Genomic DNA, 144,179 nt, shown 5'->3' on the forward strand with positions numbered 1-144,179 from the left:
AGTTTTTTGGTTCCTTCTCTTTAAATTTCTTCGTTGGATATCTTTTGTATTTTCTAACCCTCTTCTTTGTTTTGAATCTCTGGCGTAATTCATTTGTTCATTTGCAACCAGGAAACAGTCCTGTTTCTATCATAACCAGGTTTGCCTATAAGAGCATGAACACAAGCGTGGGATCCGGGGCTCTTTGCACCAGTCCTAAAGTTGGGTTACCGTATGCTACGAATGTATTATCGTAAGACAGAGAATCTATACTCTCTTAAGCCAGATCTACGTCTCCTAATTTTGGAAAAGGCTAAATCCTCAGCAGAAGAAAGACAAATCTTCATTAAAATAATTTTTTTTATTTTTATTTAAAATATCTCACATTGTACATAATTTGAAATAATTTTTTATTTTCATTAAAAAAAAAAATCATTGAGTTTTTTTTTTCTTTTTTTTTTTGCTAAATAATACAAACCTTTGTGGGCGCCTAATTTTTTTTTAAAAAATTGTTTTTGAAAATTAATAACACTATTTTCTTGCTGTTCTTTAAAAACAAAATAAAATATAGAACTGTTCTTTCAATTTTTTTTTCACAATTGCAAGTGAGATTTTTTATTGGATTTATTAATAAGTTTAATAATTTTAAAAAATAATTTAAAACTCAAAAATATATAATCGATGTTGTAAAAAATAATTATTTTTAATAAAAAATCAATTAATGTTAATATCTATATTTTTATAATATTTATAAATAATATAATTTATGATTTTATTACATTATTAATATTCATATTTTATTAAAAACTATTTATTTATAATTAAATTTTTTTTTTATTTTTAATAATACATGAATTAAATTTAGTTTACATTATAAAATTGAATTTACAATTTGCATTTTTTACAAAATCAAAATAAAAAATTATTTTTAGATACAACTTTCCTAAAAAAAATTTTAGGGGGTGTTTGGTACACATGAATAGAGAATGAAAATGAATATTTTATTTCCATTCCTATTTTTTGATGAATGGAAATGAATTTTGTGGTTTCATTTATAGTGTTTGGATAAACCTAAAAATTCAAGATTGTAATAATTATTTGTTTCCATTATAATGTTTGGTAATAATAAGACTGAGAATGAAAAAAAAAAAAATTAACAATAGTACCCTTACATAGTTTAAAATAATCTTTTTTTTTTTTTTTTTCATTTAAAAAAATAAATTTTGAGTTTTTTTTTGTTATTAAATAATAAGACAAAAAAATAGTTATGAGATGAAAAGACATTGGGTTTTGATAAATGAAACCCAAGGGTAAAATAATAATTTTATACTTTTTTTATGAGATGAAAGAAACATTGAAATTTGATTTCAATTCACCACAATTGATCATGATAAATCAGTGTAAGATAATAAAAAAGGCATGAATCTCTAATGGGTGCTATTGTCTCAAAGAAACATTACTATTCAAGGCTTCATCTTTTGCTACCAAAATTGTTTCCAGAAGAACCGCATAAGATGAAACGATCTTCAGAAAGTAACAGCCAAATAATTTGGGGAATTCAAGATGGAGCCTATATGTTATGAGCATCAGAATTGAAAAGCATCTGGGCTATTTCAATGAAAGGAACAAAAGAAAACCACAGTATACAAAGGTGTTCTTTCTATTAAAAGGCAGAAATCCACAATGAAAATATCATGCCTTCTCTTTCTGTTAGGAGGCAGAAGCATACAATAAAAAAATATCATGCCTAAAACATGTAGATATTCAAAGAAAACTAGGAGGGACATGAAGGTTAAGCCAATCATAACACTACTAACTCTTGAGACCAACTGTGTTCATTACGGCAAGTGCCTGTATTCTTTATTGCAGGCTACAGCTCGAGCCCGCCCAATAGCAACTCAATCAAATTGCAGCACAAAAAAAAATATTCACCAGAAGAACCATTTTTTGGTGGTTGGACCTGTGGCTGGCTCGTCCTTTTTCCTCTTCTCCATTCCCTCCTTCAAGGACTCCAACCTTCTCCTGCATAAATTCATATACAGATTATCAGTTCCCTTCTACATATGAATGGTAAAAATGAGGGATAGATGAGATAGCACATGAAATATAAGAAACATTTAGTGTCAATATTTATTAATGCTATTTCATAAGGTAAGCCCTGTGGGCTAGTGCCGTTTCCTCATTGTATGCCAAGGTGAATTCCAACTACAATCACTTCATCTACACTGCTACCCATTTGCTAATGGCAAATGTATCCACCAGTGCAAATCCACAGTGCAGGTGATTTTATTTTACTTTTTCTCTCAATTTATTCAAACAAAGCGAGGAAGTGGATTTTCAATTGCACCAACTACCACCTTGAAGACATAGGAAGCAATATAAAAATGTTTCCATTCCTGCTCCATGAAAGTGTAAGGGGTGTGTAAAACATTACTTTGTATCTGTAAGGCGACCGTGCAAGCTCCATCTCTGGCGAAACCCTTCCATGCCTTCAACACCACTTGCAAGAATCATGCGCCTAAAATTATAGGATTAATAGCAAATGAGATTCTGATTGGTGGAGTTGATTAAGTAAATTCTACATCATATGACGGTACACTAAAAAAACGAGAAGCAAAGTTTCTGGCAAGAATAAAACACAAGCGAGGATAATAAAATCTGCCACCTGTATGACAGGTGACCATGATATTGTTACTCAATAGTCCTGTAATATAAATTATACAATGATAATATATATAAATGGTACGGTATCAGCTTGTGTTCAATGTAGGGCTTTATCCATTCACACATCTGGCTCCAAACCCAGAGAAAGGTGAATTATGTTAGGTTAATAGCTAGTGAAGGATCTGTGGTCAAACACTCCAGTACAAATCCAGATGGGTTCTATGTTGCTCTAAGTAGTCCACAATGACGAAAAGGATTCATGTGGATGACCACCAATAGTTTGGATGACTGTTAGGCATTCAAAATTCAAATGACAATAGAGTGCTACTGCATGACCACGTATCTAAATAGTAGATACATTTGGGATACCTTTCCATTGTGACCTTGTTTGCAAACAAGGTTTGGCACATTGAAAAAAAATAATACATGGCATTAATGATTAAAATTACCTCATCTATGACAGAGTATAATCTCACTGAACATGTAAATAAAAGCTATTCCCTTTTGAACTCAAGGAGTCAAACAAAGGAAATTTTCAGGATGAATTTGCCAAATCGGAAGAATATTGTAACAAATCACTAGCAATCATCCTATGGAGTCAATTTTAGCATAGGAGAGAATAAAAAATTAAACAGTGTCTCTAGCGTTCAACGCGATCTTGTGATTATGCCAGTTATTTAATGATTTTACCAGCCAATAAATATTTAAGTTGCATGCTTTCACAAAATACCTCTCCAATGATGTGACTTCTGATTCAAGCTGAGCAGCTCTTTCATTTGCTTCATCTAAAGGCATTGACAACCCCAATTTGTGCTCACTATCTTGAAGTCGTTTCCTTAATTCCTTATCCTGCAAGTCAGTTTCAGAAAAATGCATGAGACAGTGCAGTGAAATAAAACTTGAAAATAATAAAACAAGCTGAAAAGCAAAACAACAATAATCTCACCCTTTTTTCAGCACACTGCCGATACAAAACAATCTCATCTTGGCAGAATGGTTCAATATCATTGATTTGCAAACCTACAAAATGATGCTAGAATCATTATGATAGTCTTTTCAACTAATAATATTATAAGTAAAACTCAGGTGCATCCAACACAAGGACCCAGCTTGCCATGTTATTTTGCATGGTATACAGCACAGATAGAGCCTAACTAACAAGGATCCCTTTTTCTACTCATTAAAATCTTAAGCCACCATGGCTTTAAGACTACTTTTTAGCATCTTGTTTCCAAAGTTATATAAATAGAACAACTATAAACCAAGCATAATCCCAAAAAAATGAAACAGAAAAAGGACTTACACAAAAATAGGTTCCTCAAGATCCCATCACACAAATCTACACCTTCAAGCACATGAGAGGCTATTTCTGGAGGGATGAGAGGTGATGGTGGTCCCATCATTAGATCCTCACCAACCAAAATAGTTTCCTCCATCGTCGGCTCCGAATCAACTAAATTGCCCAAAGATAATAATAAACTTGTGAGACACAGCTCATTAGTTAATACAAAGATAATGCAACCTCTTCTACACTTCTTTAAATGATTTTTTCCCCTTCGTTTTTCTAAAAAACTAAATTTAGAAAGAAAAAAAAAGAGAGTAGAATATAGAGAGTATTAGAGGAGAGTGCAAAACAATTATCCCTATCTCTCAATCACAAGAGAAGGAGGTAGAGTTTTTCCAAAAGAGGAAAAAAAAAAAAAGGAGAGCTAGAGATCAAAAAGATAATAACTATTAAGCTATCAATTTGACTGAAAAGCTTAGATTACTAGGTAATAGGTCAATAATTTATATCGAGCTAGCATCCTCAGTCACTTGAGCTACCAACTCACACATGGAAAGACAAATTATGGAAACAATGAACCATAGATAAATAAATGGGGAACAAATAGAAGGAAAGCCTCAAACTCGAGACTTTTAGGAATGATAACTCTTGTGAAGCTACTAATTTAACCTAAAAGTTTAAATTATTAAGTAATAGGCTAATAATCTATATATCAAACTTACAATTGCTTTTAGACATTTTAAGAATAGTGTGAGAAGTAAAAGTGAGTCATAGAGAATCAAGCTTAATTTGATGGTTATTTGGTTAGGAGAATGCCAAGATTTTTTTAAGCAAAGAGAAGGTCCTTGAGATCCCTATGAGAATACGATCACTACCTTCGTTTTTTTTCTTTTTTTCTGTTCTTTTAATCATAACAAAGAGATGCATTAATCATGAAACAAGAGTTCAAGAGAAGGATGAGGAGTCCTCCCCACAAATTCAAAAAACTAATCAAGACAGAATGAACTCTTTCACTATACAAGGAGATCTATACAAAATGGGATAGACCACAAAAGAATGTACAAAAATATCATTTTCTCAAACTAAGGCTAAGCTTCTCTCATTGTTAATCCAACTCTTTCAGTCTACTCACCAAATGAAAGTTGATTTGAATAACATCAAGAAGAATGACTTTAAAATCATCAATGCAAGAGGCCCAAAAAGAATAATAGCTCACTACCTTATTTTTCTTCAGGAGTAGTTTCCTGTTTGTTTAGTGACAGTTTTATTAGCATGATTTTGCCACATTGGAAATAGGTTTGCAGAGGCAACAGGAAAAGTTGGGCCTCCAGCAGCATGGAAGCCTCTTTCCTTTGGGAATTTAAAACATCAACTTTGACAGATACTCAACAAGCAATCCAGTTAAATGAGGATTGAGCGAGTTATCAAACATCACAATGGTAGTGAGTTAAGAAGAGGATTCTCAAAGCCTGCCAATTCTAGGTTTGGTTATAGAGGTTCAGACTTGTCTCAGGCAAAGGCTTTGGGGATGAATGGCCATTGAGTGGAGGATATTCATCTATTGTTATCTCTTGGGGGATCTCAAAGGAAAAAAGGTTTCTTGGAGATGGGATGCATGGATTTTAGGGTTCTGGATCTTTCTAGGGAGTTGGGATGCTCATTCTAATGGAAACCTCACTTAACCATCCAAGTTGCAGTTCGATTTGCCAAGCAAGGAACTTTCTTATTAGACCTATCCTTAGAGAACTTGCTTCCCCTTAAATGATTCCAGCTCTAGTAGGCCTCTTAGAGTTTCTACTTGATATTTGGCTTCTGATTTATTCTTTTTCTTGGGGGCTGAAGGATAGCTAACTTTCCTTGTATCTAAGAAGCAAAACAAGTAGAGCATATAAAAAACTAATTCATTGAAAAAAATAAAATTAAAAGCTATGGCTAATGAAGACATCAAAGATATAGAAAGGTATAAGCTTCACATACCATCCATGATTGCTTTCTTATTTTTGCGATTAACCGTCCAATATCAAACCAAGTATTCAATAAGAACTACACGGAGAAAGCCGAAACCTGATAACCACAAAGAGAAAGAAGAATAAGAAAGAAAAAAGAAAAGAATGGTAATAGTAGCAGTTAGGAACTCAAATGATTTTGTAGCAATTAACAATTTCAACAAAATTGGCCTTTTCCATATGATAATAAGAAAACAAAATTATAGAATAAATAGGAGCCCACCATTCCTGTGGGCATCCACATACAACTACAAAGCATTTCAAAACCCAGAATATCAAGAGGACACTAACATAAACAAACCGAATTTAATTTTGTTGCCATTGTGATCACTTTTCTATCAGTTTCTTTAGCAAATGGGTTGCTACATCCTAGTCATGGGCTAATTGCAGGAACCATACAATTGTACAAGAACCCAAGCCCTAGACTAGTGAAGGAAGACATTTCTTCCTCTTATAGTATCTTAAACTTTTAAGAGGTTTGCTAAAGCTGATCATATAACAGGTTTATTGTCAAGGAGTTAGTACGTACATGAAAAGAAATTAGGAAACATATGTCCAAACTGGTGAACCTTTCTAGCTTAAGGTGATTGAGATTGCTAAATACTTGTCTAAAATGTATAGAAATGCCCCAGATAGATTCTTATATATGGTGAATACTCAATAGATGATTCTAGAAGGCCTCTTAATGATAACATCAAATTATTAATTTTATTTCTTTTTAATATGTTTTCGTTCCTTCAATGCATTCAACTGATATTCCAAACAAGATTACTGACAAAACACAATCAGTTCATATCTAAAATATGTTCAACACCAGAATAAATTTGATCCTACTCAACATTAAATATGATGAAATATTTAAAGATCAATCAACCTACGAGCTCATATTCAACAGTGTGTTATTGCGGTATTTTGTCGAACATATGGCATGCACTTCTCTAAAACCACATTTTAAACAAAAAGAAGCTGTAAGGAATTCTAGCTAACAAAAAGCAGATATAACAATCCAAATAGACAATTCAACACCACAGTAAAATGTCCGGAGAATCCACAGTTGTATACATTTGATATTAACTCTCTGTTTGATTCCTGAGAAAATGCATGAAAAAGAGAAGGCATTTTTGCAGTTTGAATTTTATATATACACAAGCTGAAACTGTGACTGAAGGCGCTTCCAATGCGCCTTCAACGCGTCAGTGCCTGAGGCCTAATCCTCCGATGTGTTTTTGTCGTTGCGGCTAGATTAAACCAAAAAAAAAAAAAAATTGTCCTTTAACCAGAAGAGCCCGTGGAAAGTATAACAAGAGGAGAAAACACAAAGAACCCTAACACTTAGTTACTGCCAGTGGACTTCGGAGGCGGCTGACTCCGGCGTAGGTAGCTTCAGCGTCTTCTCGTTCCTCCGACGAGAACTCCGGCTATGATCCTCCACTCTTCCCTCTTCTCCCCAATATATTTTTTTTCATTTTATATTTTCCCCCTTTTTTTTCTTTTTCATTTTTTAATAGAAAATTAGCAAAGGAGATGAAATTTAATTTCTTTTTCCATAATTGATTTTATAATAGTAAAAAAATTAAATAATTAATTTTAAAAAATAATAATAATAACTGATTTTATTTTGCTTTTTAAATTTTTTTAGTTATTATTATTTTTCAAATAACAAAAAAAAAATTAGACAATCAATTTAATATTTAAATTATTTAAAATATAAATTTATAGAATTTAAATTTTATTATAGAAGAAGAAGTACATAAAACAGAAGAAGACAAGCAGAGGAGAGAGACACAACAATCCAATCACAAAGAGAACCACTCATTCCACAATGTGGCCTCACTGCCAATTCCCATTCTCAACTTCTTCCTCTCCACTTTCCAACTACAACACACACCCTGCTCTGCTACAACCCTTTTCTTCTGTTACTTCCATTGCGTTTCTTCTACAAATTGTGAGATAAACCCATGCAATCACTCCTCACATGTCCCACTACCCCTTTTTTGCTACCACCCTCACTTCACAACCTCCACTCCCAAACACTTCTCCAACTCCAATCCAATCACATTGCTCAAACAAAGTTGAAACCAATCCCTCAAAATGAAATCCATGCTCGTACTAGATTATTCAATCTCTACCTTCGGATGTACGTCAATGCTGGAGCCATGCAAGAAGCACGTAAGCTGTTTGATGAAATGCCTGAGAGGAGTCTTGTTTCTTGGACCATAGTCATGTCCGGGTATGCTCGGCATGGACCTGCTTCTGAAGTGTTGATGATGTTTTGGGACATGTTGTGTGGTTCGGGAGGTGGGTTGTTGCGGCCGGATTCTTTTGTTTTTGCAGTTGTGTTGCGGGCTTGTGGTATGGTAGAGTGTTTGAGTTATGGGCGTGGAGTTCATGGGCTTGTTGTGAAACAGAGCAGTGTAGTTGACTCGTTTGTGGAGAATGCGTTGGTGAGTATGTATGGGAGCTGCGGTGCTCTTGAGGATGCTGCGGTTGTTTTTGGTGGAATTGATAAGCCAGATTTGGTGGGATGGAGTTCGATACTAAGTGGGTATGTGAAGAATGGGCTTGAGGAAGAAGGATTGAGGATTTTTTGTGATATGGTTTCAGGCGGCATTGAGCCAGATGCTTTTGCTTTTTCAATGGTTCTTGGGGCGTGCACAAATTTGGAATGCTGGGATTTTGGAACCCAAGCTCATTGCTACATAATCAAGATGGGTTTTGATTCTTGTTTGTATTTGGAGAACAGTCTGATGGATTTTTACGCAAAGTGTGGGGATTTGGAGGGAATGAGACGAGTTTTCAGTCACATGTCTGAGAAAAATTTGGTTTCTTGGAATACATTCATCAATGGTTATGTTCATAACTTCCATTACCTTGAAGCTCTTAGGATTTTCCAAATTTTGATGGAGGAAGTTTCCCAATGTGATGATTTCAGTTTGTTAAGTATTCTGAAGGCTGTTAGTGGTCTAGGTCATCTGGATCATGGCAAAGAGATTCATGGATATATCCTAAGAGCTGGCATAGAAACAAACCGTTATGTAGTCAGTTCTCTTTTAGATATGTACATTGGGTGCATTGATCATGAGAGTTTGTATCCAAGAGTTGAGGTTCCTTTGAAGCTACTTAACTACTTAGAAGGGGGGGGATATGATGAATTTATTATGACAAGCTTGTTAAAGTGGTGCTCTTTGGAATCTAGTCTTGAAAGTGGAAAAATGTTCCACTCTCTGATAATAAAACTAGATTTGAAGTCTGATTCATATGTTTTGAGCTCACTGATTGACATGTACTCCAAATGTGGTATCTGGGAAGCGGCTAAAAGAGTATTTACAAGAGTAGAACAACCAGATACAGCTCCTTGGTCTGCCCTCATTTCCGGGCATTCTTGGAATGGATGCTTTGCAGAAGCACTGAAACTTTTCCGAAAAATGCAGTTTGATGGTATCAAAGCTAACGAATTCACTTTTACTTCTGTTATTCTAGCTTGTCTAGCTCTGGAGAATCTCAGAAAGGGAAAGGAACTCCACTGCAAGATATTGAGATCTGGTTATGAATCAAATTTTTCTGTTGTTAACACTCTCATTAACCTTTACTCAGAACTGTGGCAGCATAAACAAGCTCTCAAGCTCTGTTCTATGATTCCAGATTCTGAGATCTCTTGGAATTTCTTGATTCGAGCCTGCCTTGGGGCTGAAGACTATGAAATTATTCACAAACTCCTCTGGAGAATTCAAGTGTCTCATGGAAATCTTGACCCAGTCTCTGCTTGTGATATATTTGCTTCCTGCTCAAGTCCAGTGCTTCTGAACGTGGGAACACAAGCACATGCCTATATGACTAAAAGGGGTCTCATCTCACACCCGACAATCAGCAATTCTCTCATTCAAATGTATTCAGCGTGTGGAAAATTTGATGAGGCAGTTCAGGCATTTAACTTGATGCCTGAGAAGGACACTTGCTCTTGGACATCAATTCTTTCTGCAAGAGTTGAGCATGGCCATCCATCAGAAGCTCTCAATCTAATCTCACAGATGAGATGGAAGAATAAACCAGCTGATCAAAGTACATTCCGCTCAGTCCTGAATGCCTGTGCACAAATGGGTCTTGTAGATGAAGCATTCCGATTGTTTTTCTCAATGAAAGAGGTCTATGGGATTGAGCCTTTAGAAGAACATTATTCCTGCATGGTTGAAGTTCTTGGGCGAGCTGGAATGTTTGAAGAAGTTCTGGACTTCATCAATGGAGTTCCCACGTTTAAATTAGGACCTTTAATTTGGAGAACACTTCTCTCATCCTCCCGTATTCATGGAAATATGAAGGTGGCACAATACGCTGCTGAGAAGCTTTTAGAGCTGGAACCAAGTGACTTCTCTGCCAATCTACTGCTCGAGCAGGTTCTTTTAACATTAGGCGAGTGGGACAATGCATTAAAGCTAAAAACAAAAACTAAATCCATGAGAGCAAGTTCTAGCTGGATAGAAATAAGAAACAGAATCTATGAGTTTGCCTCGGACGAAAATCCAGCAAAAGAAGTCTCCGCCAAATTAGCAGAAATAGAAGGCAAAATGGAGGAATTGGGATATGTGGCAGATAAAAACCATTTGCTTCATAATGCTGAAGAGGAAGAATATGATGGAGTGGGTCTTCATCACACTGAGATGAAGGCTTTGGCGTTTGGCCTCATTTCGTTACCCCATGGAATGCCTGTACGGGTAGTTAAGAATGTTCGCATGTGTGGAGATTGCCATTCTGCTTGCAAGTTCATGTCAACCTTTCTAGAACGTGAACTGGTTGTCAAGGACCCTTACAGTTTTCACCATTTCAGAGATGGGAAGTGCAGCTGCAGAGATACTTGGTAGCAGATCAGGAAGTGGATATAACTGTAAATATGGATTGTCATTCTTTTGTGATCATATTGTTTATAGTCTCACCGTGTACCATATATATAAGAAAATGTACTGTTGTTGATATCATTGAATAACATACTAAGAAGCTTGTGTAAAAATTGATTTGTTCCCCCCTTCAATAGAAAACTCAAAATGCTATATAGCCTATATTGTGAATTCTAGTCATTTTGGGATTACTTTACCTGAGGCAAGGATTTAAAAACAATGAAGGAGCACATGAAAGAAGATGAGCCACCTCCTCAAAGAAATACAACAAACCTTGTAAAGAGGAAAGCGGTTTGTGATGTTGAAGCTACAATCAATTTAGCTTTATATACATTGCTCAACCACCATTTAGAGTTGTAATCTAAATAAACTTCTTACCTAATAACATGGCATTAGTAGGTTGTTGACATATCATAAGTTTGAAGCTCACTACTTGTATATTAGTCTTCTGGCCAATGATGTATATCAAGTGAATTAAGACTAATGCCTCAACACCATCTCTGATGGGGAGCATGTCTACATTAGTTTTGATACCATATTAAGACTGAATCTCATGAATGTTTATTTTCCCTCCTTAAGATTTATTTTCTCTATTTTTGCAGTGTACCCACTTGGATATTGCAGATGTCATGCTGCATGAGGATTGACAAAAGATTGTGAAATGAAAATGAGGCAAAACATGTCCGTTTCTATGTAATAGAGAGACAAATTTTTAACAGTCAACAGAGACCCAAAATTTGTTATAGCCACAACATGTTTGTGGTATTTTCTTGTATTTCTAGTAAACAGATATTAACATGACCAGAACATTACAAGCATGAGTCTCATGCACGCCTGTATTCATCTCCACAGTCACCAATTACTCTTAGCAGATCTTTCCCTTTCTTTAAAACTTCTTGGATGCTGTTCACATCATCTTCATCAAAGACAAGGGAGAACACGGCATTGGAGTCATTGATATGCTCTGATAGACCAAGTCTAACGCCTACCATTGATCCTGCCACTGCTGGCTGCAATTTAGCAAAACATTACAGAAATTCAAATTGCAGTTCAAACAATAAATCAACAGAAAATTATGGTTTAAAATAAGTAGGTGAGATGACTACCTGATCTAGTACGTATTTCACAGCAACAGTTGGGATTGAGACCCCATGTTTAGTAGCTACAGTTTTAAGTGTTCGAAGCAAAGTTTGGAAGAGGCTCCATCCACCCCAGGCATCAACCATCTACCATATTTATTGCAGAAATCATAAAATATAATTTCAGGGAATCATAATATGATTTAATTCAAATATGCAAAATTATCTATATCTGGAAAGCATCATCACATCGTGCTTGAATATTTTATAGAACATCCTTAATTGTGAGGAACTCCCATAGTAATTGTGAAATATTTAATTATTATGTATGCATCCTGGATGGCAACATATACTTCTATTTTCCTAATATACATTCCTTGTCCACAGACAAAGTCCATTCTTGATATTTTACACATTTTGTCAAAGTTCTTCCTAGGTTTGTTCTTAGAACTAACTTTGTAACCTTCTTGGGATATTCTTAATTTTTCTATGAATTATTCACGGTGCTGAACAATTTCCAGATAATGAATAAGGCAGTATAATTGTGTTGAAGAAGAATATACCCTTTTGTACTTCTGGAGGGAAGGAGTGTTTAATGGAGGGGCAGAAAAGGGAATGGCTATGTTGGTGTCTTGGAACTTCTCAGATAACAGGCCACCCATTACTGTTCCATACCTGCAATTGCAACTTTGTTAGATTTATGAAAGAACGCAGGAAAGGGCAGCATCTGGGAAGCAAGAATAAGAAGTTGTTGAGAGAGAGACGTTATAAGTTTAACTCCCGTAAGCTGACAAAGCTCTGCCATTTTCTGTTGGGGGCGCATGTCAACGATTGAATGTTGTACCTAATGAATCACAATTATGACCCATCAGCAGCAGAATAGACGGCATATTGGCTGTGCGGAAGGAATTATAAAAAATAATAACAAAATTTAAATTTACCTGATTGCTAACTACTGGAATCTCATTTTCCAGGATTATTTGTAATCTTTCTGTATCAAAATTTGTCAAAGCAACAGTCTTGATTTTACCTGCACACCTCTCGCTGAAGTAATTTGATCAAATCAAAGAATGGGGGGATATATGAGATCATCATAGAACACTAGTAAAAACAGAACTAACCTTCTTCTTTCAGATCTGTAAGATGTTTCAGAGCATCAAGGTAGCCAGTATTGGAGTAATCCCACCTGTTCCAAGCACAGAAAAATGTGATCAGTAGATTTTCAAAATTATAAAAATTGGATTCTGTACCACTTGGGTAGGTTCAAATAGATCTACATGACTTCACATACGAGCATCTTGATCGTCTTTTGAGTAGAAAAACAAATTCCAGAATGTAAGCTCATTAAAAAGTTGCTAGAAAGAATGAAGATGATTAATTGGGTTTCATACGAGTCTACTTATGTTGGACATGCCTGACATGGTAATAATTATAAATGGAGTTGTCTTTTTAGATAAAGTACAGATGTTTAAGAATCAAAAGTGGATAAAGTATTTATCGAACTTGAAACTGTATCAACCTAATTATAAAGGGTCCAACAAGGTTAACAACATTCAAGGTTGTGGCTTTTATTGCACAGAAGTAGATCCAGGAGATGGTTCCAGAAAACTCTCACTACTCTATAGTTTAGTGCATGTCAACATTAATATTTCATTGAGAGTAGATAATGCAATTCTTCAATGAAGGAAACCAACGTTTCTTTTTACTTTTTTGGGAAGTGATTTACTGGTTCATCCTTTATTATGCATTATTTCAATGACAAAATATTTCCATCATCATGATTATATTGCTAAAAATATGCCTCAACCAACATCTCTATACACTCACTTTTATATTGATTTTGTTTCCTATTGAAATTAATGGAGTCAGATAAAGTCCTCAACAAACACTGCTGTATGTATACTCCTATGTACCCCGACCAATTGTGGAATAATCTCCTATGAGAGTGTGAGTCAAACACTAACATATTAAGCATTCACATAACATGTAGAAGAGAAGCATCCGCACTAGATGCATCCAATTACCATACAACAGAAGAGCATGAGAACAAAATAGTACCAATGAAACTGAAGCATGTCCAAGGCAGCCACATCCATTCTCTTTCGTGAAACATTGATGCTTTCTCTGACAAAGTTACTTGTCATCTTAACCGGTGGAGGCACCCATTTAGTAAGACTGCATCACAAAATACTAGAGGTAAAGAAAACATTTGTTTCCATACTGCACAATGTCTACACTATACGCATATCAATAATCCAAAGGTCATATCATTTGTTATTCATGTATCCTGTGTAGCAGGGAAGACAGCTCCAAAATTGTAGCTAGCTCATGAAATTCAACTCTAACATCTGATTATGTTAATGAATTTGGAACTCACCCTCTGACCTTATCCACGAACTCTGGTGGGCGCTCTCGACGGACTCGGTTGATGAAGATGCCATAAAGATCTTCAGCAGGTCCATCTGTAACATAATTGGACAATAGTAAAAATCCAACTCCGAGACATAAATTCATAAGGCAATGGATCAGTGTACATAAATCCACATTTGATGCAAATGAATCCAAGAATCATCAATAACAGTTCACTTGCTAACGCTTTTGAATATCTCTGGAAAATTTAACAAACCGCCTAATATAGGTCTTCTAGATTTCTCATTCATGAGAAACACTGTATATGATTCAGGTGCATTTACTTGTAATTTATCATCAACCAACATCACAGTGTTTAAATTCATGCATAGTCAATGCGGTCCTGCATACATGCAAAATAGAAGGCAAGATATTTGTTTTGAAGTGCTTTACATATATCAGCCATGTCAAAAGTAGTGAAACCAGCATCAGCGTATCGCAGCATGGCATCGACTGCATCATCTGGAACAATCCTGCCCCACCCACCACTCGTCTGCCACATCCCATTAACAATCCGGCAGATATCTAATGAATCTTTCCCATTCTTAACCAGTACAGTTCTGTTGTCCTCAGTTAGCACACACTGAAAAGGTCTTGAACTGAGTTTTCGTACTTGAGTGCCTCTTTTGGTCTTTATCTCAATTGGGTTGAATGTAAATTGGCTAAAGGAGCAATTTAAGAGCTCTGCCATTTCCTGGTGGAAGAACTAAAATGTGCAAAAACAGTAAAGAATGGTCAAGGGAATGTCTGTGCAACTTACAAACCGAATCTCCTTCTCCACTTCATAACTAGTTTTATCCTATCTGCTCCCCTCTCTCAGGCTCTACACTCTGAACCATTCCATTTCACCAAACTTTTGCGTATTTTTTGCAACTGTATCCTAGTTTCTTGGCATTTTTCATACATACCCATATGAACATATACAAATATGCAAAATTAAAATGGCACCAATTCAAAAACTCTTCAAATTTTATGTGGCCTGGAATGAACCAAGCAGTGAAATCAAGAGATGACACGTGGTACACTCCAGACCAGTGCTCAACCAACTCTCCCTTTGAGAGAAAGTTCAAGAAAGCCCATCCATAAAAGCCAAAACAAGATTGAAAGAGACAGCCCTTACTAATTCTTTTTCCGCTCATTTCGGAACAAAAGTCGAAAGATTACACTGTATTATTAATTTCATTCGATTTCAGTATTGACATTTTTAATGTGAAAACAAGGGAAAAATGAAAATTTTGCAAATTAAACTTTTCAGATTACTTCTCCAACATTCAAAGAGAAATGTAAAACGAAGAAAATCAAATCAAATCAAATGGAATTCAAAAAATTGAAATAAGAGTATAAAGGAGCAATGCAGTACAGTGGTCGGCCATGTCGAAGGTGGAGAGGCCGGCGTCGGCGTAGCGGAGCATGGCCTCAACGGCGTCGTTCCGGTCGATTCTGCCCCAACCCCCACTCGTCTGCCACATTCCGTTGAGAACTCGGCATATGTCCAGGGAATCGTTTCCGTTCTTCACCGTAACTCGCTGGGTCTCGATGCTTCCATCGCAGCGAACGGAGTTGGCACCGAATTTGCGTGACACGGGGCGGGTTGTGAGCCGCGTCCTGACGGGATGGAAGGAGCTGAGATGGGAGCAGACGGGGTGTACGGTGACCGCCATTTGAGAGAAGGAGAGAGGATAAGGCGCGTTTGACGCTTCATTGTGTATTTGGCCGTCGTGCCCTATATTTAAAATTGTTTCCGATCATACTTTTAAATTTTAATAAAATTGTTATTAATAATAATTGTCGAATTTATTTGTATCACAATGGTCTATTCAACTATTCGGATTTAAAAAAAAATATTTCAATGATTTACATACAAAATTTGATATATACCGGAATTTTTTTTTTTAATGAAAAGAGATTACGAAACAAACTATTAAATCATAATAATATTAAAAATCAAACTTTGTAAAATCTTTAAGAAATTTTGAGTACCAATCACTTTCAATCTCTGTGTTTGAAAACTCATCATTTTTAGTAGTAAACATATTATCTCTCAAAGTCGTATATTCCGCAATAATTATTGAAGCATTGCTTATATATATATTTGAAACTGTTTTTGTAATTCCATTTGAGTTTCTAATAATTTATCCTGATTCATTTATTATTTTCTATCCTTAAATCATGAAAATTTAATTTGAATATTCCATTAATTGAAGGAATTCAATGAATCCATTTTTCAACAATTTCATTTTGAAGATAGGAGTGAATCCTATAATCCTAAAGATTTTTTTGGAAGTTTAAGGTAGCTTTCTCAATAACAAGAAATTGCTTGAGTTGGATTTTTTAAAGAATACCTTATTTCTATGAATTCATATATTCCACTAGATAATGATAATTTTTTCCATATAGTGATTGAAAATTTTGTAGTTAATTTTATAGTTTTTATACACCATTTCAAGCTAAAATAGGAAGTTACTTCTTAATAGAGAGGTGTAGGACAATTATACATAATGTGATCTAAAATTTCTTGAACAAAAGGACAATATTTTAAAATATGGTCTATATTTTTAATATTTTGATTGCAAAGATGACACATGTTTGTAATTTCTAGCCTTCTAGCAATTAGAAACTCACAAGTAAGAAGTTTCTGAGTTTCTAATTGCCAACCATAGGAAAAACTTTATTTTTGACGCAAGATTTAATTTCCAAATCCAATACAAGATTTTGGATCTAGGGTGCATGCAAGGCTTTTTCATTTCCCAAGTTGTTGGACTTAAGGGTAAACTTACCATCTTAAGAAAAATCACAAAAAATCCTATCCTCAATGGGAGAGGAAGGGATATGAATTGCTTTAATATTTGCTAAAGCATTTGAGGGAAGGAATGACAAAATAGAATGAAAATTCCACTACTTGGTATCCTAATTTATAAAATCATGCACTTTGACATCCCAATTGATACAATGCAAACTATTTTCATCCTTGAAAGAAACAAGAGGCAACATATAATCCCAATAGTCTATCTAGAAGCAAACTTTTCTACCATCTTCTTTGCACCACTTTAGGCCATGTGGATAAATGGCTTTGTAGATGGTGAATGAAGGAGAAGAAAATGGGTTCTTTGTGGAGCTAATGTTTATTTGGGGTTGATATTTGGACGGTTGTTTGGGGTTGATGTTTGGTGGGGGAATGAAGAGATTGTCTTCCTCACAGTGAGTGAGGAGAAAGAAAATAAGGGTTCATGTTTGGAGGTTTGTTTGGGGTTGATGGGTTGTGGCAGATGAGGAGATACTAGATTTTTGATTGCTTGTTTAAGGTTGTGATGATGGGTTGTGGTTGTGAATGAAGGAGGAAGAAAATGAGTTTTTAGAGTTAAGGTTTATTTTACTAAGAACAAAGAAAACGACTGGTTTGGGGCTAAATCTCAAAATCTAATTTATTTGTTGATTTTGTTTTACTTTTAATCCAATTCATGTTGATTTTCTTTGTTGGATGGTGACATGTACATAAGCCATGTCATCAACTGAGGTGGAGAGTTGACTCGGAACTTACTCACATGACATTTTCAAGTTGGTGATCCAACATAAAGTGTTGAGAGCATTTTTTTAAGTCTTTTAAAATCACTATTACAGTGCAAGGAAATGTAAATTTTTTCCCTTAAGTTACATTGAACTTGAAAAGCCAAAAACAAAAGTCTCAAAAGGGATTTTTATTTTTGGGAATTTTTTTTGACAATATGATAACCAATTATAACATATAATTTTTCTCTTTATTTATTTATTATTATTATTTTTATTTTTTACTCCTCCATGATACCTCTACCTTTTTGCCTTTTTCAATGTGTTGGCTTCATAAAATATTTTTAATGTCAATTCTTTTTTAGTATTTCATCTTTTCATATTTATTGATTTTAATTATTTATGAATATTTTAAACATATAAATAATAATCTATAATAAATAATTAATGAGAATAAATTTAATATAAAAATAAATACATAATGAACAAATTTAGAAATTTAAAACATAAGATTTTCTATATTTCTACTAAATAAAATATTTATTTATTTTATAAATTTTATTATATTGTCATATTATTTTATTATTTATATATTTTTAAAATTTTAAAATTTTTATGTGAAAAGCATACTCTCAATGATTATGGTTTTAGCTTTATGTATGTTAATTAGCCAAGTGTCGAGCTTAAAAATAATTGACAAGTATGATGAAGTTATCTTGACGGGCCATGTCAAGGTTAAAAAATAAATAAAAATGCCTTAGTTAGCTTGTTGAGGACAGAAAAGTTAAAGGATAATTTTGGAATTTTAATCATATTACTATTTGAGTGCACATTGAATTATTTTGTAAAAACTCTTTAAAAATCTATATTTTTAAGGCAATGTATTTAACAAAATTATTATTTCTTTAAAATTAAAAAAAAAATAAAAAATTCATTGGCAACATTATTTTATTAAGATTTAATTCTTCTGTAACTTGATTCAACCATACCATATACTTATACATGTTTGTTCAATTATTCACATTTCAATATAAAATTTCAATGATTCAAATTCAAAAATCAATAAGTATTAATTTAATATTTTAGCATTTTTCTTATTATACTATGTAGATCATGGTAAAATGTCCACAAAAAAAAATAGAGAAAATAAAAATAAGTTAAAACAAAAATTGAGAACAACAAAAAAAACCAAAAGGAAAAATATAATTTTTTTAATACAATAATAAATCAAAATTTTAAAAATATATTTACCTTGATAACCCACATGGCACAATAGGAATGAACCCACATGACGCATCAGGAATGAATAAGAAAAAAAGAAAGAAAAAAAAAGGGAAAATTAGGTAAACAAGCCATCACCCCACCCATAAAAGAACTAACATAGGGAGGAGCTTATACAGACATGGGGCCTTAATGGAAGACAAAACACGATAATAAAAATTATTACATATCCAACACTAAGCCCGTTAATGCCTTTTGAAGCCATCTGATGTGTTCTGTTGGAACCACCAAAGGTGTCTCTTCCTAATAGGTGCCATGTAATCATCCTTGCATCTTCGCGAAACAGTCCGTTCTTTGATCAAATTAGTCCAAGAGTCATGTCTAATCCATTGCTGCCTATAAGCCCATGTCAGTTTAGTTTTTAGCCCCTTATGTATGTTAGTCAAGCCCACATCAAATACCTTGTCCTAGCCTACACATGCCAACTAACCCACGTTAGTGCTTTGCCTTAACCATTTTTGCTTGTTCAACTTGGATCTGATGCATTAGTATGTCTCAACCTACACACGGTTGCCTACCCTTGTTCCATGTCTAGGTGCCCTTGATATACTGGTGTTGCTATCTATGCCTAAGCACCTATGGACCAACCCATTACAAAGCCTTTCTCATGTCTCACAGGCCACAAGAGGTAACATGCCACACCTATGTCATGGTTTTCCCTTTTGCCTTATTAGTCATGCACCAACATGTTTGTATCGACTCCTTCTTGTTGCCTTAACACCATCAGGCAATCTCCTTGTGCCCTTGGCACATTGGCGTGTTGCTGCTCAAGTCTTTGGCATCCATAGGTTAACCCTTGCAAGTCTTTGCCTCACCTTGCAAGCCATAAGAGTTGGCCATGCCACACCAATGTCATGCCTTACCCTCTTGTCATGCCTCAATCTTATTGTTGTAGCGACACCATGCCTTTCTTAGTGCAACAAGAAGTTGACATTACACCCATGATCCCTCATCTCTACACATAACGCATTGTACCCTTCTGCTAAGCATCGACCATGATGTCTAAGATGACTTTGTTGTTGTAGCAATACCAAGCCACATCCAATCCCCATCGTGGTGTAGCACTAGGCCACAACATTTTGCTCATGGTTTGTTAAACCACCTTATTGCACAAGACATTGTGCCCTTGTGCCACAATCAGGAAGGGCTAGGGATTGCATCGCACATCATGCCATTGCAACCATGAGTTACACAACGCAACATGTGGTGGAGCCCAAATGTGGGTGCTCGCAAAACTTGCCCATGTGCCTTGCTCACATCTAGGGTCTCATATCAATGCCCCTAGGTGTGACCTCGCCTAAGCCACTTTGCCTTCCTTAAGTCACACTTTTTCCCCTCGACCTATTCCATTATGGCCACAAGTTGCACACCACCATATTTTGTAGCTAGAGCCATGCGTGGATGCTAGTAAGGCTTGCCTATGTGCTTTGTTTGTGTCTAAGGTCTTGCATTAATCCCCCTAGGTGTGGCCTTGCCCAAGCCACCTTGCCTCCTTGAGTCACCCCTACACACCCCCACCTCCCTTAAAAGCATTTTAAACCATTTTGAAAGTTTTGGGAGAAGACATCAACTATACTTGAGGAGGCATAATGAATTTTTATTAATTCATGAAAATCTAAAAAAAAATTAATTTCACTTGGAGACTCCCATATCCTGCACCAACAGTCATCACTAGTTGTCTCTCTATGATGCGTTACACCTCTTATATCACCTTGTGCCATTACCCTAGGCCCCTCATAGGTGCAAGGTGCCTATCCATGAGGCTATTAGCGTTGTGTCATTCGAGTCAAGGGGGTAACAATAGTCTTGTTCATCTATTTTTAGGACTAAGAATTGCATAGATTAATTATAGATTATTAACAAAAATAATATTCACTTGTTGGTTGAGCTCTATTCTACTAAGGCACATTTACTAAATTTCACGAGAAATGAAGCCGCATGAAAGAAAGTCTAATAAAGAAAATAAATGAAACTCAAGGAAAGACCATCAAAATCAAGAATTCTATTGAAGTATTTACTTGCAAAATAGGAAATGGAATAAGATAGATATGATTATCTTAAGTGTATAATTTTATCACTTTACTCCTTTTCACATACAATTATTATTAAAAATTTAAAAACCCTTATTTAAATGGAATTGAAGATGAATAAAATTTATTTTTGCAACATTTCTATTTTTTTTAAATCTTTAAATTAAATTATGAAATTATTTTTAAATTGAAAATATTTAATTTGGGGCTTAATTACAAGTCAAACTAATTTTTAGCGTGATAAATTTTTTTTGGAGCAAAAATTTTAATCACAAGGGTTTTCTAAAATCAATATTTGAGAACTTGTTATTATCGTTTTGAAAGACCCATGATTTAAATATTTAAAAAATATGTAACATTTTTAATAAATTTGAAATATTTAAATATTTTTATTAGTTTTGCACGTTCAAAATAATTTTATTTAATTAAAATTATTTATTTTTAAATATTTAAATATTTAATAATTATTTTTAATGACATTCCTTTACCACTTGACAAGAGGAGAAACTCTTTCTTCAAGGAGCCATATTCTATTTTCATTCCTGTATGCAAGTAAACAAGGAAATGAAAGGAAGAGAAGATACACCCTTTTCTTCCATCCCCTTTCCTAATTGAGTTCCTGTAGGACCTGGGTGGGTTTATCCTTGGCTTTGTCTACTTTGGATTTGTTCTGATGGCAAGGCTGTGGTCCAATTATTCACTAACCCATTAGAGGAAGTTCCTGAGTGTTGTTGTAGTGAAGCTACACAACACAATCGCCCCCTTTTTCTAACGCGTCAAAAAGGAGGTTAGGCGTCTGTTGAACATCAGAGAGTTACTGGGTGTTGCACTGAAGCCGCTGCATTCGACTTTCTCAGCAAATACCCTCCCTTGCTTTGTTTTCAATTTCCATGCCATCAATTTTGTTTTCTTTCTCTGTATTTTCTATGTCATTTCCAGGGAATGTTTCTTGAACATAGATGTATATATTTGGCTTCATGGACGTGAGAGTCCTACCTTCATTAGTCCTCTGCCTCTCAGAAAAATGGAGCACCAAGCTATTGTAATAGTTGATGAATCTGTGAAAGAAAATGAAATAACAGGAGCCGAAATGAGGGGAATGAAATCTGTATCGAATGGAGCAAGTTCAAGCATGCCCCAGGATGAGAGAAAGGAAAACGATGAAGCAAGGCATTGGCACGATGAAGCCCACCAAACACGTAAAGCTCGACTTGATTATTCTCTGCCTCTCATAGAGCACCGGCTTGGGGAGCGGCGAAGCAGAGTACGAGGTAATGGACGGAGTTCATCCATTTGCTTCTTCCCACTCCCTCGTACCATTCACACGATCAAGCAGAGGTTGAGTACCTGAGCTTGTGTCAATAGGTCCTTACTACAGAGGCAAAGCTTCTTTAATCAAATTTGATGAGTGTAAGTGGTTCTTCCTGGACAAGTTCCTTTTCCGAGGAAGAGCTCTTGGAAGGTCCTTATAGCTCTACCTCAATATGACGGTGAAACTGGAAGGGCGTGCTAAAGATTGCTACTCGAATCTTGTTCCCATGTTAGGTCACGACTTTGTGGAAATGATGTTGCTTGATGGTTGCTTTGTGGTGGAGCTCTTGCGCCTCCTTGGGGAGAGTGAAGATTCTATTGATGAGGAGGACCCAATCTTCACAAGGCCCTGGCTCATCCCACCTCTCATCAGGGACCTCCTCAAGCTGGAGAACCAGCTCCTTTTCTTCATTCTTGACTCATTGTTTAGCTGGTCCAGGGGTGCTGAAGAAACCGAAACTTTGCCCCTGCTTGCCTTGAAAGTTTTTGATCTGGCCTTGCCAAGGTCCCCAGAAGCCATCCTCCCCTTCCAACACTTGGAAGCTAAGCATCTTCTTCACTTGTTTCACCAAAGTCTGCTTCCCCCACAGTGGGTCATGATGACGGATCCCCACCGGCCAGCAGATCAACCCATGCAATGTGTAACACGACTCAGGCCGTCCGGGATCAAGTTCAAGTCCTGCAAAGCTGATAGCTTGTTGGATATAAAATACTAGAACCAGGTGCTACAAATCCCATCCATAACCATCAATGACTTCACCAGCTCTCCCCTCATAAACTGTGTCGTCTGGGAACGGTGTCTGGAAGAGGGCTCCAACTACTTCACTGATTACATCTCTTTCATGAGTTGTCTCATCAACCAACCTAGAGATGTTGCCTTTCTCTGCTCCGATGGAATTATCTCTGCATTTTCCCAAGATGATCAACATGTGACAAAATTGTTCAAACAACTGGGGAAAATTAGTGGATTCAAGGTTCGAGATTGCTACCTGTCTGAGCAAGTCAGAGAAATAGAGGCTTATTACAGCAGCAACTGGGCAACCATGAAGCATACTTATTTCAGCACTCCATGGTCCTTCATCTCCGTGTTCTCTGCCTTCATCCTTATCCTTCTCACCATGGTGCAGGCTCTCATGTCCGTTTGGAGTTACCAGCGCCAGTTTGGGTAGATTATGATGATGTTCAGGCCTTTTATTAAGGTCATTCCTTTTCAGTCTTCTGATTGTGGACCTAGTTAATTATCAGCAGTGCTTTGTATTTTCCCATTCTCTGTGATGGTTCTTCCTTTGATGGTAGGCTTGGGTTATATGGGCAAGCCTTTTTTGGGGTTGATAATACAAATATGTCACTTTGAAGTACTGAGTTTTTGGAATGTTGTACCCCTATTAAACTAAAAAACTCAACTAGGGGTTCAATTTGTACGAGTTCAACCCAATCCAAATCCAACCGAATTGAACAGTTCCTTTTACAATTTGGGTTGGGCTTGGCAAAATGAAAAATTAAATAAATAAATAAATAAAGAGTAGCCTTTTTCAGGCCAAGTTCTCTTAGGAGGAGGTCATCAAACTCAGGATAATGCCAAAACTAGCTTTGAGGTTGAACCCACTCTCAACTTCAATCAGGGTGGGGACTAGAATTAATCCTTCTTATCTCGTATAGATAAGCTTCATCATTCCCTCTACTTATCTTCTAAGAACCCCAGCCTTCACAGAAACAGCCAATTCATTCTACAGACAACTCCTAAATGATGGTTTCTCGTGTTAGGTGTGGCAGCCAACGTCATCTTATATCCCAAACAGCTCAATGGGGACGATTCAATAATCACCAGCTCCATCTTCACTCCACTTTCTAAGAAATGGCATTTTTGAAGTTTTTTCAGAACATAGAATGTTTTTCTTGTTTTCATTGTCGAGCTTCACTCCAGCTTCGTTCCCTTGTTGTATTACCCTATTTCCCAAAAACAATCATTTCTTACTAGTACATTTTCCTAGTGGTTTTTGGTAGTGCCCCTTAAAATACAGTAGGTCCTTAAGAAAGGTTGCAACTCTGAGTGTACTATACCCTTCATTAATCTTCTAAAATTGAGAAAAAATGGAGTACCAAGATGTTGTGATCAGTGAATCAGGGGAGGAGGAAATCACTGAAACCTGTGAAGAAGTTGTGCAGCAGATCATCCAAGAAAACAAGGAGGAAGACGAACCAGCAGTTCATGGAGACAAGAACAAAATCTCAGAAGAAGAAAGGAAATGGCAAGAGGAAAGAGTGAGGGACATGGAGTACCTTTGGGGTGAAGGCTCACTTGAATATTCCTTGAATCTTATTGAGCATCGCCTCGAGGAAAGGAGAAGCTTGCGAAGAATGGGACAAAGATGGAACTCATCTGTTTGCATCTTTCGGCTCCCTGACACCTACTTAGATATCAACTGCAAGGCCCAGAAACCTGAGATTGTATCGATAGGCCCTTATCACCGGGGCAAAGAGAACTTGCTCGAGTTTGAAGAGCACAAGTGGTTGTTCCTTGAGCGGCTTCTTTCCCGTCCAGGAGTTTTTAGAATGGATTTAAACCAGTATCTCAGGAAGATGAGGCAGATGGAAAAGCGCGCAAGAGACTGTTACTCAGAGTCTGTCCCCATGTCTACTCATGACTTCGTTGAAATGATGTTGCTTGATTCTTGCTTTGTCATTGAGCTCTTTCGCTACATTGACCGCAGTCGAACTGATATGTTCAGCACTGGTAATCCTATCTATGGAAGGCCATGGCTGATCCCAGTTCTCATCAGGGATCTCTTTAAGCTCGAGAACCAGCTTCCCCTTTTCGTTCTAGAATCGTTCTTTATAGCGTCCAAGAGTCCTGAAGAATACAGAAGCCCCCGCTCTTTCTGCAAGCTTGTCTTAGAAGTTTTTGCTCTAGTCTCGCCCGGTCTAGTGTCACCAATGTTGTCAGACACAATAACCTTTCACCAAGATTTGAAAGCCAAGCATTTACTCGACTTCCTTCACTCGAGTCTTCTTCCTCAAAACCAAGTCACAATTCGCAAAAGACAAGACGAATATCATCGATCAGGTCAGCCCGGTCAGTCAATACAAAGTGTAACACAACTCCGGCCATCAGGAATCAAGTTCAAGTCAAGGAAATCTGAGAGCTTGTTAGACATAAAGTACCAGAAGGGGGTGCTAGAAATCCCCACCATAACCATTAATGACGTAACTGCCTCTGTCCTCATAAACTGTGTTGCCTGGGAAGAATGTCTGGAAGATGACCTCAAATACTTTTCCCACTATGTCTCTTTCATGAATTGTCTCATCAGCCAGCCCAGAGATGTTGCATTTCTCTGCTCAGACGGAATTATCTCAAGATTTTCCAACGATGATCAATATGTGGCTAACTTGTTTAATAATCTAGCGAAATCTAAGGTGTTCAACAATAGAGATTGCTATCTCTGGAAGGAATTCAAAGAGATACAGGCATATTATTGCAGCAACTGGGCAACAATGAGAAGAACTTATTTCAGCAGTCCATGGTCATTCATCTTGGTCTTCTCTGCCTTCTTCCTCATTGCTCTGACCATGATACAGACTGCCATGTCTGTTTTGAGTTACCAGCGCCAATTCGGTTAGATTAAGATGTTCAAGTTTTTTTTTTTTCCTTACAGATTACAGATTATGAGACCCTTTCGAAGTTCTCTAAAACAGAAATATGTTGTTTTTCATTTTAAGCTTCATTCTAGTTTGCTATTTTTTTTTCTCTGATGAAAATTCTTGAAAGAGAACGATTCTTCTAGAAGATGAAGCCAGAGCCAGGCATGAAATTTGCTTCTGAATTCCATTTTCAACAAAATTTATCATCGCCACCAGCTGTCCCCTTTAAGGAACAAAAAAAGAAGGATATTTTAGACATTATTAAGGTAATAGAGCATGAAATCAAGATATTCCATTCAACTGAGAAGACATATATAGGTTTCTTGAGTTGGGTGTCGCCATGAATTTATAGCCGCCGGAGTGGGAGCCTGTCGTGGCGTGTTGGGGGCAGGCCTGGAGGCGGGCGACAACCGCTGCGGTTTGGAGAGGGAGGGTTTGAAAGAAGGTTATATATGCATTTTGATGCTAAAAAAATAAATAAATTTAATCGAACCATTCGGTTCACCGGTCGAACCGTCGGTTCATTCTATCCGATCCTGATTCACCCTATTTCCGGTCCGATTTTTAAAATCATAGTAAAATCTGAATTCAGGTTTGGTTTATATACCAAAACACACAAGACTGCGGCAGTAGTTGAGAGTTCGAATCCCCCAACAGAAGCAAGAAAATGGCTCAATTTTGAGCTTACCGCGTTGACAGCGATGTCTAAGGGTCTCCAACGGGCGGGGCGGGCGGTAAATAGGAGGCCCGCAGCCCAACTCGGGTCGGGCCTATGGGCCCGTTGACGGGTCAACTGGCCGGGTCGAGCTGGGCCATGCTAAAATGCTAGGCCCGCGGCCCGGCCTATGAGCCCAAGGGTTGGCGGGCTGGGCGGGCCGGGCCGACGGACTAGGCCGCGGGCTTTTTTAAATAAGCCAAAATGGCTTTTAAATAAAGGAAGGGAGAGGGGGGGATTTGAACCCCTCCCCTCAAGCTTAAATTTCAAGGCTCTAACCAACTGAGCTACATTCCTTTTGTGCTTATTAAATGAGTTAGTTATATATATATAAAAATAAAGTATATTTTTTTTAATACTTTTTATTTTTGTAGATTTTTTTTAAAGGGGCGGGCCTACGGTCCGGGCCGGGCCTAAAGCGGGCCGCGGGCTTTTTGGAGACCCTTAGCGATGTCCACCCAATTTCATCTTTAGAAACAGTATCAATAGAAACAGCCAAACAGGTTCATATTTAGAAACAGTATCAATAGAAACAAGAAACGGCTATTTGTCACTTGTCAATAATATATATCAATAGAATTATTTCTATTAATTTACCATTAGGTATGTTTATTTATTTTTTGAGATCTTATCATATCAATAAGAAATAATTTTTGTTATGAATATTTTTTAAATGACAAAGGTGTGCCCTTTTAAGTTTGATTGTTTTATAACTTGATATCATTTATTTATATTTTAGGTTATGTTTGGTTCCAAAAAACACTAAGAAAATAAAAAAAATGTAAAAAAAAATGATTTTTTTCATGTTTGGTTATCTTATAAAAAATATAAAAGAAAATCAAATATAATTAAAATTAATTAAAAACTTATGTATTTTTAATCTTTATATTGATGAGTTAAAATAAATAAAATGAGTTTGAAGTAATAAAAAAAAAATTTATCTACTTTGAATCTATTTTTTATTTTTCTTTATTTTTTTCTTTCCTTCTGCTATTCATTTGTATTTTCTTTCCCTTCATTTTTCCTTAAATTTTTTGGGAACCAAACATAGTCTTAGTCTCATTTTTTTTATACTTACATCTAAAAATGGAGAATTTTCTAAGTATAAACAAAAATGAAGATTAAGATTTTAACAGATATGAAATCAATACCTTTATTTTTTTCTTTTTTAAATAATTAAATATAAGATAATTAAAAGTAAGGTTTTTTATTTAAAACTTATATTTCATATAATAAATCACTAAATCACTAATAGTTTAATGGTTAGATTTTAATGAACTTATATTATACTTTTACTTCCTAGTAAAAATATAAATAATTAATAGGAACTAAACAAATATTATTTTTTTATGATTTAGTTGATTCAACCATAAGTATAAAAAGCGAAAATATTGAATCAACAAGAATAATATCAAATAAGATTTTTTTTAAAAAAAAAATTTAATTTATAGATGGACCACATTTTCCAGGATTTATTTTCTTAAAAAAAAATTAAGGGATTTTTCTTTCCTTTTTTTTTTTTTTGGCAAATTTTTCATTTTGGTTTTTATTTTCCTAAAAAGTTTTTACAAGGAAATATTTTATTTTTGGAAAATTGAGAGCAAATTTTACATTTTGGTTTTGATTTTCCTAAAATATCTTTAGAGAGTTTTATTTTTTTATTTTTGGAAAATCGAGGGTGAACTTCATGCATGTACTGAAAGCTCCTTTAGCTTCGTCTCCGCTCTGGTTTTCTGAGAAGCAAGCAATGGCGGCAGCATTGGCAGGGGACGACCTCCCGCGGTCGGGAAGCATGGCTAGCAGTAGCCGGAGCTGGCGGTCGGCGAGCATAAGGGAGGTGTCGAATGCGCTGGATGAGTTTCAGAGGAGCGGTCGGCAGGTGGCCGACGACGAGGAGAAGCTGAAATGGGCCGCGATTGAGAGGTTACCGACCTACGATCGGATGAGGAAGGGGATGCTGAAGCAGGTGATGAGCAATGGAAGAATTGTTCAGAATGAAGTTGATGTCACTCATCTTGGAGCCCAAGATAAGAAGCAGTTGATGGAGAGTATCTTGAAAGTCGTTGAGGATGATAACGAGAGGTTTCTCAGGAGTCTCAGGGACAGAACCTATAGGTCTGCTTCTTCTTTCTCCTTTTCTCCGTTTTCCAATGGTTCCTTGGCTATTGAGGAAAAACATGGAGGAAAAAGCTTTCAATTTTCCGTATTTTCTCGGGAGCCAAAAAGTTTGTTTAATGATTTATTTGAGTGTTTGGAGGCTTTGTTGACTGCTGAATTTTATGGAAACAGGGTAGGGATTGAGATTCCTAAGATAGAAGTGAGATTCCAGAATTTGTCAATTGAAGGAGATGGATATGTTGGCACTAGAGCTATTCCAACTCTGCTCAATTCTACGTTGAATGCCGTTGAGGTATTTTCTTTTCAATTCTACGTTGAATGCCGTTGAGGTATTTTCTTTCTTTTGTCTCTTCATTTGCACTAAATAAGGTATTAATTTTCTTTTCGCAAGAGTAAAAGCAGTGGAAATTAGTGCTTGTGATCCCTAATTTCATGATATTAGGAGAAATATTTTCTTTCCCCTGCTTTTTCTTTTTCCTATGTCAATGTTTTCTTCCTTTCTCACCTTTCTTAGCTTTTGCAGTAGTAATATCTGTGAATTATTTTCTCCTTGAAATGAATGAGAATAGGGAGTAATGCGAATGATTGGGCTTTCTCCATCGAAAAAAAGGGTTGTCAAGATACTCCAGAATGTGAGCGGAATCATAAGGCCATCAAGGTGAGTTCATGTTTCAGAAACACTAGCATGGTGTTCAATTTTTGTCTCCGAGGTTACTTCATGTGATTCATCTATTGATTTATTGTTCTTCAGGATGACTCTGCTTCTTGGGCCTCCTGCCTCTGGAAAAACAACTTTTCTAAAAGCGCTTTCAAGGGAACAAGATGATGATCTAAGGGTTTGTCCATCCTCTCTCCCCTTGAGTTTTTGTGTTTGATATGTCATCTCACCTTGTGTGCGGTTGCTGACAAAATGGAGGAAAAATGAAATTAAACTTGAATCATTTTGATCTTTGGAAAATGAAAAACTCACTTCAGCTAGGCCAAGTGAAGAATCAAATGGAGTATGGCTTTCATTTCTGCATACTAATAATTATTTTTATGGACAGATGACTGGGAAAATAACCTATTGTGGTCATGAATTCAGCGAATTCGTCCCTCAGAGAACATGTGCTTATATCAGCCAGCATGATCTTCACCATGGGGAGATGACAGTCCGTGAGACATTGAATTTCTCAGGACGTTGCTTGGGAGTTGGAACCAGGTATGAAATGCTAGTGGAGTTGTCAAGACGGGAGAAAGAAGCAGGTATAAAACCAGATCCTGAGATTGATGCATTCATGAAGGCCACAGCCATGGCTGGCCAAGAAACCAGTTTGATGACAGATTATGTTCTCAAGGTTTATTACCCTCTGTTCTGAGCTTGCATCTTTATTCACTCATTTAACAAGCAGTCTGACAATCCGAGCATCTTCTGATTTTCCATCAGATACTTGGGCTGGATATTTGTGCTGATATTATGGTGGGAGATGAGATGAGAAGGGGCATTTCTGGTGGACAAAAGAAGCGTGTTACCACCGGTATGTGTGGTTATGAATAGTTATGTTAGAGAATTTTTGTGATGGAATGTATAATACTCAATTCTGATAACCACTCCAATTTTCTAACTGGAATGAATTATATCGAATGCAGGTGAAATGTTAGTCGGACCAGCAAAAGCATTTTTCATGGACGAAATATCAACAGGGCTGGACAGTTCCACAACCTTTCAGATTGTCAAGTTCCTGAAGCAGATGGTCCATATTATGGACATAACCATGGTCATCTCTCTCTTGCAACCTCCACCAGAAACATATGATCTTTTTGATGACATTATTCTTCTTTCAGAAGGTAAGATTGTATACCAAGGCCCACGAGAGAATGTTCTTGAATTCTTTGAGCACATGGGATTTAGATTGCCAGACAGGAAAGGGGTTGCGGACTTTCTGCAAGAAGTAACTTCCAAGAAGGAGCAAGAACAATACTGGTTTAGAAAGAACCAACCTTACAGGTATATCTCAGTACCTGAGTTTGCACGGAGCTTCGACTCTTTCCATGTTGGCCAGCAGATTTTGGAAGATATTGGGGTTCCTTATGACAAATCCAAAGCCCATCCTGCGGCTCTGGTGAAGGAAAAGTATGGTATATCCAACTGGGAACTCTTCAGAGCATGTTTTTTAAGGGAATGGCTGCTGATGAAGCGGAGTTCTTTTGTATACATATTCAAGGCTACCCAGTTATTAATCATGGGAACAATAGCCATGACTGTGTTCTTGAGAACAGAAATGAAATCTGGTCAATTAGAAGATGCACTAAAATTTTGGGGAGCACTGTTTTTCAGTCTCATTAATGTGATGTTTAATGGGATGCAAGAGCTTTCAATGACAATATTCAGGCTTCCTGTGTTCTATAAACAGCGGGATTTATTGTTCTACCCTGCATGGGCTTTTGCCATGCCAATTTGGGTCCTCCGGATTCCTGTCTCCCTTATAGAATCTGGGATTTGGATTGTTCTTACATATTACACCATTGGATTTGCTCCTGCTGCCAGTAGGTAAATGTGAACTTTTTCCTTGCTTTTCAGTATGTTGGTTTAATGTTCACTGGACTCTCATAGTCTCACAAGTGGGAGTTTCATTTATTGACATATCTACAACATTTTCAGGTTCTTCAAACAGTTCTTAGCTTTGTTTGGTGTTCATCAAATGGCTCTCTCTCTCTTCCGTTTCATTGCAGCTGCTGGAAGGAGACCAGTTGTTGCAAACGTACTTGGTAGCTTTACCTTGCTCATTGTTTTTGTGCTTGGAGGTTATGTGGTGACCAGAGGTGAGAAATTCATTTACTTCTTATTGTTAAACTTCTTATTGTTCAACTAAGACACTGCACATAGTAATCTTGTACTTAAATATAACCATTTCCTTCTCGGTTCGCAGTTGATATTGAGCCATGGATGATATGGGGCTACTATGCTTCACCCATGATGTATGGACAAAATGCAATTGCCATCAATGAATTTCTTGATCAGAGATGGAACAATGTAAGTACTCCCATCTGTAGAAAAGAAATCTACTTATGAACTGCATTGAATTTTGACCATTTCCTTTGTGGGTTTTCTGCCATGCACATCCTACATATATAACTACATTGGTCTGTTAATTTCATACCCAGAGCCATCATATAAGCTTAATAATACCTTTATATTTCTTTTGCACAGCCTGTCACCAATTCCACTGATTCAGTTGGAGTAACACTTCTTAAGGAAAAAGGCCTATTTTCAGAGGAACATTGGTATTGGATTTGTATTGGAGCGCTTTTCGCATTTTCTCTCCTTTTCAACGTTCTTTTCATTGCAGCACTATCGTTTTTCAATTGTAAGTCAATATCTTTCATTTATTAATTGGTTTATTTTATGGGATTGAGATTCATGTGTTGATTCTTTTCCCAAATTCAATTCCAGCTCCTGGAGATACTAAATCTCTACTTCTGGAGGACAACCCTGATGACAACAGTAGGAGGCAATTGACATCCAATAATGAAGGTTGGTTGTCCTACTCCTGTCTCTTGTAGACCTCAACTTGGTTGCTTTCCCTATTTTCTTGCTACACTCTGTATGATACATTTGCCAAAGTGCACATTTGACTTAAAAGTAATCAAATAAACATCATCTTTAAGACCAATATTGCTCGCCTAATGTTGCATCCCCAATTACAGGTATTGATATGACTGTGAGAAATGCTCAAGCGGGTTCCAGCTCAGCTATTGGTGCTGCAAACAATGAATCTAGAAAAGGAATGGTTCTGCCCTTCCAGCCCCTTCCGCTTGCATTCAACCATGTGAATTACTATGTGGATATGCCTGCTGTAAGTCATGTTTTCCATCACTTTATATCTAAAATACCAATGTGACAACATCTCATCTCTTCTTTATTTTGAGGGAAAGTTTGAAGAACAAGAGATGAAATGCCAATTAAACTTGTATGGTGTTGTTATTTTGGTTGAATAATTAAGCAATATGTTTCAGTTTTGAGAGCTTGCTACAGATACTTTTAAAGTTTTATGAAATCAATGTAGATATCTGATGTTATACGATAACTTCTATTGACGAATTTCGGCTCCTTATCAGGAAATGAAGAGCCAAGGTGAAGAGGACAGGCTGCAACTGCTACGTGATGTTAGTGGAGCTTTCAGGCCTGGGATTCTAACAGCACTAGTTGGTGTGAGTGGTGCTGGGAAGACCACTTTGATGGATGTGTTAGCAGGAAGGAAGACTGGTGGGTACATTGAAGGGAGCATAAGCATTTCTGGTTACCCAAAGAACCAAGCCACATTTGCTCGGGTCAGCGGTTACTGTGAACAGAACGACATCCACTCACCATATGTGACGGTTTATGAATCTCTCTTGTACTCTGCCTGGCTCCGTCTTGCGTCGGATGTAAAGGATTCAACACGAAAGGTATGCTGCTTATTCACTGGAATTACACCATATGTTTTAAAGATTATGCTGATGGGCAGTGTAGTGAACATGATTTTCTTTCTTCTTGTAGATGTTTGTTGAAGAAGTTATGGATTTGGTCGAGCTCCATCCATTGAGGCATGCTCTAGTTGGACTTCCTGGAGTAGATGGTCTTTCAACAGAACAGAGGAAGAGGCTCACCATAGCTGTAGAGTTAGTTGCTAATCCCTCCATTATATTTATGGATGAGCCCACATCAGGCCTTGATGCTAGAGCTGCTGCAATCGCGATGCGTACTGTAAGGAATACAGTGGATACCGGGCGAACTGTTGTATGTACAATTCACCAACCAAGCATTGATATTTTTGAAGCATTTGATGAGGTATGTTTCAATTTTATAGTGGTTTCTTCTTATAAGCTTGCTGCATTTCTTCCTAAAATCATGATTGTTCCATGTCCTGTATTACACCATCATATCATTTTTTATTTTCACAGCTTCTGTTGATGAAGAGAGGAGGACAAGTGATTTACGCCGGACCTCTTGGTCGCCAGTCTCACATGCTTGTTGAATATTTTGAGGTTCGTTTCCCTTTTTCTTTATGTGGTTTATTCCAACCCAATCCCGGTACAACCATGCCTCATTTCTAAATTCTGATGTAGGTAAATCCAATTTTCTAGTCCCAAATGGTTCTCACTTCAGAAAATGGGAAAAAAATAATAATGGAATAGAAAAAGAGCACTCTTTCTGTGTCTAAGTTTCTGATGGTTAATTTCCATACAACTGAATTTTTTTGATAGTTTGCATGAAGTTTCTTTATCTGTTCTAACATCTATTCTCTTCTATTTTCACTACAAAAAATCCTGAAATTTTGGCTTTGATTGAAAACGTATAAACCAGCAAGTATTTTGCCCAAGTAATGAAGGTTTTCAAAGCAAAGAACTTGATCTGTAGAGTCTAAATATCAGGTATCTAACTTAAACTAATTCCTGAAACCTCTTGCAGTCTGTTCCAGGGGTTACCAAGATCAAAGAGGGTTACAATCCAGCTACCTGGATGCTAGAGGTCAGCACTTCGGCAGTTGAGGCTCAACTTGACATTGATTTTGCAGAAGTTTATGCCAACTCTGCTCTTTATCGGTCAGTAATAAACAAAATTGAGACCTTCCGTCCTGCTTATTTTTGGCAATCAATCTCTCTTCCAGCCCCCTTTTTGTGTGAGTATGTGGATGTCTCTATACTGATTGTTCCATCAATTTTCCTTTTTCATCTTTTTCAGGAGAAATCAGGATCTTATTAATGAACTAAGCACTCCGGCACCAGGGTCAAAAGATCTTTACTTCCCCACCCAATACTCCCAATCCTTTATAACCCAATGCAAGGCTTGTTTCTGGAAGCAGCACTACTCTTACTGGAGGAACTCTGAGTATAATGCTATCCGCTTCTTCATGACGATTGTCATTGGTGTTTTATTCGGTGTCATCTTCTGGAGCAAAGGAGATCAGATGTAAGCCTAGAATTAATTAATTTTGAACTACATTCCTTTTTGCTTTCAACTAATTTACTTCCTTGGATGTGGTTAATGAAGTTTACGAACTATTTCTTCAACAGACACAAACAACAAGACCTGATCAATCTATTGGGAGCCACCTATTCTGCTATAATTTTCCTCGGGGCTTCAAATGCTTTTGCTGTGCAACCTGTTGTAGCAGTTGAGAGGACAGTGTTCTACCGTGAAAGGGCAGCAGGAATGTACTCCGAGTTGCCCAATGCATTTGCTCAGGTGGGAGACAAAATAGTTCAGTTGCCGTGTATTAATGTATGAAGGTCTTTGGTATATATGATTCATATGCATCTTTTCTGGTGCAGGTGGCTATAGAGACAATATATGTTGCAGTTCAAACGTTGGTTTATGCTCTTCTTCTTTACTCCATGATTGGGTTCCATTGGAAAGTGGACAAGTTTTTCTATTTCTACTACTTCATATTCATGAGCTTTACGTACTTCTCCATGTATGGGATGATGGTCACTGCTCTCACTCCCGGCCATCAAATAGCTGCCATTGTTAGTTCCTTCTTCTTAAATTTCTGGAACTTGTTCTCTGGTTTCCTCATCCCCAGGCCGGTATGTTTCCTCACTAACTCATGACATTAATGATGATGTAGTTATCGTTAGCAGGGGTCATTTTAGCCACTATGAATGTCACTTAACCTTGAAAGCATTTCATGTTTGCAGCTAATCCCAATATGGTGGAGATGGTACTACTGGGCTTCTCCAGTTGCTTGGACAATCTACGGCATTTTCGCATCTCAACTGGGTGACATGACATCTGAAGTTGAAATAACTGGAAGGAGTCCAAGGCCAGTGAATGAATTCATCAAAGACGAATTGGGTCTTGATCATGACTTCCTTGTACCTGTAGTCTTTGCTCATGTGGGTTGGGTCTTCCTCTTCTTCATCGTGTTTGCCTATGGCATCAAGTTCATTAACTTCCAGAGGAGATAGAGAAACTTGAATCCTTTAGTCAGGACAGAAAGTGTAGAACATCATAGTTAATAGAGAGAACAGGAAAGTGTTTGTAGAATATTATAGTTAATAGAGAGAACAGAAGTGTTTCTTCTTCTTTTCCCCTTCACTTTTCTTTGTAAGTTTGCTCAGCTCTGATTTTCATTTTGTTATCAGTAGGTATAATTATTCTTTCTTGTCGATTTACCATAACAAAGTTTGTAAAATCAATTACAAAAGAATGCTTTATTAAAATAGTGTTTCTCACGGAGAACCTCCTTGCTTCAGAATAGTAATGGAAGGACATCTGAAGAGGTTTTCCAATTAATTTATAATCTGTTTGTGGGATTTGGCTAGCTCATTTTCACAGCCATATTGCTTGTGTTTTCCTTTTCATGCCTGGATCCCCATCTGTGAGGGGACTAGTATCAATTCTATACATGCAGGACCAGGTCTTGACGAAGTGAGGAAACAAATACCACCTAAGGCGTCACTAGTCACCTAACTTCCAAGAGCAAGATCCACTCCTAATGCTGTTTGAAATCTGGATAACACTTAGAAGGATAGTTCAACATAGACTCACATGTTGTTAGGAACTTTGGGTTGTGTAGCATGAAAGGTCTCATGAGAAAGCAGAAGACACCCATTCTTATGTTTTTGTAATCCCGACCTTTCCTAGTTCTCATTTTTTTCTATAAATTTGTTTCTTGTCAAGTAGTAGAGACCTAACATCAATGGAACACCTAAGTCATTATATAAGGAGGTCTCATGGAGTTTGGAGGTGCCTTTAACAAAAGAGGAAGTTTTTGCAGCTCATTCTGATTGTGCTGAAAAAAACAAATGCCTCATTCTAAGTTCTGATGATGGTCACCGTAATTTTCTAGCTCAGAAAAGAAGTCCTCCATCCAAGTTTCTAATGTTGCAATGTCGACAACTGGACTATTTGATAGCTTACTTGAACTCTCTTATTTATTCTAGCATCTATTTCTCTTATATTTTCGTTACCAGAATCAAATTCTTTTGGATTTGATTAAAAACAGATGCACCAGCAAATTCCTGAAACCTCTTGCAGGCTGTTCCAGGTACCAAGATCAAAGACGGTTACAACCCAGCTACCTGGATGCTGGAGATCAGCTCTTCCACAGTAGAGGCTCGACTTGACATTGATTTTGCAGAAGTTTATGCATACTCCACTTTATATCAGTGAGTCATAAACAAAAATATGGAAACTTTCTGGGGGGTGGTGTGTGTGTGTGTGTTTTCTTGTCTTCCCTGATGTCTTATGTCTTTGTGCCAATTGTATCCTTGATTTTCCTTTTTCTTTGTACTGTTCAGAAGAAATCAGGAGCTTATTAATGAACCAAGGACTCCTGCACCAGGGTCAAAGGATCTTCACTTCCCCACCAATATTCCCAATCCTTTATAACTCAATGCAGGGCTTGTTTCTGGAAACAACATCATTCCTACTGGAGGAACTCACAATTTAATTTTATCTGATTCTTCATGACAACCGTCATTGGAGTTCTATTCGGTGTTATCTTCTGGAACAAAGGAGACAAGATGTAAGTCTGGGGTATTTATTTTGAATTGCATGTCGTCATGTTTTCTACAATGGTTAATGAAGTTCAAACTGCATGCTATTTTGGAAACCGACACAAACAGCAAGACCTGATGAATGTACTAGGAGCTACCTATGCTGCCACTGTTTTCCTTGGATTCACTAATGCTTCTGCAGTGCAATCTGTTGTTGCAACTGAGAGGACGGTATTCTACGGAGAACGAGCGGTGGGGATGTACTCAAGGTTACCTTATGCATTTGCCCAGGTATGAGGTGAAATTATTCATGAATTACAGTATATCACATCTTCATTTCTCTTCTCTGCAAAGACCCAATATGAAGGCCTTCAGCATCTATGATTCATATGGATCTTCTCTTGTGCTGGTGACCATAGAGACACTTTATGCTGCAATTCAAACCTTGGTCTATGTTCTTCTTTACTCCATGATTGGGTTCCACTGGCAAGCGGACAAGTTCTTGTATTTCTATTACTTCATATTCATGTGCTTTACCTACTTCTTAATGTATGGGATGATGGTGGTTGCTCTCACTCCTGGCCATCAAATTGCTGCTATTGTTAGTTCCTTTGTCGTCAGTTTCTGGAACTCGTTCTCTGGTTTCCTCATCCCCTGGCCGGTATGTGTTCTCTCTAACTCATGACATTATTGATGTTGTAGTTAGTAGGAGTAATCTTGAAAGTAATTTCATGTTTGCAGCTAATGCCAGTGTGGTGGAGGTGGTACTACTGGGCTTCCCCTGTTGCTTGGACAATCTATTGCGTCATCGCATCTCAAGTGGCTGACAAGACGAGTCCGCTTGAAATACCAGGACGCGATCCAATGCCAGTGAATGAATTCCTAAAGGAAAACTTGGGGTTTGATCATGACTTCCGTGTGCCAGTGGTCTTTGCTCATCTGGGTTGGGTCCTCCTCTTCCTCTTCGTGTTTGCCTATGGCATCGAGTTCCTTAACTTCGTGTTTGCCAATGGTAAAAGCATTGAGGTTATGGATATGTGGAAAATATGATTTTGGGATAAAATATTGTTGCAAGCCTAAGGGGGTTGTCAAACATCTTAAATTTCAAATTTGCTTTATGTTCAATCGATCCGATGTAAGAGAGACTGATCATCTCTAAGCTTGATTGATTGTCCCTGAGACCAAGGATCAAATTGATTCATGGATTGATCGACTTTAATGAGAAATTTTTCCAACAAAATGGGTTGAATCAATCTTGTATCCTTCCCTACTCTTGTCGATTAATAGAAATAGGAACAAAAGTAAGGAAAAATAAGGGAACTGCCAAGGCAAATATGAAGACAAGAATACCAATAATGTTGCTTCTGAATTCTGATGATGACATTATAATTCAAGGCATGGATTGGATTATTGACACGGATGCATCCTTCCATGAGACCCCAAGATTGGATTTCTTCACATATCATAAGTTTCCAAGGTGCACCAGCCCCACTTATAAACCAAAAGTACCCATTTCTCATTTATTCTCATTGAATTAAACCATTATGAGAGGACAGAGTTAGAAGTTGGGAATCATTTGATTCTGGAATGGTAGTGACAGAAATTCAAAATAAATGAGAAAGAAAACCTAAGCATACAAATTTGAGGAGAAAATAAAGCATTTCTTTATGGAATGGGGCTTTACCTCTTAGAATGGTCACAAGCATATCAATGGTTACAATCATCCGCTCATCTGGATCACTGTTTCCTATGGAACTGTTGTGGACAATGACAACAGGAGGCCAGATACTGAGATCCTCCTTCAGAGCCAAGGACTCAGCAGCAGGCAATACCTGGTGAACCCATGGCTTGTTAGGTGTCATTTCACTGTTCCATCCCACCAGCAAACAAAGTGCTTTGAATAAACCCAAGTGCTGCACTCTGAGACCAACCTTGGGAGACATGATGGTATGCATCACCAAGCCTATTGTATTCATGAACTCTTTGGAGTTGCTGAAACAACATGCAGATCGAGTAAGCAATTAAAAGAATATATGGAAACCAAAATCAATAGCATGGTAGACAAATGAAAGAGTGACTTCATCTTCAATAAGTAGGGGAAGCAAAAATGAGGATCTTCAAAATATCAGAAGTCAATAATTAGTTAGAACATATCTCTAGATAATCATTTGTGCAGTACTTCATGTATGAAGCTTCATTTCACAAGGCAGTAACACTCTCCTAGGAATATAAATCTATCCCATCCTGCCTATCAAAAAATAAATCTATCTAATCCTGCACAAAAACTGAAGAAAATGGTTCTGATTTTTTTTTTTTTGGTAGGCAATAATGATTCTGATTTATTGAAACACCTTAGCTTGAAAAATTGGAAGCATCTGTCAACCAAAAAGAAAGGTCCCAGTAGAGGGCGGGAATTGGCAATCACTGATACAATGTCTCTCCAGGAACTACTTAAATACTTCTACCAAAGAGAAGTGCTTAAATACTTCTATGAACTCATCGTCAAGTTCAACATAGCATCTTAGTAATGAAAATGATCTCTCTAGAAGGTCCTAATTTCCAATCCAAATGCTCCAAAAGATATTCTCACCTTCTGATCAAAATTAAGGAGAAACACTTCAAGGGCATGATCAATTTTACATGTCCAGACTTGAAAGTATATTTCTCTTGCAATTCTATTGCTTAAAGGGTAATACTGTCGTTACATTTCAATCAACCTACCTCAGTCTATCCATGTGATATTTTAACCCTTTGAAATAGCTAAGGACCAAAACAGCCAATGAAAACATTTTCCTTTATCTGGTGCTGGGCAAGATTATCACTGGTACAAAGAAAAAAATCAGAAAACAAAATTCTTGGTTCTCTTTAGAATGGTGCAGAGAGTCGTTCTTTTCTTCTCAATTGTCCTCAACACTGCCACACACTACCACCCCACTATTGTCACCTGCGACAACACCATCACCATCTTGCCACCTGTCTTCCTTCTCTTTTTCTTCTTCTGATGGATGGATCTCTCTATATACTTCTCTGCATTCTTGTTCTTCCCTTCTTTTCCTTTTTCTGTACCACTTCTTTCTCCCACTTGTCCAGCAGTCCAATTGAAATCAATCATGAATAAGCACATGAAAACTGTAACATTTGCCTAACATTTGCCATCTTTCCATAAAATTCATCATCAGATTCCGGACCCAGATCACCCTTCTCACTTCTCCATAATTCAGGGCAAGGATAGTCCCAAATTTTGCACTCTGTTGGGATAAACTGAACCTGCCTCTTTGGTCTGAGTTCAGGTTTTGCAGGAGATCTGAAACCTGACATTCGACGATCCCCACCCCAGCCAAAAGGTTCACCATTAGTTTCACGACTGAATCCTTCTGAAGGAAAGGTTGGGCCATTCTTGTAGGGCCCATGGAAATCATCCTTTGAAATGCTGGAGGAGGCCTCGGACTGAGCCAAGGGCATCATGTGATGAGAAGTATCCATTGAATAGAAATTTGATTTCTCTTCTTCATTATAGCGATGATAAGTCTGCCTGTGACTAGGATACAACATTGCCTTCTCTTCTTCCTTACATAACTCTCTTGCCATTTTTTTTATCTGCAATCAGATGATCTTGAATAATATCCTCGATTGCTTGAGAGGATCTTAGGATTCAAAATCATGCTTGTAGATGAGATGGGCCCAGGTCAAGTTCAGTTTCCGCCCATCTTAATCCAAACCTATGTTTAGCCCAAAGTCAAGGCAGATTTCAAGGCCCCATCCAACTTTAGTGGACTTTAGGATAAACTGGGCCAGTCCAAACAGTGCAGCAAATGATTTACCCGAGCTATCCAATTCTTGCTTTAAGCATGTATTTTTCTCTAGTTCAGCCAATTTTTTTACAGTGAATTTGAGAAGGACTGGGATCCTTCTTTATGCTTGGAGTCATTTTCAGGGTTGTATCAGGCAAATGTTTTTGAAAACAATTTTTGAGAATAATTTTTAAAAATTATTTAATAATATTTTATAAAATAAAAGTTTGTTTAAAAACTTAAAATGTTTTTTTACTTATTTTATATATTATTAGATAAATTTTAAAAATAACTTTTATTAATAATACTTTTTTTTAAATGTCATAAGAAAATAACTAGATAACTAAAAAAATATTCTTTTAAAACATTTTTTTTGTTTTAAAAATATAAAACTATTATCTAGTTTTTTTATTATCAAATATGTTTTTTCATTTTAAAGAATAATAAAATTATTTTTAAAAACAATTAACTAACAAAGCCCAGATGTTTGGTAAAAATCTAGGAGCATGTGTTGGTTGTGTGATTTAAAAATAGGTTTTTGTTTTTAAAAATAAAAAATTGTTTTTAAAATTTTTTAACACCATTTGATCATTGTTCTTAAAAAAAATTAAAAATAAAGTAAAATAGAGAACAATTTTAAAAAACAAGTAAAAGTTGTTTTCACCAATTTTCAAAAATATAGTCCGTTTGACAATAAACTTGGTTTTAAAAATTATTTTTATTAACTTTAAAATAGTTTTTTTTTTAAAAAAAAACAATGTTTGAAAAAACACGACCAAACGGGCCTTAGATGATCATTGATGTAATTCATGAACCTTCCAAAAAAAACTTTTATCGTAAAATATATCACCAAAAATAGTATTAAAACACTTTTTTTTTTTTAAAACAAAAAAAGTTATATCCAGATACTAACTTCATGTTCGCTACAAATGCAAATCAAAGACAATTAAAATTAGTTAAAAGTACATATATTTTTAAATTATTTAATTTTTATATAAAGAATTAAAATAGGTGAAACGGGTTTGAAGGAGTATAAAAAAAATTATTGACTCTAAATTTATTTATTAATTTTTCTTTCATATTTTTCTTAAAATTTTATACAAATTAAACATAGTTTAAAAATTCTCTTTAAAAAAAAAAAAAAAAAGTGCAGGGAACTTCAGATTACTTCATTCTCTAGCCCTATATCTCGTAGGGTGCATGCAATCTATTTTTAAGCTCTCTAAATTTAACACAACGTAAAAATATGACAATAAAAAGTATAATAAAACATAGATCTAGAGATTTTGAGTGACATACTTACAATTTGAATGTTCTTAGATTGATTCAAATCCAATGAAGTAAACCATAGATGTTGTAGATCTATCTTATATACTGAATTATCTTTTGCTCAATCTTTTTTCATGAATTTCTAGTACAAGAGAAGGGTGGTCTTCTCTAGAGGGAGGCTATAGTTTTTTCTTTAGAGTCTGGAAGATAAGGATGCAAAAGATGAAGCCTTAAACCCCTAAGGGGATTTATATGGGCTTCCTTGTAGGCTTAAGTGACTTGAGTTCAATATAAGGTTGGGTTACTTAATCCAATTCACTTAGATCCTAATGATTTAATTAACCATATTAAGCTCCAATTAATTAATTTGCCTAATCTAGAAAAACTATTCATAAGATCCAGTGCAACCTTACTTTTTTAACCAAAACACCGTTATACACACTTAGGAATTACAAACTCGTTATTCCCTTAAACAAATGTCCCACCATAAATTAAGAATTCGAACGGGGACCATTAAGACCCATATGAAAATACTAATTCATTCATAATCCAATTTTGAAGTTGACTCAACGGTCCATTAAAGAGAGTCAACTACACTTCAATATCTTATAATATTACAATGAGACAAATTTTAGGTCTATGACATACTGTCATTGTGTGCAATCTGGCCATGAATTGATGTTCATAATCTAATAAGATATATGTTATCATCCTTTCAAAATTACTTCTCTAATTCTTGAGCTATAACTTCTCTTATTATTTGATCAACTGACATATTCTAGCTCATAAAGAACATGTAGCAAATTTTACTTAAGGAATTACTACAACTATAGTTTTCTCGATCACTTGTCCTTAGGATCATCCAAATAGATATACTGTCTCAATCCTATGAGATATCACAATGCCTCTATTGAGAATACCTATTGCCACCAACCTTCATCAACAATTACCCAATTCATAGGGAATATATGACCACCTTAACGTCTCATTCGTAGGTTAAAGTCTCATTTTGACTTTAGCATAAACTCAATATCCTCTCAAGATTGAGAATCCATGTAACATAATAATTTGATGAATTATAACTACTCAATAGCTAATTTCATGATTCATGTAGGTCATGTCTAATGTGTAATCATACACATTAGTGCACTCACCATGTAAAAACCATCTTGATGACCAAAACAAGTTATCTTTCCAATTAGGAGGTAATGTTCTACAATCTTTGATGGATTAACCAAATTCATGAATTGATTGTGAATAACTTATCATCTTGTTAATATTTGGTTGATTTGCATGCATCTATATTCCTTTTGAGCTTTGCTTTGTACATTGGTGTCACCATAGGAATTTGTTATTCTTTCATGCATTTGCAATGCATCAAGAAAAATCTCCAAATATCCTTTTTTGCTTTCTTGACATTATTTTATCTCCCACATTACTTTACCTTGTGTATAGTTTTATGTATGTGTGCAGGTTACAGGTTTGGAAGATAAGTACTAAAAGATGGTGAAATGTTTTCCCTTAAGTTATTTTTTAATGAGCATTAATGTGTATTATGTAAACTCCTTTATGAAAATTCTGGTGGGTTTATGTAACTTTTTTTTGTCTCATAAATTCCAAAATGAGAGATTGTTAGGATATTGAGTCTTGTTTATATGTTTACAATTTTGTTTTGTTTATATATATATAGCCATAGAAGTCCGTTTAGATTGTGAATTACTCCCTATTGAAGATCAAGGGTTGTTGTTCATCCAACTGAGAAGTTACAGGTACATTTAAAAAGGTTTGGTTTGTGACAAGTTAGGCTTTGATAAGGTATAAAGAGGAATGATGCCTTTTTAATTAACGAAAATTATTTTTTTTATAAAAGTTTAATGAAACAGGGGATGCTCGAGCAAACAGTGGTGCTCAAGCATTGGGACTACTCAAGTACTTAGCACCGCTCAAGCTGTGGTTAAGTGCGCTCAAGCACTCATAAATTTTCTGCCAAGATTTGGAGGATATTTTTTAGAATTTCACGTAAATCTCATTTTGGAATCCTATTGATACCAAACCTCTTCAGGATATTTGCCTATAAATACCTTACTATAACCCTTCTAGGGTTAGAGATTGGAAAGATTCCAAACAAGTCTCTCATTGAGAGAAAGACTAACGAGTCACACCATTCCCGATCTCTCATTCGAATGATTCAAGCATTGAATATTGGGTTGAAGACCTTCATCTCTTCAGCAAAGCTAAAACGTATTAACTAGAGTAATAAGAGGTTGTTGTTTCATGGACATGGATCAAGTTGTAAGTACTAGAGAATAAGTCTTTAAAGTAAAGCAGTCAAATAAATCTGTGTAACTTGATCTCAAATAGTGGATTTAGATTCGTGATCTTGGACCTCTTGGTTTTTTATCTCCACAATTAGTGTAGGGGTTTTCCACGTAAATTTTTTTGCATCTTTTTGCATATCTTTATTATCTTGTTTGCATTGCCTATTGTAGAAAGATTTGATAATTTCTAACTACTCGCAGGGAAAAGTTAATTATAATATATAAATATTAAAATATTTAAATAGACTCATTTAACCCCCTCTAGGTGTTACCCTATTGGACTTTGGTTTTTCATAACAATTTCATCGAATCACATCGGTTTTCATTTTGGAACTAAAGGACCATTATAATGAAATATGTACAAATTATTGACCTTTAATGAAAATAAAATATTTAATATAGCTTAATAATAAATATACACTTACAAAATTCATATTTCTTATTTACACACACGATATTATTGTCGAATATAACAAATTATCTGACGCATATATTAACTATAATAAAATAATTTTAAAATGTCTATTATTACTTCTTGTATCAATTCTTAGAATATTTCTCAATATTTTCATGAGGTTTGATCAATTTTCGCCTAATAGAGAGTGGCTGAGGTGGGAGATGATTGGTGGTGGTAGTGTTTAGTTGTTACATAAATCCCTAAGCATCAATGTGAGAACAAAAACATGAAGCAACCAGTAAACAAATTACAAAAGTGTTCATGCATATTTACCTGGTTCTTTAATGTCTTATAAGCTCCTTTAATTAATAAAAGTCTCACTAAATCTGTTCTTCGGGTTTAAACAACAAGATGTAACCAAGGATGAAAATATCGGTAATCATAAATATATCAGTGGATATTTTGAAAAAAAAATATCGATGAACTTAAAATTGATCAAAATTCATGAAATTTAAGAAAATCATTTTAGAAATGTAATTAGAAGTATAATAAACATTTTAAAATTGTTTAGTTGAAAATTTTGTAATATGTATGATATGATTTATCATATTTGATGATAATATCATATACATCAATAAAAAAATATGAATTTTATAAATGCATATTTATTATTAAATTATATTAAATATTATTTCATAATAATATTATGATATTTAATTATAATATGTCTAATTTAAAATATATTTAATATTAAAATTATGATACATTTAATTCAATTATATTAAATAATATAAAATAAATGATAATGTATGCATAGTTGTGATATTTAACAATAATGTTTATAATTTGAAAACATACTTTATGCATTATCATTTAATTTGGATGTATTTAATGACATAAAAAGAAATAATGATAATTTGTATTATTTTATATGTAATTATTATATAAAAGTCACAATCACAAAAAACAATTTATTTATAATAATTTTATTATGTTTAGTTTATAATATATGTATATAATTTATAATATTTGTTTATATATATGGTTAATATATTTAATGCTAATAATGTACATATCTACATATATACATAAAATGTGAACATTTTATCAAATGAAGCATGGTTAGTCGAACTGGTATTGGTGAGGAAACATGAGCAGGTGGTCAGGGGTGAACGGTGTGCAGGCGTGCAGCGCACGTTGGGCTGTCGAGCTGGGTGGGGGGTGTGGGCTGGGCTGGGCCACTCTGCCTTCTGGTATAGTAATTCTGTGCAGAAGCTTGGTACTCCATTTCTTTCAAAAGCGGAAGCTTAACAAAGGCATGAAGCTCAAATATGTGTACTTAATGTTGAGGGACACCGCCCAGAAACTTCAGATGGGAAGAACTGAAGAAAACAAAGACCACTTTGATCTAGGTGTTTTGACATTGAGACTTCAGGTCCATGGTACAAGGACAAAAGAAGTTGAAATTAAGCAGACAATGGAAAGATCAACTGCAAAGCAGACCAAGAGACTTCTCTTAGGAAGTGAATTGAGCGGCCACTAGAAGGGATCACTGGCTGCAGGAACTTTCTTTGGAAGACCAAGAAGAAATTTCTGTGTGTGACTCATGAAGTCCTTGGACTGGCAATCACAGGGATTTTCTTTCGAAGACCAAGGTGAATAGGCTGTTTTTTCAAACAAATGCTACAACATCTTTCACCATTTTTACTATCATTCTTTTACCATTGAAGGACCATCTAGCTTAACTTTGCTTCCAGTTTAGCTGCTAGCCTGCTTCTCCAAACCGGTTCTGTAAGCTGATTAAGGACCCTGAAAAATATCAGGCAACAAACGTGTTTGGACAACCTCCTATACCTGAGACTATTGGAATAGAGAGATAGAAGTATTTGAGGAACAAAATCCATTTAAGAAACTAGCATCAGCATCTGCCATACCTTAATTCCCACCCTGCTCTAGTTTCTGACATCAGTTCGGTTATGAGAAAACAAAATTATTCACAGTTAGAGTATAGCCCAACCTTATAACCCTATCATGTTTTTTCAATTTTCCTCCATGATCCTGAGACCAAACCATTTTGATCCTCTTCAAAATCTTGATCTTCTTTCTCAATGCAAACCATGTTTAGATATAGAATGTGAACTAGAGGCCTTACATTTCCATGGTGGATCCTCATGTGCATATCACTCTCAGCATTATATTTAGCTCTGACCAGAGAAGAACAGTATAAATATAACTAGCATTTATTTTACTCTGATATGACTAACCACCAAAGAGGCATAGAACAGGTAGATATGGGTTAAGTATTCAACTCTATTTATCTTTACCACTGGACCTGTTTGTGTCATCAATTATCAAATTATTCTCCAATATTCTTTAGCATGCATGTTTTCTTACTCTTAGTCATTCGCGGATTTTTTTTTTTGGTTTTTACAAAGAAAATATTCAATATTTGCTTGGCTAATTCCTCAATTTTAATTCTCCAGTCTATTTGAATTCTCCAGTCTGAACTACATCCACAAATAAAACATTACATTTCCAGAAACCTCTTTGTCACACACCTGATAGACGATTCAATTGAAACAAGCTCTACTTTTGCACTTTGCTCCTCACTCTGATGATCTTCCGCTCCATCTGCACATCACAATGGCCAGACAGGGATGAATACAAACAGGTAAATATGCCATCATAGGCACTCAGGGAAAAAAACAACATAAATCAGCACATAACCAGAACATGAGAAATATGAAATGGAAGTATTAGTGCATTTTCTGAAGCTACAAAGTAGGCTTCAAATTTCAGGAGCTACAAGCCCTAATGGAGTTCTCAAGCAAAATTTCTTGTATAAAAATAACAAGTTGAAAAAAATTATAAGTTGATTAAGTAAAGAGCTTAAGAACATATACATTATAAATAAAAAACAAGCTGCAACCATTTTCACTCATCCCTTTATTCTATGATAAATAGCCTGAACATGAAAAAGATGATGGAAGTTGAAAGTTTAGAGAAAAAAATTGTTCATCTATATTTTTTAAGTTTAGGATTACAACATATATATAGGACTACTCTTGAGTACATGCAAAAGGAAAAAAATAAAAAGATACAATTGTGCAAACAATCACTACCCTAAAAACATAAAAAAATAAAAACTAAATTAAAAACATTGACTCAGCTGATTTTGTCCTCTATATTAATCCACTAAATTAAATCACAACATCCCATTTACAACACTAAATCAAATCTCCCACATATTTTATGATTTTCCACACTCCCCCTCAAGCTGGTTTGAAGATGTTTAACATTTTCAACTTGTTTACTACGAACTTCAAACGGCTGCTTGGGGAAGGCCTTTAGTTAGGATATCCGCTAGCTGTTTCTTTATAGGATCATATGATATACAGACTAGGCCCCCCTCAAGTTTTTCCTTAATGAATTGATGATACACTTCAACATGCTTAGTTCCATCATGTTGAACTGGATTGTGGGCTATGTTAATCCTTGCTTTATTGTCACGGTAGAATTTCATAGGTTTCTCATAAGGAATCCTCAATTCTTCTAATATCCTCTTCAACCAAATGAGTTCACAAATTCCATGAGCAACAACTTGAAACTCAGCTTCTACACTACTTCGAGCAACAACATTTTGTTTCTTACTTCTCCAAGTTACGAAGTTCCCTCTAACAAAGGTGCAATAACCTAAAGTTGATCTTCTATCCTTGTTATCTCCTTCCCAATCAACATCAATATAGGCCTCAATCCGCATATGCCCCTTTTTCTCGAACAATAATCCTTTCTCTCAGCTTCCTTTCAAATACTTCAAAACTTGATACACAACTTCGAAACATTCTTCAATAGGTGAGTGTATAAATTGGTTGACCATACTACTACAAATGCTATATCAGGATGTGTATGTGATAAGTATATCAGTTTACCTACCAAATGTTGATAGCGTCCTTTATCCACACTTGAGCTTAACTTTGTTTGCCCCAATTTCCTATTAGGGTCAATTGGGGCATTAGTTGGTTTACAACTCAACATTCTTGTTTCTTTGAGCAAGTCTAGAGTATATTTTCATTGAGAAACAAATATGCCACCTCTAGACCTTGCAACTTCCATACCAAGGAAGTATCTCAACTGACCAAAATCTTTAATTTCAAAATCTATAGCAAGTTCCCCCTTTAATTTCTCCAATCCCATAATGTTATCTCCTGTTAAGATGATATCATATGCATATACCATCAACATGACAATCTTATTGTCACCAGAATGTTTGTAGAACATAGTGTGATTGGCTTGACTTTGCATATACCCAAGATGTTGAATGGACTTTATGAAACGATCAAACCGTGCTCTTAGGGACTACTTCAGCCCATAGAGAGATCTCTTCAATTTACAAACTTTTTCAGTTCCAAATGATTGCTCAAAACTAGGGGGTAAATCCATACACACTTCCTCCTCCAATTCTCTATTTAGAAAAGTATTCTTTACATCTAGCCGTTGTAGTGGCCAATTTAGATTTATTGCGAGACAATAAGACTTAGATTATGTTCATCTTGGCAACTGGTGCAAACGTCTCTTGATAGTCAATACTATAGTTTATATAAAGCCCTTGGCTGTAACTTTATACATCTCCTTCGAACTATCAGGCTTATACTTGATAGTAAATACCCACTTGCATCCTACTATTGTTTTCCCTTTTGGCAAACTTACCATATCCCAAGTTCCATTCATTTCAAGAGTCCTCATTTCTTCCATGACTGCTTTTCTGCACTTAGAAACAAAGGAACAACTAGAACATCCCATATATATTTTGGAATCTCCATAAAAGACATGTTAGTAGTAAGAGCTCTAAAGGAATTAGACAACCTATGGTATGACACATATTTAGAAATAGGATGCACGGTACAAGATTTGGTTCCTTTCCTAAGGGTAATAAGGAATATCAAGGTCATTAGAAGCATTAGAATTTGTATTTGAAGAGAGAATAGGTAAAACTATACCTTCTTGGGTCCCTATGACTAGTTCTGACTCTTGGATAGTGGCAAGAGTATTGACTTTTTGGATTGCCTTGATGATTTCTCCTTCTTGCCTTGAGATTTTGTCTATAGTGATTCTCCCTCTGTTAACAATTCTTCATTGTTTGGCATAATAGAACTCACTTAAGGAGTTGAACTTGAACCTAAGTTTTCTAATTCAATAGGACCTAAACCAAAAGAATGTGAAAGACTAGGACTCACATTGTCATCAAATGTTGGCAAGGGTAAAAACATTTCCCAAAAACAATCTTTCTCAACCACACTCCCCTTGAAGAGTGTTTTTGGTAAGGTAAGGTTAATTTTCAAAGAAGGTTACATCCATGCTAACAAAAATTTTCCTAGAGATAGGATCATAACACTTATACCCCTTTTGTGTAGGTGAATATCCCACAAAAGCACACTTTAGTGTACGAGGATCAAGCTTAGTTCTATGTTGTTTATGAATATGAACAAATGTCGTACATCCAAAATTTTTTAGAGGAATTGATGAAAATATTTTTATATGAGGGTAAACCTTAGAAAAATGATTAAGAAGAGATTCAAAACCAAGAATTTAGTCAACATTCTATTAATTAAATAAGAGGCCATGAGTACAACTTCTCCCCAAAAACTTTTAGGTACCCTTGATGTAAACATGATGGCTTTAGCAACCTCCATTAAGTGACAGTTTTTCATCTTCGCAATCCCATTTCGTTGTGGGGTATCAAAACAATTAGATTGATGTATGATCCCATTTTCAAGGAGATAATCTCCAAGAATAGAGTTAAAATATTACTTTCCATTATCATTCCAAAGTACTTGAATTTGAGTTTGAAATAGTGCTTTTATCATAGCATGGAAAATTTTAAAAACCCTTTTTGCCTTTGATTTTTTCCTTCAACAAATAAATCCAACAAACTCTAGTGTGGTTGTCTATGAAAGTAATAAACCGCCTAGTTTTGGTTACGATCACCACATGTGAGGGTCCCCAAATGTCACTATGTATCAAGGAAAAAGGTCTAGATTCTTCATAAGGTCATGCAAGAAAGTAGACACAATGGTGTTTAGATAGTTGGCAAACCTCACATTGAAACATTAAAGGATTTTTATTCTTAAACCAAGAAGGAGACAATTGTTTTAAATATGAACAACTAGGATGACCTAACCTATGGTGCCATGACATTATTTGATGTCCAACAGAGAAAGAAAAACATCATTACTCACAACTTGAGCTTATCTACTCTTGATAGGATCCTCAACAAGGTAATAGAGTTCATCAATCTCCTTAGCACTACCAATTGTCTTCCCCGAGCATAGGTCTTGAAATTCACAATAAGATGGGAAAAATTTAGCAACACAATTCATGTCCCTTGGTAGTTTACTAATGGAAAGAAGATTGCATGAAAGATTAAGGACATGAAGAACGGATTCTAAGGTCAAAATTTTTGAAATAGGGGTTGAACCCTTCCCTACAATGAATGAAAATGATCCATCCGCAATTTTGATTTTCTGGTTACTTGGACAAGGAGAATACGTCGAAAACAGATTTGACAAGCTTCTCATATGATCAAAAGCACCAGAATTTATGATCCATAGTGTACAATTTTCAGAGTGAACACTTAAAGCACTAAGAGATTTACTTGTTCGCGCTAAAGAACAGGATAATAAAGAGTTAGAAAATGGAGCTTGATTGAATAACCAATACAGGTGTTTCAATTGCCCTTTATTGAATGGAGATGCTTCAGTTATGGTTTTTGGACTCTTGGTTGCAGTCTGCATGCCTTGGCCAATTCTCTTATGAAATCTACCACTGTTTTTCAAATTTTGTGGCTTCCCATGTAGCTTCCAACGGGTGTCTCTAGTTTGTCATTGTTTATTACAATCATCACACCATATCTTCCCTTTACCCCCTGCTTTCTTTGAGATCCCTTGACCACCAGCATTGGCAGTAGCATTGGCAGCAACCTTAGCAGCTTCAGTGGCAACAAGTGCTGAGTTCTCATAAATGGTTGAAGAAGAGCCTCCTATCATGACTGATCCGTGGCTTTCTTCCCTTTGAACCTCAACAAATACCTCTCGGCTAGAGTGTCAGGGCTCTTTACCAAGGATTTGTCCACGGACTTCACCTAATTCTTTATTCAGCCCAACAAGGAACTCAAACACTTGTTCCTTCTCCATCATCTTCTTAAAACAGGCACTATCTACAGAACATGCCCATTCAAAACCATAAAATAGGTCCAATTCTTACCAAAGACCTTTCAAGATGTTGTAACATTTAGTCACACCTTGGTTTCCTTGCTTTATCTTATGGATCTTTGATTTCAAGTCAAAGATTTATGCTGAATTCTCAGGATCAGAGTAAGTTTCCATAACCGCTTCCTAGAGCTCTTTTATTGTTGGTAAAAACATGCAAGTCTCACCTATCTCCAGCTCCATAGAATTCACTAACTAGGCCATGATCAGGGAGCTTTCTGAGTCCCATGTTTGAAAACCTGGATCATCCTCTTTTGGGGCCTTGTTGCACCGGTCGGATATCCTAGTTTCCCTTTCCCACGAAGAAACAATTTAATGGACTGAGACCATCTAAGAAAATTCAGTCCATGTAGTTTATGAATGGTGATGTGCAGTGAAGGATTATTACTGGTGCCATGAGGTGAGACTTGAAATAGAGGCATTGATACCTGCTGTGAAGCATCTCCAAAATTCTCCTCCTTGCTGATTCCTAACATCAAATCCTCCTACCAACATCCTAATAGTTCTATGAAAAAAAATCTAGTACTTGAAACTCCTACCAGTAGCCTAGTAGTTCCAGAAAATAATAATAATAATAATAATAATAATAATTATGGTACTTGAAACCAGAAATAAATGTATCACTTCCAGTAGGAAACTGGCTCTGATACCATAAAAGTTTAGATAAAAAAATTGTTCCTCTATATCTCTGAAGTTTAGGATTACAACATATATATAGAACTAATCTTGAGTACATGCAAAAGGAAAATATATATATATATATATAGCTGTGCAAATAATCACTACCCTGAAAACAGAAAAAATAAAAAATAAAAAATAAAAACTAAATTAGAAACGTTGACTTAGTTGGTTCTATCCCCTAATTTACTCCACTAAATTAAATCACAACATCCCATTTACAATACTAAATCAAATCTGCCACATATTTTATTATTTTCCACTCTTATAGCACCAAATCAGATCTCCCACATATTTTATGATTGTCCATGGAAGTGTTCAAATTTAGATGTAAAAGAAACAAAGTATGGAATAACCATAGGATATTTCTCAAGACATGAACCAAAGGAAGCTCAGAACACTCCTTGCGAAGACTTTGAAAATACCACAATTGCATGCTTTTCATGAAAGCTCATACTTCCATAAAGATACCTGGGAAAAAAAAAAAAAAAAATCTTTCCATTCAAGAAAATTGGAAAACAATGTGAAGAGACAAACAAGATAACAAATAGAAAAAAAAAAGGAGAATTAAATAAAAGCTATAATTATAATGTTTTTCAATTAAAAAAAAACAATTGCACATACATGAAAATACTATATTGGCTGGGCGCACCAGACTCCTACTTGAATCTGAACATAGATGCAGATTTTCTAGTTGGGAGTCACCCCAACACAGCAGAAGACAAAAGGCCATGTAGGGATAAAATTGCAATTATAGATTCTAAAAAGAAAACTTCCTCCACCCAGACCATTTTTAACCATTCAACTTGATCATATTTACTACTGTTGCAAGGATGCCTTAAAAGTAAGGTTTAGATTCTCAACACTTGCAACAAATGTGCTTGATCTAACGGAGAAACTTATTTGGGTGCTATCTCACAACACTTTTAGGTGATGCTTGGATAAATTTCCTATTTTTTGTTTTTAAAAATAGAAAGTACCATACAAAAGTAGGAATTCTTATACAAAGAGTAGCTACATGCCTTGTGCACTTGAAAACGATTTTTAAAAATTTTAAAACTTAAAAGAAGTAAAAAATTCTCAAACTTTTAAAATTTTGAAAAGAATTTGTAAAAATACAGGATAAATTTCTGATTTTTGTATAAGAGTTCTTATACTTTGTATAGGAATTTCTATTTTTAAAAATAAAAAATAGAAAATGTATTCAAATGCGACCTTAACTTTTTCTTTTTCAAATTTCTGTTTCTTAATAATTATTCTTGTTATTAGTTTTGAACTGGTTTTGTAATATTTCATATAAACATACTAGAGCCACATGCTAAAATATTCCTACTCCGTGGAAGGTACTGGTGTAGCTGTTTTTCTCAAAGGAAGTTTGTTCAATAGGTATGATCTGGGGAATCCACCCTTTCCAGGATATAGAAACTTGGAATGAACTTGTTGATACTTGGTAGCAATTTCTTGTAAAAATTAATCGTAGGACTCTGTATTACTGTTCTCCAATATCGCACATGTAAACAAAGAACCCTAAAAGAATCAAAACTAGATGTTTTTAAGATTCTTTTTAATTTATTTTGCTAGGATTTTAATGCATCTAGATTTTATGTTTAAATATTTTATTTTTTTGATCAGAATGTTTAAATATTTTATGTAGGTTAGCGTCCATTATAGAGGGTAATCTTGGAAATATATTGTGCCATTGGATCCTTTTTTTTAAAGCTATATTGTGCTATTGGATCCTTAATATACAGGTGTTCGGCTAGTAGCCTTTGTAGTCTGTTTTTCTTGTAGTCTCTCTTATTCCTCAAAAAGGAAATAGTCTTCTTTAATCTTTTGAAGAGTCTCACTCTCTATGAGTTACATGAGATTTAATGATCGTACTATCAATGCTTTTTCACAAGAACGCCAAAAGATCCCCATGATGGATAACATAATAGGTTGCTAGATGAACCAGATGATTTTAAGTTAAACTAACCCACTACAGTAAAAATTCTTTTAAAATTTATAGACAATCAGTAAAGGAAAGAGCAATACATAAAGAGACGCTCAACATTAGTATGCCGACACTTCATACCTTTGAATAAACTTCTTCCCTAGGTACAAATATTAATTTTAACGGCAACTAAAACCAGTAAACAACTTATCAAAAGACAACCTAATAAATCACCCAAATGGAAGTTCCCATCCCCGACATGTGCACTATAAGTAACCCCAATTCTAATGCTATTTAATAGGAACACTACTTTGTTTTTTTGTCTGGTTTCCTCTCTCTCTCTCTCTCTCTCTCTCTCTCTACTTAAGGAGGTCAAAGAAAAAAAATTAATGATACATCTAAATAATAAAAGGAAGAAAAGGATGAAAATGAAGAAACATTCCAGACACCAACTTAACAATATCTTGAAAATCCAAGAAGACATGAATTGGTATTGTGTAATACCTGAGCAAAGGCCTCCAACTTGCTTTGGGTCTTAGTAAATTCATTCATCATCCAAGCTAAGTATTGACAGAAACTAAAAAACAAACAGATAAATAAGGAGTTAAATATATTTCAGATGTATGGGAAAACAAATGAATAAAAGACATATTGTCATAAACTAAGAGAAACAAATATTTAGAGTGCGTTTGGCAGTGATTCTAGGAAGTGTTTCTACCATTTCTAGTACTTGAAAATTTTTATTTTTCAAGTATTAGAAAGATTAGAAACACTTCCTAAAATCACTATTAAACGCACTCTTAGTTCAATAAAGAACTAAATATCTTCATTATTGCAATGGAAAGGAGACAAGTAAAAGAAAAATTGAAAGAAAAAGAGGGGAAAAAAACTTATGAGCTTGAAAGGAACCCATCTATTATGCTTGAAAAGGACATATACAGAGCCATACAAAAATGATTTTCAATCTTCATCCACATTGATGCCTGAAACCATAGCTACATTAACCAAGTAGTGTTTCCTAAGACACTAAAACTGCACCTTGTGAACACAATTATCCTTGGTGAACTATTAATTAATAAAGCTAAAACCATTTTAGTTTCATCTAAAATGGCATTTCATGAATGCGGTTTTAGGCCTGCCAGCAATAAAGAATAAAAATAAAAGAAAGGCGCAGAGACACGGAATTGGACATGGCAAGAATTAATTAGTAAGGTAGAAAACAAAATTAAAAAAGCTTGCAATCCCTGGAAATAGTCTATTACAGCTCATGTATTATTTGTTAATTAATGTGTGATTTAAGATCTCAAAATTATTTTCCCTTCATTATTTAAGAGAATCCCATTTTCTCCCAAAACATTAATTCTAAAAGCCTCAAAACAATGACTAGGTAGCAATTTGTTCTATCTGCTTTAGGATTGAAAATACAATTTTGAAATTTATCAAATTAACTTGACATTTTAGTTATTATAATCTAAATTAATGGTACAGGAAGAAGAAGAAGACTCAAGCAGGTTTATTAATTCTCAAAGAGTTGTTTTCTAATTTTCTTAACTAGTGACAGCTTTTGTAATGAGCTAGCATTGAGGGCTAATCCAAAGTTTAAAATGAGAAACAAAAGGGAAAGAAGAAAGAAAAATAAATTAATGAGATTTTCATATCATATAGTCCATATATAATAGTAATCAAACTGATGAGCAGTCTAGCATGAGAGAAAGACTTCCGTACTTATCCTTGTGCTTCTGATCACAAGCCAGAATGAGATTGGCACAAGCAATTTTCATGTGCTCAGCACCAATTCTGTAACACAATATACAAAAAAAATAAAAAAATCAATCCCTAATCAGAAAATGATGATTGAGGATGGGATTAAACTCCCATCTGAACCCTGGTGCAGTATACTACAAGGCCAAGTTGGCATTAGCATTCACTGTAACTTACAGAATGCTTCTAATGGGCAAGAAGAAAAGACTTCACTATCTGACTGATTATCATGTCCAACAGATGAAAATATTTGATATGCAACTCATGGAAAGACTAAGTTAAGACAATCCAATGACCCACCATCACATCATTCACAACTTAAAAGAGGGTACAATTTGCAAACACCATGCAATCCATATACACAATTACCAGATTACTATGATTTCAATGATATAGAAAATGAGAAGAAGTCCCTGCCTGTTAAAATGGACTGATGATGATCACAAATCAATGCTTTTAAAGATGAATGCTTTAGGTGAGGCATCTTACTTCCTGCCCTGAGATATTAGGCAAAAGGTTTAAGATTTAAGCCTTTTGATTATTTTAGTGGTATATAGTTTTTTTTTTTTTAAAAAAAAAAATCATGGTAGCACTAAAGAGCATAGAAAAAAAATATCAATATTCCATTACTTGTTATTTTATATGAAGATTGTATGTATAAAATAAATAGATACATAAAGAAGCAAAAATACTATTTGACCAAGTAGCAAGATAAACAATAATATACACAAGAAACAAGAGCAAAGATCAGGAAAAGGGAAAACATGGTTTCACCAATATGAAAGTTTTAAGTAGAAAATTTGATCATCTGAAGCATGAAATATATAAGCTTGACAAGACTCCCATTCAAGCCTTTAAAATTACCATGCTTTTGGGTGAACCTGACAGGAACTTATTAGAACTTTAATTGCCCCTAATGCTAGAACTTAAGGGGTAGCTCAATCCTAGCACAAATGCAACAAATACCATGAGCTACATGATTGTGCCTTTGAGAACTCATAAAAAGTCTTTGGGCATATGAGAGACGTCATAATTCATGATCCAGAAAAGGAGTGATATAAATAACTGAGAAAATCCAGGGAGCAGGGCAGAAACTATGGAGGTGTAATATGGTCTTAGTTTTAGAAAGTAGGCAAAAATGGTAAAAGAAACCAGAATATGAAATATATTTTTGTATAATTATTAGACAACTAATTTTCCTAAAAGCTTAAGCCTATAGGATTTGAGCTACAATGTATATCATGCACTCCAACACCCTCCCTCACATGGGACCCCATACCTGCACATCGAGAGACACACGTCCTTAAATAAACAAACCACAAAGAGTCTCCCTTGGGCTTAATAAATTGTAGAAATAAGCATGCACTAGACTTCAAACATGACCTCCCAATAAACTAAGCTTTTTAGAGGATTTGGGTCGACAATTTATATCATGCACTCCCAACAATAATAAAACGTGTCTGCAATTACTTTCATTCAGAAGAACAGGTAACAAAAAAAGGTCTATAACCAAATATTATCTGTATAAACATCCACTTACTTGATCCAACAATGCCATTCTGATGGATTAGAGAACTAGAAATGGAAAAGCCTAATGAAAGTGGAAAAGGAAGGACCACAAAGATGCTAATGATTTTTTTCCCTTCTTGATTGGCTAATAGAAACTAGAGAAGGCCCACATGGCCTTAGTCTTAAAGAGATCAAGGCATCCAGCTAGCTAGCATTTTATACCCAGCATGCATTCATTGTGCCGACTTGTGTTAAATAGGAAAACTCTTAAAAAATGTTTCCATATTTTCTTTCATTCTTATTCAGCTATTTGACAATTGCCCCATAAATGGAAGCAATCTTACTGCAAGCTTTTTTCCTCTATCTTGTAAATCTCCACAGCCAATTTAGAGAAGTCTACATCAGGAAGATCTCTGCAAAAATAAGAAAATATCAGAGACAGCCCAAAAATAAACTCGATCATACCTAAAAATCCATTTAATTGAGTTTCAGAGTTTGAAGGTACATGTAGCTTTTCAAATTCGATAAGATCCTTTCTACATCAAGGATGTACGTATCAATCAACCTTACGACAGCATCTGGTTGCTCTTCACTTTTCAAAGCTTGAATTTGACAGAATTGATCATTTACTATCCCCTGCAGGGAAAGTCACAAAGGCATTATCATTAACCATATCCTCCATAATCTTACTAAAAGAAAACAGCAAAACACAATTAAACATGAGCATCTATTCATTATTAAAGGTTAATATTCAACCTTTCAATAGGGGCAAATACATAAATAAGATAAAATACAATCAATCATTCTTACTAGAATTATAAAAACAAGAGCAGATATAATTCCAATTTCCAAAAGCCCCTAAGATCACTTCAACACACAACAAAAGATTCTAGAGAACAACCATAAAGGTAGAGTAAATAAAACCTTATTAAACAAGGCCTCATACAAAAAAATAAAACACTAGTTGACACAAAGTCATTACCTCATCAAACAATGATTTTGTATATTTTTCAAGCAGCTCATTAAGAATAATCAAAGCCATTTCTAATATAAAGCAAGAACAAGAACTACTAAGCAACTAAAGCTTGAAGATAGTTTTAAGTTAAGAAGAAAACTCCTCTATAGACTTGCAGACTTCAATAAGGGGTTCAAAGGTAAAATAAGTAGCACACAAGAAAGTGGGCCTGTCTCCAACAAGTCTAAATTAATCTTTAGAATTTCCAAATCAACATCCATCTCATTAATGATAAGAACAAACAAAATGTTAAAAGCTCTTGCACATTTGTCTATTTATTTAATAAATATGAGGCCTTTGCAAACCCCTTTAACATTATGTGGCTTTTATGGATAAAACAAGTAGCATACAAGAAATGTGTGTGTGTCTCCAGCAAGTCTAATTAATGAAATTAACCCTTACAATTTCCATATTAACATCCATCTCATTAATGATAAGAGCACACAAAATTAAAACATTAATGACAAGAACAAACAAATTAAAAAAAAAAAAAAAGAGGAAAAAAAAGGCCTTTCCATCTTTTTGTTTTTTGGTACATTTATTTGTTTATTAATTTATCTAAGGTCTTTATCAAACCCTCTAATAATAAATCTGGTTTTTTTAATCCATAAATGTCAATAATGCTGCTGCATGAAAACAGAAACTGGTTGACAACACTAGCATATAGTTGGAAGCAACCAATTATAAATCACTACCATTATCTCCTTTACATTTCAAATAAATTCCAATTGCTGAAAAACCCCCTCTGATACCATGAAAATAATTTTCAGGACTGATGCAAAACAAAGAAAAAAACACAAAAAAAAAAAACAAAACAAAAAAGGAAAAAAAAAAAAAATCTATCATTTACAGCAATGCATAAGTTTTTGAATATTGAGCTTGGAAGCACTGGAGGCAGCATATTTATCTGCAGAAAAAGAAAACCTAAAGCAATACATACAAATAGGGCAAAGTAATAAAATACAGAAAAAGACAAGACAACCCTTATTTTAATTATAAATTGAAAGCCATTATTGTTTCTCATGTCTTTGATTATCATAACTTTCCTTTCTCCAAGAACAATAGCCCTATGTTTGGTTTTTGAAAAATTTGAGGGAAAATACAGGGGAAAGAAAATAGAGAGGAAAAATAAAAGGAAAGAAAAAGTGAAAGGAAATGATAAAGAGATTTAAAGTTAATAAATTATTTTCACATACTTCTTCAAACTCATTTCACTTTTTTTTTTCTTATCTATATAAACATTAAATAATTTGAAAATGTATAAGTTTCGAATTAATTTTACCTATAAAAAAAAACCATTTCTAACTAATTTTAATTATATTTGATTTTCTTTCATATTTTATATGGTAAACCAAGCATATGAAAATCATTTTTCTTTAAAAAAAAAAAAAATTCCTTTCCTTAGTACTTTCTTGAAACCAAACATAGCGTAAAAGTTTTTGAATTCCATACTTTCAGGAAAGCTTTGAATGACCTGAGTTTCCGCATGAGTTTAGTCCCATTCCATTGTGATGTTGAATTTTATTCCAAAGCTTCCTAATGATCTAACCAATATTCAAATATTGCTACCACAAAGATTCAAACCAAAATGGGGAGAGTATCCACTAACTGGCTTAGCCTCCATCAAAATGGTGCATGATTAGATATTGGCCTTGCCAAAACTTCCTAATAATGGTTGGAAACCTAGATTCCCACTCCAATAGTATCAGACGCTTATCCAGCATCTAACCAGCGTCATTTACGTATTTGACAAAGTAAAAGTCCCACTTGTAAGCAGAGGGTCAACCAACCTACAATCTCTAATTAGTTCATAGAAGGTTCTCATGCTTCTAGTAATTCTCAATCCTTCTGATTTTTCACTAAAAGACCTTATAACATTAAAACTCACTGGGGATATCTTACAACCACTCCAGGGGAGTTTTTGATACCCTGTATCCTTTAGGAACAGGGAGCCAAAAAGGTCCAACTGTGAAGACTTGTTTTGCATTTTCATTCCATAAAAGTAATTTTTGTTTCAAAAAGAAAGATTGGCAAATCCAAAAAAAAAGAACATGAACAAAAGCAAAAAAGGAAAAAAGAATAAAAAAGGGGGGGAAAACATATAACATGCTACAAAATAGATATCTAGAATCTATCCTATCTCCTAAGGAATATATTATGACTGCCCACATTTATGTAGTGTCCAGTGAAAGCATGTTCCATCAAAGTACCACAGATAGATACTATACAACATCAGAGATGTAAAGTTAACTTCTATCTCAAACATGCAAAGTTAACTAGAGCCTACTTTCAGTCAGCCAAAAAATTAAGGAAAAGAAAAAATTGAAGCCTATCTCAATATTTCCATCTCTAGCATTGCCATTCAACAGAATGTTGAGGAAAAATAATTTAAGAATTTTTACTCTCCATCGTCATAATCATGTAGAAGTTTCATCATGTGGAGTGAAAAGGTTGAGAACAATAATAAATGGATAATAATAGAAAAAGCTGGTTTCTAAAAGGATGTCTTTTGGTTTTCACCAAAAACAGACTAATCCATTGATACAAATATTCCAGTACAAACAAAGGACTAGATAACCCAAAATCTCAAAAAGAAAAATGCAGAATACAAAAGAAGTAGATGGAATTGTCATATCATGGACCAACATATTTAGTCATTAGGCATTTACATGATTACTAGTAACATGGGAGAAACACTTCCTTACTTTCTTTTTGTTTCAGATAACAAGCCTGGATGAGATCAATACAAGCAAGTTTCATATGATCAGCAACAAGACTCTGACACAAGGTACCTAAAATTCCAATGCATAATCAGCAGAGGTTGGGAGGAGAGATTCCATACTTCACCATTCAAAAAAGAATGTGATACACATTGATGATTATAAAAAATAAAAAGGAACACAGAAACTACTCAGGCTAAGAAATTAGTTTTAAAAAGTAGGCAAAAATGCTTAAAGAAATCAGTTATGAAAAAAATATATCAAAAAACAAAAAGTTTCTATTATGTTTAAAATTAAGAAAAAAGGGGGGAAAGGGGGGAAATTAAGAAGCACACATATATGCATTAAATAATTTATATAAGCACCTACTTACATAATACAGCAATTTCTTTCTGGTGGATTGTAGAATTAGAAAAAGACAAGCTTGACCAAAGTAGAGAAGGAAGATCCAAAAAAGATATTAAAAAAAAAATTAAATAATTAAATAAGGAGAATATATCTTTCATAATATACCTTTCAAGCATACATGTGGACTCACACTTCCTAATGCTTAGAACAACTTCCTTGTAAAAATTATGATCCTATTTGGTAACTGTTTTTGTTCTCTGTAACACAAAAACAAGAAAACATGTTTCACAATTAAAAAACCAAAAATAGTTTTATGTTCTTAAAAACAGAAAATAAGGTATTTTTAGAGAACGCCTTGTAGTTGTCTTCAATTATTTTCACTTATTTTTTTAGGGTTGCTTTAAAAAATAATTACACAAATATGAAGAATAATTAAAAATAGAGCACTACATATAAAAGTTCTTTTTAAAACATATTAAAAACATAGAAAAACAAGTTAATAACATTTTAGGTTCCCTAACAAACTTTTATTAACTTGTCAAAAATAGTTTTTCATAATTGTTTCCAAAAATACTTCCCAAATAGAGCCTATGTTTTTGACAAATTTTTGAAAGTCACTTTTAAAAACCTGGAGAATCACTTAAAGTAATTCTCAAAAACCCACTTGGTAGACGATTCTTCCAAAAATCAATTTTGAAAAACATTATAAACTAAAAGCACTTTAATCAAAGTCACTCCCATATGGGCTCTTAAAATAGACTCATCTATCATCTGCAATTCAGCAGATTAAATGCCAACATGGTAGGGAAGTGGGTTCACACCAGTGCCAACGAAAGCCATCTCTTTGACCTTCTAGTTCTAAGATATCATTGGCTTTCCTCAATTTCCGGTTGGCGATGGTGCAATAATCAGGTTTTATGACCACTTTAAATGGGGAATCAACCACTTTCCTTAAAATACCCCGGAATCTATAGAAAGCCCTTTCTTGCACTGTTGAGAAGTCCATCCCCCATTTATTTTTCTCATGCTAATTTCATAAGGAACTACAATACTCTGCCCGCCAAGTTCTTTCCTTGGGTGGTGGCCAAGAAAATGGTGAACATAGGCAATCTTTTACAAGGTACAAAACCATGGTAGAGAGTTATGTTTCCTGTATTGGGTGGCTTTGTTGGAGAAGGCCGGAATCTTTTAGGCCGAGAGTGAAGCTTACTTACTATAGAAATTAAGCATTTCAAGGCACATTTAGCACAACAAGATTAGAGAGGGGAGAGGGCAGGGCATACCTGATCAGCAATAGGTTGAGGATGAAAATGTAACCCTGGAAAGCCATCCCTCTTTCCTTGCCACATGAAAAATTAAAGAAATTGGGTTATTTTCACCAGTCCAAGATTCAAAATAGGATTTGAGGGCTTAGGAGGACAAACCTCATCTGCCATAGCCTCAGGGATTGACGTGCAGCCATAACAGTTCATAGCTCCTCCACTGGAAGGATCATGGCGCAGTATATGTAAACAAAATCAAATCAAGAAATATATATATATATATATATATAACATCCAAATGATCTCATTATTTAATGAATATGTTGAATCATATTTACATTATATACTTCTTATTTTTTTGGTTTTCAAAAAATAGAAACTTCCAATATAAAGTACAAAGTCTTCTACAAAAAATCTAGTATTACTTTGTAGTTTTAAAAATTAATTTAAAAAAATTTTAAATTTGAAGTGATAAAAATATTTTAATATCTTAATTTTTTTAAAAAAATTATATTTTCAATAAGCTTATAAGGGTTCTTGTATTTTACATAGAAGTTAATACGTTTTCTATTTTTTTAAATAAAAAACATAAAGTACATTTAAATTGATACTTAGTGTATACAAATTTTTTGTTTTTTATTTTTAAAAATAGAAAATGATAGTAATTTTTATATAAAATACAAAGATAATAACTTCAAAAAATAGTTTAATGAAAGTATTAAAAAATAGGAAAAGTGAGATTTAATTCACTAATATGAAAATATATGAAAAAAAAAATCTCTAATTTTTTAAATTAGTATTATCTTCATCCATTTAAAAATAATTTGAATTGTATACACTTTTTAATGAATGATCCAGATGAAATATTATCAAACAAATCCTATTTAATCATAATTACCAATTCAAAAAGTAATAAGGTTGTTTATTAAATAATAAATAATAAATTTAATAATATATAATTAGTTTGATTATGATTAATTTATTTAATATAAAATAATTATTTATTTATTTATTTATTTTTATACTATATATCAAAGTACAACTATATTGTAAAATATTTTATGTCAAAAAAACTCTTATAACAAATTATATTCTCTATTATATTAAAAAATTATTAATATTATATAATAAATGCAAATCTATTATTGGTTTATTTATTATCAAGAATAGGACTTTATTTTTAACTTATTAATATTAGAATAAACTTCTTCTTTTTTTTTTTCAATTCTTACTTTATAATGTTTCTAGAGACAAAAAATTCCAAAATAAAATAATAATAATAATAATAAAATATTTACAAGGAATGAAAACATCTACATGAAGGATTCTAGTTATCAATTGATTTAGGTAACATGGCAAGTAAATGAACATTTTTTAGAATAATTTGATGATTCATTAAAAAATGTATATATTTCAAATTATTTTTAAATAAATAAAGATAATATTAATTTTAAAAAATTGAGGTTCTTTTTTCTATATATTTTCCACTTTTCCCTTAAAAAATTATTTACTACAAATTTTAGAAATTTTAAAACTAATTTTTTAGATATAAGATAAATTCATACATTTTATATAAGAGTTTCTATATTTGATACATTAGTTTCTACTATTTTTTATTTTCCAATATATATATATTCAAACTAACACTAAATGACCACTTCTTCGATAACTTTTATGTAAAATGTAAGTATTTACCTTAAAAAGCTAATGTTTTTTTAAAATAGTGTAATGAAGTATTAAAAACCATTTATTACTTCAAATTTAAAAAAATTTTAAAATAATTTTTTTTAAAATAAGATAAGTCAATATTTTTTATATAAGAGTTTGTTTTGGGTGAACCACGTAAATTGTGTGTGTTATTTTATCTATTATTTCCACTTTTTTTTTTTGCTTTGTTAATACGATGTTTTGGGAGGTTTATATCGTTAATAGTTAGTTCTAAAAACATTGGTTTTTTTGGAAATCAGTTTTCAAAGGAGTTTGAACCCCCAAAATTTGAATAATGATTTGATAGAAAGTGAATGTTTAAATTTATCATTATGGTAAGCTTTTTTCCGTAATCATGGGGTCCCAAAAACTTTTCCATTACAATCATAGCAGTTCTATATACCGTCAATGATACTTATGTTGATAATTTAAAATGAAAAAACAACAAATTAATATGTAATAAGGCCAACTTTTGCATCAGTTCTCCTATAGGGATCGATATGATCATATGATCAAAGGATCCTTTTACCACAAATTTGATTACCAGAACTTCCAAGAAACAAAGGTAGGTTCTCAGTATTTTAAGGATTTATAGTTTCAGATGGCTGAACTAAAGGGGAAAGGACATGGGGGCACAGGAACTTCAGCAACTCCTTCAAGCATCTGTATGACATTTCTCATGGAAGGTCTTAAAGCAGGGTCCTCTTGAATGCACCAAATTGCCACCATCACCAGCCTCTCCACCGTCCTCATGTAGTTTCTTGCTTCTTCATCATTCTCCACCAGCTTCTCCACTCTCCCACCTTGATAGCAATCATAAGCCCAGTCAGTGAGGATCGCTTCCTCTTCTTTTCCTGGTTGCAAATCTAGGCTCTTCCTGCAACCGATGATCTCCAGCAACATTACCCCATAACTATAAACATCCACTTTTGCTGCTATCGGCTTGTTCCTGAACCATTCTGGTGCTACGTATCCTTTGGTCCCTCTGATGGCTGTAAGTGTCCGAGATTGATCACTCATCAGAAGCTTTGCCAATCCAAAGTCTGATATCCTGGCCGTGAATGAATCATCGAGGAGTATGTTTTGGGGCTTGATGTCGCAGTGAATGATCTGTGTGCTGCACTCCTCGTGCAAGTACATGATCCCTCTTGCAATCCCAAATGCCAACCCCATTCGTTTTTTCCAGTCAGGCCTTGAATCTCCAAAGAGGAAGCTAGCCAATGTGCCATTGCTCATGAACTCGTAGACCAGCAGCTTGTGTGGCCCCTCATCACAGAATCCAAGCAATCTCACTAGATTCTTGTGATGGGTCATTGCTATTATGCTTGCTTCTGTCTTGAATTCATTTTCACGCTCTTGTGCTAATCTGTCTAAATTCTTGACTGCGACATGAGTTCTTGAATTTGATGATGACAAGACCCCTTTATATACAGTGCCAAAAGCTCCTCTTCCAAGGACTTCTCTGAACCCATCAGTGGCTTCTTCGAGTTCTTTGTAAGTGAAAGAACGGATATTTCTCTCCAGAATGCTTGATTCTCCTGTGATTTTCTGTCTTTCTTGGCCTGAGCGGAGTCTAACGAGAGAAATTGCTGCTGCCAGTAGGAAATTGAGAAATACAGAGCCACCCAGAAGAAATGAGCCCACCAGAATTAGAGTTGCCTGACCTTTACTCTTCTCCTCTGGATTCTGAATGGGAGGCTCACACGAGGAAGCATCTGGTTTTGGTAGTTTGATGAACGCTTTTCTGTTGGTACTTCCATCCACCCTACCATTTGTGAGTGGCAGTCTCTTCTTCTCACAGGCGCTGCCAATAGGAACAGCTACTATGCAATTGCAGTCATATAAGCAAGATTTCCAGCAGTCTTCTTCATTTTCAAGTGGCCTCAACTCTTCGAAGTTCGAAGAATTAGGCCAAAATATGTTAATCAATTCACCCTTTTCATATATGTCCCCTGGATTTGAACCTCCAGGTTCACATTTCTGGGGTCTGTCTTGCTTGCAGCCACTGAAGTTGTTAGACGGATCAATATAGGAGAACCCAGGAAGGCACTCACAAATTGGCCTTCCATTGGAGTCAAGTATGCAGTGAGTGTTAAAGCCACAAATCCCACTTCCCGACTCACCCCAATTCTCAGAGCAAATATCTTTTGGGATAGACCAAGATGGAACCCAGCTCCCATTTGCTGTGGACTTAGGGCGAGTATATATGGTGAAGATCCCATCAAAATCAAGAGTCCCCCTATGGTAATTATCTCTGGTAGAGACAATATTTTCTGACCTGAGGTTAACAATATTTCCATTCCATAGAACAACATAGAGGGAACCTGACTCATTGAAAATTACCTGGTGGCCTGCATTCTTTCTATCTTCACTATATGTGTTACTCCAATAATAAGCATCGGTTGGAGTATCTGTCAGCACGTCCAGGGTGTTCAGCACAAAATTACCATCAGGAATCAATCGGAGCTGGAACCTCCCCTTTGAGTAGTTGCCTTCTGCTCGCCTAGAAGATAGAGTTCCACCAATATCCAGTATTTGACCCGGCAAGATTGTGTCCGATGGACTCTTGAAGCTCTCCCATGCATAACCAGAATTTCCACTCCCATTTGTAAGAACAAAGTTACCATTATCAAGCATGAGAGCATAAGCGATGATCCCATTAATGGAAGAGTCCGGCTCCCAAATCTTGTTGCCTTTTGGGTCACTGAGGATAAACTGGCCTTCAGAAGTGAGTTCAACTTTAGATCCTTCTGGTGCTGGATTACCTCCATTTGCATACCAAACTAACGTTTTTTCTGATATTTTTTCATACCAGATAGCAAGCAAGAAGTGAGCTTGACCGTCAAGGGGGTAAAATCCAAAGGCAAATTCGCCAGAAGGGGATGGCCATGAGGAAGAATCATGAGAGGCGAGAAGGGAGGAGCCCAAGGGAATTCTAGAATCAGCTTGGGAAAATGCTAAGGGCCAAGATGGTAGAAGTAGAACAAAGGGGAACAAGAGACCGGCAAGGTGAAGCATAGAAAAAGCCATTGGATATGATCAGTGAATGTGTTGAAGACAATTGCTTTTGGCCTAAAGAAATTTTGCTCAATAATGTTGGTTTTGATATCTCAACAACCACATGGAACTAGTACAAGTCAAGCTAGCTCCTGCATTAATTTCAATGAAATGGGTGCCACTCATTTGAAAATATATTTATAAAATGTGTTATTTATAAAAATAATTTGGGTTGGATGAAACATTATTTTCAAATCTATTACAATTTGTGAAATACCAATGGAAAAATGTTTCTTGAGGAGACAACTTCTATGTAATTATATCATATTCAAGTTAAGTAAATTTTGTTAAAAATATTAATATTTAATACACATTTTAAAAAGGAAAAACGAAAAAGAGACTTAATATATTCAAATCAAAATAATTAGGATATTATGCATTTTTAAGTTAAAGATGCTTTAGACTACTGCTTTTAGTAATATAAGTATTGCTTTTTAACATTAAAATGGAAATAAATTACCATTTCAATTTTGCATTCCTATATTCTTATATATATATATATATATATATATATATATATATATATATTCAAACACATAAATTGGAATTACCAAATTCATTCATATTCAAAAGGGAATAAAAATATAAATAAAATATTCATTCTCGTTCTTTATTTCAGATACCAAATACCCTTAAGAAGTATTTGGTATATGGGAAGTAGTAGTGGGAATAGACATTTCATTTTTTCCCTTTCTCGTTTACATGTTTGGATAAATTTTATGAGGGTAGGAATGAAATAAAAAACTATTCCAACATAAATCAAATCCCACTTAAAAGTGAAATTTCAATTCATTGTATGTATGTGATATTTTAATTCATTCATTCTATAAAAAAATATAAAAAGTCTAAAACTACTATTTTACCCTTATATTTTATTCATCAAGCTCATATGCCTCTTTATCTCATAATAAGACTATTTTTTTTTAGTCTTATTATTTAGAAAAAAAAACTCTCAAATTTTATTTAAAAAAGAAAATCAAACTATGTATACGAGACTATGAATGTTATTTTTGGTATTTCATAATATTCAAATTATTGGGTAAAGATTAAAATTCAAATAATGTTAAATTGGTTTGACTTCAACTCTAGGGATCAATTTTTATGTGTACAAGAGAAGTTACGTGGACAAAAGGGCTACACCACAGAGTTCAACTTTTAATCAAACGACTTGGCCCTTTGCCTAGTAAACACGCGTTCTACTTTTAAGTCTAACGACTTGGCCCTTTGCCCAGTAAACACGCATAGAAGTGCTTGGAAGATTTGATAGGGGGTTGGTGGGCTTAACGATGATTTTGAACAAAGCAATTTAGGCAACTATGAGGAGTTTTCCCAACTTTAGTTGAAGTATTTTCTTTTAAAAGCATTTTAAAAAAAAATTATTTATCGAGTGTTTTTTAATGAAATAGGTTTTTCTATATTTTAAAAGTGTTTTTTTATAAGTAATGTACGTCAAAAAGATTTTTAAAAACTTGCTCTATTAAGATGAACCTCTATATATATAGAGGTAAGAACATTAGAAACTTTCATCACTATTCGATGTTGGACATCACAAACATCTCTCCATATGTCCCATGAGATTGTTAAGTAACACCACAGAGTTCAACTTTTAAGTCAAATAACTTGATTGTGGATCCCGTATTTTGCTTGATGCATTCCCACTCGATGATACAACTCACTTTTTATTATTTTGGTGAAAATTTGATTTTTAGATAAAATATTTGGAGTCGCCACTTATTTTAATTTTTTTTAAAGGGAAAAAAAATAAGAAAGAAAAACCTTAAGTGTGACTTTTGAAGAAAAAACAGGTCTGTGAAAAACCGAGTTTGAGTCAAAGGGTCAGGTTACCTATTGGGAAGGTACAGTGGTGAGCCGTAGCACCTTTCTAAGCCCGTATACATATGGTATCTACTAAACTAATTGAAGAAAATGTGGCAACTAACTAATTAATCATGGATATCAAAATTAATGACATAAATCAATATACACGACAGTGATAACAAAATAAAATTACAAGAATGTACAAAATAAATGTCAATAGAATGCAAATTGATTTATTGAACTAATTGGAAAAAAATTTGAAAAAAATAGTTTTCAAGAAATTTCAAATGATTTTATTAAAAACAATTTTGAATTAGTGATTTTAATTTATTTATTTACAAAAAAAAGTTTTAATTTATTTTCAATTAATGATTTGATTCAATTTCATTTGTATTTAATTTTTTTTAAAAAGAAGTTATTTACAATTATTGTATCAAATAAATTTATTACAAAATTTCAATTTGCCAACAAAAATGATTTTTACTTGCTTTTACCATAAATGAATGAATTTTTACAATTTTATTTTAAAAACAAATACTTTGATTTATTTTCATTTAAGAAAAGTAACTTGTACAAATTATTAAAATATATATAACTTTATTTGCAAAAGAATTTTTAATTTTAAAAAGACTTTTATAGCTTTATTTACAAAAATGTTAAAATTCAATCCAACTTTCTTAATAATAAAAATTATTTAAAAGAAAAGAGAATTTTTACAAAATTATTTAGAAAAATGTCTTAATCCCTTTTTCATTTATAAAAAAAAATTATTATTTGGTTTTATAAAAAAAAAAAAAAAAAGATTGATTGAAGAAGAAATTTTATCTTTATTTGATTTAAAGGAAAGTTTTTCAATTTTATTAGAACTAAATAATAATAATAATAATAAACGAATGAATAAATAAAACTCTGATTCTATTTATCTTTACAGATTTGAATTTTATAAATAAATAAATTTGAATTTTATAAATAAATAAATAAGAGTTTATTCGATATTATTTAAAGAAAACCAATTTTTCATGTTTTATTCACCAAAAGGTATTTTAAACCTTTTATTTTATTTTATTTTATTTTTTGGAAAAAAATAAAATCTTTGCAATTTTGATATAAAATAAATTTTGACTTAGTTATTACTATTATTTTTTATTATTTTTTATTTTAAAAAAAACATAACCTTATCTAAAAAGAAAAATTTTCCTTAACTTTACTAAATAAAGAATTTTATTTACAAAAAGAATTTTTACCTTTAAAAGAGAATTTTTACAAGTTTATCTAAAAACAAAATTTTATTTATCTTTTATTTAAAAAAAAAACATTTTCACAATTTTATTTACAAAAGAATTCTATTCTAATTATGTTTACTTACAAAAGATATCTTGATCATTTAAATAAAAATAAATAAATAAATTCTTAATTTTGTGAATAAATAAATAAATAAAATAAAGTTTTTGAAAGGAATGATTTCAATTCTTTGTATTATTGTATTAAAAAAAGGGGTTTGAATTTTATTATTAAAGGAATAATTGAAGTTTGTATATAAAAAGGGTGATTTAAATTTCTTAAAATACAAGATTTCATTCTCATTAAAGGAAAAATAATAATAATAATAATAATAAAAGAAGATATTTGTTGAAAGTAAAAAAAAAAAAAAAGCCACTTTTCAAGGAATAGGATTTCAAATTTGCAAAGACACAAAAAAAAAAAAAAAACCTGGTTTATTTGATAAGAATTGCTTCAATTTTATAAATAAAAAAATATTTATTTATTTATTTATTTTATTAGGAAAATGACTTTAAATTTATTATTAGAAAAGTGATATCAAATTTTAACCAAATCTCCAGCTTTATTATAAAATATTAAAAATAATAATAATAATCTCAAATATAATAAAAAAAAATTTATGTTAATAGATTTTTATAACAATATAAAAAATAAAATTAGATAAATAAATGAATATAATACCGTGCATACTAATAATAAAATCTATGCTTACCAAATAAACACACAAAAAACAAATCAAAGGAAAAGTAAGATATTCACAGGGATATGTGCACAAATTGATGAATATACACCGTAAAAAAAATCGATATTTGCATCCATGATAAAGAAAATGAAAAATAAAATAAAAAACTGTATATACAAAAATAACATATGGAATAGAACCAATATATACAAAATAAATAAATAAATAAATAGGAGGATATGGATAAACATACAACTTTACAATGCGGTGCAATCCCATTAGCATTGGCTCTCTATAACTTCCAAAACAAAGCTCAATAAATACAAACCAAAATCTCTCAACCTTACTACACATAGAAACTCAAAAAAAATACCAAGAGATCAAGAGAATTCCGAGCCATCCCCCCTTGCTCCTTTCTGCTCGTGTTTTCCTTTTTAATCCAAAAATTCAGGTCCTCAGTCAGCCCAACCCATGCCCCATCTTCACCTGCCCCAACTGCTCTAAATCAACACTACACCTTTTTTCCCGCTCTTAACAACAACAAAAAGAAATGTCACAATCATGTATTAGCAAAAGGGCCAAGCCCAATACAAGATTTAATAAATATACCAACCCAAATCCAACTAATATAATAGGCCCAAATCAAACCAAATAGCAATTCAACAAGCCAAAGCCCAACACTAATAAATGGAAAACAGAAATCAACCCAAAATAAGTCCAAATGAATAAATCAAAGGCCCAATAAGAAATCCAATACTATATAAGCCCAAATCACACAAATTTGTAGCCCAAATCAACAACCATGTAAGCTCAACATCCTTAAAGCCCGTAAACACAATCCAAAGCCCAAACAAATAAAACCTAAATCTCCACACAAAGCACTATAGAAATAAAAAAGGAAGAAAGAAAGGGTTACCTCCAAAATGAAAGTGGAAAGAATGAGTGTCGGGGTAGAGAGAAAATAGAGAGAGGGAGGGAGGGAGAGAGGGAGAGAAATAGAGATATGGAAGATATGGTTGGAGATAGGGGGAGGGGGGGCAATTGTCGGCGGTGGAGGAAAGCGTCATTGATGGTGAGAGGCGGCCACGGGTTAGAGAGAAACAAAATGAGATGAAGAAAAAAAAAAAGGAAATAAAGAAAAAAAAAATCTGGAGAAAAAGAAAGAGAGTGGAAGAAAAGAAGATGAGAGAAAACGTGGGTGAGGGGGTTGTCTTGAGTTGAGATGGAGAAAGAAAAGAGAGGTTTAGGGTTTTGTTTGAAATGGGTAATGAGGATTTGATGGAAAAAATGAAAGGACAAGATAGATTCTCCAACAAAACTTGGGTTAAAAGTTAAAAAGAAAAAGCCTAATAAATATTAACCAGAAATCCTAAAGCAAGTAAAATAAACAAAAGTAAATAAAATAAATAAATAAAATAAAATAAAATAAAACAATAAAAAAAAAAAGTTGGGACGAATTTTGGGGTCTACATTGACCTTTTGCCTAGTAAACATGCATAGAAGTGTTTGGAAAATTTGATAGGGGTTGGTGGGGTTAAAATGATTTTGAACAAAGCAATTTAGGCAACTATGAGGAGTTTTCCTGACTTTAGTTGAAGTATTTTCATTTAAAAAGCATTTTTTTTAAAATATTTATGGAGTGTTTTTTAATGAAATATATATTTTTATATTTTTAAAAGTATTTTTTAATTTTATCAAACACATTATTTTTTAAGTTAAAAATGTTTTTTTATTAGTAATGTCAAAAAGACTTTTAAAAACCCGCTCTATTAAGATGAGCCTCTACACAGCCTCTATATACATAGATGTAAAAACACCCCTACATGTATCCTCTGGGATTGCGGGGGCAAACATATAAGCACCCCTTACGGGGCCAAACAAACCCCTACATCGGGGTCGAGGATCGGCTTTAATATCATTTGTAATGATCCACTTTCAACCATGTAGATATTATCTACTTTGGACCTTAAAAGGCCCCTACGACTTTAAAACGTGTTTATAGAGTTAAAAAGAGTCTCTACATATATAACGCTAGAAACTTTTTCTTATGTCCGATGTGGGATATCACAAAAAAAGTAATGACTTACTCCCAACCATGTGGGATGTCACAAAAAGTGTTTTTTTTTCATAAGTAATGTCAAATAGACTTTTAAAATCCATTTGACTGTATTTTTCGTAAAAATATTTATTTGTAGTGCTTTCTTCAATGATGCTTTTATAAGAAACATTTTTACAGGAATTAGAGAAAATAATTCTAATAATGTTTTTAATAATATGTCACATAACTACAAAAGTACTTCTAATATTAATAAATTATAAAAAATGATATAAAATTAATTAAAAGGTAAAAATTAACATAGACATTGGTAGTAAAAGAATATACAAATATCCATATTGTTAAAAAAAAAAAAAACTAAAAAATAATAATTTTTACGAATAAAGAAAAATTTCACAAATATTTACAAAAAGATTTGGATTAGTAAACAATCATTAATCATAATATAATTGTAGAACCCTCTTAGGACCAAGAGTTTTTTTTTTTTCTCACCACCCCGAGAGAGCTGGCAGCATTTTTGGAAGAGTGGGGGCCGATTTTCAGAGGAGTCAAGCATGCATGGACGTGATGGTTGAGACGTGACTTGCCATGGTGGTAGCAGGGAGCAGGTGGAAGCTGCGAAACAAAAGGGAAAGAGCAAGCTTTTCGGAAAAGGGGGAGGAAGAGAAAAAAAAAAGGTGAGGAGGCTGGAGAAAATGAGGGAACAAAGCTGGTAGAGAAAAGAAAAATTGAAGCCAGCTGCAGAAAGAGCAAGAAGAAGGCTGGAAGAGAAGTTCAGTGATCGAGGTTTTTTTGGAGGAACTCTTAAGTAAGCACGAGGGGGCACTTTTGTTTTTCTTTTTTTTGGATGTTCTGTTTTCTTGTTATTCTTCTCTGTTTCTTGTGGGTGTTCCGGGTGCATAGTGTTGTGTGTATCACCAGCCGAGATTATCCCCACCTCTCATCTTTCCAACCTCAACCTTCTCAACACCATGTGTCCGATAGGTTTCCAAGTGAGATCTCACGACAACATGCGAGTAGTGGCCTGCAAGAGCACATGCTTTGCCTTCAACTCTTACCCACCTGCACACACCCAACTCATAGAATCATTGCTTCAATTTTTGTTGTTCTGTAAGTTGGTTAGCTCAAGTTGCTAAAGAGAAAGGTGCAAAAGTTCACAGTGCATGGTTTAAATGGCCAACCCTCAAACCACTCCAATATATAAATCATTTTCATAACCCAAATGGCTGCTTTTCGGCTTTCGGCTTTCACCTCCATTATTCAACTTCAGTTTCACGTTGAAACAACCCATTAGTGGCAATTGATTCTTTTTTATGCTCTTCCTATTTTAATTCAAAACAGAGGGGAGAAAGTTTGTGATGGACTTTGTTGAAATTTAGTGTTCTAGAGAGAGTTTGGGCGTTTTAGTGAATGGAATGGCAGAAGGGAATTGATTTAGTTACACAAGGTAGAGAGATCTGAGTTGGTAGCGCTACTGGCAACGGTAATGGCTTCCCTGGTGGTGGTGGCAATGGCTTTGCTAGTGGTGGGGTTGATCAGTTGGGCACCAATGAGAGCAGCAGCATGGGTGATGGTGTTAGGGAGTTTTTCTCTAGGTGAACCCGCCACTGAAGGAACCAGGGCAATGTCATTCGAATATATTGAGAAAAAGAAATATTATAGCATTTAATGAGGATGCCATCAAAAGTCTCATTTTCCAATTTTCATCATTACTTTTTATTTTATTTTATTTTCCCTATTTCTTTTACTTGTAAAAACCAGCCATGATATGAAAAACCATATTTCCTGGTATTCCATACTTTAATTTCCATCATCCAACCAAACCTACCCACTACCAATCTCATTTTTATTTTTATTTTTTCATATTTTGATGTCCAAATTTAATTTTCTAAATATTCTATTTTCAAATAAATTTATAAAACTTCAATTTTTCAAAAACTCCAATTTTTGAAGTTTAATTTTTTTTTATAAAAAAAACTTTAACTTTCCAAATTTTTATTATTTTAAAATTTAATTCTCAAAACTTCTATTTTCAAATAATTTTCTAAAATTCCGATTTCCAAATTTAATTCAATTTTCATATTTATTTATTTAATCATTATTATTTTTGTTATTATTTTATTTATTTATTTATTTATTTATTTTTAAAATTTCATCTTTAAATAATTCTTCAAAATTTCGATTTTTGAATTTAATTCTCGATTTTTTAAATTCCAATTTTCTAATTTATGAACTTAATTTCCAATTTCCAAAATTCCAATTTTCACATTTATTTATTTATTTATTTATTTATTATTATTATTATTATTATTATTATTATTATTATTATTATTATTATTATTATCATTTTATTTATTTATTTTTAAAAATTCCACCTTCGAATAGTTTCCAAGATTCCAATTTATATAATTTAATTTTCATAGTTTCTATTTCTCAAATCATTTTCAATTCTAATTTCTTTCAAATCTAATTTCCAAAGTCCCAATTTTCATAATTTAACTTCTAAAATTCCAAACTTTCAAATAATTTTCAAAGTTCCAATTTCTTTCAAATTGAATTTCCGAAATTCCAATTCTTAAATTTAATTTGCAAATCTCCAATTCTCGAATGAATATCGAAATTCCAATTTCTTTCAAATTTAATTTCTAAAATTTTTATTCTTAAATTTAATTTTCAAAACTCCAAATTTCAAATGATCTTCAAGAGTCCAATTTTCAAATAAATTTCAAAAATCCAGTTTTCTCTCGAACAATTTTAATTTCACTCCAATTCTCAAATAATCTTCTATTTCTCTTAATTTTACATAAGCATGAAGACATTTTTCATGATTCCAAAATAATGGGATTTGTGATACTAATTCATGCAAGATAAATCGGGCTTTGGTGGGGGCCTCACATATGATCTCTTCTGATTGTCGATTGTTATGCTTAATGAGTATTGTCTGATCTTTGTCTTGCGCTTTGATATGCATGTGATATGTTTTGTATTCGTTATTACGCACTAACATTGTTTCATGGTAGCGCTTTATTATCTGCTACCAAGGTACACTCTCACTCTCACTCTCACTTTGTTCATTTATCCATTAGCCCGACTTGCTTTTGATCTATGATCACTTTGGTATCCATTGATCTCGTAGTTAATTGTCATGTTTGCTTTACCTTATTTAGTAGAGACTCATTTTTAGGGACTTAGAGGGGTGCTACGGTCTTTACCGTACCTTCCCAATAAATAACCTGACCCCTGAGCCCATATTTGGTTTTTTATAGACCACATTTTCCAAATAAGAAGTCACACTTAAGGTTTTCTTTCTTATTTTGTTTACTCTTTAAAAATAAAACAAAAATAAGTGGCGATTCCAAGTCTTTTAAAAAAAAATCAAATTTCCACCAAATAAATAAAAACTGAGCTCGTCATCGAGTGGAAGCGCATGAGCCAAAATGAGGGGTCCACAATAATATTATTTTAAAATAAAAAATTATTTGATTATATATTAGCTTAAAAATAATAATTTTTTCCCCTAGAATAAAATTTTCAAAATACTTACAAAAATATGTAGATTAATAAAGAAATGTTGAATTTTCAAAGTAACAAAGTACATGATTATATATTAGTTTACTTTCTTTTAAAAAATAAAAAATAAATAAATAAAAAACCTTTACTAATCAAAAGTACTAAATAAAAAACAATTTTTTTAATAGCAAAAAAGGGGAAAAACTATATTATCACATATTAGTGTCATAATAAAACATCAATGAGATATAAGAAGATTTACAATTTGATTACGTTCTTCTTCTTACATAATATGAACAGTCTTCCTCAATAAGTTGTTCAACTCTACTCTCTTCTTCATTAGGTGGAAATAACCTTTGATCATCATAATAAGATCTCAATTCCATATGTATTACATCATTAATCCTTATGAAGTTATGAAGAGTCATTGAAGGAATAACAATCTTTACTTGTTTTTCAAGAGAAAAACTATGCATTTTTTGTAATATTCTTCATTAATTTTTCAAAACGACAAATGGTTTTTCAATTGTGCACCTTAAAAATGAATGTTTATGATGAAATATTTTCTTCTTACCTTTAGGTAAACTACCTTATCAAAAATATGAAAGATGGTAATGTTTGCCCTTATAAGGGCCTAAATATCTACTCATTTGAGGATAACCAACATCAACTAAATAATATTACCTACAAAAGAAAAACAAAAAAATGTATTAGATTATAATAAATTTAATCGCAAAATCAACTTTGATATTTTCAATCATAAACCTTTAGGTGGATAGGAAAACCCAATTCTAACCTTCTTAATGCCTCTAAAAAAATGCAAACATTATGAGTAGTGTTTTCCCATCTGAGCTATGCAAATATGAAACACAAATTGAAATCACATATAACCTTAACATTTTAGGCAATAATACCTTTTAAAAAATATATCATATTTGTTTATCTCTAGAAACCACAAGTATATGAGTTTCGTCAATTACCCCAATATAGTCCTTAAAATATGACCATACCGATTATTATTTCTTATTTTATCAAAGACCTTCATAAACTGTGGATCACTTTGTTTTATTAGCCATAAGACAAACAAAATCTAATATGATCTCAAACCATCTAGAAACAGATTTATCAAAGTGTTGGAATATTTCTTGAATCATCCTATTTGCTATGTCCATTACTCATTGTGGTGAGAAACATTGTCAAAACCTTTATTAAGGGTGTATCTAAACCTTCTTTTAGACCATACCTTTTAGTAAGTGTCTCTAATAAATTAATACATATATGTTTTTTCTTTCTAAAATGCTCAAAACATCTACTTTAATGATCATTCAAGACATGCATAAAAAACTTGTATCTTGTGTGGAAAAAAATTCTATTAGATTTTTTTTTCTTTGTAGCTTGTAAATGTCATAACTACAATACATCCGACAGCACCGAATGATAAAAATCATTTTCATCATTGTTTTTATTTTCAAAATTATGATTTTCAGTATCACTGTTATTAAAAGACATATTTACAAAATAAAAATAAGAATTAATACGTTAATATATATTTTCTATTAATATAGTATAAGCCTATGCACATTTACTTAAAAGAAGATTTTTTTTCATTTAAAAAATTATTTGAACATGCAAGTACAAGACTAATAGCATTATGCAAAATATTAACAATGGCAAGTAATAAGAAGTGAACAAAAAATACAATTTTGTGACTTGGATTATGCTATTAATTATTACCCATAATCTAAAAAATTTCAATGTACTAGTTATTTACATACAACTATATAATTCTATTTTTATAATAAAAAAAGAATCTAGCTTATGTAGGCCACCTTAGGGATAAGACTCCTTCCATCACACTTCTATTTTACATCCATTTCATATTCAAAAGTGGTGGCTTAGTGTTTGAGATATGTTTCAATATTGCAATTTCCCCATATTTTTCATTTCCATTCTCAACAACTTGACAAAACAAAATTTTAGATTCAAAAGTGTTGTGTAGACCCCTCTTTGGCTACTCGGAAGGAGTTGGACATTTTATTTGGGAGTGGGGGATGACTTCCAAGGGGAGCAAGCTGTTGAGATGTGTGGCAAGGACGTGACCACCTTGCCATGGTGGTGGTTGAGAGAGACTTTTTTTTGCTGAACGGGGAACAACGAAGTAGCTAGAGAGAGATGGCTAGAATGGTGGAGTTTCAGAGGATGATGAGCTAAGCAGGGTGGGTACAGGCTTGGACTGGAAGTTAAAAATAGAGGGGTACCGGTGAGAAACAGAGGGGAGATAGAGGTTTTTGAGGAAAACAGGAAGAAGAAGAAAGGAGTAGGGTATACGAGCTTTCTAATATTTAAGGGTTTGAGTGAGAGTTGGGGGGAATGAAAACGAGGAAAACATGTGAGTACTGGTGAAGAAAAACAGAGCAAAGGAAGAAGAAAGTGGAAGCAAGACAACTCTGGGGTTTATGAGTGAGCATTCCAGGTAAAGCCATTGCAAGCTTCTTGCCTCTGATTTTTACACTCTTTCATTTCCATTTCCAACTACATTTCTAGCTACTTTATCGGACTTTACTCCCTACATGCATGCTCTATTTTTAGCTTGGTTTTTTTTATGTTTGTTTTCTCTTGTGAATGTTTGATGCCTTACTCCTTCCCTGAATTAGATACATAAAAATCATGCTCTTACTTTCTTTAAACCCCACCTGTTCCTTGCTCTTTGAGGATCCATGACATAGAGACAAGTTCATGCTCTGTTTTTACATTTTTTTTTTATTATTATTAATATTCCTTTATGTTTCTTGCTAATGGTGGGGTTGAAGTCATCATGGCCAGTTTCGAGTGGAGAAAATTCACGCAATGACATAGTCTCTAGTAGAAGCAAGATTTCTGTCGGTATCATCTCCTCTACTGTCAATTGCAATTGAAAACAAGGAGCAACATCTTCATTATCTTCCTGATTACCACTAGTTCATGTCTCCATGGAGGAGTTGTAGCGGGTTAACTTAATATCACCATACTCGATCATCGCCAGATTTTGGAAGTCATCATATTGCAAGACATACACATTTCAGATGGATGCAACGATGAATTTCAATAAGAGGATTAGAAGATTGTAGCCATGAATCTTAGTGAGAGATTTTGAGGATCACAACTATGAATTTCAGCGGATGATTGGAAGATGTTTTGGAATTTTATAATAGAAATTATAACTTTGAATTTTGATGAAAGTGAGGAGAATCTGAGAATGGTAGACATGAATATTGTAATATCGTAGACAGGAACATGTTCAGTTGGTTTGAGATACTAATCATGAATCATTTTCTTCTTTTGTTGTTGCATTTCAGTGGGAGAATTAAAAAGTGACAACAGCTAGTGGAGATCGCATTAGTGGTAGCAGCATATGGCAGCAACATGTGGATAAAATTCAAATGGAAAAGGTGTTAGTTCCTAGCTGAAAATTAGTAGAATTGGATGATTGAATTGTAGCCACATAATAGAGTTTCATGGCTGCATTTCAGTGGAGATCAATGGTTGTATAGACAATGATTGTTTATGGTTGAATTTTAATAGATTTGGTGGCTGCATATATGGTGATTGAATGGGTGAAATCCAAGTGAAGTTTTGTGGGTATTTTCATGGCTGAATTGTGGTAAAACTCCAGTGAAGAAACAAGATGAAGGTGGTTGCATATAGGGTGATCGAATGGCTGAAATCCAAGTGAAGTTTTATGGGTATTTACATGACTGAATTGTGCTGAAACTCTAGAGAAGAAATGAGTTGAAGATGGCTGCATATAGGGTGATTGAATGGTTGAAATCTAAGTGAAGTTTTGTGGGTATTTGCATGGCTGAATTGGTCTGAAACTCTAGTGAAGAAACGAGCTGAAGGTGGCTGCATATGGGGTGATCAAATGGCTGAAATCCAAGTGAAGTTTTGTGGGTATTTTCATGGTTGAATTGTGCTAAAACTCTAGTGAAGAAACGAGCTGAAGGTGGCTGCATATAGGATAATCAAATGTCTGAAATCCAAGTGAAGTTTTGTGGGTATTTTCATGGTTGAATTGTGCTGAAACTCTAGTGAAGAAACGAGCTGAAGGTGACTGCATATATGGTGGTCATGTAGTAGAGAATTAATGAAGAAAATACCACGTGTGTATGGCTACGCATGGCCACTCTTGGCATGTAATCCCAATGGCCACATGTTATCCTCTTTTTTTTTTTTTTTCATTATTTGATGTTAAAAATAATTTTCCACACTCCATTTTTTAAATAATTTTTCAAAACTCCATTTTTTTCTCAAATAATTTTAATTCCACTTTGGTTTTCAAATAGTTTTTAAGTCATTAATTTTTCTTCCTTCCGTAGGGTTTTAGGTCACCAAAATTTCCAATTTTAATAAATTTGCTGTCATTTTCCTTTTGGCATGCACTTTTTTAAATTTTCTTTGATTTTCAAATAATTTTCAATTTTCATGTTTTATATAAAAATGAATAAATTTTCATAATTCCAAAATAATGAAATTTATGGGAATTAATTCATAATAAGATAAATTGGGCTTTGGTGGGGGCCCTACATATGAATTTTCTCTTCTGATTGTCAACTGCTATACTTAATGAATATTGTCTGATCTTTGTCTTACTCTTTGATATGAATGTGCTGATTTTATCATTATGAGTTAAACTTATTTCCATGATAGCATGTTCTTATTTGCTGCTAAGGTATGCTCGCACTCCTACTTCATTTATTTATTCGTTATCATGCTCGATTTGTTTTATTATTTGATCATTTTATTAGTATCCATTGATTTCCTTATTAATTGTCACACTTGCCTCACCTTATTTAGTAGAGACCTTATTATAGGGCTTAGAGGGGTGCTATGACTCTTCACCGTACCTTCCCAATAGGTAACTTAATCCCCGGATCTAGATTCTGTTTTTGCAGATATGTCTTTTCCAAATAAGGAGTCACACAAGGTTTTCTTTCTTATTTTGTTTTCCCTTTAAAAAAATAAAATGAGTGGTGACTCCAAGTCTTTTCTAAAAATAATTTTTATTCAATAAAATAAAAAATGAGTCGCTCCATCGAGTGAGAATGCATTGTGCAAAATATGGGGTCCACATGTTATGTGAAATCAAATACATTGTAAAGCTCATCTAATAGTCACAACTTTTAGAGAAAGAAACAATTATAAATACAGGTGACAAACGTAATGTCTTCCTTACTCACAAAGTTTGCTCAATACCAACATACTAATCTAATCTAAAATAATATTAGATGACAAAAATACATTTCAAACATTTGAACAACAAACAACTAAAATTGTCAAGCATGTTTATGCGTAAGCCATGTAATTTGTTTAGTCAATTCTTTTAATGCAACAAACATCTCTGTTTTCCTTAACAACCAAGATATCTATGACTTTCATATACAACTCAAAGTCATTCTTCACTTTAAGAATGTTACATATACTTTTCATTACTTCAACAATGCTACAAATAGACTTAGATGCTCTAGATGTGACATAAACTTATTCTCCACAATACTTACAAATGCACTTTAATTGCGTAGCCACAACCTCATATTTGATTCCATCTCTTTTCCTCTTCCTTTTCCCTTTTTTTCTTTTTCATAGTAAGTTGGGTAGTAGCTTCAAAACTATGGGAAATATTACCAAGCAATGAATTGCAACTAGAGTTCAATTAGCCTTCTACCATATTATCCTCGTGTTCTCCCGCCTTAGATGGACCATCAACATTATGTCCTATGAAGCCTTGTGATAGTACCCAAACTTCTTCATTAGTAACAACAATATTTTTGAAAAGTATGTCCAATTACTCAATATTTTTGAAGCCCTTGGCCTTAAAATTTATTGTCTTAGGGTTCTACTACAAAAGTATTCAATTTATTATATATATTTCACAACCATAACCAAATAAAATTAATAAATATATAAAAACGAATCTCCAATTTCTTATCCCACTATTCATTGCTAGTATTGCTAGTTTGCCTTGTAGGATACCACCTAAGGCCAATCTCTTTTTGAATCAAGGCATCCAAAGTCACCAATCCTTTTTAAGAGAACCTCATTTATTTTTAAGTTGCTTATATTGATGGGTTCTTCTAAATTGTTAAATGTTTTTATCACGATTTTTCATCTCAACTTACTAAAGTGACTATTTGATGTATTTTCAGTTGAAGTCTCAACAATTAACACAAACTTTGATAAATCCATCAACAACAACATCATCCCAATAAACTTTGCTTTGTTTTTTTATTTTATTTTTTCATTATTTGTTTGTTGTAATGGTTGAACTATATTGCTAGACAACTAATAGCAAAGAAAAGAACAAAGAAGGATTAAAAACAAATGTTCTCACTAACTTTAGAGTTTAAACATATAATGAGACCCATAAAAAAAAAAAAAGAACCTTAAAGAAATGGATCAAATAGGAAAAAGAAACTTGGAAGACGAATTGGAAAGACTCACATTCATGGAATATATATATATGAAAATATTGATACTTACGAATATATCGATACTTCGATTTTACAGATATATCGACGAATATTTTAATACAAAATATCGATGACGTAAAAATTAATAAAAATTCTAAAAATATTAAGAAAAACTCTAAAAAAATTATATAAGAAGTAAAAATAGACATTTTAAAGTTTTTTTTTAAAAATTTTGAAATATATAATTTGCATATTTGATAATAATATCCTCTATATTGATAAAAAAAAAATATAAATTTTATAAGTATACATTTATTATTAAGTTGCATTATATATTATTTTACAATAATATTATGATAACATGGCTAATTTTAAAATATGTTTAATATTAAAATTATTATCCATTTTAATTTAAATGTATTCACTAATATCAAATAAATAATATATATATATATATATATATATATATATATATATATATATGTTTATTTTTTTATATTTAATAAATATATAGATTATATAAAAAAACCTATTAATGAAATTATGTTTTTATATTTTTTGTAATAAATTAAATCAAATTTAAAAATAAAATAATTAGAATTAATTTGTTTAATAATAAAAAAATAAAAAATCGGTGACATATCTAGAAATATTAGTGAAATATGGTTGAAACACTAAAAAATTTAAAAAATAGATGAAATATCCGTAAAATATTCAGAAATATCAGTTGATAAATATATCTTCTCAATTTGTATGAGAATCCATGGATATTAGATGTATTGAGGATATTTTCAGATATTTTAAACCTTTGATACATATATATATATATATATATATACATAAATGGTAATTTATTAATTTCTTCTTATCAAGTTGCCAAAAGTCGAAAAAGAATTCCTCATGACATGAATCAAATAATTTCCTCACAAATGAATTTAATCATGCCCTCATTATGAGTACTGAATTAAAATAACAACTCAAATATTATCTAATAAATTATTTCATGGTTTTTTTAATAACATTAATGTTATAGAAAATACCAACAAATGTTTTAAATATATAATATAAAAATGTGGTATTTTTTTATTTTATAAAATTTTATGTTTATTTTTATTTTTGGTTTGTTATATTTCTTTATCATTTTCTACAATTTTATTTTTATTTTTGGTTTTATATTTATTTTATTATTAATACAATGATGAATTTGGAATAGAAATCAAGATCTTTTATCATCTTATTTATTTTTTAGTTTTAGTTTTGTTTTTCTATGTTCTTATAATTGTATATTTTATTATTATTAATCTTCATTTTTAGTGTTATTTATATCCATCATATAATTTGCATTCGATAGGAGTCAAGTTATTAATTAATATTGGAGGTTTAGAGATTTATTTATTTATTTTAGTTGAGTTGATTTGTTGCAGAAAAACAATGTCATTGATTTTAAGAGATAAAAAGGGGAAAAGTAAGTTTTAAGTCATTAATTTGAAAAAATTATATATAAAAAACCCAACTTTTATAAAATTAGTTTTATTTTTATTTATTTAAAAATATTTTAAAATACATACATTTTTTCATATGTAAAATAATTATTTCTTGAAATACCCTTTTAATAATATTAAATAAAATTATCTAAAATTGATTTACCATTTTAATTTAATAAAAGTACTGTTTTACAAATAAATATATTATAATTTTTTTATTATGTAATATGAGATACAAATTATTATGAAAAAAATTTCCAACCCTCAAGTGATAAATAAAATATTTCTTATCTTCTAGTTAATAATGATTTTATATCATGCATTATATAAATTTCCTCATCTTCTCATATATTTTTTATAATAAAATTGAATAAAAATTTTGTTAGTTGACATTACAATAAAATAGGAAATTTTAAAAATTAAAAATACAATTAAAAATAAAATACATAAAAAATAAAATTGAAAAAAACTTAAAAAATAAAAAGTAAAATATATACTCCCATTGTATTTCCAATTCTTTCTCTATTTTTATATTTTCAATGAGAGTGTTTTAACTAAGTAAAAGTTAATATTTTATTTTTATATTTTTAGCTTTAATTTTATTTAAAAAAATTTAATTATATTTTTAAAATTTTAAATTTCTTATTTCATTCTTGAAAAAGTCATTGAACCCCTTTCCACAAAATTCAATGCCAATAGAATGATTTGGAGAATAGATGAATAGGACTCTTCTAGAGAAAGCATTATATATGCTCTTAAATTTAGGGTTGTCAAAAGAATTTTGGGCTAAAGTTGTTGATTCAACTTGTTATCTTATGAATAGATCCCCTTCAATATCTATTAGTTAATGTAGGACTCTTGAAGTGGTATAATTTACTTCCTTTGCCAATTATGCAAATTTAAGAAGTTTTTATTATCTTACTTATGCTCATGTAAATGAAGGGAAAGTTGAAACTAAGAGCAAGGATGTGGATATAAATCTTTAGGATTTGTAGATGGTGTAAAAGGGTATAGGTTGTGATGCTCAAATTCAAAATCCCGTAAATTTTTTATTAGAGTATGATTATTGACAAATTTACAATGTTCAGTCATCATAAAGAGAAATTAGATAATAAAAAAAAAACAACCTTGGTGAGAGAGAAAAGATAAGAGTTTGAGCCTAAAGCTTTGAGAACACCAATAAAAAAGTTTTTAATAAAGTGAAATGAAGAACAGATATAACATCTTAATGATAAAGAAAATGCATCATAAAAACAATAATACCGTTTGACTAGAGATAAAATAAGGATCCAAATTAAACCATCTCAAAAGTATTCTAGTGATGATTTTAGTGTTTCCACATTTAGTGTAACAAACACTAATAAAGAGATCAATATAGTGAATAGTTCAATGAATGTGACTATTAAATTTGTACCTACCTATAAGTTAAGGGATTATCTAAACGTAATGGATAACTATAGTATTTGAAGGCTTCTTAGAGGTGTACGTGAAGTGAAGTAATATGAAGACTTTTAAGGGTGTTTTAATCTTGAGAATTTGAATCAAAGTGGAGATGTTGAAAGGTATTTCAAATATTATTTTAAGTCAATTTGCATGCCACATTGATATTTTATATTAGGATCTATTCATTTAAGTTGTAGGGAAAGGGTGCCAGCCCCTAGTCCCTCTATGGTCTCGATTAAGCCACCTAAACCTCTTTCAAATTCAACTTCTACAACTTGGCTCTCCCTATGGCTGTGAAGGGGACAAATAAGGTTTGGTCCGGTTAAAAGTAGCATATCAACATGGCTGAGATAAGGTGGACGATACCGTTTCGTCCCTTGGTGTATCATCTTCAGTCTTTTCTTTTTCAGAGTAGTACTCAACCATTAAACTTGGCTTTAATTAGTGGCTACTCGCTCTTTCAAATCAGGAGGCAACCCTCCTCCCGACTAGCTTTTGGAATTTAAGGAGTATATTTTAAGTTCGAATTACCATTTACAAAACTCCCATATTTGCAAGGACAGGTATTTAATATTTGGATCCCTTCATGCTGGGCAAAGGGAAACCCAAAATTAAAAGTTAAATCTTGTGTTCTTGGCAGTGTGATCAACTTCCTTCAATTGGGCCTTTGCTAGCTAGCATTTAGATGAAACCTGTCCCAGTTAGCTAGGCTATTTGAGTAGTATACAGTCCCATTAAGCTTTGAAATTAATCATAAATCATGTTACATGAGAAAATGTAATTAAACTAATATAGTTTTGAGGTTCATTTGGTAGAGTCCAATGTACACAAGCTTAAACCGTCCATGCCAACCCTCGGGAAGAATATGCCCTTGACTCATGATCTCTTGGATCTTTCATAACACCACCAAACAGGAATAATAAAATTAACAATAAAAAATAAAATAAAATAAAATTTCTAAATTAGGATCATAGCACATTCACGAGTCCATGACACTATAAAAGTTCTCAAAACATAAAATTTGGTGTGGATATATTCAAGAAACAATGGCTCATCCAATTGTTGCCTCTTGATTACACATTGGGCAATCCGATCTTCAGTTTAACCAGGCGTGAAACAACTAAAATGGCAGGTTGAAAGAGTGCGTAAATATGAAGATTTTAAGGTTGACTTTGAACATGTTGAAGAAGCAGGCCATGTGAGAGCATTAAAGGTCATCAAATTATATACTTAAAGGTACACTCAATACCAGGCATGAAGGCATGCTAGATTTTAGGGTTCATACATGGGTCTAATTTAAAGCTCTCTTTCAAATCCTATAAAAAGAGATCTAGGAGGACGAGTCTAATTCACAAATCACTTATACCTGTGCTCTAGGGAAATATCAAATGGCTCAAGCTATGGTGAAGTTTTGTGTGTGTGTTCTACTACTCCTTATGGTGGTGGTGGTGGCCGAGGGAGCTGCCAAAAAACCTAAGAAGGTCAAGTGCAAAGATAAGAAGTATCCAAGCTGTTACCATAAAAACCTCTACTGTCCTGCATCTTGCCTAAGGACATGTGTTGTAGATTGCGCATCGTGCAAGCCCGTTTGCACTGCACCGCCGCCCCCACCGCCTCTCCACCACCGCCACCGCCCAAAAGGCGTCGTTCACCTCCTCCTGCTTCTCATCTTACACCTCCTCCTCCACCTTCTACTTCCACTCTTCATCCTCCCCCTCCGCCCTCTACTTCCACTACCACGCCTCTCCCATCCCCGCCTCCTGCTCCTATCTCCACCACACCTCTTCCCTCACCGCCACCTCCTACTCCTATTTCCACTACACCTATTCCATCTCCGCCACCCCCTGCTTCACCTCAGCCATCTTCCTCAGGACCAAAGAGAGTCAAGTGCAAGAACAAGTACTACACTCACTGCTATGGCATGGAGCTCAACTGTCCTAGTACCTGTCCGGATCGATGTGAGGTTGACTGTGTCACCTGCAGTCCTGTTTGCAGTAAGTTTTTGCATCCCCCATTTACATCTTTGGAATTATATGACATTCTGCTTTTTCACTTCAGTATGAAGGCAAAACAAAGGTTGTGCCTTACATGGTTAGAGTAGTTGTGGCTAAGATGGAAAAAAAAAAAAATATTGGAAGGAGCTTATACTTTGATTTCAAGGAAACAAACTCCAAGAAAATGAATAAAAATTGATATAAGTTGCTTTTTGTTTTGTGTTTCTCTATCATTTCATACAATCAAGTTATTTACGAGGAAAAAGAATAATGTTGATAACATCTTATTAATACTTGCCAACATGAACAGATTGCAATAAGCCAGGGGCAGTATGCCAAGACCCACGATTCATAGGAGGAGATGGAATCACCTTCTACTTCCATGGCAAAAAAGACAGAGACTTCTGCCTTGTGTCTGATTCCAATCTACACATCAATGCCCATTTCATAGGCAAGCGCAACCAAAACATGAAGAGAGATTTCACTTGGGTGCAGTCCTTAGGAATCCTCTTTGACACCCACCAACTCTTCATTGGTGCTAAGAAGACAGCAACTTGGGACGACTCTGTGGATCGACTTGCACTTGTCTTTGATGGAGAACCAATCTTCCTTCCAGATGAGGAAGGCGTAAAGTGGCAGCCTGAAATGTCACCTGAAGATGTTTCTGTCACAAGAACCCAAAACACTAATGCTGTGGAGATTGAAGTGGAAGGGAACTTCATGATCAAAGCATCTGTAGTCCCTATCACAGAGAAAGAATCACGAGTACATAACTATGACATAACTGCGGAGGACTGCTTTGCTCACCTTGACTTGAGCTTCAAGTTCTACTCATTGAGCGGCAATGTTAGTGGTGTTCTAGGCCAGACATATGGTAGCAAATACGTGAGCAGGGTTAAGATGGGGGTGGCTATGCCTATTTTGGGTGGTGAAAAGGAATTTGCCTCGTCTGGTCTCTTTACCACCGACTGCGCTGTTGCTCGATTCAGTGGCCGTTTACCCAGTGGTGATGATGCATATTCTTTGGAGAAGTTTGAGTATGCTAACCTAAACTGTGTCAGCGGAATCGATGGTCGTGGAGTGGTTTGCAAGAGATAAACCTAATCTAATCTGTCTCCTCCATTTCTAAACAGCTTCACAAAGCAATATTGTAACAATAAGGTCAGACTCTTAACCATTGTTCTGTCTGCCAAGTTCTAGTAACTTATTCTTCGAATGAAAATGTGTACTTTTAAGTTAATTTGATAATCAATTTATTGTTTCAATCAAGTGGATATTGATTATCAGTCTTACCCTTTTAAGTTCTCACAAGATTGAAGCTGAAGAAATCAATTAGTAGAAGGTTTATAAACAGCAAAAAGGGATTTATAACACCCTAATTCGAGCCTATAGTGCTTATCCTATCCTAGCCAAACCCTAGATGAAAAATGACAAAACAAAACTACCCAAAATGAAAAGGAAAAACTAAGAACTAAACATAACTAGGCAACTAGGCATCGTGCAGCTGCTTACAGCTGCTTAATTACTACTTATGAACGTACAGCCCATTCTTCGGGGGGAGAATTGTGTTTTGGGCCCAGCTGGACCCAAAAATTAATAAAAGATCCTTCAAATACCTATAATTGATTGTAAGGATATGAGGTTGGAATAGACAAAAATACCCCTTTTTACTTACACCCATCATTTTGTCTTTATACCACCACTCTTTACATGCCCCATCCATAAAATTCTCCTTTATTTAATCTTTTTTTTATTTTTTTTTATTTTTTAAACTCCTTTAAAAATAATTAAAAAATCAACATTATTTTCTATTTTTAAATTATAAATAAATAAAAATTATATTAATGATTCAAAAATTATTTTGGAACATACTTTTGAAAAAAATATTAATTTAAATGAATAAAAATTATTTTTTATATTTTACAAGTAAATAATTTAATGATTAAAACACTATTTAAAATAAATATATTTACTATTTTTTTTTCTTTTATACTAAAAAGTATTTTAAAGTTTATTTTTTTTATTATTATAAAATAAAAAGTTTAAAGTTTTTTTTTTAATCTTTTTCTTTCCATAGTTTAATAATTTTTTGAACATAGACTTTTGTAATAAGTTATATGAATGTTCCAAATTTGTTTATTAAGGAATTTTTTTAATGATTTGAATTAATTGAAAATTTATTGAAATGAGAAAAAAAAAAAAGAGAGAAAGAGGATAGATGAAGAGTTTTTATTTTAAATATCCAACTAAAATGTTTTCGTATTTAGAATCAATACATAGTATAGTAGAGATTGATTTTTTTCTCATACAAAATGGTTAAATGATATGTTTACTCATTTTAAATAAAAACAAGTAGTTAAAAATTATATAGATTATGTTTGAGATTGGTTTTAAAATATTTTTTCTAGTTTTTATTAATTTTTTATTTTTAAAAATTATTTTTATTTTCTATATTGTCTCTTTTTGAAAATACATTTAATTAAAAAAATGAAAAAAAATTTTTAAAAATGAAAATTGAAGACCTTGTTTAATACTAAGATAATAAAAAGAATTAAATTTCATTTATTAATTATTCTTTTTTATTTTAAAATATAATATGTTCACAATTAAATAAAGGAATTGGTCAATTGTATATTTTTTCACAAAAATGTAATATGTTCATAAAAAAAATTGGATTGAAGTTTTTTATCATTTTTTTAATCAAACTACTAGAATCATGTTTAATACAAATATAGGCATATATGCACTACGGGAATATGAAATTTGTGTCACTATATAAGAGTATTTACTAACTGTATAAGGGAAATATACTAAGTGTACAAGCAGTGTATAAGATTACCATTTATAAAAGATTTCAATCTATTTTGAACCACTCCTTTATTTTCCTTGTCACCCACAAATTGCATACTCATGTCATGCACTTTATTTAACTCCCATATGGAAATTCCGATACTTTTCTCAATAATGATGTTTGGGAAAAAAAAAAACTAACCCTAATTCATCCATCCTTTTATTAGTTAAACAATTAGAAATATGGTTAACACACCTACATGGACATATTACTTAGGATAGATTTATTGTACAATGGTATTACACTAATTGTACAAGGGAAATGTACTAAGTGTACAAGGAAAATGTACTAAGTGTACAAGGGTGTACAAGACTACCATCTATAAAAAAATTTAATCGATTTTGAATCACTTTTTCATTTTCCTTGTCACCCATAGATTGCATACCTATGTCATGCAATTTATTTAACTTTCACATGGAAATTTCGATACTTTTCTTAGTAATAATGTTTGGGGAAAAAAAATTTAATCCTAATTCATCCACCATTTTGTTAGCCAAACCATTAAAAATAAGAATAATATACCTACATGGACACACAACTTAAGAGGGATATATTGCACCATTGTACAATGATGTTACACTAACTGTACAAGGGAAATGTACTAAATGTACAAGGGAAATATACTAAGTGTACAAGGGTGTACAAGGTTACCATTTGTGAAAGATTTTAGTTAATTTTGAATCATTTCTTTATTTTCTTTGTTACCCATAAATTATTTATGAAATTTGCACTATTATATAAGGGTGTTACACTAACTATAAAAGAGTATTCCAAAATTAAAGTGTTTATTACAAGTAAACCGAATAAAATATATATTTTTACTATTTTACCTTTATAAACATAATGTTAGTAGATATTAAAAAAAATCATATTTAAATAGAATTAAAAAGGATAAAAAATTATCTTTGTAACATTTGTAATTTTTTTTTATAAAAAATCATTAATTTAAATTATCAAGTTAATTTAAAATAATTTTTTTGTTGTAATTATAATTTTGAAGATTCTACGATTTTTATATTATTACTTTTAATTTATTTTCTTTGATTTTTTATTTTAAATTTCATCTAAACTTGTTTTTTCTTACATTTATATGTTTTCTATTATATCCTTATTTAAAGTGATTTTCATCTAATTTGTGTTCCATTATATTCTCTTTTCAATTTTAATGTGTTGTTATGCCTCTTTACATAACAAAAGATTTTGTTATTTTTCATCTACAAAACTTTATACAAAAGATATCATGTACAAGGAAAAAAAAATAAAAAAAAGAGAAAATTATGATATAATTTACATACACATCTCTTAATATGATACATTTGCTTAACTTAATGACATCATGCTTTAATAATTTAAACCATGTCAAGTCCACATCTATTTTAGATTTAAAAGGGCATTTGAATATTTTTCAAATTATTAAGTTATAATACATTATTCAATTAAAAATTAATTATCACCATTAGTTAAAAAATGATAATGTTACAAAATAATATATTAAGATAATATCAACGTATTGTCCAAAAAATAGAGAAAATATTCAAATAATTGTCTACAACCTAAAGATATTTATATATATATATTGGATAAAAAAGAATAATAATATTTTTTAAGGTGTTTAAAAAATATTTATTATATATTTTGTAAGTTTAAAAAAAAATTATGAGGTATTTAAAAAATATTTACTTTAAAAATATAGTAATAATCATTTTCAACCATTGATTTTCAATATTTAATTTATTAGGCATGGTTTTTAGGAGAAAAATAATTGATGAAAATAGTAACACTTTTCTATAAAAGAATTAATTTACATGTCCCACCAATTAATATGTGAGAGAAAAAGATAAGGTGAATGATGAAAGAGAGGGAAAAAAAGAATGAAAGAGAGTAGGAAATTAGTTGTTTTCTTTTTCTTTTTGACAATAAAGGGCATTTTCGGAAAATTGAATGTTTCATATCCTTCTTTTCAATTTGTAAACTTTCTTTAGGTGTTGGGCTTAAATACGGAACTTATGAGGATCTTTTATTAATTTTTGGGCCCAGCCGGGCCCAAAACACAATTCTCCCTTCTTCGGGAATGGAAGCAACAATAGGACTTCTGACCCTATGCACAGATTCTGAGTCTACCCATTCCAGCGATGCTGATCGAATGGCACCAGATTCTCCTAGTGGTTTCCCTGTTATCGTAACCTGAAAAGATTTTCTCTGATATGGTCGTTGAAAGCGCAAGATCGAAGGGGACACACTGACGTTCAGACCCTCGTTGGCTTTCACAGTAGCCCTGTAGACGGAGTCAGAAGGCCCCACATTGGTAACCATACGATAGAAGGTGGCGGAAATAGTAGCATTAGGGTCCTCAAGCTGCACATACATGGAGGGGTAGTTTAGAACATCATGGGCTCTAAATTGACCGACGGTGGAGCAATTTTCGATGACCTCATCAGTGACAAGTTGTAGTATTGTCCCACTGTGGCCTTCGTGGCACAAGAAGCGGATATAATCAGTTTGGGTGATGTAGACGAGACCAGGGTCCACTGCTGCTGTTGGGTTTATTTGACCAGTGACATAGCCCAAAGCAGGTGCCGGGTCCGGGACTTTCAGTTGAGTAGCTGAAAACATTAAGCAACCATGGTACAGTTAGAAAGAATTTAAGAAATTATTCACAAGATTTGAAGCATTAAAATGAGAGAATGGAAGGAGGCTGCTTATGTTATATACCAGTGGTCATGAGTCTGCAGACTTAAATGCAGCTGGAGACCAGTAAGGATGGAATGTCTTGATATAGGCGGCGGGCACAGTCACATGAGGAGTAGCCATAGATGTTCCTGATTCTATGTTAAACACACCATACTGCTTGTCTAAAGGACTCCGGTCATGGATGCATATTTCGCATAGGCAGCGAATATGTCAATCCCTGGTGCAACAATGTCCGGCTACACCAAAACTGAACACCATTAAAGCAGCTAGAGGGAGATAGAGAGATAAAAAAAATAAAAATAATTTTTTTTTAAAATAATGAGACCTTGAGGATGGTGTGGGAGATTCTATTGGGTCCTCGAGATGAATAGGCAGCCAAAAAGGGAGCAGTTACGTTAACTTAGGGACTTGGATATTGTACAACAGGGTTTCTGCAGTTTAATTCAAAAGATATATATCTGAACTTTTCTGACTGTCTTCTATGAAGTCAATGGCATGCAACAGATATGGAACAGGTGATCCGAAAAGGCTAATATGACCATGTATGTTAATTGGTAATTAACAATTGAAACTTACTTGGTTGAGTTTATATATTTGTAAATCTGCTTAATATCAATGACGGAGGTTGGAATGACAAAGCTATGGGCTGTCTTTAACTCTTCGTCGTCTGAGATCAACACCCCAACCTCACCCAATTCCTTCAGGCAATAATCTTGGGACATGGGAGGTCCCCCACATAGAATAATTTTTCCCTTGACCTTTTCCTTATCCAGGGTGTCTGTATCACATGCTCTGCTTAAGTTTTCAATGATCAGATGCCTACAATGTTATATAATTTCAACAATCCAATTACAGCGGGCAGCTTTTGATATTCTTACTTGGCATCAGAGGATACATCTTTTCTAGTTTGAATGTGTTAGGAGAAATACCCTGTGATGAATGCAGTGGAATTGTAGTTATTAGTACTGTAAATCCATTAATAAAACACCACCTTCGTTTTGTTATGTATGGACAGGGACTTACAAACATATTGACACCGTTTCCGAGAGCAACTGGGGTTCTAAATTGTCTATCCATGCCAAAGGCACCAACAGTCATCGTCCAAGGAGCTACATTATCCACGGTAGACATCATGCCATCGTTCCCAGCTACCATGCATACTAACGAAGATGTCCTTTTTCATTGCATGGAAGGCACCGATTGACATTAGATCTGCGAAGTAGAGGGAGGCTGGTCCACCAAGCGATATTCATAGCATGTCAACGCCATCGTCCAGCCTGTCCAGGCCATCATCAAAAGCTACCATAATGTCGATGCATGTTACTGCATCCGACAGGCCAGCACACCTTGTATATGGCGAGGCGGGCCAATGGAACACCCCACGACTGCTACAGAAATGTGAGTGCCGTGGCCTTGCGTGTCTACAGGAGATAGTTCTTGTTTCTGGTGAAAGGAGTATGCCCTTGCCCCTATCAGGGAAACCTCATTTATTAAATATAATAATCACATGAATCATTTAATAAAATAAGATGAACATGACAAAACTGATGGTTAAAAAAGTAATTCGACTCATATTTTTCATTCAAAATCCACAAAAAGAGAACTCATAATTTGTGTAAATTAAGAGTTTTGACTTAGCCTGCTTTCTTTAGAATGTAAAAAGAATATAGAAGAAAAAGCTAAAAAAATAAAAATAAAATTTAAAATTAATAAATTATTTTAATATGTTAGATTTATTTTATCAAATTTTTATTAAATTTTAAATATGTAAATTTTAATTTCAATTATTATTATATTTTCGTAATAAAATCAAATATGAGAAAATCATTATTTTAACATGTTTTTTTCCTTAGTAATCAAATATAACTTAAATTTTCATGATCTTTTCATTTATTAGTATAAGAATAAAAAGATTATAATTGAAAATAAGCATTGTGTTATATTTGATTCTCAAAAAACTTGAAGGGAAAAAATAAAGAAGGAAAGAAAAAATTAAGAAAAAAATATCGAAAATACATTTTTTTTATCAAAATTTCTTCATCTTCATCTAAAGAAAATAGGGAAGAAAATCTTTTAATTGTTTTTTTCTTCTATTCTTTAATATTTTTTCTTACTTTTTAGTACACTTCCTGAGAAACCAAACAGAGTCTTAAGTGGGGCCTGTATTAACCGACCCTAGACCACTCAAAAGGACAAAGCCTAAACCCGATCTAGCCCAATCCAGCATTGGAATTGCCACTAATATTAACTTCCAGCCCAATTCAGTTCGGGCTGGGGGAGACCATGCACAAAAGCACATCTTGTATCATTTTTTTTCTTAGCTTAAAACATCAAACAACAACTGCTGAATGTAGCATCACTCTTTTTTATATTAACTGGCACAAATTTGAATTCAGATGGATGTAGTTGCATTACCTTAGCTAGGGTTTTTATAATATAAAGCATGCATGAAGCCTTTGGATCACTGCAACTGGACCATATCCTACAATTTCCAACCTTCTTCCTCTCTTGATGGGTTCATTTCTTCTTCATTATATGCCTTTCAGGGTGAAAGTTGAAATTTTTGTGGATATGCTTTGATTCAGGAAATTTTGAAAAAAAGAAAAAAAAAAGATAGAGAAATGAGGGGCCGCTCGGCCATGTTTTCTAAAACTTATCTTTAAAAATGGTTTTAAGTTAAAGAAAAAAAAATAATTTTCTAATGATTTATACAAATATGAGTATTTGACAAGCTGTTTTTAAAAATAAAATACAAAAAAATTGTTTGAATAAATTGTTTTTAAAATATATTTTTTTTGTTTTGGTTTTGTAAAACCATTGCAAATTCAATTTATATAATATAAATTAAATTAAATTTAAGTCTAATTAAAAATTAAATTTTTTTAATTATAAATAAATTAAAAAATAGTTTTTAGTAAATATGAATAATAAAATCATAAATTATATTTTTTATTTAAAAAAAATATTATTTTAGTATATGTTAGAAATATAAGGATATTAACACTTATTTCATAACTATTTTTTAAAACAATTCTAAAAAAAAATAGTTTTTAAGAACAGTTTTTGAAAACTGTTTTATGATTTTTTATAAAATAAATATTTGTTTGTGAATTCGAAATGTTTTTAACTTGATTTGTATATTTTTAAATATATTTTAAAAATAATATTTATTTGTAGTGTTTTATTTGTAATCATTATTTATATTTTTATAATTATTTTTTAAAATAACCCTTGGAAAACAAGTTAAAAGAACGAAAAACAATTAAAAGATATTATCTGAAATTTTTTTTTTTCTGTTTTTATGAATAGAAAATTGTTTTATTTATTTATTACCAAACGATTTTTTTTCTACAAAATAAAAACTGTTTTTGAAAACATTTATCAAATAGACCCTAGCCTTATGGTATTTTTTATTTTATTTTTTTTAAAATGAATAATAATTTAAAATGATAATTTTTAACAATATTTTATTTAAAATGAATAATTAATAAATTTTAACTTTTTAACATGTAAATGAGTAAAGTTTTTCACTTCATCTACACATTTAATACTAAATTGTGAATAGAGTAATCTAGAATATTTTGATTTAATTTGTAATTAATCAGATTGGTTTTTTGAATTCAAAATTATTTTTAAAAATTAAAAAATTCATTAAAAATTTAAATGATTAATTATGTCTTATTTAATTTATAATTTATTTACCTAAATTTAAAAAATGTGATTGTATGTAGGAGAAATAGTAAAGTCATCACTCATAATATATGAGTTTTGATCTTCTATTTTTTTTTTTAATAATGATTAGATTTATTTTTTGAGTTCCAAATTATTTTTAAAAATGGTTAAACCCATTAATAAATTCAATACAAGTGTCACTTGTTTTGAAGTTTTTATAGTGAAAAAATTTACAAAAATATAATTATATGCTAAAAAATAATAGAGTTATGAACAAATTTTTATCCATAAATGTTTAGTATTAATGAGTTTATTATTTGAATTTCAAATTATTTTAAAAAATTACTAAGCTTGTTAATGAATCTAACACATTAAGTCTTATTTAATTTGGAATTTAATTGTCTAGTGAAAAAAATAAAAATAATGATTCTATATAGATGAGAAACAATAGAGTCATTTTAGACCAATTTTTTGTATTAATTGGTTCACTATTTGAATTTTAAATTACTTTTAAAAATTATTAAACTTGTTAATGAATTCAAAGCATTGACTTTTTCTCAATTTGTGTGTATATGTATATATATATATATATATATATATATATATATATATATATATATATAAAAGAAACTTACTCATAAATTTAAAATAAATTTTGATTTATTACTTTCTAATATTATTAAAAAATTGTTCTTTATTTTACTTTGTTTTTAAAAATTGTTTTTAGAAAACAATAACCAAATAATGTTAGAAATTTTTAAAAACAAAAGGCTGTTTTTAAATCACATAACTAAACATGCTTGAAAATGATAAGGAAAAATTTTATTTTATTTGTTTCCTTTTTGATTATTTGTGGAAAAGTTGATCATGAGAATAAATAAGAAAATTATGGTGTGGTTTGGATGTACTAATGTACTTCCTATAAATTTTTTTATGTTTTATATATAAGTAATTATTATTATTATTATTATTTAAAAAAGAAAAAAAAGAAAAAAAGAAACGCATTCAAACCACAATTAAAATTTTCAAAATTGTCATTTCCCCCCTTTTAAAAAAGAATTAACATTTTCCTTTCTTTTTATACATTTTTTTTTATTATACTTAAACGTTAAAAAAAAAAAAAAAAAAAAAAAAAGGTTCCCTTCCTTTTATCATTTTCCACTAATCTAACCTATGGTATCCTTGTCAAAAGCTCCCATAAATGACTCATCTTATGACTCTTTCCAATTCAATAAAATATTGCAATATATGGGCGTAGATGGAAGCCAATTATTCCATTTTTTATATGCCCGGATGGGAGAATAAGCAAGGTGCATGGTAGATGAAATAAATATTTTCTTGACCATATAATTTCAGGTGTGATTTGTACCCTCATCATTAACACAATTCATGGTCTACCCTTGTATCTTTTAGAAATTATGGGATTCCTATGAGTGAAGTTGGTGCTGGATTTCAAGGCATCATGACAATGGTTCAAGTAGTTCTCAAGTGAAATGGGAAATTAATGGCTAGGGCTAATTTTAATTGGTCCCTCTCACATTTCTCTTATGACACATCTTTGGTGTTGAATTTTTCAAATGCTCGCATAATCTTCGCAGTTATCATGACAATATTACCCATTTTTGTTTGTAGGTTAGTGGAAGTTATCATGACTACCCATTTTTGTTTGTTTGTAAGTAGATTTCTTCTAAACTTGAAATTTTTATAGATGTTACGTGCTATCCTTTGTGTTGAACATCCTTATAATCTTTACCGTTATCATGAAAGACAATTATCATGATTGAAGCCTTATAGTAGATTATAATAAGGACTATGATTATTTGAATAATAATGACTTTCGAGTTCATTAATTTTCTTTGAATTTCTTTTTTTTGATTAATTTTCTTTTTATTTTCTTTATTTTTATAGTACATCAGCATTAATCTTAAGTAGATGGAAATTAAGAAGACTTTTACAAGTACTGTTGAAGATTTATTTATCTTAAAATTTTAATAAGATTTTTCCTTTTGTTCAAATACTATAGTCACATCATACATTTATTTTAAAAGGCATATAAATAAATTTTTAGCAGTCATAATTAGTTTATAATTTCTTAGCTAGAAACTATATTAAATGCTTAGAAAAATCATTTCATGATTTCTTAAGGTATGAAGGAAAAATAAGTGAGACTATTTCTCATATCCAAAAGGTATGAGAAAAAATTTAGAAAAAGTTTTATAATTTTCCGAAACATAAAATACGTAGAAAAGTTATATTATGTAATTTCTCATATCTAAAAGTTTAGTAGAAAATACAACAAAATAGATTAAAATAACACATTCATATATATATATATATAAAGGTTAATGGAGGTAAAGGTAAGAGAAGTTGGAGCTTGAATGCAAGTGATTGATGAAGATAGAAAATTAGCAGACAAATAGGTGTGCATTAATGAACATAGACAATGTGAGTAGTAGGTATTGTGTGCAAATAGAGAGTGCGCAAGATATTCTATGTATATAGAGACGCTAAGCAGAGGAATTGTGCATATGCACAAGTTCAAGTGTAAAAGTGACCATGCCAATTGAGCCTGAGTGTGCATATGAACATGTTTGGACTTTGGGGGGCATGCATTGAAGATCTTAGGCATAATTTAAGCAATAAAGAAACAAATCTTTGCCCCATAGGGTGTGTTGGAAATTCTAATTGAGGTTTGAATGTTTCAAAACTCAAATCTTTTTACAGTAGAGATCTTGAAACCTTGCAATCTTTCGTCTAATAGCTCCCTCACATGTAGTAAACACTGGCCCTAGCAATGCTGAGGAGCAGTATTATGAATATGAAAATGCTACTGCTAACTCACTTGGAGAATATGCATGGCATATGTATACAAAGCCTAAGAGATCGATGCGACAACCAGATTAGATGCAATTACACTGACAGGCTTCAGCTGAGGAAGAGAAGACTTCATCAGCTGAAATGACGAAGTTATGGCCTCTTGCCACTGGGTAGGCCTACAGCACAGGCCTGAGTAAACATATCCCGACAACCATATGTATATAATTTGCAGGCACCCACAGAAGAAGTCTAGCACAGATTCGAGCATATGTGGCAGTTGCAGCACTATGAGATCACGCTATACACGGTTACGCCAAAAAAACAATTAACGCAGCTTCCAGTTTGTCCCTTTCATCTTGACATACGCCATGACCTAATCTCCAACTAAGACAAAATTTAATGGGACCAAAGGCCACATCATGAAGGTCGATAATGACGTGGTCATCTATGCAGACTCAGAAATTACAAATCCCCGAAACGAAAATCTAGTCACTGTAAATTTTATATATAGCTACTTGATTACATGTCAATGGAGTAGATGATGGTTTCATGGGAATATTTAGCCTTCAAAAACAATGAATTACAATATAATATTCATTCTTTTCATTTTCCAATATTGGTTTTTCTAGAAGACGGACCACTTGAGGAAAGGTCTTATTAAAGTACGGTAGGTGAAGCCTAACTGCTTTAGGACACAACAACGAATAGAAAATTAGGGAAGTGGTCCAAGAAGCCATATACTGAATCCAAGCTCACAAGAGAACATGTTCCTCAAGCATGAGAAGCAACAGTTAGGCCACGATATGAATTTTCGAAAGGACTATATCAATCTACATCTATCACACATGCCTAAATTAAGATAAAGTTGTTTTTTGGTTCACTAATCTATTGCTTAATGTCACATGAGAAGCATACCTATAATTGCATATGTTATATCTTGCCGCAAGCTTCACATGAGGGGCATTAGAAAGCAATGAGGCGCCGAATCAAAATTAAGTATGTCTTTCCATTAATCTATCATGCAGGCCAATCAATCTCTCACCAAATTCCTCATGTATTTGCTTGCTTGCATGTGTGCGTTCAGTATCATCTAGGCGATTCTTGTTTTGACACGAAATTCAATCTGTCCCAAGCTTTTTAATGAATCCCATGACAAGTCGCCTCTATGATTTGAAAAGTTGTGTATCAAAATGATTAATCACCACGCTTGATGCACAACAAAATCATCATGATTCAAAAAATACGGCCATAAAGCTATGTTAACTTCACCTAATGTAACAACCCAAATAGATCATGTGTCAAATTTCTTGATAAAAATGAATTCTACCTCTGATTCAACCGCCCAAAAAGTGAAAAGAGAGAAACCCACCTTCCTAAAGATGGATAAAGACAAGGCCAAGCTTAATCAAATAAGTTTATCAAGCTCTCTTGTGATATAACTAAAGCATAAGATCAATTAATTAAGAGAAGCCAATGTCAAGTTTGGTTGATGAAAATTAAAAACATATTAATTTCTTGGGGTCTACAATTGCATCTAGCCATGGATCATGAGCGTGACAAACTAACCAATTCAATACTATATCCTGCAGAGAATAGTCCGACATGAGTCACATGATGCCAATCTAGAAGTTAAACTTGTCCAAAAATTTAATTGCTATTCAATAAATTATTACTAATCAAGGGGCGGTATAACCTGTCTTATCCATGGCACGTGGTTAGACTTGAAAACCTTGCAAGATACACACCTCTGCAGATGGTCGGTGATGCAGATCTGACGTGTGACCATCTCAACTGATTCAATTTGTCCCGTTTCATTTCACTACTCCATCAGACCTTTTTGTTTCACTCTCTCAAATATAAGAAAAATGATAGATTTTCATGTCATTTGTTGTAAAATTGAAGGTATTCATATGCACAATGCGTTGCCGAAGAGAGTTTCAGTTCCCCAATTCTAGACATAATTATACGAAGGGACGAATATATATCGAATCATGTACATAACATGAGGGGTTCATCCACCGATCAAACCATAAGAACACTACATACATCATTTGAGAAAATGGCTCTTAATTGTTGTTGTTCTTTTTTTTTTTTTTTTTTCCCCCCTTTTTTTTTTTGGCTTTTCAGTGTGAAGGGAAATTCTTTACAAACCTACAATGTGGCTGCTAGACCATTATTCATACGATACAAGGTCATTGAGCAATTGGGTTTTCCACCATTCTACACTGCAAGTAGGATTCATAGCAACTGCTAAATTTAGCATGTATCTCCAAATTTGCCATGATATGTGGATCGCCAAACTATTGGTGCTGCCTTCTCTCATGAACTCTGACTTGGAAACCACCTCTCACGGTGGCTGTGAGGCCGGGAGCAAAGCGCTGAGCCCGGCTTGGCACTGCATCCTGGATATCGAAGCGCCGGACTAGTGCTAAAGCAACGCTTTTCATCTGCACCACTGCCATTTCCTTGCCCAGACAAACTCTGGGCCCAGCTTGAAATACTGGGTACTTGAAAGGGTTCTCAGCCATGAACTCTCCGTTCTTTAACCACCTCTCTGGCTTGAATTCGAGGCAGTCTGGGCCCCATGCTTTCTCCATACGCCCCATTGCATAGGGATGAAAAGTGACCCTTGTACCTTTCCGGACAAATGTTCCATCGGGTAGAACATCTTCTTGCAGTGAGAACTTTGAGTCGAATTGAATGGGTGGAAAGAGCCTCATGCTCTCATATACCGACGCTTGCAAGTAGTGCATCTCCCGCATTTGTTCGAAGCTTGCTTGTTCTTCAGTTTGCCCCATGATTCGATCCGATTCTTCCCGAATTGCAGACACCACTTCCGGATGCTGTGACAGCAACCAGAAGAAGCTGGTGAGAGCGGATGCTACCGTATCGCGGCCGGCTAGAAGGAAGCTAATGACGATGTCTCGAAGGTACTGGTCGTCGGAGACTGAACACATGAACCTCGAGAGAAGGTCTCTCTGGGTTGAGAAGCCTGCTGTGCGCCTTTGCTTTATCAACTCATGTGCTAGCTCATCCACCATTTTAATGGCTTCCTTGAGCTTCCTCTCTGATCCTATATTCAGCAGCCGCTTCATCTTCCAGATCAAAGGCGATGCCGTCATTGCTCGCTCAGCTGATAACTTGGATGCAAGATCAAAGGCCTCAGCGAATTCCGACATGGGCAAAGATAATTGGAGGCAACCGGGGTCTAACCCGAAGGAGAACCGGCAAATGTTGTCGAACGAGAACCGCCGAAGCACATCCTGTAGATCCAGAATGGCTTCGCTTCTACCGGCAATCGATGACATCAGAGGAATCAGCCTATTCTTGATCTCTGACGTAACGATCTCGAATGCAAATGTCCTTATAGAAACACTCCCGAGCTCCAGACTCGCCATTTTCCTCTGAAACTTCCAGGAGTCACCGTCAACATTGAAAATACCTCTGCCCAACAGATCACCCAAGATGGCCGAGAAAGGCTTCCCTTTCGGGTAATTGTCAAACCTGGTCTTGAGCATGTACTCAACGTTTTCAGGATTTGCAGTGATGATGTTGCCGAGCACGTGAACATGAATGGTCCTGCTGGGAGACTTCCTCAGAAGATGAGTGTACCAATCTGAGAGATTATCAAACTCCATCTTCCAGCTACCCGACAGGTAGCTCCGGCAAACATCACAATCACAACAGGGCCTCAACCTCAAGATGAAAACCAAGAAAGCAAACACAGAGAAGAAGAAGGTGAAAGCAAAGAAGAAGAAGCAGAAAGTAGTATACATAAAGTGCAACCAGGAGGAAGCTTCACTGTAGTATTCCATGGAAGAATAAACAAATCCAGAAAGGAAAGAGATAGACGAAGGAGAGGAACGAGAGGAACGAGACGCAGAAGGGGTGAAAAATGATAGAAGGGAGGCGTCCTTAAATGGGAATTTCAGTTGGGAAGTGGGGGCGGAGTGTGGAGCAGTGATACGGACTTTTCAACACCTAAGGGCAGGAGGCATATGAGAAAGACAAAGAGAGAGAGAGTGAAACGAGGAAAACGTGCGCTAAAATATATCGGAGGGAGTCGCGGGCGCCCACACAATACTCACACGTCATGACTCATTCCAAGATGCGACAATCAAACCACGTGCTCCAACTTATGCTAGTGCCCTACTGACCATCTCGCTGCATCAATCTCCCCTTTTCTAGTTTCCTTTTTCCCACTTCCACCCCACCCGGTGACTTTTCTCCAATCTCATGTCATCTGCTGTTCTCGTCTTTCTTTATCAAATTTGGTTCTTCCTCTCTGTCCATTCAAAATCATCCTTCTACGCACCTCCTGCACCCATATCTTCTTCTTCTTACCTTATCAGTTAAATCTCTCCTTTTATATATATATATATATATATTAAATGACTAAATTTAATTATACACATTTAATTATGCCAACAAATCTTTCATAAAATTCTCCTATAAAAAAAATTATTTTCCTTCATTATCATTTAGTATTTTTAGTAAGGTGGTAAAACAATTCTTCTTTGCTTAGGTGAGAAAGATATTTTTGGTTATATGAATTTTTCTTCTTCCTTTCTTTTTGTTTTATTTATTTATTTTTATTTTATATACTTATGAAAAATAGTGAAAATGTTTAGGGTCTGTTTTCAATTGTTTTCAGAATAATTTTTTGTTTTTCAGAATAAAAAAATAATTATGCAAACATATATAAAGATTGAAAATAGATGTATAGAGATAAAAATACTTTTTAAAAATATTAAAAACGGTTAGCAAACAAGGCTTTTGTTCTACTTTTTAAAATTTTTTTAAAAAAACTGTTTTTAACAATTAGCAAACAAGACCTTATATCCAATTATGAATATATTTACCATTTTCAAATTTGTTTTTCAAAGTTGGAATTACTTTGTGTTTTTGACATAATTACTCCACAATATCTAACTAAAGGGATAAAATAATCTTTATTTTCCATACCCATCTTAAATACCAAAAAATGTGGTTAGGTCCATCTCAAATTACATTTATAATTTCAAAACTATTGGACTTACCTTTTCTTAATATTGAGATTATGTTGATCTTTTCAATCCAAATATTTTAATTAGGACACTCAAAAAACCATAAAAGGCAACTATGTGGCCTCTAATATTTGTTGTTTAAAAAAGTGAATATACTTTCAAAGGTGGAGCCTATTTGTCCTTATCCAAAATCTTCAATTTTATTTTATTTTTTCTAATTAATCACACATGATATAAAGTGATTATAATATTTTATATTTGTTTTGTTTCCATTTTTTTTAAAAAACAAAATTTTTCAAAAAATTTAAATAATTTTATATCAATATTTCTAAAAATATAGATAGATGGAGAAAGAATTAAAGCCTTTCAATTAATTAGAGTTTTGATATCCAATTTTTTTTTAAAAATAACTTAAAATATGAGGATTATATGTATAAAAGACACAAATTACGAGTATTTTTATAAATTAAGAACAATCAAATATAAAAAGACATGATATTTAGTTTCCTTAATTTTAGGATATTTATTATTCCATTTTTTATATAACGTACCATACATTTTCTAACCGCTTCCATTGCCAAATTATCAAATTCTTTGTATTTACCTTTTTTTTATATTTTTTTATTTTTTATTTTATGTTTTTGACTTGGTGGGATTCAAGAAAGTCAATCCCTATTAGTTTATTATCAATAAAATATGGATATGGTGTATTGTTTGGAACACGTGTATGTGATCTTCTTTGATTTGATTGGATATATATATATATATATAATAAATCAAGAAGATTACAACAGTTCAATGTATTTGAAACATGATCATTATTATAGATTACTCCATAATTTTTTTTTGGGTTAAGAAAATAAAAATCTTGGAATCATATTAATTTTATAATTTTGTAAATTTTCATTCAAGCTATATTTGTTTCTCGAAAATTTTGAGAGAAAATATATAAAAAGAAAATAAAAAGGATATGTACATGAAAAGAAAAAAATAAAAAATAAAGATAAATTTGATAAATTATTTTAATTTTAATTTTATTTTAAATTTATTTTATTTTTTTAAATCATCAATATACAAATAAAATAATTTAAAAATATATAAATTTGTAATTAATTTTAATTATATTTAGTTTTCTTTATTTAAATATAAAAAATGATTTTTTTTTTACTATTTTTTTAAATACTTTTTAAAATTAAATATAATTTTAAGTGTGATTGATAAGTGATCTAAAAGTATTTATAATATTTTTAATATTTAAAAAATAATTATTTTCAAGATGAGTGTAATCGATTAATTTTATTTTTTATTCGAATTATCAATTAATAAGTAAGTTGGACTCAAACGTATTTTCTCAAAATATTTTATTGGAATTTGACTGAAGCCCCACCACTTATTCGAAGAGAAATTATCTTAATATAGACAGCCTGGGTCAAACCCATCCCAAAAACTAATAAAATAACACGGCACGTCCAAATATATAGACTTATTCAAAGACATATTTTGATTGAAGCTTCTTATTCAAAACAGACTTAACACATGGCTATGAAGCATAATTGCCAATGCCTTGAGGCTTACGCATAACGCATTTTGAAAGTCTTACGATGGAATATTCGAAATCACTGTAACATAATATCTCAATTTATTTTTTTTTTTTAAAAAAAAGAAAAGTACGAATTAGACTAAATTGCCTTGCACTGCTACTTCAGCTGATTCTCTCTCATGCCACACGTCTCAATGTACAATAAATTAAAGCTTAAATGGACTCTTCAGACAACAAAATCCAAACCTTCACATTAAAGTTGTTAAATGACAATACTTAAATTTCAAAAAAAATTAATAAGGTACTTGTTAGGTCAAGAAATAATTTTGAAATATGACAAGAAAGGAAAAGAAAAAAAACACCCTTGTGTTGTTCAAGTTCAAAATTGTAACACCTTATAATCACGTAGAAATATAATGTCTAATTAGTATCAACGTCTTTTTAGAATTGAAAATTAAGATTGGTGACGAGAGTTTTTTGAAAGTTTTATTTAAAAATTGTCAATTCAAAATTGATTCTATCTATAAGTTTAAACCCGAATCATAATGCAAAAAAAAAGAAGAAAAAAAAACCATTTTTGTTTTTAGAATTTTATGAAGGATTTATAATTAAAGAACGAAGTATTTTTCTTTTAATATGTTTGAAAAAGTAAAATATCGGATTTTGAATATAAAAAGACAAATCGTAAAATATTGAGGGATGTTGAGGGGATAAAATGCATTTAACCCTTAAATTCATTACTAATTTATTAAGTACCTTGAAAATTAGTTCAAAAATGATCTCATTCATTCAATTTGTAAATTAAAGTATCAAAAAGAAAATATTAGAAAAAATAATTTTTTTTCGTGTTTGATTTCATTATAAAATTATAAAATATAATTAAAATTAGTTTAAAATTTTATATATTTTAAAATTATTTAATTTTTATATAATAAAAAAAACAAATATAACAAGTCAAAAATAATAATATAAAAATAATTGATTTTAAATTTATATTTTCTTTCCTCCCATTTTTCTCTCATCTTTTGAGGGCAATTAATATTCTCAATGATCCAACAACCAATAAGCTACCCATGTGAAAAATTCAAAACAAAAAACAAAACTTGGTAGTATTGTCAGCCTGTTAGTTGGCCATGCATGAATGCTACTCAGCTATTCCATTCAATCCCCCATACCTAGAGACTGTAGAGTGTGCGGCTTCAAAGGTTTCATCTGGATTGAGAAATGGACGCCCATTTGGCAGAGAAGTCGGCAGTTCTCAGATTCTAGTTTAATTTTGGAAGTCGGCATGTCGGTTTCTGTCGAAAGAAGGAGAGGCACGCCAGCCCAAAAGGCTAGACATCCTGTCTCTTGATTTTTGCATGCTTCTTTATATTATAGATTATCCAAGAGGAATTTGTACGATTCCCACCTCTACTGTTACATCTGCCTTCTGCCTTCTGCCTTCAAATTCCTTCTTTATTATCTAATTAGTGTAGCCAGTTCAACCACCCTTTTGTCGGCTAAATAAATCATAGAAATTAATTGGCTTTTTGGTTGACATTTAAAGCGTGATTTGGGTTTTAATAAAGTTGCTACAGAAAGTTTGGGCAGGTTAATTATGGTAGAAAGATTCAATTTTAATAATGGAACATGTGAAAAGTCGGTGTAAAGAAAAGTACCACGTGAAAACATTAAAAATGATGTGTGATTAGTTGCTTCTCATTTGTTCCGATCTTATTAGAAAGACATATTTAATAAACTAATGTTAAAATATAAAAAAAAATAAAAAAATAAAAGAAATGACGATTGTTAAAAATAGCGTTTTGTTTTTAAATTATTATTATTTTTTCTGAAAATAGAAAAGAGTTTTCTCACTTACAAAATAAAATTGACACTGATTACAAAAAAATAGGTGTTTTAAAATTTTGTTACTTTTAGAATGAATTTATGGTATTTTCAATTATTATTTCTAAAATATTCTAAATAACAATTAATTGAAAAATGCTTGATATTTACAAAACGTTTACATTGTATTTATCTATAGAAAAACTAGAAGGAAGCAAAATGAGAAAAATGTATGTTTTGTTTTATCATAGAATCATTAATTGTACATTTATGAAAGACATTATTATGAGCAATTTGAATGACAATTTGATTGTTACAATAAATTATAGTTGTCGACAAAAATGAAGCACCCAATTCTTTAAGAAACCACTATGACCAGAGTAATCCAATTATAATATCTATTAAGATTTGATACTTCACTTCTATATTGCATGTGTCACAATAGTTTGTTTCTTACTTCTCTAAAAAATCAAAGAGTCAACAAAAAAGAAACAATAACCTATGATAGATCATTTATCGATAGAATCACCTACTTAATTTGCATCTGAGTAGACATGAAGGCAAAGAGAGGAATTTGGATAGTAATGGAGCCCATGAAAAATAGTGCCTTTAATGTACCATAATATGCAAAGAATGACCACGTAATAAGTAGTTCAAGGAGCCATAAATTGAGTAACCAAGTGAGCAACATGTTTGATGTCTAGACAAGTAATAGTAAGATAAGCGAAACTTCTAACTAACTAGTAACAAAGTGTGGCATCTTTAAGAGGTTCAACAACTATGTTAGGTAATTTGATATCAAGCTCACAAGAGTATTTATAGTCTTATCATCGGTAATTCCAACTCGATCAAGAAAATCAATTGCATATTTGGCTTGACTCAACCAACAACCTTTTAGATGAGGAAAAAACTTCAAGCGCCAAAAATAGTTAAGGTCTTATTTAGTAATTATTTTTTAAAATAGTTTTTTTGTTCTTAATTTTTTTTTAAAAAAAAAAACATGAAAACACGTTTGACAATTAAAAAATATACAATAATTTTCTATTTGAGAACACGAGGAACAACAAAAACAAAAATGACTCTCTCAACCAAACAAGTTTTTGGTGTTTTTTGTTTTCAAGAACAGAAAACAGTTCTTGAAAACACTAAACAAACAGCCCATAGTGTTTTCAAAGAACATTTTTTAGTTGTTTTCACTTATTTTTTTAGAGTTATTTAAAAAAATAATTATATAAATATGAAGAATGATTAAAAATAAAATATTATATATAAAAATTATTTTTAAAACATATTAAATAGGTTAAAACCACTTCAGGTTTCAAACCAACTTTATATTACAAAACATCAAAAAAATAATTTTTGGAAATAGTTATCACACAGGCTTAAATGAACTAAAAATCTTCATTTCAAATAGTTGATTAAGAGTACTTTTAAACTCTTGAATTTCAACAATATCATTACCATTAATAATCATATCATCTATAAAAAGTAGAAGAATTGTAGTTTTTCACTTTATTTTTATTTTAAATAAAACATAATCAAGAGCACTAGATTTGAATCTAGAAGCTATCATAATAAAGTTAAACTTGAAAAACCATGCACATGAAGCTTGCTTCTACTATATAAAGTATTGCGTAGTTGACAAACCTTGCGAGGTGGATGTTCAAATCTAAGAGGTGGTTGCATATTAACTCCATAAAAAAGATCACCATTTAAGGATACTTATATCTATTTGATACAACTTTTAGTGACATAGCGGAAAAAGTAATAAGGGTTCAAATGGTAGTTAACCACTAGAGTGGCTCCTCATAATCAATACCATATTCTAGAGTGAATCCTTTTGCAATAAAACTTGATTTGAATTGCTTAATAGTACCAGCAAACTGAGTCTTAATCTTATAAACCCATTTGCATTGTATTACAGTTTTCCCATGAGGGCAAGTCCACCTAAGAGGGAGTAATTGAACTCTCATGAAAAGAGTAAGGCTCATGGACACTATTAAAATCAAAAGAACAAAGAAAATTCTTTAAATAAGTTGATGGCTCATATTCTCTTATTGACCGCACCCAAATGCATAGAAAGAATTGGCGGATTCCCAAGCATAGGAATGTTGTTGTAGCTATAAGAACTTGATGGGTCGAGTGTCGATTCCTAGGGAATTTAAGGATTGAAATATGTGGTAGAGAGATTCAAAGAATGAAAGATAAATTTAGTGGAAAACTATTTCTTGAATTCTTGCTTTGTAAAAAAAAAAAAAAAAAAAGGAAGAATGAGTTGAACTTCTTAACTAATTATAATAAACTGTTAAGGAGAGGGAATACCCTTTGGGAATAATAGAGATGGGTTAGGAAACATTCAATTATGTTTGGGGTATAGTACTAGAGTGAAATGTCATAAACATGAATAAGATCTTAAAGTGACAAGAAAACTTTGAGAGAGAACCCAAAAAGAGCCTAGTACTCAGACACTATATTCGTAGAAAAACTAGAAGGATGAAAAGAAGAAGAATGTATTTTCTGCTATGTTATAAAATCACTTAACATGATGTGAATGTATACACATAGGATAAATACAGTATACAATAACTCAATGACCAAGTCAATAATTATGGGATTGGTCAAACATTAAATATACCAATTTCATTAAGAATAATTTGAGAAAATAAGTTATCAAACAAATTTTTTTTCTTGAAAACTTCATAATTTTTTTTTTAAGAATTATTCTAAAAATCTGTTTTTTGAGAACTGGATTAAAAAATATTATCAAAAAAGCCTCCTTACCTTTTTATTTTGTCCTTAAAGTTACAACTTCTTTTATCACTTTTTTTATAAAAGATCATAAAATAATTTGGTAAGGCTTCATAGGGACTATAAAATTATTAAGATTCCACTTCAACTTTTTTTTATTTAATATACCTTGAAAAACAATATTAAAAATAAGAAGGTCTTGGGAAAAACTAGAAAGTATGATAAGGTGGTGAATCATCCATATTTAATATTTGAAAGCCCCTGCCCAAACCCAAGTAGGCAAAGCTCTAGATGAGGTAAGAGGGACGTAGGCAAGAGTGACTTTTAAAAATATGTAGAGGTGTTCCACTGATAAAGATGGCAGATAGCTACATCACATAGCCATCCATATGAATAGCTGGTCCTGATGGCCAAGCGCTGTCGCCCGCTGTACAAGTCACGTCTTTGAAAAACTTTCCACTCCTTTGAACACTCTCCATCCTCTTATTTGTCATATACCACCTCCACCACACTGTAATGACCTCTCATTTTTTTCATATCCTCATAATCCAACAAGGAATTATTATATAATGTACAGAGGCAGTTGTAGCCTCTTATTTGTCATATACCACCTCCACCACACTGTAATAACCTCTCATTTTTTTCATATCCTCATAATCCAACAAGGGATTATTATATAATGTACAGAGGCAGTTGTAGTTGTATATGCCGACCTCTTTGGCATAGACTGCTGTCTGGATTTTAAATGTCATTCACGTTTTAAATAAGCACCACCAAAGTTCAGGTAGGGATATCCAAAAGCTTGCGGAAAATAATTCCGATGGGTCTGTATTAGGACCACCGTTGTATGTTGTACACTCTGTCCATTTATAATGAAATTATTGACTCCTGTCTCTGTCTAAGTTAATCAGCCTGCCTGCAATAAGGCGATAATACTACAAAGAAGATGTGGGCGATGGGCACCAGCAGCATTTCTTGTACTTTTTTTTGTCTCTTTTCCTGTGGTCCTCTAGAAGCATATAACATGCGTGTTCGCTTGGTAAACCTTAGATAGTTTTTAGACCTAAAATCTTATCTTTAAATCATAAGAAGCCCATACTTAGAAAGATTTTTTCAAACTTAGATATAATGAAGTTCTTTTCAAATGTTGTATGTACATGTTAGAAATATCATTTGTTTCATCTATTTAACTCTTAATTTTTTTGAAAAAATATCGAAGTTGGGTTTGGATGGCAAGTGGGCTGAACCAACTAGATTAATAAATGAGAGAAATAAGAAAAGTACTGGATCCAAAAACTACCACTATTAAATAAAATAAAAAGTGTTTTTTTTTCCTCGTAGAAAAATACATCTCCCTAAAAAATTACCAAAGAGAGAGAGAGAGAGAAATGCGTTTTTTTCTTCTTTCCTTTAAGTACAAAAGAAATATACATTTTTTTTTAAAGAAAAAAATGTCATTTCTCGAAGCTTTTCCTATTTTTCTTTGTGAAAACGAAGGTTAAGGATTATGTGTTGTGAGGAAAAAATAGTTCTTGTATTTGTAGTTCCATTCATGATTTGAAGTAAAAAAATTTATCAGTAAAATAGTCGATCGAGATTCTTAGATATTTTAAAAAATAACTAGAAAGTCTTATTTTTCATTAAATAATAATAATAATACTATGAATCTTAGAATATATTCAAATATATGTTTTTTTTTAATTGGATACGATCACATAAACAAATTAGTTATGTTCAAATGTATTTGATAAAATTTGTACAAATATGTATTTTTTTGTCGTATGATTTTTGTTATTGATTTTTTGACAAAAAAATAACACTTAAGGGAAGAATTTATTTAATATTTAAATATATTTTTGCATTAAAAAAAACACCTTAGAAACTAAATGAAGCTATTAGTAAAAGTATGGGGATGATTTTTATATTAATTAAGTGTATACACACATGTTTGATTTGATGGAATACTTGAACATATATTATATAAGCAAACTCTACATATAATTAAATAAACTAAAAATAATTGAAGTGATCAGTTGTTTCAGTTTTTGAAAAGTCACTGGTAATAATATTCAAAAGGATCATTAATTTTTTTTTTATTCTCCATTAATATCCTAAAATATTCTATTTTCCACTTTTTTTAAGCTTCATTTCATTTCATCAATAGATTAATGCTATCTTTACACATCATTTCCAATTTCTAACTTTGAAATTATGTCTCTTTAGGTAAAGTTGAACTTCTTATCTAAATCCATGTTCATTTATAACGATGAAGGAATATTTCCCAAACAAAACAAATATTATTTTTTTAAGCCCCGACTGTTAGAATTACTCCCATGTTGGACCCACATCCAATTAATTTTGTTAAGGAATTATATAACATTTTATTTGATTATAAGATAGAAAAATTGATTTTAACATCAACATTCATAAGTATTAAATAAAATGATGCTCTCTTTATATATATGAAACATCCTTATTTGTATAATTAATCATGCATTCATTGCTTATGAGTAAAATTATCAATTTTTTCAAAAATTAATGAAGGAGAAAACAGTACTCTCGCATAAATCTATCTTATGATTCACCCTATAAGTGACATAAATAAGAGAAATCGAGTTGAAATTAGTCATATAGTCATACTCATGTGGACCATTTGAATGATGTTATGTGTGGTCGGAACTCTATCCTAGGAAAGAAAGAATGAGATCAAAGGCAAGCGAAGTGATGAGATAAATGAGTACGGATAATAGATGAGAAAATATGATACGACAAGACTTGATTCAGTAAAATGGATTCCTAATATTACAATGGTCTAAAATTATTAAATTAGAAAAAAAAATCTTTTAAAATCTAAAGCTTTAACATTATATTAAATTATAATGACTTCAAAATTTAAACTTTGTTGTGATAACAAAAACCCTAATATATACTTCATACATAAATGACATTAATTTTTCCCTTTGAAAAAGAATTATTTTATTATATCCTAAAGAATAATATAAAGAAAAAGTGAAGATGGACACGTAAGATGCCATAGACAATAAGAAAAAATAAAACTCAACATAATGAGTTCAACCCAATTGAATTCAAAAATCTAGAATGGTATGACACAAGGTGGTGGCTCACACGAGATATTGCAAGTGGGCGATGTGGATATACATATTCACATTATTAATCGATTCCCCCAATGGAAAAGGATGATGGGCCACCCACTGTCTGGACTCTTTTTGAGGTTGACACATAAGGCATCAATCTCCTTTCGAGTTTGAATGGAGATGTGCCCCGATGACTTTTACGTGTAGTTGTCAAATGAAAGGCAAGTGTGTGCATGAGTAGTTTCTTTCTCTTCCTTTTTCTGCTGAGGTTGCTATTGTTAAGGAATTTTTTTTTTTTCAAAAAATATTTCTTTTTAATGTGCCGACCTCTTTTGACATTTTGTAAGTATTAAGGACATTGGCACGTTGGTCACATGTTTTTAAAATGTGTGGGCTAGTGTTGTACGGTTTTTAATAGTAGCCACATACAATGGATGTCTTTCAGGGTTATCTACATAATTGAATAATTGATTAGCCTCTTTCCACATGTTTGAAATTGAGAAAGGTATAGCTATGTTGACGGCTCTGCCCATCATGTCTACTTACATATTGGACCACTATGCTATGATATCTTATGCATCTCTCCTCTTGTTTTATTTATTTATTTATTTTTAAATTCCTACGAAGATATTTTATTTTGCATTTCAAATTCTTTTTTTTTTTTTTTTTTATGCTAACTTCTTTTAAAAAATAATTTTAAAACAAAAAAATAAAAATATCACACCTATGCTTTCCCCTGAAAATTTTAATTCAAATCAACAATATATCTTTAAACTTATGATTGAAAGAGACTGATATCTTATATTTTATTTTAATTTTAACTTTAAACTTTTGATTTAAGCCGACAATATATCTTTAAATTAAGTTTAGGTTTCAATTTTAACTTTAAAGATAAGTTGTTGGCCCATATTGAAATTTTGTAAATAATCTTTTCATGTGAATATTTTTTAAAATAAAGCATAGGTGTAAATAATAGAATGTTATAATAGTTCAATATTAAAGTTGAAATTGATTTTTAAATATTAAATTATTAAAACTTTGAATGTGTCTTGATTGTATATCTAAGAAATTTATGCTTTACTCTAAAAGATGATTAGCTAGGCATAAATTATTTATAAAAATTTTAATTGAAGTCAACAATATATCCTTAAGGTTTGAGTTGAAAGAGGCTATATGTTATATTTTATTTCAATTTTAACTTTAAACTTTACTTTCGATTTACGGCGCCAATGTATATCTTTAAAGTTCGAGTTGAAATAGACCAATATCTTATACTTTATTCAATTTTAACTTTAAAGATATGATATTGCCTCAAATTGAAATTTTGTAAACAATCTTTTCACATGAATCGTTCTTTAAAATAAAGGATAGGTGTAAATGAATAGAATGTTATAATAGTTCAATATTGAATAATTGAAATTGATTTTAAATATTAAATTATTAAAACTTTGAATGTCTTTTTATTGTATACCTAAGAATTTTTTTCATTTTCAGATAATGCTTTAGGAAAATTTTGAAAGTACGATAAAATATCTTTTGTTAGGATTTTAAAAGAATTTAATATAATTTTTAAGGTGACATATTTGACTTTCTAAATTAGAATCCACACTATCATACAACTTAATACATATCTATTTGCTTCTAAATTTCTCTTTATTTGTCAAAACAAAATTAGAAGGTACTTTACCTTCCTATTTACATTTAAATTCAAGAATTGAAATTAATTTTTAAGGCTAAATGATTGAAATTCTTGAGATAGGGTATTGTAGATTTTTTCTATTATTATTATTATTATTATTATTATTATTTTAAAAATGAATATTTGCTCTTAGGATTTTAAGTAATTAAAATGTGGCAAAAAAATATGTAATCCTAATCAAAAGTGTATGGTATTGGTCAAATTCAATCTCAAGTCTAAAGATATGTTTGTTGGCTCATATTGAAATTTTATAGACAGCCATTTTCAATGGATCACCTAGAATAAAGTTTGGATATATATTTTCATTTGCATGATGTTAAGTCAATTGTGGCGGTTGATAATCAATAATTAGCATCGATTTTCAAATATTAAATTATTGAAAATTTAAAGATATGTTACCTTTTGTGATACTAGATAAATTTTCTTTCTAGATAATGATTTATGAATTTTTTTTAATATATATATATATATATATATTTAAAACATTTTAAAGTAGTGTTTGAGACTTACATAATTTAACATCAAAACATAAAAAGAGTAATTATTTAGGTAATGATTTATGAAATATGTTAAAAGAATAATGCCAATCATCTAATTTACCCTTCAAGAGTATAAATTGAAAATTTATATATAGCAATTTTTTCACATGTCACCACAATGAAATTTCCTATTTGCCACAATGTTTTTAGCCATAAAAACATTTTCATGGTAAAAAGGAGGTTTTCACAACAAATTTATTTTTCATAGCAAATTTTTATTTTTGATGATGAAGTATTTATTTATGGTAAAAATTAATATTTAGTCATGACATATATTTGTAATAAATTATTTTGCATAGGTTTTAGTCAAAATTAATGTTTATAGCAAAAATTATTTTTATCATTGCTTACATGTAATAAAGTATGTTTGTATTTATAAATATAAATATAATATGAAGTATTTTAGAGAAGGGAGACAAGGACCAAACATCATTACGAGTCATTTTACTTTCAATAGGGAATAAGTAAGCTTGTGTGGGAATTGCAGTAAGGTGTTAATTAGTCAAGAGTATAATGAGGAGAAGAGAATAAGAGAATTCACAAAACCTAAATCTCCATCTTTGCATCATTATGGGCCATTCTACATGTTTTGCATATTTCACTCTTATTTTTGTGATTTGGTTTCTATTTTAATGGGAATGACATTCTTTATTTGAAACTCTTTATCTTGTCACAAATACTTGATTGTGTTTGTTTAGAATATAAGGTTCTTTAGATATGATTACTAGAGATGTATGCTTTGAAAATGAGTTTATATAGGGAAAATGTGTTGATGAGGAGTATTGGTTCTTAGTTTTCTTATGTGACGTGGAGGAGTGCATTCACTATTCATATTGGCTCAATAGCAAATTTTTAGCAACATTATATAGCTTTTGAGGTAAATTGGGCACAAAGTTAGAAAAGTTCAATTACATTTTAGTTGGATAAGTTTGGTGGAATGTCAACCATTGTATAACAATGAATGATTTTTTAAATCTTTTATGGTTGTATATTTTCTCGTCTTTGAGAACACAGATCGGGTATAGTTATATTTGATAATTCCATTTGATTGATATTTGGTTTGCTTTTATGATTTTACTTGTTTTTTGGTTTTTAGCTTTGGGTGATGACCTTTTTTTTTTATGTAGTTTTTATTTATTTATTTATTTTTCTTTTCTTTTCTTAAAATCTTCTATTACAAGGCTTCTTTCATATCCAAAAACCCCTTTTGAAGAGTATAAAAAAAAATAAAAAATAAAAAAAGGGTATTAAACCTTTTTTATGGTCTTAAAGGGCATAGGCTTGGGCCTCCAATTTTTGTCACATTCATCAATACTTATATGCTTTTGATGGTCTCAAGGTTTGACTATATGTCCTCATATTTTTCTAATTTAATTATTTTACATATTTATATACTTGAATGTTTTTAATTTGACTAGACCTAAAGGCAAATAAAATATATCTCTAGGAAGACTCCAAATCAATTAAGCATGTGGAATGAAAAAGTTGATTATAAAATTAACTAAAATAAATTATTGAAGAATATTAAAAATGGGTTTTGACCACCAATCACATACATTGCTTGGTGGGATTCAAGTGTGAAGTTGGTGGGATTCACACAAACTCCCAATAAAAAAAAATAAAAAAAATCTCTTTTGGTATGAATGGGTTTCTTTTCCATGAATCCTTTTTCTTCCATCTAATGATGAGATCATATATTCTATTCAACTGAAACCCATTTCAGTTGAACAGCCAGGTCAAAAAGCTGAATGAGGAAACACCTCCATGAGATGAGGTTTGCCTGAAAAACACTGAATTTAGATGAAGGTAATCTGCAAATGTGGAGGAGAAGATGGAATTGATTTTCTCCTGTGGAAGATCAAATGGAACCACTTTCAAATTGGAGAGGCCCCAAAATCAAAGTAGAGATTTTCTTTAAGGGTGGATCCAATGTGGGTTTGGGATATTTCCATATCTGAAATGGCTAATCCTAAAGAAGGCTTAGTGTGTTTGTGGGAAGACTTTCCTTCTAAATATATTGGAATTTCAAATTTCCATTGAAGTGAAGAACTTGATGCCAAACCCCATCTCCTCATGCCACATGACGTTCATAGCATTTTTTTAAAAGTAAACTTCTAAATATAATGAAATTTTCTTAGAATCATTTTTATGATAATTTTCTTATGGTTAATTTATTTAACAAAATAAATAAAAAGTGAATTTGAAATATTTTCACAACTATTTTAGGAATTCAAAAATTAAAAAGAAAAAATCACTATACCCAAAGTTGAAAATATCAGGACATTGAAAGAGTTCAAAACGAAATCCACATCTTAAAATTGATTGACCAAAAAATTCATTTAATGAATTAAAATATTCATTGATAATTTTAATATATTCATAAAATTCAAGTATCAATATATCAGTATTTATCGATATTTTTATTATTAATTATATATATGTTTGTTTGAATTTCACTTAAATATTAAAAATGAAAATATTCATTTTTCATTTTAACTACAAATGGTTTAAATTTTTAAAAGTTTTATTTTCATCTCTATACATGCTTATAATAATTCAACAATTTATTTTTTTCAATTAAATTTGTTCTTTTAAATTATATTAAATTTCGTTTTAATATTCTTTCTTCCCGACAAAGAAAATAAGACGGGGAAAAGAGAGGGGTGGGGGGGCGGCGGCGGCGTGGTGTGGGTGGGCGAACGCCACGTGAATCAAGATTTCATTTGGGTCGTCTTCTTGTCCATGCTGTGGATTCCAAGTAGGCCATGAAATATATACTTTTTTTTAAATAAATAAATAAATAATATATTTTTATATGGCCCTGAAATAAAACCATGTCTATGTTACACCATTTCTTGTCATAAGAACACTTGGGAATGAGTTTCACCAAATTCCTTAATTAGGCCTTCATGTCTAAACACCATGCCCAAAACTTGCATGGAGGTTGGTGTGTGCTCCCATTTTCCACGCAGGGTAGATCTTTATAGGCCCATTTCGGGGAAATAAGGTTACGTTTGGTTGTTGAAAAATTAAAAAAAAAAAAAAAAAAAAGATTAAAATCACTTAATTATTTTTAAATGCTACATAAATCTATTTTAATTATTATTTTTATTATATATATATTTTTATAATAAAATTAAATATAAGAAAATTAATTTTTATAATTTTTTTCATAGTTTTCGAGAACCAAACATATTGTAAATGTTGGGAGCACAAACCTAGGTGAGATATAGCAGGTAGGTTGGGGCTTGAATTGGGCAACCATGGAGCCATGGCGGTGCACCACCATGACCGCCTACCCTAGACACAAAAGGCAAATTTACTTTTTACTGATTTATAAGATCCACGTTACATATCCTTTTATTTCGAAATTTGATTTGAACAGTTACTTTAGACTTAAAGGTTGGTGACCTTGATACGCCTTCTCTCCAATTTTTGTCTAGCATGAAAATACAGAAGTTTGCGAGTGTCCTTTAAACCCAAAAGTAATACATTAATAAATGAATAAAATAATAAAAATAAAAATAAAAATTTATTTTTTGGTATATATATATATATATATATTATAAAAAGGTGTTATGGTACTATTTAAAAATGTTTTTTGTTTAGGTTATGTTTTGTTTCTAGAAAATATCCAAGGAAGAAAAAATAATGTTAAAGAAAATAGTTTTTTTATATTTTTTTTTTTTATATTTGATTTCATTATGAAAAAAAATGTCAAATATAATTAATATTAATTAAATTTTTAATCTTCCTATAATTGGGAGAAATAAGTGAAATAAATATGAAGAAATTAATGAAAATAATTTATTGAATTTATACTTTTTTTTTAACTTTTTATTTCTTCCTTCTTTTCCTATCTATTTTCTCAAATATAATTAAAATTAATTAAAATTTTACATATTTTAAAATTCTATAATCTTGTTATAATTGAGATAAATAAGTGAAATTCGTTTAAAGAAATTGATAAAAATAATTTATTGAATTTATATATTTTCTAATTTTTTATTTCCTTTTACTTTACCTTTCTATTTTTTTTCCTTGACATTCTCCCGACCCTCGAATTTGTTGAGAACCAAACTTATCCTTAATCTTTAGGATTCTACTTAAGATATTAATCAATCTTTTAAGTTGTCTTACTCTTTAAGTCAAGTGTCCATTTAATTTTGATCTATTCTACTTTAGCTTTCCATCTAAAATTGTTGTTTTACGTGCAACGATTTATGGTAAAAATTAAAGAAAATAAAGAGAAGAAAAACACACAGATTTAACGTGGTTCGATAGATTACCTATGTCCACAAGAACAAAGAAGAAGACTTTCATTATATATTAAATTAGGGTTACATAATAGAGTATTTATATTAACCCTCAAGTAATGAAATTCTAAAAATACCCTTGAACTGTATCAGGGGCGTTGCCCCCCGCACCCCTAATCTATTATTTGTCCACAACAATAAAAATACAAATTTGAATGGCAAATTTTGTTACTCCACTTTGCTCCCACATTTGCTCTTTTTTTTTTTTTTTTCCATATATCTTTCACTTAATATTAGCCACATACTACAACAAAAACTCTTTTCCCAAATGGAATATTTATTTTTTATTTGAAAAAACAGTGTCCAAAGATAACATTTTGATGTCACCCCATATTGTTACAAACTAAGAGCAAAGAAATTCATAGGTGATATATGAATACATACATATAGAGTACCGGTGTTGAAAGTATGGATAGAAATTTGAAGATCTCTATCCATATATATATATATATATATATATATATATATATATATATATATATATATATATATATCCATATGCATGTCATTCATTATCTTCTTATCCTGCCCCCACACATGCTTGCCGTGTCATTAACGTGGGATGTTCTTTTGTGCTCTCAGCAGATCTTTTTCTGTTCAATTCATTCACCTACCACATCAATATTAGCTGTTCCCTGGTAATGGAACAGGCAATAAATTAGAAAAGGAGCCCTATTTGGTTGCAGGCTAAATGCGGCCCCAAGTTTGAGCCTACTCCAAAGTCCAAAGAACCCCACTTGTCCAGGGGCCCAGTCAGTTGAAATTGTGAATGGGCCGGACTGGCCTGCCAAAATTTGGCCATAGGATGATGCAAAATATTAAAAATGAATTAAAAATTCAAAATATTTGACTTTTTTAGTAGCAAAACACAATATTAACACTCATCCTTCATTTCATCTCATCTCATCTCATCCACTCAACTTCATACTTTGTTGTATTTAACACCATACCCTTACCCTCATTGCTACCACAACTGTCTATCAATATCATCACACCTGCCACCACTCTCACACAACAATGACTTAACCACATTCAATTTTAAAATATTTTATTTTAATTATATACAATAAATAAGTATAAAAATAATATTTATTTTTTTCGAGGATAATGATAAATATTTACTAAAATAATTTCTATTATTTTAATCTTTTTAGAAATATTTTAATTAACTTTTTGGTCAAATAAAAATTGATATAATGTTTTTTTTAATACGTTCGTAGGTTGATTTTTAGTATATAAAAGACAAATAACTTAACACTTAATAGAAATAAAATAATAAAAATTTAACAACTTAATACTTAATACTATTAAGTAATATTTAGTCTCAACTTAAATTAAGTTTTATTTATATTTAAATGAAAAAAACAAACACCGCTATAGTGTTTAAGAAAAATATTTCATTAATCATGTTTATTGACTGTTTGAATTGAAATGTTTTATTGAAACTAAGTGGTGAAAGCCTCCCTAAAGTGTGTTGGGAAATGATTCTAGAAAATGTTTCTAACATTTTTAACACTTAAACGATGAAAATTTTTAAGTATTAAAAATATTAAAAGTTTTTTCTAGAATCATTACCAAACGATTCTTATTATATGAGAAAGAACCACGTTTGAGCCTAGTCATTTTCTTTTAAATTTTATGGCGTCCCCAAATTTTAAAGCATGCCTATGGAGCCTCAAATTTGTTCGGACCTACTACAAGTAGGTCTATTCATCCATGATCCAATATTATGCGGGCTTACTTGTTCGTAGCCCAGTGTAAGCCCAGTCATTCTCGGCCCAAGGTAATCCATTCATTTTTGACCCAATGCAAGATGAGCCCACTCATGCCTCTTCATTTTTATTTTCATTTTCATTTCCATGCTTGGAAATATATAAAAAATGGTTATTTATAAAATTTGGGTATAAAATAGTGGCTCCCATAAAGATCTTGTTTTAATAACTTAGGAGAAAATTGATATTTTCTATGAAGATGGTAACATGGGGAAATTTTTTTATTGAAATTGTTTAGGGATGAGGTGGTATTCTTTCAATTTTCTAAGAATACTAAATTTTGAATAATTTTTTAGGAATAAAGTGAAACTTTTCTTTAGATTTACCTTTTGTAAAAACAATTGAGGGTTTTTGTTGAAATAAATTGGAATGGTTATTTTTGGCATTTTGTTTAATAGTAATTGAGACTCGTTTGAAGAATGATTAAGAATAAAAAGATTATTCAATGGAGATGTTTTCTAAATATAACTTTGGCATAGAATTGTGTTTTATAGTGATTGGGGGAATAATGTACGAAAATAATGTTAATTTTTAATAAAACTTTTTTTTTTCTTTAGGTTATATTTGGTTTCTGAAAAATTTGAAGGAAAATTTAAGGAAAAAAAAAAAAAAAAGTGAAGGAACATAAAAAAATAGATTAAAAATAGATAAATTATTTTTATTTGCTACTTCAAACTCATATTACTTATTTTAACTTGTTGGTATAAAGATTAAATAATTTAAAAATACATAAATTTTTAACTAGTTTTAATTATATTTGATTTTCTTTGATAGTTTTCATAAAACAACCAAATCTGATAATATTATTTTCCTTTATATCTTTTTTTATTTCCTTAGTATTTAATGAGAACCAAACATAACCTTAATGATTTGACAATAAATATTTTAAAGATTATTATGGCATAACATGAAATAAACAATTTTGAAAATACAATGGCTAATTAGATTTTTTTAATGAATATTCATACTGCTTAATTACTTTAAGATTAATTTGGTACATAATTGAAGATTATTTGAATAAGTCTCAAGAAAAAAAAATGAATAAGGCTGAATTTAACCCCTCCATATTGCCTAAATTGTGAACCTTTTTTTTTCTCTCTCACTTTTTCCCTTTTTATTAATCATGTCCTAACCACCATTAAGGATGAAAATATCGGTAATCACGGATATATCGGTACTTCGATTTTATGGATATATCGGAGATATATCGATGAATATTTTGGAAAAAAATATCGATAGGCTTAAAATTGTTAAAAACTCATAGAAATGTAAGGAAAACCTCATAATAATATAATTAGAAGTATAACGGACATTTTAAAGTTGTTTTATTGAAAAATTTGATATACATATGATATAATTTATGATTTTAGATGTAATTATATCATGTCGATCTATAAGAAATGTTAATTTTGTAATTGTTCTCATTATAAAGTCATATAAAATACTTCATTTCATTAAATATCAATAATTTGTACACATTAAATTCATTAAATAAACATATTTCATATTCAAAATATACTAGTTCATGTTAATTAAATTAATTAAATAATTTAGCATGTTAATTAAATTAATTAAATAATTTAGCTAAATTAACTAGTTTAATTTAATTCTAAATGTGAAAATAAATCACAAATAATCATCTAAAATAAACATATCAATTTATAATTAAATAATCAAATTAACCCAAGTTAATTCAATAAAAATATAAAAATTAATTACAATTGAATGTAAAAATAGCATTAAATGATCCATATTGCAAACAAAATTAATTACAATTTAAAACAAATATACCTTAAAATGATTAAATAATTGAGCAACCTTAATAAAAATTGGAGTAATGAGAGAGCAAATGAAGAATGAAAGCAAAAATGGATGAAATAGATGAAATTTGGGCTATTTATAGAAGAAATTTGGGCCAAAATAGTCGTTGGAACATTAATTTACCGTTGAAAATCAATTTTGGTCGTTGGATAAAAAAACTGGGAGCAATCTGGCCGTTGGATCGCCATATTACCATTGGAATCACATCTAGGCCATCGGATCAACACGGGCGTGATCTGGGCCTTCAGATCATGTTGCATGAAGGAGGGGAAATATCGCCAAAAAATTGGCGATTTATCTCCAATATATTGGCGATATATCACCGATATTTTGGCGATATTTGCGAAAATATCTCCCCTCCGATTTTTCTCCACGAAATATCATGTCAACCCCTCCCGATACACGATATATCGGCAATATATCGCCGATATATCCCGGTATTTTCCTCCTTGACCACCATTCATATTTTAATTAGTAAAATGCCAAATTCCTCTAACTCATTAGTAGAGACCAAGTGAGACTAGGGCTTTGAGAAGTGTCATTGTGTCTTTTTGATAAGTAACCAAACCTCAAATTAGACTTAGGTTTTTCAAGTCATTACTTTAATTTTTTCTTTTAAGAGTCACTTAGGATTTTAATTTTTTTTAAATTTCATTTTCTCTTTAAAAATAAAATAAAATAAGTGGTAATTTTAATTTTTTTTTCTCAAAAATGAAATAATGACATTTTTCAAATAAATGGAGCTTATCCATTGAGTGTTGAGTCTACAAAATGGGGATTCCATTGGAGTAAAAACTATATGTGCTCCAATGGTATATATATGATATGATTTTTATTATATAAAAGGCTCAAATCACCTAACTTAACTCAAAATGATGCTAGGGCCCTATTTATAGATCTAACATAGATTTTAAACTTAAGTTTAGGTTTAAAGGATGAAAAGAATACAAGTTGCAAAAGTTATTTTCAACCAAAGTAGAGTAAGGGGTTAATTATGCCTAAAGAGTGATTCAACAATTGTAAGGCATGAGAATAGTATATGGAAGGGAAAAATAAAGAATTTATGAGTATTAAAGATGAGAAATTAATGTTATAGAGAGAGGTAAAGGACAAAGAACTATGAGGAGGAAGGTTTGAAGCAAATGCAATTAAGCTTAAAATGAAATCAGGAACTTAAACTTGGCAACAATACATATCTTGAATTTGATGTGATTTTTGAAGTACTTTTTATAAACTTTTTGGAGCAAGCCCCATATGATTTTGAAGCTCAAGGAGTCAAGATTCCAACACTTCAAATGGTATGAAAATTGGAGTTGAAATGAAAAAGTTACATCATTTAAAGGCAACTAGGCAGATCTAGAGGACCATTTCAAATTCGACATGGTGATTTTGAAAATTCAATTTATGATTTTTGAAATGCATTTCAAAATTATTCTAATTCAAAATCACATTGTTACTTTGAGATTTTTCTTCTTTCACCTTTGGAATTGCATTTTTGGCCTTTCATCAACCTTAAGTGGGCCTAGTATGACTAGAAATCAAGATTTTAGTTTTTTTTTTTCTTTTTTGTTATTTTTAGGTGGTTATTTGGGAAATAAGTGGCCAATAGGAGCATGTTACATGTTAGGTTTTTTTATTTTTTAAATAAAGACTAATTTTAGGTTTGAAAAGAGATTGTTTTCTTTCTTGATGATTCAAGAAAGAAAGACATTGAAGGTTTATCTTAGTTTGTTTTCTTTCTCTTTTATATTATTCAATAAAACATTATTTTTAAATTTTTTGAAATAAAGAAAATGATTATTTCTTATTCTTTTATGGCATGTGTAAGTGAGAACATGCCCAGAAGAGGCTAAAAAGCAATCTTGGGATAAAGCTTAAAACTTAGATCAAAAGGGAAATAATGAGTGAAATCAAACTAATAATGAAATAAATGAATTGTTAATGTGCTAATATTAAGATTAAAATACCCTATAAAGTTAGTTTGACTTAAGAGATGATATAATTGCATATTCCTTGATATTAGAAATTTTTTTGTAGTTCTTGATTTGTAGTTATAAGAGGTTTTTCCATTATCTATCCTAAGACAAATCTACAAAGAGTGTTAAAAGCCTAAAAATGTTAAACCTAAACCTAGATTTCATGTCTATTCATTTATTGGGTAATTCAAAAATAATAAAAGTTAAGAGACAGATCAATTTTGAGATATGAAACTTAGGTTGATCTCGTTAGACCATTCATTTTTATTATCATAAAAATAATTAAATTTTACTCTTGTTTCACCTAAAAGTCTATTCATCCCCGAAGTTGGATTGTGGAATTCCCTAATCTTGATGAATTGAATTAAAAATCAATAATTATTCTATAATTTAAATAAGTTTATTTTAGGAAATCTTTTTTCATATTTTATTCTTATCTATTAAAATTATGTTTTATTTATTTACCACATAATTAATCTTTCTAATTTAAAGATAACTGAACACAAGATGATCATAGAGGACAACAAGTCCGAATACTACAATGTCATGGCTCTATCTCTAATTTTTCTTGGCTAGATGGTAGAGATTGGTGGTCATACAGGAGGAAGTTCAAATTCAAACATGAGTTATGGATACAATTGGTATTTAATTAATTAGTCAATGGATATATCCTCATGTGCCTTTGATTGTGTTGGTGTACATATGCCTTTAATTAATTATATTAAATTTCTATCTACCAACGCATGTTTTATCACTTGGAAAATTATTATCCATTCTCAAGAACAGAATAAGAAATAGCCCTAAGAAATCATTAATATTGATTATTTTGTGGTGTCATGTTATTTGAAAATGTAGAATATTTAAAAAATTATCATTTCTGATTACAAAAATTGAAATTAATAAAAGAATTCTTCACACTTCTTGGCAAGACCCAGCAGGCAGAAGTACTCACATTATATATGAATACATGAGACTGGCCCAATAATTTTTCTCTACTTTCATTTGCTCTCTCTCTCTCTCTCTCTCTCTGCAGTTTCATTGCTTAATCATCTCCAATGGAGTTGGGTAGTGTCGTGGAGTTTCTTGAGAACAAGAGCATCTTAGTCACTGGTGCAACCGGCTTTCTAGCAAAGAGTAATATTTGGATGTTCCCTCTCCTTCTTTTTCTTCTTCTATCTTTCCCATGATGTTTCGGTGGATGTACAATTTTTAATTTGGTGGTGTGGTTGCAGTTTTTGTGGAGATGATACTCAGGATTTAACCAAACGTGAAGCAGCCTTTTCTTCTTCTAAGAGCAGCAGATACCAAGTCACCCACCCAACGCCTGCATAATGAGATATACCCACATCAAAATATTAAAAAATATTTTGAAAAAATCATTCTCAAAACCATTTTTTACTACTGTTTTGAAAATACATCCCAAATATAACTTGTATTTCGATTTTTTACACTTGACAAATCAAACAGAATATTGTTTTATAAGGTGAAGAGTGGACCAATTTGCATCAACCATTCAAGTTGCACTTTCCATGAAAGAAATTATTTAGAAAAAGTTTCATTTCAATGATCTAAATGACCAGCAAGTACATCAAATCTTTCATGAATTTAAATAAACAGACATGGCCCACATCTAACAGTAGTAGCCATCAACAATAAAAAGTGGGAATGCTTTATCAAATTTCTTGCTTTGGAATGAGTTGGTCCATAGGAAAGCGTCACAAAATCCTTTTAAGTTAATTATTCATATAAGACACTTTTTTTTTATAAGAAATATGTATAGTTAGATCTTTGTTTTTAGAAATAAGTAGTTTTAATAATTGTATAATTGCTTTGTTATATGAAATATTTTTATGTAATTAAGAAAAAGTATAGGAAAAGAATTCTACTCTAATAAGGTTTTTTTTTATTTGGGGTAATTTGAATTGGAATTAATTTGACAACTGAGGATTATAATCTCTTTGAATAATAATAAAAGTTTTTTTTCACCTTTGTCTTTGGATGTAAAATCAAATTACCTAAATTACATAGTTTGTGTATTTTGTATTTTTTCTCTTATTTTCTTTTCATTATTATTCTTTAAAGTGGTTTTTCATGGCAAAGTTGGTATGGGTTTATCATTATTAGAGAATGATTGCACTTAAAAGGGTGACAAGTACTTTAGGATAAAGATATTTGGTTAAAAGACTTTCAAAGCTTCTAAAATTGGAAGGGTAATCTCTCTCATTTATTCTTTGAAAAAATAACCTATTTTAGATATTAGTACCTATTTTGTTTCCTCAAAAATAACATTTCTTTCTCATTTCTAACCATTTCCCTCTCATTTCTTAAACTCACTCCACACTCTCTCTCCCTTCTTATGGTGAATTTTCTAGCCTCTCCACACTCTCTTCCTTCTTATGGTGAATTTTCTAGGAAAATCCATAACAATGATCAATCAATAAAAATCAATTGCAACTTTCTCATCTTTCTTTCTTATTTAAAATCGTTTATTTTTTCTTTATTTTTTGTTGGGGTTTTTGTGATTATTTTTTCGAGTGATTTTTTACTTTTTTATATATATATATATTTTTGTTTTTGTGTGGTTTTTTTTTCATAAATGTTTTTTGTTGTTGTTGTTGTCTGTTGTGGTTTTTCACAAATGTTTTTTTATTGGGATTTTGGTTGAGTTTTTCAGTAGTGAGATGTTGGATGGTTGTTTTTAACTAGGGTTTTTTGCAATTATTTTTTTTTAGTGTTTTTCTCAAATGTTTTATGATAGGATTTTGGTAGAGATTTTTTTGTGATGGGATTTTGGTTGGGGTTTTTTGCAACTGTTCTTACTATTATTTTTATTGGGATGTTTTGTAGTTTCATTTAGACTCCTAAAATATGAAAATAACCATGAAGTCAAGCAATATTAATCTAACATTTAAGTTTAGATAAACATTTTAATTAAGAATGTAATATTAATCAAGTTTTTCTAGGGATTAAATGAAAAATCAACTCCAATTAAGTTCTTTTTAATTAAAACTTATTAACAACCGTTTAGCTCTTTATAATCAAATTATTTATGGTTGAAATGAAAATTTAACCCTAGTTAAATTAGTTGTAAATGAAACTTAATCATGATATAGTTTAGGTTTCTATTATAATTGAAACTTAACCATAGTTAAGTTTTTTGTAAACCAAACTTAACTTTAGTATAATTCAAGTGAACATCCTTAATGAAAAATTAACCTTTGTTAAATTTGTAAATTTAATCTAAATAAATATTTGGAATGAAAACAAGAATGAGTTATTTGAGAGATAAAATAATTGTGAAAGTTTTAAAAAAAGTACACTAAATAAATAAAAGTGTTGTTGAAAAAAAGGAATAAATGAGAAGATATGTTTATCGAGGTAATCAAAAGAAGATAAAAGTGTCCAAAGTGAGTCATTTCTCAACAAAATTAAAAGGAGATGTCAGTTTTCCGATGCATTCAAATAACCCTTGAGGACTGATTAATTACAAAAGGGAATGAAAATTCTGATAAAAGTCTCTCAACTGAAAACCTGGATATATAGAAGCTATTAGTTTGCATGTGATGTGGGTATACCTCATTAGGAAGGCGTTGGGTGGCTGACTTGGTATCTGCTGCTCTTAGAAGAAGAAAAAGCTTCTTCACGTTTGGTTGAATCCTGAGTATCTTCTCCACAAAAACTGCAACCACACCACCAAATTAAAAATTGTACATCCACCGAAACATCATGGGAAAGATAGAAGAAGAAAAAGAAGGAGAGGGAACATCCAAATATTAGTATTCTCTGCAAGAAAACTAGTTGCACCAGTGACTAAGATGCTCTTGTTCTCAAGAAACTCAACAATACTACCCAACTCCATTGGAGATCACTAAGAAATGAAACTGCAGAGAGAGAGAGAGCAAATGAATTGTGGTTAGGAGCTGCCGCGGTACCACGGCTAGAGTACGTGGCTCATAAGAGAAATAAATTGTTCCTATTGTCCTTTTTAAGTAATTCACAACTGGAAGCTCACTTTATTCATTACGTATAACAAATGGTAGCCCATTGCCAACTTTATTAATTATGTACAACAAATTTAATGCATCACAACTCTTTTCATTATGTATGACAAATTCAATCCATCACGCAACCCTTACCTAGTTTGCAATTCATTCACCTAAATAAGATTTTTTTTTCAAAAAATAGTAAATTCATTAAGGAAGTTACAAATCTTTGCTTAAGATTTTTTTTTTAAAAAAAAAGCAAAAAAAAGTGACAAATCTTTATTTAATGATCGAAGTGATACATGATTGAATGATGATTAGTACATATATCAACAAAAGAATAATAAATACTCATATAGGTTTGCTACACCTAATTTCCTCAAAAATTTTAAATTTTTTTTGCAGACAAACAAACCCTAAATCAAACAAGATTTAATTTATTAGATTTGCTAATGAATTTAGTCATTTCTAAAATGGTTTGGAACTCAAAATTTAAGCAAGTTAATACTAAAATTTTTTAGGTCAAAATTGGTCTAGAATAACCACACTAATTTCTCTTCAATACATGACTATATATTTCCAAATTTTTATTATTATCCAAAAGAACACCAAATTAAACAAATAATTTAGATTTTTTTAATATATCTAATAATTTTTAAAAATAATTTAAAGAAAAAATCCATCCAATTCTACCAAGTTTTTCAATTACTATATGCCAAAATTCTCCCTAGGCCAATGCTATGAGGAATTTTAGTATTAATTCTCTTCATTTTTCAATGCTAAACTATTTTTAAAGATGATCAAATTCATTAAAAAAAATTTTAAATATTAAGGTGGTGTTTGGTTTTTTACTTAATTCTAAAAAGAACCTTAATGCTTAATAGTGTTAAATATTAGGTTGTTTGTTTTTGTAATATTTTATTTCTATTAAGTATTAAAAAGTAAAAAAAAAACCAATATATTATTTTTTTATTTAAAAAAAGTTACATATTTTTGTTTTTTCTATTTAGTAAAAAGTTTATAATAAGTTATGAAAAAATAGATAAACAAATAACCTAAATTCTGAAAACATATTGCTTTCAGGAAAAAGCCAAAGAAACAAACACCACCTAAATTGTGTTTTATTCATAATATTTGCTTAATAAGAAAATTTGAGAAAGTTAAGAAAAACTCAAGTAAAACTCGAGTATAAGTAAATACTTATAAATATATACCATTTTTGTTTATACAAGTACCTGCCATTATTAAAGTATGTATTACCCAATGTTCATATACGTGTCACTCCATTTATTAAGCAATGACTTGTAACTTCTTTAATAAGTTTTTAAATTTTTATGAATATTTTTATCAAGCAAAAGGATTTCAAATCAAACCAAACTTGACATGTTGGATTCCTCAATGAGTATAATAATTTTAAGAAATAAGCTGAGTCATCAATCAAATAAATGACTCATTTAAAGTAATTAATACCAAAATTCTTAGATCAAAACTAGTCCAAAAGATTACTCAATTCTCCCTTACACAATTATATTTCTTTGAATTTTGTTCATTAAACAAAAGAATTCTAATTTAAATGAGACTTTATGCTTAATAATTTTTAAATAAAATATGAATGTAAAAAATTATACCAATCGTTTTAAGAATTTGGATCAAATCAATCCAAAATACTCTTACGATAATTAGGGAGTAAATGCATACATGCAATAATAAGGCTTATTTACATTTAAAAAATAAATTATAATTGTTTTTATAATTTATTTAAATAAAATATTGTTAATACTTAATCTTATCTTTCCCAAAATATTACAATTTATTATTAATAAATAATACAAGCCATAGATTTAGTAAAGTATTTATATCTATATTTTATCATTGTTGGTAAAATATTATCATCTTTTAACAAAAAATATAAATATTTTATTAATATTATCATTTATGAAATTTATCATTACATTATTTATTTAACTAATTATTATCTATTTATTTTATATTTATTCCTAATAATTTAATAATAATTCGTTTTAATGTAAATTTTTAGTATATTATGATTCATTACTAAAATTTTGAAAATGTTAGTAAACATAATTCTAATATTTACTTAAAATTTGACAAATTGAGAAAATTTTCTCTAAAAGAATGATTATAAGTTTGTAAATAAGAGAGAAAAAAAGTTAGTAATGGAATAAGAAGTACGTCATTGTTTAAACGTAGATGGAGTGATTACTTATGGAATAAAAATTAAAAATTAGAAAATAATTTACAATATGCTGGAATGTTAAAAAAAAAAAAAATATGTAAGATTTCACTATTTTAAAATCTTCATTACATGGTAAAAAAAACAAAAAACACTAATCCCTTTCAAGGAAAATAAGATAATCGACATCAAAATTTTTTTGGAAAAACCAAGGAAATTTCCAAGTATTTAGGTAATAAGTTAGTAAAGCTTACGTGGTGTTTGTTTTTTGATTAGATATAGAAAGACAAAATATTTGACTTTTTTTTATTAAGCTAAAAATAATCTATTGATATCAACCAAAATAATTAAAATAAACTTATTATTAATAAGTTCAATTTAATTATGCTGATAGCCAATATATTACTTTTTCCTAAATAAAAACAATAAAATATTTTGACAATTTTTATTTAATAAAAAAACAAACATTATATCGGCTTTTCTCTATACTCACACATTCATGTTGTGAACATGATATTTATCCTAATTCAATTGAAAAATAGAAGATTTGAAACACGAATTTCATTGTTAATTTGAAGAGCCCTTAATATTATTTTCTAAAAAAAGCATTAAATTATTTCTAAATAGTTGAAACAAAAATTGTATTTTAATTTCTTTGAACCGATGAAATTTAATCTTTAACTTTCCTAAGGTCTACTGTTTCTTTGTATGCGTTTTTCAATAATTTAAAAGTGGTAGAAGTGCTTAATAAAAAATGAGGATTAAAAAACAATAACTTAGTTGAATTAATTTAGCTTAAGGATTTTTTAAATATTTATGAATGTCATACCTATTTAGATCACATGTTGGCTTTAGAGTTTGCTTGAAAAGTAATCCTCTTTTATTTTTTTATTTAAAAAAATTCATATCTTGATTAGTTTTCAAAATATTTATCAAACTAACCACACACATCAACTTTTATTTTATTATTTTATTGTTTTTTCAAGGAGCAAAATAAAGAATGTAATTTATTGTAATAGATTTAGTACCTACCAAATTTGGAATTCCAATATAAAAATATATGGTAAATTTGAAGTTGTTGGATAATGGTATAAATATATAAGATAAAATGAGAACAAGGTACAAAAAATGTGACCGATATATAAAACAATGAGATCAAATTGTATATGTAGCATATGGTGATCATAAATTTAATACCTACTAAATTTGAAATTTCAATAAAAAATATATGGTAAAATTTAATTTATTGAATAATGGTACAAATATATAAGGTAAAATGATATCAAAGTACAAAAATATGATTAAAGTATAGATCAAATTGTATATGTAACATATCGTGATTGATCTCACTTTTTAATAAATACTGATTAGGTACAATACTGAGCCTCAAGAATCTCTATAAATATATTGGTTGAATGAGAAAACCATTACAAATGAAATTTCCATTAGTGACATACTAGCATCAAAGGGCAACCATGTTGGCTAATTAGTTCATCTTCATTATTTAACAACATACATGTGATTGGAAAAATGTCATTTTACCAATTCCTTAATTACCTCCTTATAACAAGAGTTATTTATTTATTTGTATAAAATTCTCTCATATTAATTTATACATATGGAATATTGATTCTTATACCAATAAATATATAGAAAATAATTATAATCATGAACCCATCACCCCACAAATGATAAACCAAACAAAATTTACCCTCACCTTTCAAGCATTTCATCAATGCACGAAACTTTGACTCCATTAATCTAAACTTTACAAACTTTTTCCTATGGTACCAAGAGATCCTGCCTTTTGGTGCAAAGCCTTGGAATTTTTCATCATCTTATTAAAGATGCTAAGAGGCCATCTATTTTTGTATTAATCTAGGGCTAGAGCTTGCTTAAGTTCAAACGATGTCTTTTTTAGTTTATAGAGTTTTTCCTCCTCATTTATTACAAAACCCTCATATTGTTAGACATCACTCTTGTTTGGATGACCTTTATTCAAAAGTACTAGCTTGACATAATACAATCACCAACTCTTTTGTACTAGTTCCAGGAAAGTCAATACTAACCTATTTTGAATAGCTAGCATTTTGTAATTAATCTTGATTTGAGTCTTTGTAAAGAACCACTAGAATTTTGTTCCAATCTTCCACTCCATTTCAATGATTTCTTCTTTCCTTTTGGCCTTTGAACAAGTTGTCATGATGTATTTTCTCAATTACTTTCAATTCTTTCCATAACTCTTCTCCAAACGCCTTCTTTTATGGTTTTTTCAAACTTGTGTACTTAAGGAAATTGAAAGCTTCATCTTTCATATATGTCACTTACATGTCATCTTAGGAATGGCAACGGGGCAGGTTTGGGATGGGTCATTCCCATCCCATTCCCGCACCCGATTGTACAGTTATTTCCTATCCTCGACACAAACCTGTGTCGGGGCAGGTTGATTGGTTCTCATTCTCGTTAATAGAAGAATTAATAAACCCATCCCCGCTCCATCCTAAATGTCCATTAGCCCTAACCCTAACTGGCAAATCTCATACCTAAAATACACTTTCCTTTCATTGATTATGATAATATACCAAATATGAAAAAATAATATCAAAATTGAAATTAACACCACAACAATCAATAATTTCAAGTCGCTAGTTAGCTTAAATGATTCAAAATTAATGCAAAAAAAAAAAAAAAAAAAGACCATTTAAACCATTTTCAAGAGAACAGAATGAAAACTAAACCAAACGAGAAAATGGGTCGATATCAGTCATGGATGTGATTCCTTCTTCAAGCCAATCTTTGAACCAAGACTTCATTAAATCCATTACTTCAAAGGCTTTCGCGTTCCTTTTGTGTGTGTGCTCTCGAACAAAGACTTCAAGATGCTTTAGATGATTGTGTTGCACATATTTAGGGCAAGGAGATCGAAGTTTGTGACTAGTTTCATGTTGTGAAAGAGGGGTTTTGGGTTCTGAGGCTAAACCAAGAACAAGATGGAATTGATTTCAGAGTATTTTAGTTGGTGTGAGGGAGGAAGAAAAAGTAGTATTGATATTGGAGATAGGGTTTCAAGCAGTGCATCAGAAGAAAACAAAAGAAGAAGCGGATGTCGGGAAGAAGAAGAAGCGGTTGTTGGAATTAGGGCTAGGAAGAATGAAAGACCACTATATCATAGGAAGAAGAAGAAGGAGGAGCAGTCGTCTGAATTAGGGCAAATGGGGAAGAATGAAGCATATATATATGGGGAGTTTTTGACATTTTAGTAGTTGTTGAAGGGTAATTTTGTAAATGTATATTCGAGGCGGGACTGGGCGGAACAAAATCCATACCCGTCCCAAACCCGATTCAGGTTTTTAAAATATTCTCATACCCGACCTATACCTGTTTATTATATTTTATACCCGTCCCAATAGGGGCGAGGCGGGGCGGGTTACCCAATTAGCCCAAAAAATTCCATCCCTAATGCATCTTCAATATGGCTAGTATTTTCATTCATTGAATTCATTTAAACTTCACTTAAGTGGTGTTTTGTTTGTTTGTTTGTTTTTAATTAATTCTAAATAATGTTTAATAGTATTAAGTATTGAGTTATTTATTTTTTTTTATTTTATTTCTATTAAGTGTTAAGTTGTTTATTTTTTATATGCTAAAAATTAATATCTTAATGCATTCAGAAAAATAATTTTTATATTAATTCTTATTTGAAAAAAAGTGATTTAATATTTTTAAAAAAATATAAAAATCATAGTAATTACTTTAATAATAAAACTATAAATAAGTAATTTATTGTAACTATCATTAAATAAATGTTCTATTTAGTCTTAATTAAAATAAATTATTTTAAAGCCAATTAGCTTATTCATCTTGTTAAAAATGGTTTGTCATTGTGAATAATTATTTTCTATATATATTGTCATGCCCTAATTTTGAAAAAATACCATGATATATACTATCATTACCATTAATTAACATAGTCTTTGACTTCTGATGCTTTTGTACTGAATTATTTATGTGGTGAAAAATATTGGAAGCTAAGATAATCAATAGGTTTATAGATTTTATGTGATGATAGCCATAGAAAGATAAGTATTGAAATAATCCAATAATATATTAACATTTTTTTCACTTATGATGAATATATAGTTACTTGGAGGAGAAAAGCATTATGGCTAGCAATCAATATAAAAAAACAATTCCCATGGAGAAAATTTCTACATTGAGTCAACGATTTAGCAAAAAGATTCAAAAAGCATGCACGGTGAGTATATAACATCATGTCTATATGTATATATTTCTCTACTAATCACTATATGCACTCATGAAAAAAAAAATGAAAATGAAATTCTATACAAAAGAAAATAATTTTTCCATATTTTAATTTATTATGGAAAATAAAATATAATTAAAATTAATTAAAAAATTATTTAATCTTAGTAAAAAAAAGTTTGAAGTGGTATGAAAAAATAATTTTCTAATTTTAGGTCTTTTTTTTTTTTTTGCTTTTTTTTCTTTCTACTTTTTGTTCTATTTTCTTTCCCTTAAATTTTCTAGGACCAAATATAGTATTAAATTTTCCATTCAAATCATTTGTTTAAATTTTTTAATACTATTTTTTCAATATTTCCATATATCCAAACTATTTTTATTTCCATGGCCACTAATGCTTAGTCTTTACTAGTATTAGAAAATTGTTTGAAAACTATTGTTCAAAATATAAACTTAAACTTTTTTTATTTAAAAAAAGTGGTTGTTCAATATACTGTGATAACCTCAATTAGCAGAAGATCATGTATTTGAACCTCACCACATATCTTATTAAACCCAAAAGAGGTTACTCTATTTCCATAATTTATTATACCCACTTATAAACACAAATAAGGCTGTACATAAGGGACGGTGTTAAAGATCCTATAAGCTTAAACTTTCAGGAAATTTTGTTGTTCAACGTACCAACTCACTCAAGTTGCACCAGCTAAGAAAGAAAACTTATGTTGCTCTTGTTTGTTTTTTAATGAATGATTTGATATGGATGGATTGAAAATGGTCGAAGCATGCTTGACGAATTAAAGAAACAATATCTAACATATGCTTTATGTCTTAGTTTTGGAATACAAGTGAAGCAAACGGAAGAAAATGTCTTTATTTTCCATGTTTTGCAACAGAAGGTCTACAATACGAATGCTTTGAAATTAATTAATACTAGCTAGTCCTCGATTTTTATCATTTCAGCACATACTTTAGGACGCCAGGAATGTGAATGTTGATGAAGTAGTCTTCCCAGTCAATGCACTTGGGATCAAAGTAAAACAAATCAGCCTTTGAGCTGCTCTCTGTTGCTGCCAGTCGCAACTTGTCTGTGTTCAAGTCATCAAAGCTGTAGGGTGCGTATGTGAAAATAAGTCACCCGCCAACAGAGACTACCAAATATTTAAAATTTTTCTAGACAAATGCTAGCATCAAGATGTAACGTGTATACTTACATGCCCTTAAAGAACAAGTAGGGTTTGTAAAGCTCTACCAAGTACATCAACATCTTGATCTTTCGATTGTGATCAGTACACATGCCACAGAGAATTTGACAAAGTAAAAAATTTAAAAATTGTAGTACCTACAAGAAAGAAAAATTGAGAAAGTATCAATATGTCAACTAACGAAGCCAATTAATACACTAAAAAGGCATTTCATATACGGTTTAGATATAAAGCATGAGTTTGTGCAAGTAGGGTATGATGTGTGCAACTTCTCCATTTCTTCAACAACTAACCTTCAAAGGTAGCATGTAGCGAACAGCTAGGTATCCATGGAAGACAAACGTGGTGCTGAACAGGATAAGCTTGCTAACTTTTACAGCTTTTCCATCCTTATTGATCCATGGATTCTCATGGAAATACTTGAAGAAGAAATCATGAAGATCTAATAATTTTAAAGGATTTTTCAACGAGGACCCTACTTGGTAAATAATCTCACAAGGTTGATTTGCATGAGCCACCATTGCCACAATCATACAATTCACCACCATGTCACCTGGAATCTGCATAAAGCTTCTACATTTTATATTTGCAATACTAATTGATATTAAATGTTACATACAAAGTATTAGTTTATTAACTATGAGTTGTTGGAGGGTCTAATAAAAAGATATGTGAGTAACATCCATAAATACATAGATATGGAGCAAATATTGAGCTTAACTCACCGCATCCAGGATACACTCTGGATCAGCAAGGAGGCATGTCAATTTTCCTTTGCAATAACCAGCTAATACATTATCAATTGTTCTGCATATAAACACAAAAATAATAATTAAATTTCATAATTTCATTGTCCATTAATAGTATGGAGGAAAAAGAGAAGAACTGGGAAATATTCCAACTCTGCACCTAGATGTTCCAATCTTTCCTTAAATTTATTAATTTATTTGTTTATGTGTTATTTTGATACACTTCTCATTTTCTATTTAAAATAATAATAATAATTCCATATAAAATGTAGCAACTCTTAAGGTTGTGTTTAGTTCCTGAAAAATACAAAGGAAAGAAAAAAAGTGAAAGAAAATGATTTTCTTATATTTAATTGTACTATGAAAATTAAAATATATAAAAAAATTAAATACAATTTAAATTAATTAGAAAATTATAAATCTTTAAATTATTTAATTTTTATATAAAAGATTTAAAATAATTTTGAAGTAGTATATAAAAATAATTTATTGACTTTAAATATATTTTTTATTTTTCTTCGTTTTTTCTTTCATTCTACTTTCCTCTCTATTTTCTTCCCTCATGTTTTCCCGTACATTTTCTAGAAAATAAATATAACCTAAAGATAATAGTTCATTGTTTAAAAAATTGAAGTATTAAAATTTTATATTTTTAAAATTACATAAGGTAAGTCTAAACTTCTGATATGAGTTATTATATTTTATATAGAAGTGGTTTACATTTTTTATTTTCAAAAACAAAAAATAGGAAGTATACTAGCTCGAATAAACTTTCTATTTTTTGTCTTTAAAATAGAAAATAAAAGTAATCTCTATGATTATGTTTGATTCTTTGAAAGTACTAAGGAAAGAAAAAAAATAAATAAAGCAAAATGGTTTTCTCATGTTTGGTTTGTATTTAATTTAAAAAAAAATACAATTAAAAATTAGTTAAAAATTTATACATTTTTAAACTATTTAATCTTTATATAATGGAGAAAATGAAGTGAAATGAGTTTGAATAAACATATAACAATAATTTATTAATTTAAAATTTATTTTTTATTTTCCTTCTACTTTTCTTCTTTATTTTCTTTCCCTCACATTTTCCCTCAAATTTTCTAGAAACTAAACATAACCTATATAAAATACAGTAAGTCATATAAAAATTATGGACTTATTTTATATCTTTTAAAAAATTACTTTTAAAATTTTAAGTAAAAAAAAACTTTTAATTTTTCAAGATTTTAAACAAGTTTTAAAATTCATTTAAATAAGTTTCAAAAATTATTTACCTTTTATAAGAAGTTATTATCACTTAAAAAAACAATGGAAAACAAGAGTGATCTAAACACACCTTATTTATTTAATTTCTTTTTTAATTTATCTTCCAAAAAAAATGATAGTGTCATTGGGAGAAGGGCAGAAAAATAGATTATTTTAAGACCATAAGCTTCAATATTTTTATTGCATTACTATGATTAAAATAATAACACTCTTAGAGTCACCTGATTCCTTCAATCCAGCCAGAAAAGGGTTCCATGTAAGTACTGGTTATGATGGTGGGGCGAAGGATGACCAGAGGCAGATTCTCCTTGAACTGCCCTAACAGCATCTCCCCCATTGCCTTTGTGAAAACATAAGTATTTGGCCATCCATACATCAATGCCCTAATTGTTCAATAGGAGACAAAGATGATTATTTTAAGATCATTTCATCTAATATATACCTATCTAACAAGAATATAACAACGCTACAAAACATGTTTGTTTTAAGATCATTTTATCATATATCATAATAGTGGATAGTCCAATGCCCGTCCAAATTCAAACATCCTTGTAGTACTTACATGATAAGCTTTCTGAAGGAAATTAGCATATTCAATATCTATGTTGTTACTTTTAAGATTACTATGTTGATCATAACATACCTTTTCATGCCCAATTCTTTCATGGTTAAAGATATTGTTTCTTCTGTAGCTTGAAGTTCATTGAGTTCATTGAGTCCTTCCTCCACAAGTTTCTTTTCCTTATCAACGTCTAATCCTGAGGCCCCATTGAGAGCCTTGCCCATCTTCAATGGGCTCTCTAGTATGAGTCCCTCTCTTTCGCCTGAGACATAAGCTACAAGAACCACAAACCCTGGTGCTTAAAAATTGAAGAACCCTTCGAAGGAAAAGGTAGTATTCTTTATTGCCAACTATGCTTGATGGGTTCAAAATTGAAATGAACAAAATAGAATATAAGAACAAGTAGTATTAATTTCATACAAACCAGTGGATACATGAAGAAGCATCTTTAATTTAACACACTTCTTTGAAAAGTTCAAAACATGACTAGCTCCCAATGTATTGATACCTAGTGCAACATCATATCTGCAACAGATTAAAAGAAATTTATTTTAGTATTTTTTTTTCATATGAATAATAAAAAATGCGGTAGTTCTTGATTACCTTTCATCAAACTTGGTTGTTGCAGCTAAATTAAGGATAACGTCAACTTCTCTCCAAATCTCTTCCCTCAAATTAAGGTTTGTCACTCCCAAATTCTCACAAGAGATATCACCAGGGATGGGAGTCACCTTTTCTGATATAAAGGAGTTTAAATTTGAACCCCATTTGTCCTTTAGAACTCTAAACAACTCCTTCCCTAACACCTATCAAAGTAGTTAAAAAGTCAGGCTAGGTTAAACTCATTAATCTTTAATTTTTAGTTAACCAAGTATTTGGATATTACATAGAAAAAATGATCTTTGAAGAGCAGTCATATGCTTACGTAATTTTCTAATTTTATTTAATTTCCTTCTAAACTAATAGTGAACAAAATGCAATATATACAAATTGAATTGTCATCATTGCTTATTGGCATTCAAATCGTTACATTTTAAATTGTAAATATAAACATTTGTAATTCAAATTTCATTATAATTCGTCAAATTTACGAAACTCCCAACTTAAGTGTAAAATCTTTGTTTATATAAATTCTAAATTTTACGTGAAAGGAACTAAAGGATAACAATTAATCTAGATCTTAAGACTTTATGATCCTTACAAACCTATAAATAAAGAGAGTTGATTTACATATATAGCTTGAACTATGAGGGCACACTTGAAAACACCAAATTTACAAAAAGTTAAATGGAAAAGAAATTGCATCTCTCTCGCTTGATCCTAAGCTTTTCTATACATTCAGTATTTGATGGTATATATAGAACACTATTTTATAGGGTAGAGAGGGACTAGTCTTCTTATACAAATTAAAATTTTACTTTCCATCAAATTACAATTATTTAAGCTAAGCATTCACTTTTCTAATTGATCAATTGAATCTAACCACTCAATAATTATGTTAAACAATCTATTAATTTTAATAAATAGAATAATTATCATTACTTGCATGGGTCACATCCAACATTCTCTTACTTGGTCCACTTGACATAAGTTAAATCCAATGTTAAATCCTTTTTTACATGATCAGTCACAACATATATCATAGTTAAGTATAAAATAATGAGATTCATAACAGTTGTTCAACATTTATCCCAACATAGATCCTTCCATGTATGACATTATTAGTTCTTCACTTAAAGTTACCTATAAATAAGAAGTATAAATAATGGTCTAACAAAAATATCTTTATGAAAGACTAATATATATCATTCATCTAAAACTATTCATATATACAAAATTATATATATCCCACAATGTTAAATAAATAATCTTAATGCAAATCACTATGCAAATATCAATAATTTCATCCAAGATTTATTTCTTTGACATGTTCTTTAAATGTGTTGTTGGCAACCCTTTCTTTAATGGATTTTCAATCATATATTTGTTCAATTGATATTATTTGTTTATGAAATTCTTTCCTTCTTACAAGGTATTTTAATTCCATGTCTTTAGAATCTTTATATTCTTGTTGTTATTAGAGAAGAAGACTATGATGGAAATATTACAATAAAATTTTAATGACTCAACAATATTCTTGACAACCCCAAGCCTTGAAATAAAGTTTCACAAAATAACCCTAATCCACAAAATATGGTCTTAAATTGTGTCATAAACTCAACTTCTAAGGTGGATGGAGCAATGATAGCCTCCTCGCACTCTTTCATGAGTCCTCCAATTAAAGGGAACAAGTAACCAAATGTTGATTTTTTACAATCCACACATCCAACCAAGTTTAAATTTTGATATTAGATCATGGATTACTTTTATACTTGCCCATCATTGTGAGCTTACAGGAATGTAAGAATAAGAGAACAAAGTGGTTGAAGAAAATAGAGTGGTTGCAAAGGTAAAAAATGGTTTTATTATTT

General features: G+C 31.7%; 11 protein-coding genes and 1 pseudogene across 22 annotated transcripts in view; 6 read left to right on the forward strand and 6 right to left on the reverse strand.

Moving 5' to 3' along the window:
* Nucleotides 1-1,621: 1,621 nt before the first annotated feature.
* Nucleotides 1,622-7,455, reverse strand: LOC100246564 (uncharacterized). The gene is made up of 7 exons (XM_002265705.4): nucleotides 7,265-7,455; nucleotides 5,906-5,992; nucleotides 3,947-4,096; nucleotides 3,590-3,663; nucleotides 3,374-3,492; nucleotides 2,414-2,497; nucleotides 1,622-2,001 (listed from the first exon to the last, which is right to left on the reverse strand). Exons 2-7 carry the CDS (start codon nucleotides 5,910-5,912, stop codon nucleotides 1,908-1,910), a joined length of 528 nt encoding a protein of 175 aa, XP_002265741.1. The 5' UTR covers nucleotides 5,913-5,992; nucleotides 7,265-7,455; the 3' UTR covers nucleotides 1,622-1,907.
* A 614-nt stretch (nucleotides 7,456-8,069) lies between these two features.
* LOC100261920 (pentatricopeptide repeat-containing protein At4g13650) lies at nucleotides 8,070-10,790 on the forward strand. Its single transcript, XM_002269726.4, has one exon. It carries the CDS (start codon nucleotides 8,070-8,072, stop codon nucleotides 10,788-10,790), a length of 2,721 nt encoding a protein of 906 aa, XP_002269762.4.
* A 701-nt stretch (nucleotides 10,791-11,491) lies between these two features.
* On the reverse strand, nucleotides 11,492-16,098 carry LOC100267099 (flagellar radial spoke protein 5). Of its 2 annotated transcripts, none has more exons than XM_002265564.5 (9): nucleotides 15,672-16,098; nucleotides 14,280-14,364; nucleotides 13,961-14,077; nucleotides 13,024-13,088; nucleotides 12,844-12,932; nucleotides 12,667-12,746; nucleotides 12,466-12,577; nucleotides 11,930-12,049; nucleotides 11,492-11,833 (listed from the first exon to the last, which is right to left on the reverse strand). In XM_002265564.5, the coding sequence occupies exons 1-9, from the start codon at nucleotides 15,970-15,972 to the stop codon at nucleotides 11,648-11,650; spliced, it is 1,155 nt and encodes a 384-aa protein (XP_002265600.1). In that variant the 5' UTR covers nucleotides 15,973-16,098; the 3' UTR covers nucleotides 11,492-11,647. The 2 variants fall into 2 exon arrangements, with proteins under 2 accessions (XP_002265600.1, XP_003632286.1); XM_003632238.4 differs by lacking the exon at nucleotides 15,672-16,098 and adding an exon at nucleotides 14,705-15,208.
* Nucleotides 16,099-22,610: 6,512 nt separating this feature from the next.
* Nucleotides 22,611-23,606, forward strand: LOC104879741 (UPF0481 protein At3g47200). The gene is made up of 2 exons (XM_059737240.1): nucleotides 22,611-23,078; nucleotides 23,154-23,606. The coding sequence occupies exons 1-2, from the start codon at nucleotides 22,611-22,613 to the stop codon at nucleotides 23,604-23,606; spliced, it is 921 nt and encodes a 306-aa protein (XP_059593223.1).
* A 922-nt stretch (nucleotides 23,607-24,528) lies between these two features.
* On the forward strand, nucleotides 24,529-26,055 carry LOC100255060 (UPF0481 protein At3g47200). Its single transcript, XM_002269550.3, has one exon. The coding sequence runs from the start codon at nucleotides 24,529-24,531 to the stop codon at nucleotides 26,053-26,055; it is 1,527 nt and encodes a 508-aa protein (XP_002269586.1).
* A 1,991-nt stretch (nucleotides 26,056-28,046) lies between these two features.
* On the forward strand, nucleotides 28,047-35,969 carry LOC100251704 (pleiotropic drug resistance protein 2). The gene is made up of 20 exons (XM_010653615.3): nucleotides 28,047-28,906; nucleotides 29,081-29,201; nucleotides 29,479-29,567; nucleotides 29,661-29,745; nucleotides 29,956-30,246; nucleotides 30,336-30,426; nucleotides 30,539-31,439; nucleotides 31,551-31,711; nucleotides 31,819-31,922; nucleotides 32,100-32,256; nucleotides 32,343-32,423; nucleotides 32,597-32,745; nucleotides 33,008-33,337; nucleotides 33,429-33,719; nucleotides 33,833-33,916; nucleotides 34,341-34,474; nucleotides 34,614-34,841; nucleotides 34,946-35,117; nucleotides 35,204-35,458; nucleotides 35,570-35,969. The coding sequence occupies exons 1-20, from the start codon at nucleotides 28,479-28,481 to the stop codon at nucleotides 35,837-35,839; spliced, it is 4,422 nt and encodes a 1,473-aa protein (XP_010651917.2). The 5' UTR covers nucleotides 28,047-28,478; the 3' UTR covers nucleotides 35,840-35,969.
* A 165-nt stretch (nucleotides 35,970-36,134) lies between these two features.
* On the forward strand, nucleotides 36,135-38,455 carry LOC132253893 (pleiotropic drug resistance protein 2-like; annotated as a pseudogene).
* A 7,954-nt stretch (nucleotides 38,456-46,409) lies between these two features.
* Nucleotides 46,410-63,918, reverse strand: LOC100256833 (histidine-containing phosphotransfer protein 3). Of its 11 annotated transcripts, XR_009465909.1 has the most exons (9): nucleotides 63,801-63,918; nucleotides 63,660-63,710; nucleotides 58,799-58,929; nucleotides 58,638-58,706; nucleotides 56,749-56,820; nucleotides 55,528-55,600; nucleotides 53,447-53,561; nucleotides 47,706-47,778; nucleotides 46,410-46,956 (listed from the first exon to the last, which is right to left on the reverse strand). XR_009465909.1 is itself a non-coding variant. In XM_059737647.1 (8 exons), the coding sequence occupies exons 1-7, from the start codon at nucleotides 63,846-63,848 to the stop codon at nucleotides 47,734-47,736; spliced, it is 489 nt and encodes a 162-aa protein (XP_059593630.1). In that variant the 5' UTR covers nucleotides 63,849-63,918; the 3' UTR covers nucleotides 46,410-46,956; nucleotides 47,706-47,733. The 11 variants fall into 11 exon arrangements, 4 of the variants coding, with proteins under 4 accessions (XP_059593630.1, XP_059593631.1, XP_059593632.1 ...); XM_059737647.1 differs by lacking the exon at nucleotides 53,447-53,561; XM_059737648.1 differs by lacking the exons at nucleotides 46,410-46,956; nucleotides 53,447-53,561 and adding an exon at nucleotides 46,963-47,351.
* A 1,861-nt stretch (nucleotides 63,919-65,779) lies between these two features.
* LOC100253318 (G-type lectin S-receptor-like serine/threonine-protein kinase LECRK3) lies at nucleotides 65,780-68,491 on the reverse strand. Its single transcript, XM_002269375.5, has one exon. It carries the CDS (start codon nucleotides 68,373-68,375, stop codon nucleotides 65,943-65,945), a length of 2,433 nt encoding a protein of 810 aa, XP_002269411.1. The 5' UTR covers nucleotides 68,376-68,491; the 3' UTR covers nucleotides 65,780-65,942.
* Nucleotides 68,492-75,725: 7,234 nt separating this feature from the next.
* LOC100258455 (uncharacterized) lies at nucleotides 75,726-90,258 on the forward strand. Its single transcript, XM_010653611.2, has 3 exons — nucleotides 75,726-75,865; nucleotides 88,689-89,116; nucleotides 89,427-90,258. The coding sequence occupies exons 1-3, from the start codon at nucleotides 75,726-75,728 to the stop codon at nucleotides 90,212-90,214; spliced, it is 1,356 nt and encodes a 451-aa protein (XP_010651913.2). The 3' UTR covers nucleotides 90,215-90,258.
* A 12,811-nt stretch (nucleotides 90,259-103,069) lies between these two features.
* On the reverse strand, nucleotides 103,070-105,091 carry LOC100261934 (cytochrome P450 94A1-like). The gene has a single exon (XM_002264861.4). The coding sequence runs from the start codon at nucleotides 104,960-104,962 to the stop codon at nucleotides 103,448-103,450; it is 1,515 nt and encodes a 504-aa protein (XP_002264897.1). The 5' UTR covers nucleotides 104,963-105,091; the 3' UTR covers nucleotides 103,070-103,447.
* Nucleotides 105,092-138,715: 33,624 nt separating this feature from the next.
* LOC100254606 (alcohol-forming fatty acyl-CoA reductase) overlaps nucleotides 138,716-144,179 on the reverse strand; it is a 7,959-nt gene continuing 2,495 nt past the window's right edge. Inside the window, exons 3-10 of the mRNA XM_002263148.3 lie at nucleotides 142,312-142,514; nucleotides 142,133-142,233; nucleotides 141,790-141,982; nucleotides 141,368-141,529; nucleotides 139,857-139,938; nucleotides 139,425-139,691; nucleotides 139,141-139,268; nucleotides 138,716-139,034 (exon numbers count right to left, since the gene is read on the reverse strand). Coding sequence (XP_002263184.1) covers nucleotides 138,881-139,034; nucleotides 139,141-139,268; nucleotides 139,425-139,691; nucleotides 139,857-139,938; nucleotides 141,368-141,529; nucleotides 141,790-141,982; nucleotides 142,133-142,233; nucleotides 142,312-142,514 — 1,290 coding nt within the window. The 3' untranslated portion in view covers nucleotides 138,716-138,880. The remainder of the gene's footprint in view (nucleotides 139,035-139,140; nucleotides 139,269-139,424; nucleotides 139,692-139,856; nucleotides 139,939-141,367; nucleotides 141,530-141,789; nucleotides 141,983-142,132; nucleotides 142,234-142,311; nucleotides 142,515-144,179) is intronic.

This window comes from Vitis vinifera, chromosome 6 (assembly GCF_030704535.1).
Source record: "Vitis vinifera cultivar Pinot Noir 40024 chromosome 6, ASM3070453v1".
NCBI classification, from domain to species: Eukaryota; Viridiplantae; Streptophyta; class Magnoliopsida; order Vitales; family Vitaceae; genus Vitis; species Vitis vinifera.

Bases quoted from the DNA above. Each gene is read 5' to 3' on its own strand.
- LOC100246564 (XM_002265705.4), bottom strand. The intron at 3,493-3,589 runs GTGAGATTATTG...ACTGACTTGCAG, and splicing joins GGCAGTGTGCTGAAAAAAGG to GATAAGGAATTAAGGAAACG. The intron at 2,498-3,373 runs GTATTTTGTGAA...CTATAATTTTAG, and splicing joins GAAGTCACATCATTGGAGAG to GCGCATGATTCTTGCAAGTG.
- LOC100261920 (XM_002269726.4), top strand. From the start codon at position 8,070: ATGTACGTCAATGCTGGAGCCATGCAAGAAGCACGTAAGCTGTTTGAT.
- LOC100267099 (XM_002265564.5), bottom strand. From the start codon at position 15,972: ATGGCGGTCACCGTACACCCCGTCTGCTCCCATCTCAGCTCCTTCCAT. The intron at 12,747-12,843 runs GTAAATTTAAAT...GTGATTCATTAG, and splicing joins TTCCAGTAGTTAGCAATCAG to GTACAACATTCAATCGTTGA. The intron at 12,578-12,666 runs GTCTCTCTCTCA...TTGCAATTGCAG, and splicing joins ACGGGAGTTAAACTTATAAC to GTATGGAACAGTAATGGGTG.
- LOC104879741 (XM_059737240.1), top strand. From the start codon at position 22,611: ATGACGGTGAAACTGGAAGGGCGTGCTAAAGATTGCTACTCGAATCTT. The intron at 23,079-23,153 runs GTAACACGACTC...ATAAAATACTAG, and splicing joins CAGATCAACCCATGCAATGT to AACCAGGTGCTACAAATCCC.
- LOC100255060 (XM_002269550.3), top strand. From the start codon at position 24,529: ATGGAGTACCAAGATGTTGTGATCAGTGAATCAGGGGAGGAGGAAATC.
- LOC100251704 (XM_010653615.3), top strand. From the start codon at position 28,479: ATGCATGTACTGAAAGCTCCTTTAGCTTCGTCTCCGCTCTGGTTTTCT. The intron at 31,923-32,099 runs GTAAGTACTCCC...TCTTTTGCACAG, and splicing joins TTGATCAGAGATGGAACAAT to CCTGTCACCAATTCCACTGA. The intron at 33,338-33,428 runs GTATGCTGCTTA...TTCTTCTTGTAG, and splicing joins TAAAGGATTCAACACGAAAG to ATGTTTGTTGAAGAAGTTAT.
- LOC100256833 (XM_059737647.1), bottom strand. From the start codon at position 63,848: ATGAACTGTTATGGCTGCACGTCAATCCCTGAGGCTATGGCAGATGAG. The intron at 56,821-58,637 runs GTAAGATTGCTT...ATTGTGTTACAG, and splicing joins ATAGAGGAAAAAAGCTTGCA to AATTGGTGCTGAGCACATGA. The intron at 55,601-56,748 runs GTACGGAAGTCT...TTTGTTTTTTAG, and splicing joins GATCAGAAGCACAAGGATAA to TTTCTGTCAATACTTAGCTT.
- LOC100253318 (XM_002269375.5), bottom strand. From the start codon at position 68,375: ATGGCTTTTTCTATGCTTCACCTTGCCGGTCTCTTGTTCCCCTTTGTT.
- LOC100258455 (XM_010653611.2), top strand. From the start codon at position 75,726: ATGGCTTCCCTGGTGGTGGTGGCAATGGCTTTGCTAGTGGTGGGGTTG. The intron at 75,866-88,688 runs GTCATTCGAATA...CATGTGTTGTAG, and splicing joins ACTGAAGGAACCAGGGCAAT to ATTGCGCATCGTGCAAGCCC. The intron at 89,117-89,426 runs GTAAGTTTTTGC...CAACATGAACAG, and splicing joins CACCTGCAGTCCTGTTTGCA to ATTGCAATAAGCCAGGGGCA.
- LOC100261934 (XM_002264861.4), bottom strand. From the start codon at position 104,962: ATGGAATACTACAGTGAAGCTTCCTCCTGGTTGCACTTTATGTATACT.